A 144179-nucleotide genomic window follows, 5' to 3' on the forward strand; every position below is an offset into this window, starting at 1 on the left:
TCGTCTGTACATCCATGAGTACACTGCAAACAGGAAGTGCTGACAGCTAATTCGGCAGACTTTGAATAGAGATTATAGAGATAACCTCACCACTAGAGGCCACTAAATCCTACACACTGGACCTTTAATGAATATCTGTTTATATTTCTCTGTAGAAACCCTACGTATGTAAGATCCCCGGCTGTACGAAGCGCTACACGGACCCCAGCTCTCTCAGGAAGCACGTGAAGACGGTCCACGGCCCGGAGGCCCACGTCACCAAGAAGCAGCGTGCCGACCTGCCGCCGAGGCCGCCGGCGCCGAGAGAGAACGGCGAGAACGAGACGGGGAACAGAGAGAGAATCCAGAGGGAGGACAAGATGTCGGACAGCAACAGCTCCCCCAGAGGCGTGGAGGACTACCTGCACGTCAAATCCATCAAGACGGAAAACTCTGTGGTGAGAACGCTCAGAAAGATTGCCAATAAATTATTATAAATTTGTAAAGCCTTAAGACCCAAAGTTAATTCAGAGCTGTTGTTGAACAGTTTTCGTTTTCCCTCAAACAGTCAGAGTCACTGTAAATGCTTCTGACATTCAGCTAAAGACGTTTGAACACACAGAAATATTTATTATTTATTCTCGCTAACACTACCTGCAGATGACTGGCCCTTAGCTGGAATACACAATGGGACCACATCAAATAGCCTTAAAATAAACACTTTATGCAGGAAATATCCAGGTGCCTGGCAAAAAATGTTGTGACCCCAAAATACCCCTGAGTACAAGAAGCATGATCACATTATAGTTCTTTATTTCCTTAATTACACTAACTTTGTGCACATAAAACAGTCAGAGGTCAGCTGAGGTGGAAAAATAGCCCTCACATTTCCATGTTTAGGCCTCTTTGTTCAAACCTTTCCTCTGCTTGCTGCTTGATTGTCTTCATTTTTCTCTCTTTCCTGACTTTCCTAATGGACAGACTTTACTAAGGTGAGCTCACCGATGCTTCCCCTTCACCATTTTGACCCATCTTTCATCATCTTTCACCATTTCCCCCCATCACATAAACTGTTTCATTCCAAAACAAGATGACAACTTTAAAAATAAAGAGAGGAAGTGCTTGGACTGCATGTCATCTCTGAAGCCATGTACGTCACTTTTCCTTGACACCGGCAGTTTAAACCGACAGTGGAGACCTATCAAACACATGTCAGAGCCTGAACATGATAAAAGCCGCTCCAGGATTAATATTCAAACACTGGGAATTGGTTATGGCGCTCTGTGCAAACAGAGCCAACTATCAAGCTGTGATCACGACAGCTTTTTAGCAGCGAATATATTAGAGACTGTGAGGAAACTGAGGCTGGTCAAGGTTAATTTAGAGAGATCTCTAACCGTTATTGTCTGAAGGAAAGAGATTTAATACAACACTTTTACACTACGATGTAGAAATGTCAAATCATGAGCCGTGAATTTCAACTTGATGTCTTTGTTAGAAAACAGATTACAACAACAACTTCAGTCAGAATAATGCTTTCAAAGTGCACGCTGAGCTGTAAAGTTTGGCTTTATTTGTTCCCAGAAGAAAGAAAGAAGAAAGAAAAGGGAGAAAAAAACTAACTTCTGCAGGTGAAAGAGAGAAAAGCCTGGGAGGATTTTCAGTGTAAAACTAACTGAAACAAGTCGCTGACAAGCAAAGCTTCATGCTCACCTAAATGTTCAAACAGCCTCCACACTCACAGTTCAGTTTTTGAAAACGTGATCACATCTTGTGATGATCGCTCTGGCACTCTGGCTCGGGCTCAAGCAGCCTTTCATCCTGCCCATTTCTAATTCACAGACAGACTAAGACAGTCTGTAATCTGTGGTGCACCCCCACCTCTTCACCCCATCCCAAAAAACACTCATTATTTACAATTAAGCCGGGGGAGGATAAAACATTCAATGATTCACTGTTCTCCGTGCCATGTGAAGCACTGTTCTACTTTTGTTCTGCAAAGAAAAACTGTTTCTTTGGACAAACAGTCTTTTTTCTTCTCTTTCCTCTGTAGATGTATCAGTCCAGCCCTGGCGGTCAGTCATCATGTAGCAGCGAACCATCACCACTTGGCAGTGCCACCAACAATGACAGTGGAGTAGAAATGGCGGCGCACAGCGGGGGAAGCCTGGGGGACCTCAGCACCCTGGACGACCTGCCCTTCGTGGAGTCCTTGGGCTGTGAAGACTCCACCGGTGGGGTCGCGGTGTTGGGGCTCCACTTCCGAAAGCAGCTCGGCACCTGCCAGCGCCTGGAGCATCTGAAGAAGGAGAAGTTGATGACAGTGAGGGACTCGTGTCGGTGGGCCAGCAACCCAACGCCCCTGGTCCTCGGCACCAAGCTGCCACCCATACCAGCAAGCGGTGAGTAACGGGATGAAGAAGATGGTTACAATACAGCTGCATTGAGTTCAGACCTGGTATCAACAACCAACCTAGTTTCTGCAATAGAAACCGCAATATCACCAGACTCCCTCAACCAATTCCATGATTTTAAGAGTTGTTTTATGAGGGGAAACTTAACAAACTTTGTGAAACGGCTTCAACAAATTCCAGATCATTGGTGCCTTCTTGTAAATTCAGCATTAAATGAAAACATGAAGTTGTTTGTTTCACCTGCCAACATTTAGCAGCTGTTTGAACACACTGTTTACACTGATTTCACCATTTACACTCAATTTATGAAAGAAGAAACATTTTATTGATGCTAAACATGTCACATTTTACAAATAGGCTGCTTTGATGCTAATGGCGAAAGACCCCAGATTGCCTTTAAAATTTGCTTAATTTTGTTCAGCTTTTAACAAAGTTTATAAACCTTGTGTAGAAAACATAATACGTAATACCAGGTCTGAAAAGGGCCTTTGACTACTTGGGGGCAGAAGAACTCAAAAACAAGTTCCCAATTTAACATGCTGCCCCACATTCACTCTCCTTTTAGCTCAGGTTTGGTCTCCGCCAACTCTTACACTGGCTGCTAGATGTTCCTCTTTGTCCACCAGCTAATTGTTAAATACAGTACAATGCTAAAAGCAGGAAATAAGATTGAGTGGTGAGGAAACAAGTGTCTGACATGTTCTGTTCTGTTTCTGTTCATCTGTTCCTTCACAGGGTCCCTCCTGGAGAGTCCAAGTATGGGTGGTGGTCCGGTGTCCTTCCCTGGATATGGCTTGGGTGATCTGAGCTCTGGTAAAACGACTTTGCTGGAGAACCTTTCAGAGCGCCGCGACAGCACCTCCAGTACCCTGAGCTCAGTTTACACCCTCAGCCGCCGCTCCTCAGGCATCTCCCCTTGCTACTCTAGTCGGCGCTCAAGCCAGGCCTCACAGTTCAGTGCCAACCGCCTTAACAACCTCAGCTCTGCCGACTCCTATGACCCCATCTCTGCAGACATCTCACGCCGCTCCAGTCAGACCAGCCAGTGTGGGGGAAGCAGCGGAGGAGGAGGTGGGTACGGAGGAAGGGGCTTACCCAGCCCCCTCAGTCTGACCCCTGCTCAGCACTACCGCCTCAAGGCGAAATATGCTGCTGCCACTGGAGGTGCACCACCTACACCTCTTCCATACATGAAGACCAACACAGCCCTTTATGGCGACTCCCAAGAATCCTCCATCACCTACAAGGTACCCTCCAGGCAGTACAGCAGCTACAACACACGGAGCTTGATGCCTCATGAGGTCCCATCCAACATCCCCCGCAGAGCCAGCGACCCTGTGAGACGCGTGAATTATCACAACCAGCCGCAAATGCAGCGCTACAACAGCATGGGTAGACTGAGCGGAGGGGTGACCATGCAGCCCCATCCACCTCCAGGCTGCCTGCGATCGGATGGTAGTCCCCACCGCCACCCTCACAGCCTGCGACCGCCCAGCATTACAGAGAACGTCACCATGGAGATGATAACGGGTGATGTCTGTGAGGAAGACCTGATGCTGTCAGACAACAGAGACACAACCACTCAACAAGCACTGGTCCCCAACTTTCAGAGAAGGATGGCCGTCGTGAACTTACCCAGTCAAGTTAGCATGAGTCCAGGGCAGCAACGACAGATGTGTCCATCTTCACCAAGGGACTGTAAGGCCAATGTTCAGTGGAACAGCTCCTTGGGACCCATGGATGCCAGCCAGCATTACTCCAAACTACAGCTTCATGGAAACCTTGCCGTCCTCCAGCAGAACCAGAACTTTGGATCTTTACACAACAACCAGCAGATGATCCAAAACCTCATCAACACAACGCAGCAGAGATGCAAACAGCCGAGTACCGAACCAGGACCGAACCACTTCCAACAGTCGTCGAATCTCAATGAAGGACTTCGCTCTCAGTGCAGGTTCAACATAGGCATCAGTCCCTTTGATAAGAACGGGAACACCACTTACCCACCTTGCAAACAGGAGCCAGTCGACATGGAGACTGTTGACATGCACTTTGCTGATGCTGGATTTCAGCCTGTGCAAGTTAAAATTGAGGACTGTGATGGATCAATCATGATTTCTGATCAGCAGAACTGTAACATGAACCCCCAGATTCCCTTGCAAACTGGGAATCTCCAACCAAGGCCACCAACAGTCCCAAAATCTCTGAACAGGCACCTTTCAGGGCCAAAGGTGTCACAGCAATTGAGGCATCCAAGTCAAGCCAACGAGGATGTAGCCTCCAAATTACCCAGCGGGGAAGTTTTAGGACTTCATTGCGGACAGAACTCTGACGACAACGCCTTGTACTACACAGGGCAGATTCAAGTATTTGAACCCAACGGGAACTTGGACCCTCATGTTTCCCCTGTGGTGAATATACCTCCCAGTCCTCCCAGTTCAGGCAACAACCAGGCATCCAGGACTGTAGACTGTACTGCATCATTGGTGCAAACACAGATAGACTTTGATACCATGCTGGATGATGGGGATCACTCCAGCCTCATGTCGGGAACCTTGAGTCCTGGTCTGCTCCAGAGCTTATCCCAGAGTTCCTCTCGCCTGACGACGCCTAGGAATTCGGTCACGTTGCCGTCTGTGCCGCCAGCGACAGGGAACATGGCCATCGGGGACATGAGCTCGTTGCTGACTGCTCTGGCAGAAGAGAGCAAGTTCCTGGACTTGATGTCTGAGCAGAATTCTTGAACTCCTAATGCACAATAAACATAACTTAAAATTGATGTGATCGTGTGCCAAAAAGCCTCCACGGTGTGTGACTCTTGGTTTCCTGTACAGTCTCATTTGTTAATTATTTAAAGTGGCCATTTTTTTAATCTTTTTAAAAAGCCATATTTGAGTTTTTTTGCCTTAGGTAGTAAATATGACATGAACAACAGAAATCTTTCAGTTGTCTGCAGTAAGATCAGTTTACTAAGTGCCTGGCTCAGCCAAATGATGACATCTAAATGTGTAAATGCAACCAGGTAATCATCTGATACCTACATATTTGATTGTACCATCAGCACCGACTTGTTTTTACACTGTAAATTACTTGAGCCTCTGTATCAAACCGCTCATTTCTGCTCAAGGAGAAAACAGTCCAATCATAACAGTGAGTCATTATTCGATTGCTGCATTGCTGCTGAGATTAACTGTGACATCTCAGTGTCAGGCATCAGAGACTTGATTTGTGACTGAATTATGAACTCATGCATTGATAAATCGGTTGTGCTCCGGCAGCGAGACGAGAGAATCAGACTTTTCTTTTCTTTTGTACATTATTAAACCAGTTTGTTGTGCTGGATGAATGTAAATATCATTTGTACATTTTTAAGAAATACAAAATTGACATTGATTTTTTTAAACAAGTACTGTCTGTGTTGTCCTTCATACATACAAACGCTTCTTTCAGCTGATGTTAGACTGTCACATCTGGATTTGTAAACATCAACAGATGGTTTTATGACGTTGGTTTTATGTCCCATAAAAACTGTCCTTTACACGTTACAATTCTTCTTTAAAAAGATGGGGGTATTTTACAAAAACAGCTCCAGAGTTCAACTAAAAAATACCAGCGTTCAGTGATTCAACAAGCAGCAACAAAAGATAGAAATTCAGTTTGTTACAAAGTTTCGCAAATTTGTCCAGAGTGAACCACCTTCATACACCCAACATCAGAGTTTCCTCTGGTACCAGTCAGCTGATCATCTTCGATCGCACAGGAGAAGAGTCTGGAAGTGATGCTGCAGGCTAACGCTAAGCTAGCTGTGTCATCTTCCAAGTGTTGTTGTCCTCCTTAGGACATGTGCTGGGTTCATGCAAGTCAGCAGAGATGGAGAGAAAAAGAAAATATCAGATGAATTGCCACTCTGGGTTTTGATTTGGATAAAAAGTGAAAGCTCATGTCGATTAAGGATCGTAATCGTGACACCCCGAGTCCAGATTCACCACAACTGGATCAGAAATGTTTCTAATTCAGGACATTGTTTGTCAAAGTCTTGATTCATATGATTGATTAAGGTCTGGAGAGGTTTAAAGAACTAAGGAATCATAATTTGAGTTACAAAATGTTGAACCTTTCTTGTTATGGTTAAAAGAAGAACTACCTGGTTGATCTTAGGGAACAATCCTGGTCATGGCGTAATAAAGTCATCACTGACTGTCCAAACAAAGTCTTACCCAAACCTCCTCTAAAACGTTTTGCAGCACTATAGCAAAGCTTTGTCACGCTATTTCTAACCTGCCAGAACCATCTGGGAAGTGGTCCAGGACACAGTTTGGAAAAGGGCAGACACTTTCAAAAAAATACTTGGCAGGTGATTGGGTGAACCATCTGTCTATCACGAGCCAACTTCAGCCAATCAGATCAACAGTAGGGGAGTTACCATCAAACTCATGCAAAAGTTAGTCTAGAAAACATCTTCAGTCTGTTCTTTACTGTTCTTTCAATGACAAAACTCTCCAGCTCTGATATAAGTGATGCTACAGCAGCTACGCTAACATCTTGATGAGCTGCCGACACTTTCTTGTCTTGCTTGTCGTCACATCTACAACACTGAGGATTAAGGTAATGCCACTTCCTCCTTTGCTCCAAACAAACAGGAGACATAATTCGCATGGCCACTAGAGGTCATTGTCACAAGCTGCAACGTTGATTCGTCAATCTGCAGAAATGTTTTTTTATATAATAAAACGTAAAGGCCAAACATTTCACAGGATCAGCTTCTAAACTGAGTTTCTGCTGCTTTACCTTCTCACACATGATAGTAAACTGAATATATTTGGGTTTTAGACTGTTTTCACTGTTTTTGATGTTTTAGAGACCAAACAAGAAAAATATCGACCAGTCAGCTTTACAGACGTCTTATTTAAAGTGAAACAGTTGTCGCTGCTGCCGCAAAATCAACCGTTTCCCTTTCAACTATTCTCATAGTAGCAACTACCAACAACACAGGACAAAACAAGAGTTAATATTTTCCCCTCTCGTCTATAGTAGAGATCTGAAAGCAGATAAAAATGGTGCCAGGCTGCCAGCCTGTCATCATATTCCCACAAGCTTTTAAACCTAAACTGTGTTGGTGTCATTATTGTGTAGCCGTTACATTATAGAGTCAACATTTACTTCACAATAAAACATTAAAGCAAAACATGAAGACAGCTGGTCTCAGTGAGCCGTGGTCTGCGCCGTCATCTCCCGCTTCTTGTAACTGAGTAAATATTATTCTTCATCAGTCCGTCCCTTCATTTCCTCCTGTAGGAGTGTTGATCGCTTCAATAATTCAACAACAAAACTTTTGTCTTTGAAGCCACGTTCCTGCACCCTCTGCCGACAACGCACTTTCCTCAAACCTTTCTTGTTGAGTGTCAGAAGTGAGGCGCCACACGTTCTTGAGACGCTGCTCGACCTCTTTGAAATAACTTCCCCTGACCTCGTCTTACCTCGCCGGCAAGAGCGGGCTTGACATAATGTAAATCCTCACTCGGAGGCTGATGAAAAAGGACGCTAACAGGAGGGGAAAAGGCGAGACGCGTGCCGAGCGGCTGCTGCTGCTGCAGTTAGCCTGTGTGTTCTTGAATATTAGCTGTGACAGAGCGGCCCAGAGGACGCCGCTGCCGAAACCACATAAAACAAAGCAGCTGAGAGGTTCGGGGGACGCAGCGCTGAGCGTTAGCGAGAGGAACAAATGATTTTAGTCTGTCAGGGAATTCAGCCGAGGATACGTTTGATCTGGAGTTTGTGATTGCTTTTGCCACTGGAATTCCTTATTCTCTCAGAGATGTGAAGTGGGAGAGAAAATAGCCCCGGGCTGTGAAATCCAACCAGGCCCCGAACAAGAGGTGGAGATAAGACGTGCAAAGATGGAGCATTAGCAGCACCTTCATTTATTGATGGAGATCACTGAGACAGAGAGATGAGAGGACGTAAGGTCGTGGATTATAAATATCATTATGGTGAGAAAAGAACGGATTTAATCACAAACAGGAGGATTTCAGTCACATTTTGCAGCATCGTGCTCGTTAACGTTACGAAACAACTCAATTAATTCCAACAGTGTGGTGTCAGATTCAGATCAGCTGTTTGACTGAAGTAAGAAGAGCACAGGGGGAATATGTGCTGATAATAACAGGAGACACTACAGGTGAAGCTTCCCCGGCTGGTGTCTTACATGAACACAATTCATTTTTGTAATAAAGATGTTCTGATTTTGGATGTTTAAATATGCAAATGAGGCGGCATCTAGTTAAAAATGCATCAATTTGCATAAATGTGCAGAACAGAAATCAGAGGTTCAAAATTCTTGTTTCATTTTGTTGACACATTAAAGTCAAAAGGTTTTTTATTGAGGGAATTTTGTATTATTCAGTAAATCAGAAAAGCCCAATTCTGCCAGTTAAAGGAAAAATAATGGGAACCTTTTTAAAAATACATATGTATATCTATATACATATATATATATATATATATTCCCATGGCATGTCATAATTATGAGAATAATGTCGGGTAAATGTATAATTTTCTATGTTTTATCTTGTAATTATGACTTTTTAGATTTGTTTTTAAATTGCATACATTTACAGACAGAAAATGGTAAAAAGACTGAAGATTTAAACACCATGAAACTCTCAGCTTGTTATTTATTCTAGGTAAGTCTGTGACACCACTGCTGAGCACTTGGAAATGTGGTGGCCTGTGCAGGAAGTAAACAGAAACAAAGACTGTAAAACACAGAACACAAGCTGGAGGAGTTAACGTTTGTTTCCTTCGCAGCATTGCTCCTGATATCGTTCAGTTTCAGTTGACTGAGGCGTCAGAATCTACAGCATGTTGTTGTTCAGCGCTAACGGATGCAGAGCAGCGTGTCGACGCCTGGTGGCCGAGTGTTCACACGAAGACCACGGACCACAGCTGACGACTGATACAGGACATTTATTGCATGTCATTCCCTTTATTTCCTGTTTCAACACATATAATAATATAATAAAGGGAAGAGAAGAACCAGCTGAACGTTCTGACATCCAAGATTTGAGACATGATCATGAAAAGGAAAAACACAACTTGGCAACATGTTCACAGTGTTTACACGGATTTTGAAGCAGAAAGTAACTAATGTAAGAAGATTCAGACTGAGTCCACAGGTCAACACTTTAATCAACAGCCGAACAAACACAAGACAAAAGGAGCGACTTCCTGACTTCCTCTGATTTTTAAAATACAACAACACTCAGCTGAGTCATCTCTAATCAGCTCTTCAGGTTTAACGAGGTGATCTCACTGCAGGGCAGTAAACAGGCCGTCTGCTGACTTTAAAGGCCTTCACAGGAATGTGTTTTACAGCGAGCGCTGCATTCTCCGACATCTCTCGGGGCTCCGAGTTAGACGGACTCTTTATGAGCGACACGGTTTTCAAAACACCCAGACGAACCTGAACGCAGCTGCCAGCGCCACCGACAGTCAGGATTCAAACGTGATGTGTATGTTTCTGCAAACTGCACCGATGTTTAATCTTTACATTTCATTATGTTGCAACTTTTAGCGAGTTTATTTTAGTTTGATTTTCCGTTTAATGTTGTGACATCGCTGTGTTTATGGTCCGGTTAGGTTCCGGGCACAAAAACCACTTGGTTAGGGTCCAGAAATCATAATGTTTTGGCTGAAAATACCTGGTTCTGTGCCTCTAAACACAGCTGAAAATGTCCTGAAGTCTCATAAAAAACATGCGGTTTTGTCACCACAAACACAACTGGAAAAGTCCCGACTTCTTATTAAAGTATCCTGGTTTTGTTCGCCACACACGGCTGAAGAGTGTCCAGATGTCTAGTTAAAACTATCCGGTGGTTTCATGCTCACAAATCTCAAAACGTAGTCTTGAACAGTGGTCTCTGGCTCAGCTGTAACACCACCCTGCCCTCTTCCTGCTGTTATATCCCAAATTTGTTCATTTCATACGTTTTATCAACATTTCTACCATATTTAATAAATCTGGGTTAAACTGATTTTTTCTCTCCAGGTAATGAATGAACTGAAGTGTTTCAGCAGGTGTTTTGCACACAGTTCTTCTTCTGTGGTTGCTCGTTTAGCAGGAGCCACCACCCGACGGCGCTCTGTGCGGTCAGACGCTACGTCCCCGCCGCTGACACCATCAACCTGACGATATGGAAAGTGACGAGTGGGCCAACATGGACGCCAGAGGCTCAATTACAGCCCTGACAATCGTGAAGGACTCTCGGCTCTGACCTCCACCAGCCTCTTCCTTCCTCCCTCCTGATGACACCACATCACATTACCACAGCTCGGCATTATGGCGTGATTATTACACGTGTGACAGTCCAACAGTCCCTCCTCCAGCTCCGTGTCAGTGCAGATGATGGATAGTGCTCTGCAGTCACTGATGCCTCATTCATTTCTATTAGACTAATATGTAAATCCCCTCCAGAGCTCAGCCTCTGCCTCCTGAAGCTGGGAGACGATATTAATTCATGAATCAATTTCAGAAGCTTCTGCTCAGACTGGCAGCTGAGGAGTGTTTGTATCTGATCCCACATCAGAGTAACAGGCCGCAACGAGTCAGAGAGCATCCAAACACAAAGAAACAAGAAGAGTTCAAGTCAGCAGCCCTCCAGGCTGCGACGTCCGGGATGTATCAGACGGAATAAATGATGTCTTTTCACTGGAGCCAAGTGGCGTAGTTTACCCTGAGGGTGGCGCTGCAGGAAGGATCAAGAGGTCGAAAACATTTTCAATAACCAACACACACATTCTCCAGCCAAAAATGGCCTCACGGGTCAGAAGGAAAAACAGCAAAATCATCACAATGTATTTGTTGAAAAAGTATAAAAAATATCTTGTGCATTTCTTTCACTCACATTCAAAACAAATGCAGGAGCCAACAGATGAACAGGAGGTGGAAACACTACTGCTTTTGCCCACAGGAGGCGCCAGAATCAAAATATAAAACAGCATCGCAGCATCCTGCTGAACAACTGAAGAAGCTGGAGACTTTAAAAAATACTCAAAATCTCATTAAAACTTTACTGAATCAGCTGTTAGCACTTCCTGTTTGCAGTGTGCTCATGAATGTTCAGACAACTGTCACTGGATTATTGTGATACTGAAGAAAACTTAAAAACATGATGTTTCTAAGGCAAGTTCTGCACATGTAAGGGGCTTTTTTTTCCTACAATCACTCTCTTCTTCAGAGTCATAACACACACGATACATATATTTTTAAATTCAATGTGACTTAAACTTTACTAGGATATAATTAATATTGGTGTCCATTGCAATTATGCAACAACAAATCCACTTAGAAACCCTTGAAAAAAAGACACTCCTTATGTCCATATGTGCAGAACTTGCCTTAGAAACATCATATTTTTAAGTTTCCTTCAGTATCACAGTAATCCAGTGATGGTTGTCTGTACATTCATGAGTACACTGCAAACAGGAAGTGCTAACAGATAATTCGGCAGAGTTTTAGTGGAGTTTGGGAGGTTTTTTTTGTTTGTTTTTGATGTTTTAAATCAAGTCTCCAGCTGCTTCAGCTGTTCAGCAGAACGCTGCAACTCTGTTTTACTGTGAAGCTCCAGAAATGTTCTGTGGACTACGAGACTTCACCTGACTTTATATCAGCATCGAGTTGAGAAGATAATGACAACATTTTAATTTTTGGGTGAACTGTTCCTTTAAGTTTTGAGTCCTCAGTGATTTTATGCTCTTCACTAAATTTATCACCTTTCTTTTTGTTGTAAAGACAAAACCGACTTCATACAAAACTGGTTTCATCGCCACGACCATAAAATCAACTGTTTAGGAATCAAGAATCAGGATTTGTATGATCCAAAGCTCCTTGCAGCTCCAGAACAGCAGACATTTTTTTCCCATGTGTGGCCCCTGAGGGACAAATGTATTATTAAGGCACGGCTCCTCTCATTTCAATAGGGCCACCTCCCTGCCGAGAGCCCAGCGCCGGGGCCTCAGTGTCAGCGGCTGCTTAATATTAACCACAGCCCTCTGAATAATCTTCATCCTCAGAAACGGAGGTCAACGCAGCCATGCAGCCTTAAAGGACAAAAACAGTGGTATGCTCCTTTAACAGGACAATCAGCACTGAGCATTAAATGTTTAATAAAGAGGGTGAACACCTGCAGCAGCTGTCTGGTCTCCAGCCAGTTCAGTATTTTCCTGAACGAAGCGACACGCTGACCTGCTGCAGTGAAGAGTCTGGGAGTGTTGGCCGAGCTGCTGCCGGTTCTTCAGAGATGTTTGACCAGTAGTTACTGTAATAAATAAACGCACACGGCAGATTAAGTGTTGGCAGTGTGGTTTCTGCCATTCATAGATATGTTCAGCCTTTATATTTCTTTAGGTTCACTGTTCTATTTCTTTTTCTGTGCAAAGATCATTATGTTAGAGTGAGGAAGAGGTCCTGTTCTGGCTCAACATCCTGGTTCTGTCAGCACAAACACGACTGGAAAATGTCCCGAAGTCTCGTCAAAATTATCTAGAGCTGAAAAACAGAAGTCTCATCTAAAATATTTGGGGGTTTTCGCCACTAACAGCTGGAAAATGTCCAGAAATGTCGTCAAAAATACCAAGTTTTGTTGCCACAAATGCCACAAGAACTTTTCCCAATATCCTGTAAAAAATATCTTGATTTATTGCCACAAACTCAGCTGGAAAATGTCTCAAAGTCTCATCACAAATGTCCGGCTCTGTCTCCACAAACACGACAGGGAATTGTCCCGACACCTTGTCAAAAAAATCTTGTTTTGATGCAACAGACACGGCTGGACAGTGTCCTGAAGTCTTGTCGGTACAAACACAAAAAGAAACTCTCCCAGTATCCAGTTTTGTTGCTACAAACACGGCTTATCCCCCAAAAATAACTTAACTCAGCCACAAACACGGCTGGAAAATGTCCCGATGTCCGGTCAAAATATCCGGTTTTGTCACGATTTCTACGTGTGGAAAATGTTCAGATTAGTATCAAGTTTTTTGCCACAAACACGTCTAGAAACTGCAGGTTATAAACCTTTTGACAAGACGTTGGGACATTTTGCAGACTCGTTAGCGGCGACACAAACAGAGATATTGCTCTTGTATCAATACGTTGATATTAACTCTGTCCCGTCTGTTCCTGTTGGCCGTCACAGTCACGTATCAATAAAACCATCTCAGACATTAAGGACGGGTCAAAAGGAAGACGTCCAACACTTCGTTCATCTCTGCAGCTCAAGTGTTGTTGAGGCGGCCAATCATCGGCGAGGCCTCCAGTGTCATGAACTAATACAGCATAAATATTCATCATATGTTCTGATGCAAAATAACATCTGTTTTCCAACAACATGCCATCTGTTTGAGGGACTTTGTGATATTAACGGCTCATCACGCCCAAACACAACAACAGCAACGCCGAGAGCTGCTTTAAAAAGACAATCGTGCTGCTCATTACCTCGCCTGCACCATCATTTACATGTAATCACACACACACACACACACACACACACACACACACACACACACACACACACACACACACACACACACACACACACACACACACACACACACACACACACACACACACACACACACACACACACACACACCTTGTGAGTGAGGAGATATTCATTTACATTTCAGGCAGCGGTTCAGCGTCTTGCTCAAGGACACTATGGAAAAGTCCAAAATCAACACTTTTAATATTTGTAGTTCATCATTCATCACTTTTTCTGTCAATATATGTTTTATATATATTGTTAATATATGTTTTATATATAACGTTATATAATATATCCTCTGCTCCTGGCAGACTTTGAGTCGACAGACTGCTCAACCAAACTCCATTCAAAAAGCAGGTGATTTAAGGCAGCTCATATTTTTCTGCAGTTACATCATCACAGAGTCTCTTTTCTGATTCGCTTCAAACTACCGGCACACGTGACATTTACTCATTAGCATCGTTAGCTTACCTGTGATGAGGTGTTTGTCACAGATGTCCCACAGTTTATCATTTTCAAGGGTTCAGTATTCAGGGTTAGAAAAAGATCTTGATTAGGTGTTCAGTAACTATGAGACTGTTTCTTCTTGATCATTTCTTATTTTTTCTTGATTGTCTTGTTGTTTTCTTGATTGTCTCTTTGTTTTCTTGACCTGCCTGATGCTTTTGTTCAGTAGCATTATAAATCAGTCCAGTGTTGATACTAAACTCGCTCTCAGAGACAGAAGAAGAAGATCAAACCGTGACGTAACTCCATCAGTCAACTTTTCAGTAACTCAACAGGAAGTTGAGCACTAACACTGGACTATCAAACTAAAGTTTCAGTTGAAATGCGTGAATCGGGAGCAGAAGGGGAGGAAGAGGAGTGAGGAAGAGGTGTCGGGGTTTCGGAGGAGTCATGGATCCCGGCGACAGCTGAGGGAGGTCAGCGCCGCCACCTCGCTGCTCGCCGGGTCCTCCAGGTCTCCGCTCTCTGGAGGTTTAAGGATGGAGGTCCTCATTAAAACCTCCCATCGCTCTGCCCTCTCCTCCTCCTCGTCACCCAGTCCAGCTTCTCTGAGGATTCACACCACTAAATGTATGCTGGGACGGTCCAGGTGTCATCCGGCAGGTGTCTGCAGACGGCTGGAGGGTTCTGATTAGATCGCACAGAAACAGGCTGTGGATCCATCAGCAGGCCCGCTTTATTTCTGTCGCTCTGCTCTTTTTAATCATCATTCATGAAACTGGAAATAATGTCATCAAGTTGGTTCTTCTGGTGTCTCCACTTTCTTTCATAACTCGTCCTCATGTAGATTCATCTCTTTCAGCAGCAGCAGGGGTTTGTTGTTAATAAAGAAAAGCACGGAGACGAACCTGCTCAAGAAATCTGCCAACGGAGATACAAACAGGTCGACTTTGCTGAAATGTTCAGCCGTGTCTGTTGCAAGAAAACTGGGTAACAAACTGGATATTTTTGATGAGATGTCGGGACAATTTACACTCATGTTGGTGCGGACAAAACCAGGATATATTTATGAGGCTTCTGGACATTTTCCAGACATGTTAGTGGGGACAAAAGTAACCAGTTACTTATCTTAAGTTAAAAGTTAAATATTTGCCTCTGAGATGTTGCAGAGTCTAAGAAGAAGAGAAAAACTCGTACCTGTAATTTATTTTGTTTTGAGTATTAATTTAAACTGTGATTGAAAAATGTGAATGAGTCGGCAACATGAGATGTCTGAAGTCTGATTTCACACATTTTGGTGCTTTGAGACGTCCCACAGCCTCCAGACGAGGCTTTAAACACGGACGCTGCACACGAGAGGCAGTAAAGCTCTGGTGAGACGCCGCTCGCCGCCCTCAGCACCTGGACCTGAGCTGCAGCCATGTTTGATCTGCCACAAAAGGTCAGCGGAGGAACGGCGGGTTTGAACATTTTCTTTTAAAAATCTCAACAAGAAAGGCGTTTTTTTTATATATTGTTTTGCTTTTTTTGAGGATGGTATCCCGAGAAAACAGGTTGTCCTGGAGGGGAGTTGGTCTCCGCTCGCCGTTTCAAAGCCAGAAAGAGAACAAAGCAGCTCTGTGTGGAGAGGCCGGCTGCTCGCTGACTGTTTGTGTCTCAATTTTTAACTCCCCTCCTCCTCCTCCACCTCCTCTGTCTCCATGATTGGCAAAGACAAGGCGTTAGCAGGGAGCGAATGCTATTATTTCATAGCCTGTGAAAACAGAGATATGAACTGTGCGTACATTTTAACCAGGAATCATAAATACCTGATTTTTCTGCTCTGAGACTTGTCGGAGGAGTAATCAGAGCGAGGAAAGTTCATACACCTTGTTCACAAAGTCTTTTTTTCTACTGCAGGGCTTCAGTGCGAGAACACAGAGCGTATAAAACATTCACCACCTGATGCAACGGTGATTTAAGTGTGTTAATGTTTTTCTGGTGAAAATGAAGCCACATGGTGCCAGAAAGCCTCCAAAGCCTGATTATTCTTCCTCTCAGTTTATAAATCAACCTTTTCTCTTCGGAGCAGGAGGAGGGGTGGCGGCGGCTTGTTTTCTTTACAGGCTGCTTCAACAGGCGGGAAATGCAGCATCATTTTCCACCGCAATTAAGAAGGAGGCCGCGATGCTGAGGCAGCGCCCAGTGCCAGCTCTGTGTATGGCTCTGGCACCTTCCAGCCCGTTTCTGGAAGGACTTAACAGGCCCTGGTTGCATGTCTTGGCTCGGAGTTTCGAGCTCGAGTCAGCCTCCCCTGACGTAATCCTTTAAGAAATCCTCTCCTGGACATAAAGGGAGCCTTGCTGTGATTATCAGCACGGTTAATAACCCCGACGTGGAGCCAAAGTTAGCGCAGAACATCTAAAAAACAGCCCCGCTCTCCTCTCCAGCTCCACATTAGAGGCCATTTATGCAAAGCGTGGCTCGGCCTGTCAGCGGCTAATCATGGCAAGGATGATCGATGGTGTTTATTTTCTGATGATGGAACGCAACCCCCTGCCTGATGATAATTGTAATAAAAAGGACAGATCAAGCCGGCAAAGTTATTAAATTATCAGACCATAATTTGCATTAATGCCTGCCTGCGTTCGGCTGCAGAGACGCAGGGTTGGGGCGGGCGGAGCGGCTGACAGAGGCCCGGCGTCGGCTTGTTAGAGGCACCGTCCACCTTGAAAAGGCTCCATGTGCCCTTGGCCCCCCGCGGATCCTCCCAACGACACCATGACATGACACGTCACATGACACTCGGCTCACGATTCACTGTCAGACACCGAGAGAGACGACATCTGTGGCGTCCTTGCTGCCTTTAAGAGTCCAACATCCGAAACTGTCCGCTTTAAAATAACAGCAAAAATGCCCCGAAAATGCCCCTTTGTTCATGATTTACAAACAATAATCTGAACACATTAAAATTAAAGGATCTGTTCACCCAAAAAATGTAAATCCAGTCACATAGTGCACAAAACACTCCTGGAGCTTCACAGTGAAACAGAGTTGCAGCGTTCTGCTGAACACCTGAAGCAGCTGGAGATGATTTAAACCTCAGACGTCTCCATGCAGCTCGTCTGCTGCGATCACAGAGATCAACCTGACCTGAGGAGATGATGTTTAACTCTTTAAGATGAAATCTTCACTGTAGCTGCAACACTAGTGCCTTGTTGTTGTTTTATTCTTATATTGTCACAGTATTGATGTATCGTGATATTTGATTCTCTCGTCCTAGAAATCATTGGAGATTTGAAATTTTAAAAATGTTCAGGCCCTGATCCAGTTTGAGATTAATCCATTTTTTGGTCTCAAAACAAGATGTCGGATCATTCACATCAATACCGACGATGATGAGGTTGATTTTTAGTTGAACTCTGAACGTCAAAGGATGCACGAGCTCGATCAACATCGAGGGTTTTGGTCTCATTTTGTCTTTTTAGACTTAAAGATGTGAAACGACTTTTGACGTAAAAAGAAAATGTCGACACATTTCCAGGACATTTTCCAGACGCGTTTGTGGCAAGAAAAACAGACACTTTGATGAGACTTCAGGACACTTTTGGACATGTTAGTGGGGACAATACTTTGACATGTTACTTTAGTTTCCACATAAATGTTGTGAAGTAAAAAAAGGACAATATTTGAGGTGTTTCTTTTAGTTCAGATTTCACTGGATGACTGTAACGAGACCTCATGGCGTCTTAAAAACAGGTATTTTATCCAGAATATGATGCTTTCTTCACACTAACCAAGTGGTTTTTATGCAACATTTATCTTTAGTTTAGTTTTGGTAAAATATCAGATATTAGATTAAAAAGCCTCGTTGCATATTTAAACCTAAAATATTAGAAAACTTGAAAAGCAAGAAATAATTGGCTTAATGTAATAAAGCTGATATTTATGAGTTCATGTGTTTTTTCGCCCTGTTCTGTTCTGATGTAAGCGTCAGGTGGACCTGGATCACATCTCGTCTCCACAGGGACTCTGTCACTTGTGCTGTGACCATGTTGAGCCTCTCTGTGTTGTTCTGGTTTGAAGTTCTCACAGAAACAGACACTCTGCAGTGAATCGAGGTTAACGGGGAATTCATGTATTCCTCTGCGGCTGCGCTGCACTTAAAAGCAGCACAGCCCCATTAGCTGCTGCCCTCTTTTCTTTTTTCCTCGGCTCTTTATTTTCTTCCTCCCTCTGCTGGATCTTTTCCGTCCAGTTGGCTCCCAACCAGAAGCTCCTGAGACCAGTTCAAACATTAAAAAAGAAAAAAAGTCCCCGGCCTGGTTAATGAACATCACTCGGCTCTGATGGTTCAGAGGTCCGTCCGGACCCGAGTTCAGGACTGACAGATGCTGGAGTGTGATGGGATAATCAGAGGTTTCATTCAGACTCTTGCAACGACAAAGACAACTAAAAATCAGAAATACATATTTTTCCTCTTAGTGTTATTGATTGTTTTGTTTTCCAGTATAATGGAACTAGATGGCATTCAGCTCCTGGTGCAAAAAGAAAATAAAAAAACATTTGGAAAACTCAAATGTGACACAGAATGTGTCTTCTGTGATGGAGACAGGTCTGTGTAAAGATGTGAGACAGGTCTCTGTAAAGATGGGATGGAGACAGGTCTGTGTAAAGACGTGGTGGAGACAGGTCTGTGTAAAGACGTGGTGGAGACAGGTCTGTGTAAAGATGGGATGGAGACAGGTCTCTGTAAAGACGTGATGGAGACAGGTCTGTGTAAAGACGTGGTGGAGACAGGTCTGTGTAAAGACGTGGTGGAGACAGGTCTGTGTAAAGACGTGGTGGAGACAGGTCTCTGTAAAGACGTGGTGGAGACAGGTCTCTGTAAAGACGTGGTGGAGACGGGTCTGTGTAAAGACGTGGTGGAGACAGGTCTCTGTAAAGACGTGGTGGAGACAGGTCTCTGTAAAGACGTGGTGGAGACGGGTCTGTGTAAAGACGTGATGGAGACAGGTCTGTGTAAAGACGTGGTGGAGACAGGTCTCTGTAAAGACGTGGTGGAGACAGGTCTCTGTAAAGATGCGGTTAAGATGTGATTTTTGGGTGAACTGTTCCTTTAAGGTTGTGTTAATGTTAAAACTGGCTGTCGTTGCTTTGAAATGACTGAAGCGTCAGATTGAGATCATCCATCTCAAACTGTCTCCTGCCTAAAACGCTGTTTCTACAAAGTGAGCAGAGGCTCCATGTAAAATTCATCACATGGTATATTCTGTCTATATGTTGACGGACAGAACCTCTGATCCAAACTGCTGCTTCTCTTCATCTCGCTGTCATGTCGCAGACGAGACGTGGAGCTGATCGGAGGCTCAACACGAGCAGCTTTGAACGTCTCGTTTAAACTCAGACGTCTCAAAACAAACTCCAAGAACGCAAAATCACAGCCGCCATTATCACAACGGGAGAGTCGAGCAGACGTCAGGCAGTTCGGTCCGTTTCTGAGCAGCGTGAGAGCAGACGGCGTGGACGGAGACCTGAGGGCAGCCATCTTTGATTTCTCCCTTAATAGGACGTGAATCAGCCTGATCTGCAGCAGGCCGACGCCACTGATCTGTAACTGCACCATAACACCTTTTAATAGGATTTTTAATATTTATATCTTTAATCTATTTTCAGAAAACACTCTCCAGTCAAGGTCCATTTATTGTTCTGGAGCTTTTGACTATCACACAGTCATCAACATCGAACAATAATGATACATGTCGACCTTTTATCTCCTAATAATAATGATAATAATCATCTCATAATTGTGACGCTTCAGCTCTTAATTGGAGAAGATCTGGGGGTCTTTGGGTTGAGGATGAAACAAGACATCTGATGACGACATCTTTTACCAAACAACTCATCGATTAATCGAGGAAATAATGGACAGAAGTTCTTTCCTCCCGTAAAGGAAGTGATGAACTGCTTTAAATAAAACGGGGATCTCCCTGCCGCACCGTCCAGTGTCCTCTTTGTCAGAGACCGAGTGGAGACGCAGTCGAGTGGGAGATGATAAATAATCTCTGATATGTTACTGGACTAGTTGTTGAGACGATGTGAGCAGCTTTGAAGCGGCCTGTCAGACACCCAGCAGCTCTGAAGCTCCCTCTACTGGCCACCGGAGGAACAAGTCCACCGAGCGAGGACTCAGAAACACTCTGGAGTTAAATATTAATATCTGAAAACAGAAAAATCTGCTGAGAAGCTGCACAGACAGAAGAAAAGGCTGAATTTCTGTCTTCAGACTCACTTTTATTTTCTAAAGTTAGGATTTATGTGTTGTTTAGTTCAGACGACAGAAGAATTCAATATTTCCAGTTTGTTTTTTTGCCATTTGATTCTGTATCTTATCTTCTGTATCTGTATCTTATTTGTCCTGACGCGACTTCCAGCTCATTTAAATCATCTGATTCCATCAAATTGTTGATTTTCTTATTCGTTTCTGTATTTCTGCCCTGATGAAGACTCCTATCCCGACCCAGAGAAGAACTCGACAGTCCAGTTCTTCTTGCTTTTTTCCTGTTTGATGCTTTAACTGGTCGAACATTTAAACCCAATAAGTGTTTTTCACACATTTACACCAAATTATTATATTTTTGGAAGCTAAAGTAAAGTGTTGTGCATCTCAAGCTTCAACATTAAAGGAACAGTTCACCAGAACATGTAAACTCAGTCGTCATCTCCTCCCTCCATGATGATGTAAAGTCAGGTGAAGATTTTTTTCTTTTAAAAAAGACGACCAAAATAAAAAGTAAAAACATTTTCAGAATTAGCGGTTAGCTGGATAACTTTTCACTGTTTCTAAGGCAAGTTCTGCACATACAACAAACATCTTTCTTCTGGGATTTCTAAGCAGATTTATGGACATCACAATTAATTATATCCTAGGAAAGGTTAAGTCATATTGAATGTAAATCTATGTATATTAAGTGTGTTATGACTCAGTGGGAGAGAGTGATTCAAGAGAAAAGATGCTCGTTTTATGTGCAGAACTTGCCTTAGAAACATCACGTTTTTAAGTTTTCTTCAGTATCACAGTGATCCAGCGATAGTTGTCTGTACATCCACGAGTTCACTGCAAACAGGAAGTGCTGACAGCTGATTCTGCAAAGTTTTAATGGAGTTTTGGAGGATTTCATAAATGTTTTTGGTTGTTTTTTCCGTTTTAAAACAAGTCCCCATCTGCTTCAGTTGTGTAGGAGAATGCTCCAACATTAGGTGAACTGTTCCTTTAATGTATTTTGGAAGCTTTTTCTGCATCTCCTGTAACTAAAATGGCCGCCACAAACAGATTTGGGAATAATTCCTCCGTGCGAACATCTAAAACTGTTGTTAACGCTGCGGCAGCGCGGCTGCAGTGCAGGTGAATCCGCTCTGTTAAATAATCATGATGAATAATGAAGGCCGGCACGTCTCCCCTCCTGGGCGGACATTTAGTGTCAGGCTGACAGGTCCGGGCGCAGCTCGGGGACAGCGGGGGGAGGAAGTTGTCTCCATATTAAGCAGCCACATTAGACCTGTTAAATGGAGGGCAGCGTGGAGACGAGCGCCACGTGGACCTCCGGGGTCTCCGTCTCATCCGGCGAGCGCAGGGCCGGGTCTCCGCCACACCTCACGTCTCCCGCATCCACAAACTGGAAGTGACCCCGCGCTTCTGCCAGCCTCCGCCGCAGCGAGGCTCGGCCCTTCCCATCATGCACAGGGGCCGCAACGAGCTCCCAAGAGCCTCGGCTCGCTCCCTGCCATCTGCCGTGATTTATAGAAAACGGCCGATGATTTATGGGCCAGTCATCTCACAATGAAGTCGTTCTCTTTCATTGGCGCGACCTCCCGACCCAGCCGCCACTCCCAGCCAGGTTGGGGAAACGCGCGCTAATCATACACTATGAGGCTTTAACAGGCGGAGCTGGGCGGGTGGAGCGGGTGGAGCTGGTGGAGGAGGCGCGGCGGCTTTAATCAAATTAATTTTCAGCAGCGTGTGCATACTGATGAAGCCGGCAGGCCACCGCTGAGAGACGCTAACAAAGCCGTTTCAAGGTCTGACGGCGGGGAGGACTCCGCCCCCGCGCCGCGCTCCGACCTGCCAATGAAACGCTCCATCAGGAGGCGCTGATCCGAGGAGCTGTTTAAAGATTTACACAAACGCTGTAATCACCAATATGATGATGAGACGGGAGGAGCTCTGCAGGGACCACACGCTCACCTGCTCACCTGACCGAGCTGCACGGACTCCACAAGTCTGTAGGAACGTGATGACTCGTGTGGTCCAGCACGACTCAGCACGACTCGGCACCACGAGACGAGCCTCTGGACTCATTATACTTATACTACAACAGGCTCAGAATACTTGTGTACTTTTACTGCATGTAGCTGAGAATACTTCTGCTCTCTCACTGATGAAGATTGTTAATGCAGTACTTGTACTTGTATCGGAGTATTTTTACAGTATTTTCGTGGTACTTTCCTTTAAATAAAGGACGTCAGTACAGCAGCTCCATCTGCTGTTGGACCGGAGGCAGGGCCCGTCTCACCTGGTACTGACAGAGCAGGTACTTTATACCTCAGTACTCAGAGAAACACAGAGTACTCTTTAAAAGTACTTCTTCATTTTCATGTTGCAAAAACAAAAGTTGATCCTTTAAAGTTAAAATCAGACACAAATGTGTTGACTCAGTTTTTGAATAGTCTGTTGTTTGTTGTTTTGATTGATTTGATGTCAGAGAAGCTGAACTTCTTCATTAATGAATCGAATAAAAAGCTTGAAGTTGGAGGAAACAAACTCTCTGAGGTTTATGATCATCAGGACCTGACAGCTGATGATGTTGTGAGTCTGCAGCAGCGACTGAAATCAGGACCACAGCGACAGAAACAGACGAGTCCTGAGACAGAAACCTCAAACCAAACTCCACATCTGATACAAAGTGAACCTGTAACAAACAAATAACCTCAAAGTGGCTCATAAAACACACTCGGTGTGTAGAGAGTGCCCTCTGCTGGTGATTTCACCCCCCAACTGATTTTAGTTTCAACATATTTTGAAAGTGTGACTCTGAAAGTGACTTTCCATCAGATCATTTCACTCTAAATGTTGCTGAAATCAACACAAGCACATTTTCCCAACATATTAATATATAAACCTGTGAATTTCAGATTGAAAATATAATAAAACCTGGAAAATATATATTAAAATCCACAAATTACCTTCCAGTCGGCTTCTCTGGAGAAAAGACGTCTTTATGTTTCATGATAAAGTTTTTTATCTTTGAAGGATTTAAAGGATTTAGTCCGTAAACGTTCAACTGTGCCAACAAACGTTTGACAAAGTGTTCATGATGACGTCAAACAGAAATCACCTGTGCTTTTACGTGCAAGTGCCCCTGGGAAATGTAGTTCAGAGCTGTAGTTTATAAGATACAAATACAGGAAGCTCCACAAATACAACAACAACAATACATTTAACTTTTCAAGAAACTCAAAGACGCTTCAGAAAAACACACATCAGGATTAAATCACTGACACATCAGATCATTAATTAATAATTAAAGGTTGTCGGCAGCTTCGAGGGATTTATTAAATGTGTCGAGTGTCAAATGTAACTGGTGTCTGAAGTAAAAGTACTCACTCGTCTGTAAAACGTCTGTAAATGTTTGATGTTGTAAAATATTTGATGGTCTGAGCTTTAAATTTAAATGATCTTAAAGTCGTCACAAGCCAAAATCTGTCATGTGACATAAACTAGAAATACTCATGTTAAGTACAATTTATACTTAAGTACATGTATTTAGTTACTTTCCACCATTGAAAATCAAAAATAATTGAAGAAAATATTTCACATTGTCGCCTTAAACTATTAAAAATGTTATAAATCCACATTTAAACGCACGTTGTAAAGATTCTCGTGTGTTCCTGATAAAGTTCTCTTCAGTTTTATTTATTTCTGTTGAACATTAAACCAGATTACATCTAAATTACCATTTAAATAAAGTTTGTTTAAATAAAGGTAAAATAAATAAATACATTTGATTAGAAAAAACAGTAAAATGACCTCATTGTTGTAAATAAAGGACGAAGACAAAGAGAATAGAAGTCTGATAGTTTATTTCAAGTTCTGCAAAGTCTATCACAGGTGAAAGAACCAAACATGTAAATATATACAGGAAATAAAACATAAATATAGTCGAGGATGAAATCAAACTAATAAACAGGAGCCATGCACTGTGAGAGGCCTGAAGCTTATGTACAGCACTGCTCACGTCTCCTCGTCCGTCCACCTGAAGAAGCAGCGCGTTGATCGTAGTGTTAGTACGGGTTAGTATCGCACAGGACCGCCGCGTGTATTGCCAGAAATCTTTACCCAAAGGCACACATTCAGGTTTTAAATCCCATTCTCAACTTTTGGAGTTTTCTGCTCGATCGCATGCGGACGAAGTCTTTAAGTTTGAGATGTAGAAAAAGAGTAAAGGGAGGTTTCAGTCGCTGGGCTAACACTGGGTCACTGTGGACGACTTCATTGGTTCTGGAGGAAACATTCGGTCCAGAGTTTAACGCCGATCGACGTCTCACCGCTGAGAAAAGTGACGACGGGCGCCGGTGCAGAACATTTAACAGTCCGAGTTATCGAGTCTGAAGAGATGAAGTAAGGCCAGAAGATCTTCAGTAACGTCATCCTTCACTTCGGGTCGCACAGACGGAGGTCGCTATTTTGGGGAGTCAGCTGATACCAACGTGAAGCTGCAGCCACTAGCCATTTAGCTTAGCATTAAGACTGGAGAGTTTGTTTTATCCTGCACACTTAACTGTTTGATCCAATTTTCGATGACATTCAATATTTTTTCCCACATTTTTTTTTGGACTATTTCTTGGCCGGGTGCAGTGACTTTTAGGCAGAACCAGGCTAGCTGTTTCCCTTTGTTCTCAGTCTTTATGCTAAGCTAAGCTAACTGGTTGTAGCTTCATTTTTACTCTGGCGTCAATCATTCAACATCTGGATGATTTCATGGCCGGGTGCAGTGACTTTTAGGCAGAACCAGGCTAGCTGTTTCCGTTTGTTCCCATCCTTTATGCTAAGCTAAGCTAACTTGCCTTTGGCTTCATATCTACTCAGGTAGGTATCAATCTTCTCATCTGGAATATTTTCTTAGCTGGGTGCAGCTCCCCTCTATGTCCAGTCTTTATGCTATGCTATGCTAAGCTAAGCTAACTGGTTGAAGCTTCATCTTTACCACGACATCAACCTTCTTATCTCATCATCTGGACCATTTCACTGACTTTTGGACAGAACCAGGCTAGCAGTTTCCATTTGTTCCCAGTCTTTATGCTAAGCTAAGCTAACTGGCTTTGGCTTCATTTTCCATTATCTAACTCTCAGCAAGAAATCATCGCAGAGTTTTTTTCCCAAAATGTCGAACTCGTCCTTCATCACGACTTCAACGTCCTCTGTAGCGTTTGTTTGATCCTTCCTTGTGCGCCAGGCGGGCGGAGTTTAGCACCAGGAAAGTTCAACCGGTCAGAGGATTCAAACATTTCAGTGTTCAGTCAGTAACTGTACCCACACCTTACCGTTCAGATACAGTACGTACGCTGGAGTTATTAGGCGCGTTTGTTAGTGTTTTAATAAGCAGCAGTAACATTTTATTATAATATACTTTAAAAAATGACACTTCTGTACATTGACCAGCGAGAGCGTCTCAAAGGAGGAACACGATGGAGATTTACAGTGCTTCGACGTGAAAAGAGTTTATTGCTAATGTCCACAGATCAAACACTCGTTCGTTTTCTCCGTTAACGCCGGCACTTTACGATCCATCGAGTTTTGTTTTTTTTTAGTAGCATCTCATCATTCAGATTGTCGATCTTTCTGTCAGATTTAGGCCCATTTGCTGAAAATATTTCACATTTTAACGGTCGAAGTCTCCGAGTGGACTTACATTCGATTTAGGAACAGCTGATACGGAGGAGTTTCTTCCCGGAACAGTTCATTAAACCATCTCTTTAAAACAAGAACACAAGATGAACAGTTTGTCAGCCATAAATTAAAACACTGATACTATTCTCGAGACATTTAGACCTCAGTCTTGACCTATAGATTACTTTTTAAGTGTAATATGACATAAATACTTCAGTATTTTGGAATGAAACTCTACAAATCACAGTAGTCTCGACAGCAGACGTTAAAACCAGTCAGCTCCCAGTTCACAGAGAACCGGGCCTTCAGCTTCACATCCTTCAGACAGCAGAGAAACATCACGTCTGTCTTTCAGTGGTTTTATCTCATCTTTCTAAAAATCATCATATTCTTATTTTTCTACTTTCAGTCCTTGAAAATGATTTTTAAAAAATCCACAGTTTGATTTTAACATTAGGTCCATGTAACACTCATCAGTTTGATTTTTAATATGTGTCAAACGAAAATGAAAGATTTTGAACTGGTTTGACTTCTCTCTGTGTTTATGACTTGAAAACCTTTTTTTAATTAAAAAATTAAAGAAATGTTTCACTCAGTTTCACACACACAACTCTTTTCCCCCTAAGCTCACTGGTTGTAGCTTCACTTTTACCATGATATCAACCTTCTTATCACCCTTTGTTATCTGGATGATTACTTGGCGGTGCAGTGACTGTTGGACTGAACCACGCTAGCAGTTTCCCTTGGTTTACAGTCTTTATGCTAAGCTAAGGAACTTTGACAGATTATTCTGCAAAAACCTTTTTCTCACCAGTTCTCAAGTCATAAACAGAAAAGAAAATAATTTAGATCAGACGTAGAAAACATTGTTGTCACTTGCCCCTCATGTTCTCTATCCTTCACACTGTTTAATGAAAAACAGGGAAACATCATTAATCATCATATCATTAATGAGTCAAAGTGTCGGTGGACATAAAAACTAGAGGAATATTTGAAGAGCTGTCGAACTGTTTGATGAGGAGATATTGTGAATGTGTTTGGTCCCATTTTAAGACAACAGCTCTGTTACTGCAGTGAACTCACATTGCAAAAACATTTTGTAGTTAAAATTTAAGGTAGAAATTTTAAGTTGGATCAACGTGAAATGAAGAAAACTTGTATATTTAAGTTGAGTTAATGACAAAAGATTAGTTGATTCAACTAAATTCCTGTACGACTTTTTACACTTTGTAAAAACACTTCGTAGTTTCAATTTGCTTTTTTAAAATCCAGGTAGAAAAAAATAGTTCAAAATCTTTATTTTCTATTAACCTGACAAACAGGAAGTGACATGTTGAAGTGTTACACGGACCGGGTTTCTTTTCTTCGCACGTTAAAAATGATTTTTGCTCATCTGCTCTATTTTAATATCATCTCTGATATCTTCTGCTGGTGGTCGGGTCCTACATAATACAACTTTGACTCACTGTAGTGCTTCAAATCATTGGCCAGCCAAATGATCCTTGGATGTAAACTGACATGAACGTGGATTTCACATTATTATTATATTAATGAGTGTGACAGCGGAAGAGAAACAGAGTTATTCTGCTTGTTGTCACTAATGAAAGCTCATTATTTTAACTTATTCATCTTCAGCCTTTTCAAGACTTTAGTGCCACTTTCTAAAACTCATCAAACGCTCAGAACGACTTTAAGATTGATCCAACGGGTACAATGAGGCAGTAGTTCAGGAGGGAGGAGCACAACCTGTCAAAGCTTTACATTCAATATACAATAAGGTTTGATGTGTCAAAGCAAAAGGAAATAAAAGTTGGTTAAAAATGAATAAAATACTGAGCCACAGGCCTCTCCTCACTCTTCTCCGTGGTCCACACTCACCTCGGGTCTGTGTTCAGTTCAAGAAGACGGATAACTTAGAGAGGTCGACTCGGGATCACCTCGGTGAAAGACAGTCGGAGGAGGAGGAGGAGATCTCTACAAAATGTTTTCTACCATCACTCATCCATCGTACGTGGATGGAAGATAAAGTCTTAAGGCTCATGACTCTAAAGTGTGAAGGGAGACGGTTCAGGTGGAGCGCCTGGTTCTGTATGGAAGGATCACCTGACCGCCCGGAACATTAGATTCAAGAGGATGGTCCGGAAACCTGGAGCCACGAAGCACGAGCTCCTCAAGAAACAGGAATCATCTCGACGACAGGAGACACATAATCATGACTGGAATGAAATGGTTTCTGTGACGGAGGCGGTGAAGCTAAGAGGGAGTTAGTAGGAGGAGATGTCGGAGGAGCTGCTGCTGTTGCTGGTGGAGGTCTGGGCTCTCTTGATGTACAGGTTGAGCAGCTTCATCTGTAGGAGGAGACGGCAGCGACGTTAGGGTTCGACTCTGCTCCACCCGAACACTACGCTTCATGACAACCATCAGTTTCATGGAGTTCACATGGCTCGTTGTCTCGTTCCTAACTGGATTCTCACTTCCTGATTAAATCTGCCTCTGGCTGCGTTTACATGCACATGTTCCCTTATTATTCTCAGGATGATAATATTCAGAATAATAAATGTTATTCTGATACAAAGAAGTAAAAACAGGAAACAACTAAACTGAAAGGCACATTTCTTGTTTTATTTTGTAGTTTTCATGTGTCATGACTTCCTGTCTTTGTCTCATTCTGATGATCAGTCGTCCTGTTCTTGCTCCTCGTGACTCATCTGTGTCCCTGCACTTCATTAGTTTTGTATTTCCTTACTTCTTCTCTAAATCTGTTTTCTTTGGGGTCTTTGCTCTCAGCTGACAGGAAGTGAGCGTACCTTGCTGCCGGTGAGCTGAGCCAGGTAAGGCTTCAGCTCCTCTCCGATCACAGAGTAGATCGCCACCAGGCAGAAGACGCTGGCCTTCCTCACGCTGCTCTCCGTGTTGTCGTAGCCCTGCAGCAGCAGACGATACAGAGTCAAACACTGGACGACTTTCTGCCGACAACACTGCTGCAGCACCGACGGCGTCTCACCTGCAGGAGTCCGGGTATGATGTCCGACAGCAGCTGGTGGAGCGGCTCCTTGGCGATGCGTTCGATGGCCCTCGTCTGCATCTTGATGGCGGCCAGGTTGATGGGGTAGTCCGCCGTCTGCACGATGGGACAGAGGACTTTGATGCACTGCTCCGGGTGGATGGAGGACGCCAGAGTGGAGGCCGCCTCCTCCGCCGCGCGCACCACCTGGAGACGAGAGCGAGACGTAGGATCAAACCTGAAAAAACGACTGTGAATGAGACGTGAGAATGATCCTCACCTCCTTGTGCGAGTCTTTGTGAGCCTCCAGCGTCTTCATGATGGTGAGCTCGGCGTAGTTCTTGAAGCGGGCCGGCTGGTTCCTCAGGATCTCCTTCAGGACTCGCAGGGCCAGCGCCCGGATCGTGTGCTGCGAGAGAGGAGTCCGTTAATACGACTGTCAGAGACTTTTCTACAAATGTGACGCTCACAAACGTTTTCTGTCCTCACGTCTTTGTCTCCCAGCGTCTCGAGCAGCAGCAGCAGCATGGTCTTGAAGTGTTCCTCCCACACCACCAGGCTGTCCTCTCGGGCCACTTTCAGCAGCTCCAGCAGGGTCCCCCGTCTCTCCTCGGGGCCTCGCTCCCCCGCCTGGCTGTGGGAGAGCTCCTTCAGGAGACTCCCGACCAGCTCCAGCTGCTCCGCGGGGCCGGCTGCGGAAATCAGGAACATAAATTTACTCTCAGATCATCTGAGGGGGTTTTGTCCAGACTCGTGTGGCAGATCGGAGATTAATGTTGTGTTACTTTGCTCATAATTCAACCAAAGCAGCTCTGAGTGCTGCAGGACGGCTGTGTGACGGTGGGAAAGTCTGAAGCTCACATTAAATCAACCAAAGATAAACAGACGTAGAAACGAAGTCATCAGTTGTGTGTCTTTACCTGGGAAGCTTTTAGGGTTCATGATCTTATTTTCGACACATTCTTGTCGGCAGCCTGCGAACAAAACGTCTCAGATTAAAGACAAATCATGACAAACAAATAATGTAAAAACTTTCCAGCTGCCGCCGTCTCACCGTCCCTCAGCTGCTCCACAGCGTCCTCGTACAGCGCCTCCTTCAGGCCGGCTTTGTCCAGCGTGCTGATGCTGTCCGTGTAGTTGTACGGGTTGTAGTCTCGGAAGCGCGGGCCGGCGAAGGAGCGCGGTGACGGCGTGTTCAGCAGCGACGTCTTGTTGTCCAGGGCCGTGCGACCTCCGGCCACCACGTCGCCAGAGTCTGAGGACGCCCCGACGCCGGACTGAAGGACGAAATCGAAACATGTCGTCAAAAACACATCAAAGTGCCACAAGAACTCTGTTATTTTAAACTTTAAACTTGATTTCCTTGTTTTCCTCACCATGCCGTCCCTCTTGCCGTCTCGTCTCAGCGGCTCCATCAGGTCTTCTTGGCTGCGGAAGCTGAAGTTCTGGATGGCCTCGGTGACGCCGCGGAGAGAGCTGTAGATCTCCTCTGAGTTCAGGTTTTCACTGTCGTACTCCAGCATGCTGCGGCGGCGAGGGAGAGAAAATCACATGAGAGCAGCTGAGACGAGTTTACATCTGTGACTTAGTTTGATTCTTTTGATTGTCTTTGAAGAAAAACCTTCAATCTTTATTTGTAAGGTGCCAATTTACAACAAAACTCATCTCAACACTTTTCAAAGTGAGCAGGTCGAGACCGTACTGCCGTCTGCCTCGACCGGACTCCATCTTGGACTAAAGAACTTCAGATGCTTTTCTGTGGTGATCCAAGACGACTTCATTTATAGGTTCAGTGATTTGATGGTCCTGGATCAGCACCGCTTTAGTTTAAAGTCTGTGAGTGACGATCGAGGACACTTTCCTAGACACGGACCAATCACAATCCTCACTGACGGGTCTGCTTTTATTTCCACTTCTTGGTCTTATTTGTCATTTTTGGGCCCAGAAGTCTGAAACATCACATTACAACACATGTGGTCCATGACTAGGAAACAGGCAGAGCTGTGGAGTCGGAGTCCACTTTCTCTGCTCACTGCGATGAACCCGGGCCCAGACACACCACACCGGCATCAAAGAACGAGCAGCAAAGAAGACAAAACTGTCCAACACAAAGACGACAGCTGACAACCTGCTGGCTCGTAGGAGAGGAAACTACTCTCCAACCCAAACAGTGTCGTACCAGCCAGTCACAGACATACTGGCACTGGTTTACGTCAGATATTGGCTTAAAAGCTGCTGACAACTAGAGTTGGGTACCGTTCAGATTTGAAGCGATACCGGTACCTGGAATTCAATGCTGGTTGTTGTTGTTTATGTTAAACGTGTCATTGTAAATGTGCTTTAAACTGTTAGCGCACTAATGGGAATTCCCCATCTCGTGTTAGCATCGAGCTAACGGGCTCAGTGCTTATTCTATAAAATTGATTCTGTAATCAAAGAGAGCATGTTGAGGTGAACAGCATGTTGGTGCTCCGTCTCTCTCTCTATAACGTACTGAAGTTTGGCACCGACTGATATAATGTGAATCGCTACTTCGGTACCCAAACCTGCCAACAACCCCAAATAGTGCCAAAGGGTCAGGACCCAGCGTAACAACTGGATCCACAGACGATGGCCGACGGCCGGCCTGGTGTGTCGGGGCCTTCACAGAGCAGGTTGACAAACTGACGGAGGTCGAGACAAACAGGTGAGTCGAGCACGGAGACGACGACAAAGTGACGACACGTTTCATTTTTCAGTCGAGTAAAAACAGAAACTAAACGAATGGACAACTGATGAGACGGTTTCACAGAAGTACAGAAGTTTTATTTAAAACAAAGTCATTTTTATTTATCGATGCAGAAATAAATGTGAGAGTTAACTGTGGTATTGAATTATATCTTAGGTCTGCTGCGAAACCTCACAACAGGGAGGAGGAGCAGGAGGAGGAGCAGGAGGAGGAGCAGGAGGAGCAGGAGGAGGAGGAGGAAGAGAGGGGGGGGGGTTACCTGGGTGAGTAAGCTCGCCGCACTGCCTTGAGGGAGGAGTGGGCGGCGGGCGGAGGAAGAGGGGAGGGGAAGGGTGGAGGAGGGAACTTGGAGAGCCCGTCTGCGCTCCAACCCCACAGCCGACTGCGACCGGCCGGGGAGGAAGAGGAGGCGAGGGAGGGGAGGAAGAGGAGGAGATAGAGATGTGAGAGAAAGTGTGAAATAAATAGAAGCAGTGTTCTCAGTCAGTGTTAGTACAGGCGGGTGGAGACGATGATGGAGCTGTGACATCTGGTGTTTGATGAATAAGCTAACGGTTAGCGCTCAGACTACAGGCGCGGGTTATTAAAGAAAAATGTTTTGTCTCTTTCTAACAATCAAATCTCAGGTGTTTATCTCGCTATCGATGTTAATGTCGACAGCAGGTGAGTCACGATTTGATTCTGAATCAAAAATCGATCGAAAAATAAACATATTACTCAAAATATGAACAACAACATCGTGAATAAAGGAGATTTTCTCATAGAACAGGTCGTTTGTCAGTGAAGTATTTTAGTTTCAGTGAACGTCTTCTACAGCAGCTTCAGTTAGAAGATAGAAGAATAAACTCCATGTCATCAGTGTATTTATGAATAATCAGCGTGAGTCAGGAAGAACTTAAAGACGTCACAGTTCAACTGTGAAACGTTCGCTGACGTCATGTCGTCATTAAAACTGAATGAGCTGCAAATCAGCTGCTGTTCAAGTGAAACGCCTAATTTTAATGGAGAGCAGGTGTCAACTTGATGACTGTGTGAGTGTGGTTGTGATGAGGATGAGCTGCTGATGTTTAAATGTTAGTTAGTGAGTGTCAGGACTCTTTGGACCGGTACCTGGGTGAGAGCCCCCCGTGGGAGCAGTTGGTGGGTGACGTCAGCGGGCTGCTGCGGCTGCTGGGCTGACGAGGAGGCGTCCGGCCCGCAGAGTTACCGGGAGACGCCTGAAACACAACAAGACACAACACTGACCTCGGGGTTGCAACCAACCATCATATCCACCATTATCTGCTACTGTTTATATTCTGAGCGTGTACATCGTCAGAATAGAGCGAAAAATATCCTTAAAATGTCCAAAACACAAAGAAGTTCCATAATCCATCTCAAAATAGTTGCAGGTTAATTTCATGTCAGACTAATTAACTAAAGTGAGAGGCCGTGTGTTACCAGGCCGAGGCCGCTGCTGGCGCTGGCGTTCCTCAGGTGGTTGTGCAGCAGCTTGGTGGTGCCGTCCTGGAAGGTTTTGGGCAGAGCGCCCAGCAGCATGGTGAACTCTGGAGTGTTGAGCTCAAACAGGGCGATCAGAACCACCTGGGCCGCCTGCACACACACACACACACACAACACACACACACACACACACACACACACACACACACACACACAACACACACACACACACAGGTATGTTACTTTAACCTGATCTCCGGTCGTTACCGTTCCCGGAGCCTCTCAAAGCACAACAACTGTGATCTTCTTTGTTTTTTACAGAGTGATGAGAATAATTTCAAAGTTTGAAACATTTTCATCAGCAACATGTTTATTAATTTCACAGACGGCTGTTCACTGTTTAAATGTCTCTTTATAAATGTGTTGTTGTTACGTGTTTTTCTTCCACTCGTCTTGTTTGTCTCTCACACATTGTTCACCTCTAGCGTCTCGCATTAACTAATCAAAGTCAGTGATAGAAACACACGTCTGTGCACCAAAACTCAGAGAAACAATGTTTAATAAAGAAGTTTCTCTGGACATGATTTCACTCTAAAAGGACCAGAGAGTGAGCTGAATAACCGCCGGTCAACCAGCTTTAAAGTTCAAACCACTCGAGAAATAAATCCTCAGGAAACGCCGCTTTAGTTTCAACTCTGTTTTTAGAAAAGAGACAGAGAAGTTCCATTTGTAGGTAAATCTGAGAGGAGATGACGTGTTATGAAGCGTATTTGTTGCAGTGAACATGCAGCACGTGTTCAACATTCAAATTAATTCAAAGGAAAAGTTCAGGAAATTCAGAACGAGCCTTTTTCACTTCATCAAGAAATGTGTCAAGGTTTACAGAAGACAGGCATTAAAGGCTTTCTGGAAAAGAAACGTCACGTTTGTTACAGTTAGTGTCTCGTGTCTCGTGAGACTCATGCACAGACTGGAGGTTAATTAAAAACTGGCTGCTGCCTCAGTCCATCCTCGTCGCTCTAAAGACACGTCAGGTTATGAAGCACGATCCTGAGAGTCGGTTTTAGAGCAGTTAGTGTTGAAAAGCGTCCACACAGCTCGCTCACTGTCGGGTTATCTGAGTGTTTTCACACCCAGCGTCTCTGAGTGTCTCTCAGGCCGGGTTAGAGGAGCTCATGCTGCTCTGTCTGATGGAGATTCTACCTGCTTGCACCTCTCCTCCAGGTTGCCCTCTCCAGGCAGAGAGGCCACGGTGCTGGCTCGGCCTGAGAAATCCTCCCCTGCCCAGTTATGAAGGGTCTGGGGGTGTGGTGAGTGAGAAATGACGATTGGACAAAAAAAACAAATAAAATCAAGACAAATGAAACGAAGAAAAGTAAAGAAACGTAAAGGAGAAGTCACTGAAGCTCCTCGTCCTCCTACCTTACGGACGTCGGAGCTCTTGGGCTCGGTGGTCCAGGTGATGATGCGTGAGACGGCGAGGCGCGTCTCGCTGGAGTTGACGAAGTCGGCCGGGTCCATCTGACGGGCCAGCGCCTCGATGTATCGCAGGATGGCCACCTTCACCTTCAGGTTGGGCGTCTGCGTCTGATCCACGATGAATCGCATCAGGATGTTGAACTGCTGCTCGTACGGGAAGGACTCTCTGCACGGGAGCAGGAAATACACGAGAGACTCAGACACACTGAAGACGGATTTAATTAATCTGTGTCAGAGTTATTAATCCTGATTCTGATACCTTCTAGAGATAAAGAAGACAAATGAGAAGAAGAAGAAGAAAAACTAACCAAACCATTGAACTAGTAACCACAATATCACCAGACTCCCTTAACAAATGTTGTGATTTTAAGAGTTGCTAACTGAGGAGAAACTTTATAAACTTTGTGAAACTCTGTCTTCATTATTTGAACCTTCTTGTAAATTCAGCAAATATTCTACATTAAATTCTTTCATTCTTTGTGTAAAAACATGGTGTCCGATTGTCTCAGTGATGCATATAGAGATTTGATCCCACCTGGTGACGTCCAGCGCCTTCTGGACTTTGGCCTGGACGGAGCCCAGCAGGTCGGCCCCCATCTTCTTGAGCAGCTGAGTGAGCAGCACAAAGAGCCAGTCCTGCAGGTCGTCCCTGTGCAGCGTGATGAAGTCCACCAGAGTCTCCAGGAACATGCTGAACACCTGACGCAGGAAGAAAACCAGACCAAAGTCAGAATCCTGTCTGTGTCGGTGCTGCTGAGGTGAGACAGGACAGCTGACGGTGAGTACGGTGAGTAAACACTTACTCTCTGGTGTTTGTTAGAGTCCACAGCGAGCAGCGACGAAGGCATGCAACAAGAAAACACTGTTAGTTTGTCCTGCAGTTAGTTCAGACACGTGAGCTGTGATTCAAACGACTCTTGGACCGGCAGCTGCAGTGAATCCCAACAGCAGCTCTCTGCACAGACTGAAGGTTTGTTCAGGAGCAACGTGAGGCTGCCGTCTGTTACTGAAGCTCACCTTGCTGTGAGGGTCTGCAAACATCCTGGTGAAGATCTCACAAAGCCTCTTCAGCTCCACACGACTGACGGACAAAACAAGCAGAAGGTCGATCACTTCATGTCAGTCAATGCTCTCATGATAACCACCAGCTCACAGTTGATCAAACAGTTATCAAACAGTCACAAATTGACGACGACACTCATCATTTTTAGACACTATTCAAGGAATGTGTAAAAAACTGCGTATGTGTCAAAGCCACCTGAGCATCCTCTGGCTCTTGAGCAGGTTCTGCAGTCCCAGCAGCCCCTCCTTCCTCTCAGACCAGTTGGCGCTGGCGCAGTGGTTCAGCACCTCGGCCACGTCCTCCGTCTGACGCAGGTAGTGCGGCGCCATGCCGCCGTTGCGCGAGCTGTACGAGCGCTCGGAGCAGGCGCTGGAGGCGTCGCTGTTGGCGTCGTCGTCAGAGTACATCCCCGGAGACTCGAAGCGCCGCCTCACCGGCCTCCGCTGAGCGAGGGGAGAGATGACGGCGTTTAGAGGCAGGACTGAATCACTTCTGTCCTCTATCTACTGTCATGCCGTCAGAAGATCTACCATGCAGCTACAGTCTGACTCATGCAGCCTTCTGATGATGTGAGATGATGGATGAGGTTATTTCATGCTGTCGCTCTTCACCTGTCACTTCAGGCTAACGTGCTGATTTCATGAGACACACAAGCAGCTTTTACCAAACTAACAACCGCCTGTGAACAAGATTAAATAACTGTAATACATCGAGCCTGTCGAGTTAATAATAAAAGGTAACACTTCATTTAACAGGTCAGCAAGTATCATGGTAAGTAGGTTGTTATCACCAGGCAACATCTCAGAAATGTCAGAAACAAGGTGGAAATTAAATTGGTGTTACTGGCAGAAGTTAAGCAGAAACTAGTTCAAAGTTTCCTGGAAATATTTTACAGAAATGAGGAGATTTTTATTAACTGCTTGTTGGAAGAAAAGCAGAATATTATGATAAATTAAACTGGTGTAATTTTAAATAAATCTTGAGGTAATTATTGTGGAGTCAATTTCAAAGACATTTTAAATGTTTCGTGGTAATTACCAGCTACTAACATGAAGTTTTCTGAATTACCAAAAACCTTGAGCGGTCGATTAGTTTGCCGTTATCTTCTGTCAGAGTTTCTATGAGTAAAACAACCTGCTCACTCTTCATGTTCAGAATACAGAAGTTAATGTTTAATGCTCATGCTCTGCATGCAGTGACACGACGGTTCAACAGGTGAGTTTTCTTTGTACCTTACTCCTCGAGTCTCCTAAGAGCTGAAATGTACAAAATCCAGGAAGAAAGAGGACACATGAGCTCAACGACATCACAGATCCTTCACTTTTGTTTCATATTAAAGGATTAGTCTGGTGTTTTTCTTACCACAAATCCCATAAAAAGATCAAAAACAGCAAAACTCAAGTCTTTTTATGTGGTTTGTTGTCTAGAAATATTAAAAATGTCACCAGACTTATTCTATAAAATGGTGCAGAAACTTCTTGACATGATGTGAAGAATGTAACCAACCATGTTTTTCTGTAAACTATAAACTATATTTTTTTGCACGAGGGCTAGAAAACATATATTTTTCTGCTTCTGTTCTCACCAGAGCGTCAGCGACGGCTGCCTCGACGTCAGTGCCGGTGTTGAGGATTCTCATGGCGTTGACGGAGGCCGAGATCCGAGCCTGATGGGACAGACGGTCTGGAAAAGAAAAAGGCAAACACACATCAGCAGGTCGAGAGGAGTGTGGTACCATGACGAACACGGGATGAAATCAAATGTGCAGAGGTAACAGGCAATAAAATGGATTAAATAATAAGAATGATGATAAAGAGGACCACAATTCACTCTTCACTCTTACATTTTTATATTTATAATTCCTGTCAGGAGTTGCACAGAAAATGTCAGATTAATAAAAGACAATCAGATTTAGGAGTGACGAGTGTATTGGTCCTGTTTTTATGGATTCTGGGACCAGAACCAGTTCAACTGTGTAAGATGGATTTTATAACATTAGAGTTCAGGTTGGGCTTCCTTAAAACAATAGCATCCATAACAAATAGTATATACTGTAAGAAATACTTTAACAGAACAGCAAAGAAAGCCGCAACAAATGTGTTTCTGGTGATGAGAACGCAACAAAATGTGAGCAGAGAGCAGCCAGCAACATGTTGACTCCACCACGATAAATACAAGATGCAAATCAAACCACGGAAATACACAAAGATGTCACGTGAGTCTTTTGCGCGACGTAAAATAATCATCATGAAGCTGCAAAGTAAAAGTTTAAAAAGTCCTGCATCGCAAAAACACACAAACAAAATGGCGAATCCACCCTCCTTATTCTAGACCCGTTAATAACAGCAACATGTAGCATCAGGCTGATGTTCAGTCTCGACCTCTATGTGTCCATGAATTGCTTTACGTGAACCAAAGTGGAAAACAACCAACACTTCGGATGTGGCAGCTGCTGAAACTCAAAACTAAGGTGGCACGATGCAGAGAAAACTAGAATGACTGCCTCTGTGCATCCATTTCTGTCCAGCAGTGAAGGGGTATGTTTTACAACACTGATTACTTCACTATAATGCTGTTTTGTCAAAAGTTTGATCTTTTTCACGCGGCTGATAATATTTAAAGTAACCGTGCCGCTCTACTTAAAAGCTGCAGACTCAATGCTGGTTGTTTCCCACTCGAGTCGTTCCATGCAGGATGAGGCTTCACTCAGCAGGAGAACTCAGTCAGCCAGCTAACACACATGTTTGCTGCTGAACTTTGCTGTTTAATCTGGCTGACTGAGTGAATCTGCCTCCTGAGAAGACCTCACTGGTCACCTGAGTAGCACTCTGCAGAGGACAGGGCGCTGGTTGACCGGGAGTGTCGACGAGTCACTGCAGGAGGACGTAAGAGTCAAAGACAACACCGTCTCACTGAGGAACCGACACTACTATCATCATATCAGAAAAAGGTATTTCAGCTGCACTCTTTACATCATCACACACTTCAGTAGAAGTTTAGTACAATAGAGGAGACAAGAATCTGGACATTTAAAAGAGCATGCAGAGAATCAGGCAGGAGAAACAGTGATCTGTGCAGACAGATGTGCAGGATAAGAGAGGGCTGATGTAAAGTTATGTGTTTCGAGCCTTTTTGTGCACTTTCTGAACTTTAAACGACTTTAAACTAACTTTTCAACATGATAGTCTAAAGAGGCATTCAGACCAAACGCGAGGCAAATTATTCACACGTGAGCTGAAGATATTGAACTCAAGCGAGGATTTTGCGTGACGCTGTGTCATGAAAGCCCGTCAGTGGTGACATTCACACTGACGTCATGACATCAACATCGCTGATGTCCGGACATTCATGAACAGCAGTGGAGGAGAGGATGATAATCACTCGTCGTGGCCATTTGCAGACACCAGAGCTGAACGATCACACATCCACTCGTACTGAGACAGGAAAAATAAAGAGCTGCTGTGGAGGAAAGTGAATGAGGAAGTCGGACTACCTGGTAAGTTATGGAACAATGTCTCAGCACAGCATAGTCCTGATCGATCCAAACTCCATTCAGGGAACAAGCATTTTAAAAGTTGTTTTGTTTGTTGCTTGTCGTCTGGCTGACAGAACTGACGAAGCACGAACTCAGGCTTTTTACAAGGCTGCATTATGATGATGATATTTCAGCGTCCTTTTGATCCATTTATTGCGTCAGATCACAGAGAAATCTCTTTGTTTTAGGTTCATATCGATGTGGTAGGACAGATTCATTCAGTCTACGTCTACCTGCTGGTCACAGTTACTATTTATTGATTATAACACGCCTATTAAAAAACTGCCACTCAGCTGTGACAGGTGGACAGGTGAAGTGGGCGCTGGTCAGCCTCAGGTAGCGCTGCAGTCATCCAGACATTGAAGTTCACGCAGCTGGGTGCCGTGTGAGTAACACAAAAAAAACCCTAATAATCCCGCAATTAAACTTTTCTCTTCGCGTTTGGTCTGAACACACCTTAAGAGTTCTTCTTCTTGCCTCTATGAGCTCTGGTGTGCAAGGAAAAGAGGTTTTGGAGGATCTTCAGGAACATACTCACCCAGGGGGGAGAAACCCCTGGCGGGGCTGGTGTCGCGGCTGCTCTCGCGACTGGTTTCGCGGCTGCAGCCCTGACTCATGCTGGGCCGGGGGATTCGGCTGCGGGCTAGAGGAGCGCAGCAGGCAGACGGACAGAGAGACAGGCAGACAGACAGACAGACAGACAGACAGTAAGCAGCGCAGGGGGAGAGTTTAGCTCGTAGCACTGACACAGCTGAGGCTCTGCAGAGATGGTTAGTCAGGCAGGAGAGAAGACAGGATGAGACTGAGGGAGGCTGCAGGAACAGTGTTAGTGTTAATGTGAGGAGGAGGAGGAACAGGAATACTGCGGTCGTTTGGGACGTGCATGCAAATCTGATCAACTCGGTACCAAAAAGGAACAAAGATCACACTTACAACTCGCTTCAGACTTCACTTTTACTTTTAAGTTTACGCGTTATTATCCCTCTGTGTTAACTCATAGTGTAGATCTGGTTGTGTCTGTGTTTCTTAGATTTCTTAGATAAAGTTGTATTTACTTAGGACTAAATAGTTACATCACATTACTTCAACAAAAAAGCTCCAAGAATCCACTTTATAAGATGATGTCATTGGCTCAAATGCTTCTACAGCAACAGGTTTAGCTGAAGTGAGCAGCAAAACATGTTGTCAATGAACAGCCACCTCACCTGTGCTCGATCTGGTGGGGCTGGTCTCTCGGCTGCAGCCATGACTGCGGTGTCCTCGGGGTCGGCTCTTGTCAGTCATGGTGCTGGAGGTGCTGTTGGCGGCGGCGGCTGCCGTCCCCATGGTCGGCCTCGGGATCCTGCCGTAGGTGGAGCTCAGCAGTCGGCCAGGAGAACCCGACCTACTGCCGGCTGAAACACACAGGGACGGACTTTAGTTAGTTCAACATTCACAAATGATTTCGACTGGTTTTTTTCCTGATGCTACTCTTCTCAAACATGAGGATAAAAGTTACTCACGTTGAGACTGAGAGACGACTTTCCCGCGGCTTCGTCCCCGGCTGTCGGTCACTGACGGACCGTTTCCTGCGCTCGTTCTCCTGGTTCGTACTCGACCTGCAGACGACACAAAACAGAGAAGGAGAAAGAGTGAGAGAGAGAAAACATCTTTAAACTCACGGCAAGTTCAAACACACTGAATATGAGGACTGCAGCTGGTTTTGACCTTCTCTACACTTCTGTCATGCAGGAACAGAGAAATTAAAGTTGAGATCGTAAGGAGGGAAACGTGACAGAAGATATGAAACAGGGAACAGTGAGAGACGAAAGACAGACACAAGTCACTTCATCCTGAGAGACATTTTCATGAAACAAAAAACAAGCACTGTTGTTTTTTAACAACTAATCATCAGCAAGTACACAACTCCACAAAATATGCAACAAAGTTATAGATGTTGACAATTTAATGCAGGAATGTTACATATATCTGTAACCTGAACTAGCAACCACAACATCACCAGACTCCCTTAACAAATGTAGTGATTTTAAGAGTTGTTCCATGAGGAGAAACTAAACAAACTTTGTGAAACAGCTACAACAATTTCTGAATCATTGTCTCCTTCTTGTAAATTCAGCATTAAATGAAAACAGTAAGTTGTGTTTCCTTGTAGAAAGTGTCAGTTTGTGGCAGCATGGCTGCACCAGCCTGTCTGCTTCTGTGTCTAAAGTGCTAAAGTCTGACCTGCCAACATTTAGCAGCTGTTTGAACACACTGTTTACACTGATTTCACCATTTACACTCAATTTATGAAAGAAGAAACATTTTATTGGCGGTAAACATCAAATTTTAGGCTACTTCTTTGAAGCCTGTGCAGAAAAGTGCCCAGACTCCCTTTAAAAATCGCCTCATTTAGTGAGTTGTTGAGTAGGAGAAACTTTATACACTTTGTTAAACACCGTCTCTGACAGATTCTTCATTATTTGGGCCTTTCTAGAAATGTCTTTCTTTCTTAATGTATAAAACATTGTGTCTGTTTGTCTCAGTGATGCAGTGGGTTTTTTTCATAGAGAGCAGAGGAGGAAGTGATCACTTGAGACACATGTTAATGCTAAGTGTGAACATTTAGTAATTCACCGCAGAAGTTTTTCTGACTTTAATCTCAGAATTTAAGTCAGAAAAATGTCAGAATTAGAAATCCGAACAAAAAGTCAAAATCCTTTAATTTCACTCACCTGCACTCGTTTCAAAATAGTTTTAACCAACACGATTAAATAGATTTTCACGTGTAACAGAGACGTTACAGTTCACCATGCATAGACAGTCCATGCATTGACAGCTCCATCACAGATGAGCACCATTACAGTACTGATGGGGGTCAAACACACACCGAGGAGGAGGAGGAGGAGGAGGAGGAGGAGGAGGAGGAGGAGGAGGAGGAGGAGGAGGAGGAGGAGGAGGAGCAGGAGGAGGAGCATCATTCCCCTGTCCACATATGGAGACACACACACAGCTTACCATCTGCGTTTACAGACGACGAGCCGTCTGACGGGTGGGTGAGGGGGGCGAGCCCAGGAGAGACACAACAAGGGTCACGGGTCAAGAGGTTAAGATTTGGAGATGCTTGAGAAAGAGGTGATCGGGAGACTGTGAGCCTGATATTCCACTAATTATCAGAATAAAAACGCCTCAATCGGATGAGACCCGATCAGAGACACACATGGAGACTCTTTAACGTGACAATACCACTCTAAGACCTTAAATTCAGCGTAGAAGAAATATCACTTTACAATTAAATATCACTTTTATAATGGGTCTCCAGGACCACTTATAAAAGCACGTCTAACCGTTGAATTTTGTCTAAATAACTGTAGTTTTGTCAAAAGGGTAGATGCCGAATTTACAAACATTTCATGTTGTATCGCAAATGCATGTTTTACAAACTGTTCCATGTGTATATGTACATTTACAGCAAAGAAATATTAAATCATGACATTTTTAAATGGACCTTTGGCACAGCAGGCTCGAGGGAAGCGGCTTCACACCAGGAAAGATGTGCTTACATATTGTTTTGAATTCTGACATGTCAGTGTTAATAAAATATACATATGTCAAGTGTTTATCAAGTTTCATGTCTGTCAGAACAGTTTTTGTGAAATCATGATGAAGTCTTGCAGCCTTAGCCAAATTCCATTCAAAAATCTGTCACTTTAAAGACGCCTGTGGCTTATCAGCAGATTAATCGCTTCACAATGTTGGAACCACTTTGCACATGTCAAAAAACATTAATTCAGATTAAAGGCTTTGGTTTTCATTTGATCATTTAATTTAGCGTCCATGTAAACAGTAAAATTGGAATTGCTAAGAAATATTGTGGATGTAACCACAGCTACTGGCTTTATTTACAGGAAGAAGTGCTTCCACAGTGATTGAATTAAGTGTCCAACATATAAATTAAATAATAAAAACCACTTTGATCTTCTGAATCCAGTCATAAGATCCGGATGCTCACTGAAGAAATAAAACTACTGAAGACATTTTTGGATTTGGGTGTCGTTTTAAATGTTTCCATCATGAGTTTCAGAGTCAATCGTAAAACAATACTTTTTCCAATCTTCCACACGAACTCAGAACTTTCCCAGGTCAGGTCAAATCCAAATAAGTCAGAAAACGTCACTATAAGCTCGTAAAAGTCATTTGAAGGTGACACACGATGGTTTTAAATGTGGTCTTCCTCACCCAGTGAAGCGTAGGATCCGGGGGGAAGAGCCGAGGCCGAGCTGAAGGGCCCCGCCGCCGCCGCCACCGCAGAGGGCACGGTGGGCATCCTGGTGCGGGCCGTGGCGGTGGCCGCAGCGTTGACGTCCACGTCGCTGCGAGAGCGCTGGAGGGAGCCTGGAGACGAGGCTGCGGCAGGCGTCCTGGTGTGGGCAGCTTTGGCTGGAGGACGTCCAACAGAGAGGAGAGCGGCGTGACACAGCAGTTTAACAGCTCTTAGTTCTCTGACTCTCGTGATCACAAACATTGATCTGATATTCTGGGACCAGTTTTCTTGAAAAAAAATCATAAACAAAGCAACTGAATCTTAAAAATTCAAGCTCATCAAATGGTAGGAAAATCTTTTAAACTGCTTTCAAAGGAACGTTTCACAAATTGAGGCTTCAACCTTCAAAGTAAAGGACGTCCTGAATCATATTTCCTCGTCTCATCTCATCAGTTTGGATATCACGAGGATTTTACCTCCTCACAACATTTACAGGTGAAGTAAAGAGTGACGTGAACTTACATCTCGTCGTGCTGCTTCCAAAGGTGTTTTTAACAGACAGAGGTCGACTGAGGAGACAAAAACAAGAGAAAATCGTCTGTTAACCACCAAACTATAAATACTACAATGTGTTAATTAATACCTGAACTTAATTGTAATATTATTGGTGCATTTACTGGCATATTCATTCATTTTATACACAGATATATATATGTACATCTCCTTCACTGCTGCTGCAGAATAACATGACACAAAACAGCCACATGGAGCTTTTTATCCAGAGAAACGGCACAAAGATCAAAGCTGAGCTCAGACACACAGAATATATTAACATGAAGAGACACTGGAGACGTGTGAAGTCTTATTTTATGATCGGTGGTGAGAGTATTGTTAGGAGAGCTGCAGAAACATGATGTAATGAAGATATTTTTAGACACATTTCATCATCAGATGTTTTGAGCTTCCACTGAATGAATCGCTGAAGATTTGTATAACACTGATGTTCAGCTGATCTGACAGCTGATATTAACTTTTTATTACTGGATCTGAAATCTCATTGGCTACATGACGCATCAATCATCTGGAGGCTGGTGTGTGATTGGCTCAGGAGAGAGGAGAAAGACGAGAGAGTGGGTCACTCATTGGCTGTTGTAGGCTCTAGGCCGGTCATAGAAGCTCAAATCTGCTTAAATGAGCTGTCAATCAAACGGCGGCCATCTTAGGATCTCCTGTAGAGGGATAATGGCGTCTGCTGAACTGACTACAGGTTATAGGAGGAAGCGTCTCACTTGAGGCTCTCCTGCGAGGACGAGGAGGAGCGATCGGAGGCGGGCAGTGACATCAGACTGTCTCCGCTCCTCAGGTGAGCCTGCAGAGCTTTCTGATAGGACGACTCCAGGCCCTGGAAGAGCTGCTCCGCCTCCCGACGGAAGTGACTGTGGAAACTCCAGTAACACCTGCAACGGCGAAAAGAAACACCATCAGGACATTTGTGGTCTTACACCTTAATGTTCAGGAGTAAAATGATGTGGTGACGTACTTCCTGGCCACGGAGCGAGCCTCAGCATCGGCATCGTGGATCCCTTTCTTTATAGTCTCCATTAAAACTGTTCCATGTCTACGAGGACAAAAAAGAAGTTCATTACTCAAAAGTCAGAGGAACAGGAGTATGAAGTCGGTGCTTTACTGAGCGTAGAGGGTGTAAATAACGATCTTGGGGCTTCGTGAGACTTGGATTAAACCCGATGGGCTGTATGGAGCCACGGTTTATGGTTTTTATGGTTGTTTTTTACATTTTAAAATAAGTCCCCAGCTACTAGAAATCCTCAAAACAAAGAGGCGCCTCACATGTGCAGAACTTGCCTGAGAAAAATCACAAGTTTTCTTCAGTATCACAGTAATCCAGCAATAGTTGTCTGTACATCCATGAGTACAGTGCAAACAGGAAGTGCTAACAGCTTAATCTGCAAAGTTTACATGGAGTTTTGTTTTTTGAACTGTACCTTTAGTATTTCCATCTGTATCGTGATGTGAACGCAGCCTTTGACCTCATGTGAGTCATGAATATGCCATCTGCTCTGCAGTCCATGAGGTGAACTATCACTTTGGGCTTTTACAGCTCCATTAATCGACACGTTAGGATGCTGATGTCACTCTGATGTCACTCTGATGTCACTCTGATGTCACTCTGATGTTACTGTTTGGAGACTTTAATGAGCTCATTTCGTTGATTAAAGCTGTTTTATTTCAGGTTTTATAATTTCAAATGTTTTGATCCGTGTCTCGATACCAAAACAATACACAATCCCATCAAAAATAATTCATATCCATCTGTATTTTGTATTAACGTGTGCGGATGTCACAGCTGCTTTCTTTCTTGATAAATCTGAGCTGGATTTGTACTCGTGTGATGTTTAGGATCAGTGATCGATGAGAACCAGAGAGCTCCCCTGGTACTGGGATCAGCTCGGGTTTCACCCTCGGCAGGAAGCAGCCGGGCGGAAACACAATGAGGCTTTTTGGAGGCAGACAGAGATCCCTCCTGGCATCGCCATGGAAACTGCTGAGACCGACCCTGACCCGGCCGGTGTCACATTTCCTGACAAGGTGGCGAGTAGTGCTTTAAGCCATTCACGAGCCAACGTTTTATACTTACTGTACAAATATCTGCTTATTTCAGTTCAAAATACAACCATTTGTTTTTGTTTTTGTAAAATCGTTGAGCGTGAGATGAACGTCATATTTTCATGTATTATTAAAAAGTGTTTGGTTTGGTCACCTCTCCAGAGAGCCCGTCTGCCACTCCCGCAGCAGCAGATCCAAGAACTCGAAGCAGCGCCTGAAGACAAAAGCATCAAAATAGAAATCATTCAAATCTGAACACAGACTAAAGAAAACATCCAGAGTACGATTATTTTATTATATCATTAGTATCATTAGTTATAAAGTAAAGTAAATATAATAAAATTTTCAAAATCTAAATAATAAAAATGTAATAATAACATTTTAATAAAATCATTTAAATAATATATAAATAACATTAAAATGCATAAATAAAATAGAAAACAAACAAATATAACAAATATATGATGTTAAATAAAAATGTTTGAAAACATTTAAGATAAAATAAATATAAAAAAGAATTAAATTAAAAAATGAATGCATCAAAATAAAAAATATAAATGAAATAAAACATATCAACATAAACAAAAAAATCAAAAGTAGAAATAAATAAGTTCCATTAAATAAAAAATAAAATTAGACATTTAAAATAAAAAACAGAATAAAATAATATTTATCAAATTAAATATAAAATTAAAATAAACACAAAAGAAATATTTTTAAATAATAATTCAAAAAATAAAATGAAATAAAATCGATGATCAAAGATAGAAATAAATATATAATATTAACTAGAAAGTAGAATTAAATAATATTAAATGAAGTACATATAATAAATTATATATAAAACATTAATCAAATAAAAAAAGGAATTAAGAATAATATAATGAAAAACAATAAGTAAATAAAATACAATAAATTGAAACAATTGTAAAAAAAACAGAAATACATGAATAAAACAAATAAAACGTGTGTGTGTGTGTGTGTGTGTGTGTGTGTGTGTGCCTCACCTCCTGACGGCCACAGATTTGGACGCACAGTTGCTGGTGATGATGGGGATGAGACGAGGGAAGTGTGTGTGCTGCAAAACACACAAAGTGGAGTCAGAACAAGGTTTAAACAGACGTTTCTTTCTTCAGCACTGAGACAGAGCGCGGACTCTTCTTCCTCTGTGGTCACAATAAAAACGGTCATGTGATTTCATCTTTTAATCCCATTTGCCTGTGAATTCTTTCCAGTTGTAACTGGGAGCTAACATCGTTATAACGCCGCCTCGTGAACAGTGAAATCAGGACAGGAAGCTGCCGGTACGCACTCTGAGGATGAGGCGGATGGCGGCCATGCCGGAGGTGGCCATGACTTTGGCACTGTTGGGGACCAGGTTGAGGAGGATGGGCATGGTGGCCTCCGCCGCGTGGTCGAAGCGACTGCCGAGCACCGACGACAGGTGGCTGCAGGGAACATCAGACAATGATGATGTTTTCTGACAACTTATCGTTTTGAATCATCAGTTTTCTCCTCTGACTGTCGTGTCTCACCCCAGAGTGATGCAGGCCTCCCTCACCACCTGCGAGCGGAGGTCTTTGGCGGACAGTTTGAACGCCGCCTCCATGAGCCGCAGCTGCTGCAGAAACCCGTCGAACTCAGCGGCGCCGGCCAGCAGCAGCGAACGCACCTTCTTCAGCTGGATGGACAGGAGGAGAGCAGCGATCAACAAACATTCTCACCTAACTGATGATCGAACAGAGACGACAGAGGAAGTCTTACAGCCGCCACTCGGAGCTCCCAGTCCTTCTTATCATCGGACAGCACGTCTCGAATCTTCGTCATGGCCTCCTCTACCTCCCTGTTGGAGTAGATCTGGTGGGCGAGAACAGGAAGGACCAGAAGATTATGAGCAGAACAAGTTTATGTTGAAATGTGGGATGAACGAGGCTCCGTACCTGCACTGTGGGAACATCCTCGAAGGCCTGGATGAAGTCCTCCTCATCCACAGCTCCAGCAACAGATCCATCCCTCCCTGCAGACGACACCACGGCACAACATGAGAGGAAATCCTTACTTTCATTCATCCATTCATCATTCTGTTTACTTGAGGGTTCAGTCTACGTGTACAGAATGTCATATTTGCTGTTTGAACATTAAGGTGTCGGTCGGTGTGAGCTCTGACCTGCAGACTTGGCGCTGGAGGCGGAGGCGGGACGTCGGAATGAACCCATGCTCACCGTCTTCCTCCCGGACAGCGAGGCTCCTTTGGATGAGGACGAGGAGCGGCCGCCGTCCACCGAGTCATCGTCCTCGAAGTTCTTGTCTGGAGGAGGAAGAGCGGAAAGGAGAAACGACTGAACAACGGGCACAAAGAAAACGTCCCTGCTGATGTGGAGACGGCAGGCGGACTCTGACATTTCTGCATTTTAACTTTTCGCTGACGTTCAGCAGAGAGCGATACAGAGGACATAACTCACATTCCTGCATCACCAACATAACGAGCTGATGACGGCGAGGAGGCTCACAGACACAATGTCCCGACAATAAACTCAACAATCAGTCCAGTGTTCCCAGTGAGAAGCCTCGAGTGACCACAGGAGAACAAAACACACAGTCTGAGGACACAGTCATTTCTGACCGACTCATACCTTCACTCTTCATCCCTGCAGAGGGATTCAGACATGGTACAGAGGTGAATGATGTGTTTGTTTAGGTTTTCATTAATGCTGAGACAATCAGTCGTTCAGGTTACAAATCATTTCAGTCACTTATTGAGCAGAAGAACCGATCATCCACACAGTGTGAGGATTTGCTGCTTTTCTGGATAATCATATAAAAAAAAGTCTGAATTCTGAAAAAAATGTAAAACACGTCACAATTAATAGCCAATAAACACTAAATAATCTGAATCTGTAAAGTAGCTGGTAACTGAATTGATTAAATAAATGTAGTGGAGAGGAAGTAGAACATGGAAATACTCAAGTAAAATACCTGAAAGTTAAGAACAGTACTTGAGTACATTTTTACCTTTATTTCTTCACTGGTTGTTCGAAATTTTGACACAAAGATTTTCATCATTAATGCAAATGAATATCAATCAATCAATCAATCAATCAATCAACCAATCAATCAACCAACCAACCAATCAATCCTTATTTGTAAAGCGCCAATTCACAACAAAAGTCATCTCATGACACTTTCTGAACAGAGCAGGTCTGAACCAAACTCCTTGATTCATTTATTGACAGAGACCCAACATGAGCAGCACCTGGTGACAGTGGAGAGAAAAAACTGCCTTTAACAGGCAGAAGCCTCGAGCAGAACCGGACTCAGTGGTGGTTGGGTTGAATATCAGTCCCAAATATCTGTTTTCATTCTCTCCATGATTTCTAATAATCGGTATCGGCCCTGAAAAAGCCATCGAGACACTCGGTCACACTGGTGGCAGCAGTGTTTCTTGTTGTCGGCCACATTAAACGTGTTTCTTTCAGTCGTTCTGTCAAAATACATATGAACTCCACAGAATGGCCGTTTTCAGGACCACATTTTTACTGATGTAACTGTTGAATATGATCTTTTAATGGCTCAGTAAATAAAAACACAACGCTGACAATCTTTTGTTTTTCGTCTGAGGCCGCGCCCTGTGAAAACGTCTCCTGGTGGTGGACAAGCGAGCGCCACGTGAGCCCCCCAGAGCGCAGGAATCTGCACGGCCAGCAATCAATCCTCTTTCATTATTCAGAGTTCACGCACACACACACACACACACACACACACACACACACACACACACACACACACACACACACACACACACACACACAGGGCACTCAGCCAACACATCCGTCATGTGCCATCAGGTTGCAGTTTTTTCCTCGTCAAAGCGACAACAACGCCTCAATATCAACACAAGGTGACTGTGTGTGTGTGTGAGTGTTGTGTGTATGTGTGAGTGTTGTGTGTGTGTGTGTGAAGGAAAACACACCTGTCACCGAGGCTTCAACACATTAGCATCAACATGACACAACAGGAGGGGAAAAGAGCTCGTAGCTCAGGAGGAAATCCCTTTAAACTCGACGATGTGCGTCTAAATATCAGGTAGAAACAGTAAACGCTGATAAAACATATCTGCTGTATCCATAAGGACCATCACTGATCAATCACTGAATCTGATCTGATCATACGTGAGCTGAGAGGGCTAACGCTACCAGATATCTAGCGTGATAAAGCGTGTGTTCTTACTTACATAACACCCGCCGCATGAGTTTTAATAATAAATGTTATTAATGCTCGACTTGTCGTTGTAAATCTGAAAGGAATAGTTTGAGGTTTTGGGAAATGAACAGATGACGGCAGAAGATGCATTTTACTGTTTTGGAATACTGTCACTTAAATACAAGAATAAGGTTTTCAGATCAAATTTAACCTCCATAGCCTCAGTTCTCACACATCAACTTGTAAACTCATCTAACGTCTCGTATCCACAACAGGTCTGTTCATCAATCAGCAGGAAAGTTCACCCAGGAAAACTAAAATACGCCAGATTTTTTTATTATTCCCTGAGAAATTAACAAAAATGTCAAAAAACACCCATCATCTCACGATGTCTGGATCCGTCCCTTTATCTGGATCAAGACCCATCCGAAATCCAAGTTTGGTGGAAATCTGTCGCTTACTTTTTGGATCATCCTGCAGAGGATGGAGATCAACCAACAACCAACAAACCAACCAACAAACACACGGACACAGGTGAGGACGTAACCTCCTCCCTTAGGTAATAAACACTTTATAACTAGAGCTGCAACTGAAACTTAATCGAGGTCAGAAAATGGTAAAAAACAATTGTCTTGTTTTGGACACAACCTCATGTTGTTTATCATAATGAAGAAAAGAAACAAGCAAAACATTCACAGTAAAGAAGCTCGAATCTGAGAACTGTGACCTTTTTGCTCTTAAAGAGAATGAATCAAACCGATTAATCGACCATTCAAATAGTCAGCGATTGATGTAATAGTTGACAGGAAATCGATTCACAGTCCTCTCAGACTCCAGGGCAGCAGACTGCCTCCCGTTTCCTGACCTCAGCTCCGCTCAGCGACGGACCGCCCGGCTGCATCGCAACAATCCAGCTGCGAGCAGGCCCACAAATCATCCTGCTGTGTTTACATTCAGACACCACAGACGCATTTACAGCCGTCGTCACACCAGGCATCCCTCCTCCTCCTCCGCCTCCTCCTCCTCCTCCTCCTCCTGCCATTCAACTCCTGTCGCCTGCATCCATCATTCATTACGACCTCCACTGGAAGAGCAGCAGCTTACAGGAGCAGATCCGCCTGCAGACCAGTTTCCTCAGCATGCCGGCAGACAGACAGTCAGACAGTCAGTCAGGTGGTCCTCCAGTCCTCTGAGCTCCTCACATCTTTCCCTCCTGCTGAGGAGAGGAAAAGGGGAGGAAGGAGGGGAGTCCGACCGCGAGCCCCCTCCCTCCCCCGTCAGGCAGCATGTGCTTCAATATCTGCCTCTCCGACTCCGTCCTCTAGTTCACTTCAGCACACACACACCGTCAGGACCGGGATGGAGGAAGAGGAAGGGAGGTGATGGAGGAGAGGAGGAGGAAGGGAGGGGTGGCGGAGTGGACCAATGGGATGCAAAGGGAGGGGTTGATGAGAGGACAAACCCCGGCGCTCGATGTGGAGGCGGAGCTGGGGGGCGGAGTCACAGCGTCATGATGACTCAGGAGAGGAGGAGGGAGGATGGAGGAGACACCTCTGAAGAGGAAGCTGCTCCTCTGGCGGTGTTAATGTCCGCCGCCGAGCCTCCGCCCGACTTATCTGAGCGTTTTTAATCACAGCGAGGTCGAAGCTGCTGCACGAGTCAGGGAAATGAATGAGGGAGGCAGTGGTGGAATGTAACTAAAATGTAAAGTACATTTACTCAAATCTCAGACGCCCCCATGGCGCCATCGCTTCTTGCCGCCTCAAGATAGCGATCTGCCATGAGTGCGCCTGAACACACCTCATTTTAAGACCAACATGCACAGGGGCGCACAGCTGGGCGCAAGGACATTTGCTGTCTACACAACGTGGGCTCTGGGCGTGAAAATGACAACTGCGTCAGTCTGAAACTAGCACTCACATCTTGTTCGACTTGTTGAAGCTCCTCCAGAGTTGCAGAAGACAAACCATGACGAGTCAACTGTGTTTGACAGGTGAGATTTAACTTTCACCACTTTGTTACAGGTGGATAACAACTGCCCACGTCAAAAAAAAAGACTAACAATAATCCGACAAAGTGATTGTGACTAATTGTGCCCCTCCTCTGGATTGCCGGGTCACAAGGTTTCCTCCTGGCAGCGTCTCAAAGTCTTTGTGAGCTCGGAGCCTGATGGAGCCTGACAGCTGATCCCCCCGATGCAAATTCACAAAATGACCCTGGAGAGGTGAGTGCAAAGTGTTGCGTCACCGGACACAGAAGGAAACAAGGGAGCGTGGGAGAGCAGCTGAGAGTCTACAGCAGGTAATCTGAGAGAGATCGAATCAGCCTCTCAGCTCTGCTCACAAATCAGACTTATTTTACTCACATTTTTCCGTCATCTCAGCTCAGAATAACAATCGCGTCAGATAATAACGCAGCCGCAGCTCAAAGGTGAGCTCCAACCTGTTCAGCCTTTTCATGGCTGAGTGAATGCAGTGGGAAACACCCCTGCTATTCTCCTGCACATCACAACCAGCTGGAACAACAGTGGGAGTGACGTTCCCACAGAATTATCAGGCTTCATTCACAACTTTCTCACCAGATTAAAATGCATTCACACCAAGCAAATCCACAGGCAGCAGTCTGGAGTTACAGTGGAGGGGCCATTAGTCAGGTATGCAGGGTATGTTTCTTTAGATGAGCAGGAGGTACAGAACGCTGGCTCACAAAACACCCACTACTCTGAATTAAAGGTCGTAAAAGAGCGTTAAGTTATTTCACCTAAGACCACGAAGCCGCTGAGAGGTCCAAACAAACACGTTTTTATGACTCAAACTGGATTTCAGGGTTGTAAACAATCAATAAAGTAACAAGAATTAAAGTCAGTAGAGGACAAACTTCTTCCAAGGACAGCAGTCCCCATTATCAGCATCTGATTATACTCATTCATAGACACCAGCCACCTAAATACGCCTGATTGTTTCATCAAGATCCAGGAATTATTCCCTGAGGATTTCAGGAAAATGTAGAAAAACACCCAAATCTCACAATGTTAGATATGCACCAAAAGTTAATGGGCTTTATTCTGGGCCAAAACCCATCTTTCATCCAAGTATGGTAGAAAATCAATTCAGTAGTCCAACAAACCAACCAACTAACCAACAAACCAACAAACTAACCAACTAACCAACAAACCAACCAACTAACCAACAAAACATCCAACTAACCAACAAACCAACCAACAAACCAACCAACTAACCAACAAAACAACCAACTAACCAACCAACTAACCAACAAACCAACCAACTAACCAACAAACCATCCAACTAACCAACAAACCAACCAACCAACCAACAAACCAACCAACTAACCAACAAAACAACCAACTAACCAACCAACTAACCAACAAACCATCCAACTAACCAACAAACCATCCAACTAACCAACAAACCAACCAACTAAACAACAAAACAACCAACTAAACAACAAAACAACCAACTAACCAACAAAACATCCAACTAACCAACAAACCAACCAACTAACCAACAAACCAACCAACTAACCAACAAACCAACCAACTAACCAACAAAACATCCAACTAACCAACAAACCAACCAACAAACCAACCAACTAACCAACAAAACAACCAACTAACCAACAAAACATCCAACTAACCAACAAACCAACCAACTAACCAACAAAACAACCAACTAACCAACACAACAACCAACTAACCAATCAACCAACCAACCAACAGTCCAAAACCCAAAGTCTCTTCATTTACTGTCATGAATGACATAGAAAAACAGCAAGTCCTCACATTTAAGAAACTGGAATCAGAATATTTTTCACATTTTTGCTTGAAAAATGATTAAAACGATTAATTGATTATCAAAATAGTTGGTGATTATTTTTCTTTCAGTCTCCTGATGGATGAATCGACTAAATGTTGCAGTTTAAGGAGTGATGGACAGCGAACAGGATCAGGTCAGCAGGACTTTATACAGTTATCTGAGATATTTAGAGATGTTCAGCACATCTGTGCATTTGAGAAGCTTTGACCCAAAGAACAGACAGTTCTGCTTCATGAAGGATCTTAATGAGGATCTTTTTACCCGACTGGCAGATCAGTTAAGAGTTTCAGCTCTACTGGACATCTTGTTGTGTTTTTGTTTACTTGTTGGGTTTTCAGGGTCAATCAGTGGTCGTTCCTGTTGGGACTGGACCTCTTCCTGTTTGGTATCCTTCAGTTTCTGTGGAGAGGAGTTTTCCTGTTATGTTGTGTGCAGCATCGTCTGGTGTCTTTGTACATCTGTGCAGACGCCAGCAGACGTGAGGCCAGAAAAAACCTTGTATAAAGCAGCAGCGAGTGAGTTTTCCACTCTGCAGACCCTCATAAATGCTCTTTAAGCTCTGTAGCACATCTACCTTGTGTGAGAGACTCACTGGTGCATGCTGCCCTGTCTCTCTGTCCCGGCACTGTGTTCATTATTCAGGAGGTTTCCAACTGTGCAACCTAAGTCCTGCTGGCAGCGCGTACCTGTCCTCGTCTCTCAACACCTCCCCTGCAGGACCTCCTGAGGCTGAGTGACGCACACAGCCAGGTCCATGTTTATTAAACCTGCAGAGCTGGATTCAGAAGCACAAGCGAGGTGTAACCTCAAAATATGACGTCTAAACAATAAAGGAGGTCTGATCGTGCAAGTTTTTCTTGAGCTTTGAAACACATGCATGAACAGAGTTACATGATGACGACTGAGCCAACAACCTCGATCAGAAAAGAAAAGAAACAAACCACAACGTGTCACAATATTGATACCAAACTACAGCCTATTTGGTCAAAAACATAGTGAGGTGCACGTCTGACATCTACAGCGCTTCCTACGGCAAAGTGCACCTGATAAACTCAGAAACCAACAAACCAACACTCAAATGAAGGTCGTTTAAAACAGGAAACTTTAATTATTTTCTTAGTTTCCTTATTTGATACAAAGCTCTACATCTGTTATTACTTTACTTTTAATAATTAGATGTTTAATGATATTTCATCCAACGTCTACACAGATTTTCTAAATTCTATTGTCAATCTCAACCATATTCTTGATCAGCAGGTAACATTTCAATTTTAAATGAATTAGTTACTAAAGACATGAGAACATGTGAAAGATGTGAGCTTATTTTCTTGTTATTTTGTTAACCCCTGACCTTCACTCACAATCCTACGCTGACCTTTGAGCAACACGTTCAGGAGCCTCTGATCTACATTATTCAGTCTTTTTCAACTGCAGCTGCAAGACTTTGAATCAAAACTATGAGGAGAGACCACATTCCTCCAGTTTTAACAGCCGTTCATTGGCTCCCCATCGCTTCAAGAATGCAGTTTAAAATCAATTAATCGCCTCTGAGAAGAGGTTAAACTGACTGTAGCTCTGACCTACAAGACCACAAACTCGTCCACAGAAAAACCCCAGAAGTCTTTACTTGCAACCAAGTGAATCCTCCACCTCTACTACTGTATTTTCTCTGACAAATCAGCTAAAATACTTATTTTAAAACAGGTTTCCCTGTTGAACAGAACATCATTATTACTGTCTCTGCATCAACAAAAATGTCATTATTATCATTTGAGTTAACTTACATTAAAGTCGATGGAAATTAGCCTGTAATCATGACTGTAAACACCAAACAGAACAAGAGCAGCACTGACGAGCTCACAGGTGGAAACGATGAAGTTCCTCTAATTATGTTCCTCAAATGATGACGACCATTTCTACCTGAATAACTCAGATGTTTCAGACGTAATCGTGCACGTCAGACGCAGATCAGCGGAGCAAAACTGCAGCACTAAACGCATCACTGAGCCTCGGTTACTTGTGGCATTCATTTCCTAATTATGATCCCAGAGAGGGCACAAAGAGTCGGCTAAATATTTCACAAGAGGGCTTCAGCTTTAAAATAAAAATACTTCACTGTGTGATGAAAGTACCTGCAGGCTCTCTGTGGATCCACTGGAGGAGAAACAGTGGCGTCCTGACAGCGACCCAGAGCTGGTGCACTGCTGCCTGCCTCCTCCCTTCCCCTCCAACCCGGTCTTGTGACTGTAGGGACAACAGCTGACACCACTCCTACAAAATAAGAGCCCTGGGCTGCTGGAGTCAGTCTTCCTGTGGTTTTCTCCTCAGTTTAACAGTTTGTTTTGCGGGCTCTCTTCCTCTCTTCCTCTCTCTGTATCTTCATGTAGTTTCCTCTATTCGCTCTCCTCTGAATGACTCGCAGCTTCTGTTCCAGGTCAGCGTGACGCTCTGTCAGTCGTCAGTGTGCTGACGTCCACGTCTGTTTGAAGCGGCTGCTGAACTGTGGCTCCCTCAATCAGACTGCCAAAGTAAAAAGTCTCCCTCTGAAGGACGTTTCTACCGTTATTATTATACTGGAATTATATAACTACTCAGCCTTTTCATTTATCAAATCAAGGAATAATGAAGAGACACTAAATCGCTGGAGGGGGTTACTGAACGTTTCACTGCGAGTGCAGAGTACAAAACTGTCCCACACTTGACAAACGAGCTCTTATCGTCACATTTGATGCAGATCATAGATACATTTTGCGACTTCTTGTAAGAACTCAGATGTTAATCCTGCAGCAGCGTCATGGTGAAGCTCCTCCCCTCATGTCAGACTATCTCAGTGACAAATTCATGTTGCTTCCCCAAAGGAAGGAGGTCTCGTCTTGTTATTTTTAAGCTCGGGGGCTCAGAGATGAAAGCTGAGCCTTGTGACCGCCTGTCAGCGCCGAGCTTCAACAGCCTGACAGACCAGTCTGACGTCCTGGTGCTTGTTTTACTGCTCATATCTGTGGGTGTGATATCCGCCCCACTTCTGCAGGGTCGCTGTTCCTGCAGTGAAGCGGCTGAAAGCTCCTCGCCTCTCGCGGCACAAAGAAAGCAGCTCAGGTTGCATTGTGACTGAAAGACAGCGAACACACCCCGCTGAGACCGCTGGAAACAAGACGAGGGCTTCCCAGGACCGAGATACTCACCCAGGTCACGTTTCCTGCTTCACGAGATGTTCAGATTCATGTTGAAATGTTTTCTGACTAAAACAGCGTCAGAGTGTTTCTACCGTGTTCTTCCTAACCAGTTGAAGCCCTTGTTGCCACAAGCAACTGTAGCCTCCACAGTGAGCAGCTGATGATGAGCAGTAAAAACCTGACAGCCCCTCCTCACCACAGACCTAAATCAAGTCTCAGGATACATATCTTCATATTCTGAAATATCTCAATATATCAATATCTCCTCAGACATGCGAGGACTGGGCGACTAAATCGTAGTTTGCTCATTAACAGCAGCGTCTCAAACACAGAGTCCCTCTCTAGGTGTTGGAGTCTGGTTGGTGCACAGTTAATGAACTGTGGAGCAGTTTTGGATGCTGTCACATGTTCGTGTCCGCAGGCTTTTTCAACAACAAACACAAAGCTGCCAGGACGACCACATTCACCGCGGGCACGAAACCATCCCGGTGCCACAGACACGACCAGAACCAAGACATCAGGAGTGAAGAGCATCAGGCAGAGCAGGAGGTGGGATCTTACCTGACACAGGAGACAGCACCATGTTCCCCGACCTCTGAACTTCATCGAATTTACTGAAGATGACGTTGAGCCTGGACAGAGAGCAGGAACAGACAGTTATCAGCAGGTGGTGCTGTGATACAAACAGGCCCGCAGCACAGAATGGGATCATATCCGACTCCACAGAGAGCCGATAACTAGGCCAGAGGAACATCCCAGAATAACAGGCGATGGTCACGGCTGTGCTGGGTGATATTAACAGGACAAACACCGATTATCACAGCGTGGACCACATGTGATGTCTGCTCACTGTTCAGGAGGAAACTACTCTCATTCAGACGAGTGTCTGGAACAGAAAAGTGGATCAGACGAGATGCTTTTGTGTGTAATGTTTAAAACAAACTGTCAAACATTCTCTGGCTCCAGCTCCACAGATGTTTTGTTTTATATCTCTGAAAACTTTAAATCTTTTGGTCTCAGACAAAACGAGACATTTGAAGACAATCTGGGAACTTTTGATCTGCACTTTTTACTATTTTCTGTCAATTTATAGACAAAATCATCAATCAATTGAAATCATCGGTCCGGACCGACCCTGGCGTTGTGTTTGGACCTTCCTCAAAAGCTCAACAGACAAAATGCAACCGTACTTCATCAGCTTTAAACTTCATGATTTATTTAATAATTTCATGAGAGTTACTTATCAACGTGACTTTGAGTGATTTTCATATCCTTTCTGTTTGTTGTTGACGGTATTTTTTAAGCACCACTCGCTCTCGTGAATCCAAAATAACACAGAGACGATTTCTTTTATTGGAGACTTATAAAAGTGTGTTAAGGGTTAATTATCACTGAAATAATAGTCGCTGTGTGTTAGCAGAGTCCTCCATTTAATAAGTTAGTCGTGACTGTTCACAGTGAGCACTTGAACGCACCGTGACTGAGGCAGACCCTTCTTTCCCAGGTCCATCCTCACTCGCTCTCCAACGTGGCGGTAGATCTCAATGAGGCAGTTCATGGCTCCGTCACGCACCTGCAGGACAACAAACAGAAAGTTCACGTCACCACTTCATCATTTTATCCTGTTAGACATCTGTGTAAAACTGTGTCGTACTCATCGTGTGAATTCTTGAGTTACGGCAGAAACTGTGTTTTGTGAGGCCACGAAACGTTAATCAGTTCTACTTTAAGTCAAAGTGGATATTTATAACTAATGTGAAGAACTTCCTTCAATGTGTTCTGGAGACATCAGGACAGACGGACAACCTGAACTCATAACAACACCTCTAGCCACAGACACTAACAAACTTTATAAATGATCCTCCTTCCTGAGAGTCAACGTCCGGTTTATCATTTACTTCTCTTCTGTCATATATATTCATATAAAAACCGGCTGACTGACTTTAATTCTCTTAAATTAAAGGAATTCTGATTTTAGTCATTCAACAACATGATGCTATTGTGCTGCAAGTGTTTCTCTCCTGAAAATCATATCAAATGTAAACTTAAAACTCAAATGTAAACTTAAGTAGTTTTCCTTCAGGTTGTCTTTTACATTTCTCTTTAAAAAATATCTTCTGAGTCATAATGAAGAGAAACTCTAAAAACAATGAGTTCATATCCCAAAATAACGAGTGAGTCATGATTTCAGAGCAGTCTACACATCGAGGATGTGGATCAGACGACTGATCGGCGACTGTTTCGTTTTCTTTTGTGATTTTTGGACGGTAAAACGTTACCACGGTGACGGCTGCTCCTGCTGCTTCACATGTGACGATGATTAAACAAAAAAAACTGAATCATGGGGGGCATATGGTCGCAGTGTGGAGCCCTGTTAGTGGTTAGTCTGAGAAGGATCTCATTGTGTTGCGACACTAAGTCAATAATTCTTTTGAGACAGTTCCTGGTTGTTTGACTTACAGGCTCTTTTTTCTTCATCTGTCTTATTTGGTGCCAATTTAAAATCCAATAGAAATGAAATCTAATTCTGAGTGAGGACACAATAAAAATGAAATACTGCCTCCAGTCACCACCACGTGTGTGTCGAGTGTGTTTTAAGATGTTAAGTTTGTTTCCAGCTGGCAAAGCGAAATGAAAATGCTTCCTGCACTCATAGTTCTCATGATGATGGTTCGTACGGCGCTGCTCGACAAGTGTTTGGCTTCAGGAAGGGCAGTTCATGGGCCTGGCTTCCTGTCCTCAACAGGAAGTGTGGTTCCGGTGATGACAGACGTCTGCAGCCTATCAGGAGACGACAAACTCAGCGGGGGGACGAGGAGACCCCGCGACTGAAAGGTGTGATGCCTGTGAGGTATCGTGAGTCTGGCTGCAGGTAAAGGTTTTGTGATTTGGAGAAGGAAACCTGGTTTGTGGTGTGAGGTGTAACTCTTGTATGTGACCAGCAGAGGGCAGTCAAAGCCCAATGATCAGGCTGTACCTGACTGGTGGGATCTCCGAGGAGGTTACAGATGTGAGGAACGATTTTACTGAGCGTCAGACTCTGAGATCCAAACCTGAAGAACAAAACACAACAAGAACCTCTGAGCAAAACACGAGCTGATGACTGATTCCAGACTTAAAACAGGACATCTTCACTCACACATTCAGGGTGGAGATGAGACAGAGGCACAGTCCTTCTCTGGTCCTGTTGTTCTTGTGTTTGAAGCCGCCCATCATTCGCTCCCACACGAACTGAAAACACAAAGCTCAGAGATTGAAATGATCAGAAAGCGATGGATCTCCTCTCAGCGAACTGAACGAGCGTGTGTGCTGCGCTGCACCTGTGGGTTTGCAGCCTGGTCCATGATCTTCAGCAGAAGGGCTTGGTCCTGGTCTCGAACTTGGTCCTTGGCGTCTCCTAACCGATCGATGAGGCTCGGCAGAACTGAGGACACACGAACAGAAGCGAAGGAGACTTTTAGTCTTCAGTCTTAATAAATTAAAATAAATACAATTTAAAGCAGAATAAATGTGTTTTATAGATTTATTACAGAATTTATTCATTTAATCTGTTACTGAACTTATTCCAGGTAAATCTACATGAACATTGTCAGCTTTAATGTCTAAAGAAAGAATTAAAAGAAACAATTTAACTAATAAAATAATGTTGAATATTCATATTTATCTGGTGTAGAATTCATAAGATATAAATGTTGAAACAGAAGAATAAATAAATGTTTTATATAGATTTATTGTAGCTTGTGCCTTTAAACATTATATGTAATATTATATAATTGACTTAAAAACTCATGAAACACATTTAATATTAATATTTATATCTTTAACTACTGTATATTTTTACATTTGTGCTGAATTCATAAGTAAATGTACATGTTTTATATAGACTAACTGTAGATTGTGTTTTTGAATGTTTTTAAATATATTTCACAGACATATTTTACATATTTATTTATTTATTTATTTATTTATGAATGTATTTGACACATTTAAATTGTATTTTGTGTTTGTAAATAGTAAAAGGACAAAGTGGACGAGCTCACCTGTTCCCACCTGCGTCCTGAACCTCTCCTGCAGTCTGCTGACCAGAGCTGACAGGATGTCCATCCCCAACAGAACCACCTGAGGAGGACAAGTAAACAACAAACATGTTGAAAAAAAACAAGTAAAAAGAAGAAAAACAACAACATGAAGAAGAAAACCCATCAGAATCAGCTGACAGCACAGACAGATGGACTCGGACCGACTGCAGCCTCAGAGCAGCACAGCAGCAGTGGATTTGAATCTGGGCTGCAAAGGATTATGGGTAATCACACCAGAGCATGAATTTCCATTAAAAAGAGGGTGAAATAGTGAAAATAAACGCGTTGTGTTCGGTCAAACTTGAATAAAGGCACCTCATGTGTGATTCAGGGAGGTCAGAGCCGTGCGCTCACGCTGCACCGTGACTGAAGAGTGTGTTCAGCCTCTACTAGCAGCCTCCACCGCCTCCTGCTGCAACTTTCCTTGTCTTGGGGTGGTTTGGGAAACTCGATGAACGCGTAGTGAGAGTCTCCCTGCTGACACCAGAACCAACACATACGCACCACCTGAGTTCTGCTCAGATCCTGGTGCAATTTTTGGAACCTTCTCTTCGACAGAAAGAGAAAAACACTCGTGACAGAAACAATAAGCTGGACTTCCTCTGCTGCCACCTGCTGGACGGAGAGCAGGACTGCAGCTGCTGCACGATATTTACATGATTTCATTGATTTCACTGAATATCAACGATTATGATGAACTGTCAACTCGCTGTCACACTTTCAAGAGTCAAGTCAGATGTTCTGGACGAGAGGAAACCAGCAAACCTTCATCTGGAGGTCAACGAACCTTTTTTACACCTGATATCTAAACCACAAAATATCCAAAATATTTACTTTACTGACGTTTAAAATGAAGAACACCATCAAACCTCCTGAACCAGTGAAGGTTTGTCACTTGAAATAGTTTTATCTATAAACTGTCTGTATTGATCAACAGCTGAACTTTTCTTTTAATTGATACGATCAATGGCGACGCCTGAACTCTATAATAAAGACATGTTTTATACAGATGTGTTATAGATTATATCTGCTTGTTATATAGTTAATAAAACAACTAATAAACTAATAAAAAAAACATATATTAGTGATATTTTAATCTTTAACACCTGAAATCTAAACCACAGTCTTAAAAATGAGTTTCACAGTTTGACATCTTTAAATGAATTGTCTCAAAATATTTAATTTACTAACATTTACAAACAAACAAAGAAAAGCATCAAACCTCCTGAACCAGTGAAGATTTGTCACTTCAGCTTGAATATGTATGTTTTTATCCATAATCTAACTGGTTGCCTGTTCATTCCCTGTTGATCCTGACGTTTGACCTTTAATCACATAAACTAGCTGCTACAGGACGTCCGTTTTATGTAACTGATGCTTCGTGAATCAGTTCCTTGATTAATTGTTTCAGTCAGTCGACAGAAAATCAATCGGCAGCGATTTTTCTTTGGTTCCAGCTTCTGAAATCTGCTGCTTTTCTGCTTGATATCACTGTAACATGAATATATCTTCAGATTTCTGGCTGTTTGTCAATAAAACAAAAGCTTCCCTTAATGTGATCGTTACGAAGCCTCTGATGTAAATGTCGACTTTTACCAGCAGCCTGTATTGATCGACAGCTGATCGCTCTTTTAATTCACAGCCTGTCTCGACTGCTCACTGCTGTCAATCAATTAACGAGAAGCACCAGGAAGCAGCTGTCCACACATCTGCAGGGTTTTACCACCACCAGCCACTCACACAAACTCATCTCCACATCCTGAAGAGTTGTCACCCCCCCTGCTGGGACAGAAACTGGGCTAATGGTGCTGGTAAATTAAGCTCAGAGCCGCCGCCACGTTCGCCTGGGAGCCTCGTCCCCATTACAGAGCCGCAGATACCAACCAGACCGGAGGACGCTGCGTTTCCAGGGCAGCGCAGGAAGCAGCTATATGATTGGATGTGTCAGTGTATATGTGTGCCAGTGTGTGTGAGTGTGAGTGTGTGTGTGTGCAGCTGTGTGTCCTTTTCATGAGCTCCACTCAGTCTCGTCTGCTCCCTCACACCAAACCCCATTCAAAAATCTGGCAATTTAAGCTTTCCTTGATGCTCAACTTCACAAATTTTTCCCCAAATAAAGAACGAGATTTGAAATTCAGTCGTCAAGGAAACAATCTCACCACGGCCTTAATTTGGGAGCTGTTCTGATATACATCGTGCATCCCTGTAAAAACAGTGTGTTTATGTATATAACCTGTGTATAAATATATACACAGATGTATTTTGCATCAGCCCCAACATCTCCAGACGTGAGAAAACATGAGAACAAACATCACATCGTCATGATTTTATAGTTATTTGCAGTCAAAAAAACTTGAAACTTGTGATGCAAAAATAATCATTCCCACGAATCATGAGTCGGAATATCTTTCAAATATTCCCAGTATTTTTCCCTGAGGCTCTAAAACAAGTTAATCAAACAGCCACTGAGCAGAAACGTATCCAAAAGACGAAGAATTAAAGTTTTGTGACGTCTTTTTTTACACGTCTTTCCAGCGTTCACTACTGATGTCCAAGTGACAAAGATTAAACTTCAGTTTCAGACGTCTAAAGAGCTTAAAATTAAAGGTTTTTACAGCAGAAGCTACAGGGAGGATTCAGGATGGATCAGCTTTATTACAAACCATGTTTTGTTGATGCCGCCTCCATCAGGTCGGCTGATATTCACAGGTTTGCATCTTCTGTCTCTATTATTCTGCCTGTTTCATCACTCTCATTCCTTCGAGGCTTCCTTGTGTTTGGCTCGGCTGTTGACTCTTAATCTCTAATATTGTCTTCCTGAGTTGCTTGCTTGTCAAAGCACTTTGTAAACTCTGAACTTTGAGATTGTGGACGTCTCTTGGACATGTCTCTGCTCAGTGGGTGTGTCTGAGGGACAGTCCACCTGTCCGGCTGACAGGGACGTGTCTCACCTTGAAGTTGCTGGAGTTGACCCAGGAGCTGGCCACCGCGTCCACCGTCCTGTCCAGCAGGCTCTGGTCCTGCTCCAGCTCGGGGGACTTGTCCTCGTCCAGGATGAGCTCTGTGACCTCGGGCCCCACCTGGAGCCTCCTCCCCAGGTCCTTCTGCATCACCTGCTCCAGCACGTACTCCATGGCCACCACCTCCTCCTCCATGGCTGCAGGAGGCTCAGTCAGACTCCAGCTGGCCTCCCTGTCAGGCTGACCTGCTCTGATCAGATGCTGTCTCTACGAGGCGGCTGCCGGTGCTGGGTGAGCCGGGGGGAGCACCGTGATGTCCTGCGGTGGAGGGCTGCAGTGAACGCAGCACTTCATTCTCCTGCAGCGACATTTAAGAAGAAAACACCAAGTTTCACGTCAACACGAGGAGCGAACGGCCATTTTAACGACGTGTGTTTCATACAGGCTGAACTAAACATGCTAATGCTGCTCTAAGTGGCGCTGACCGGCCCTTAAGTGACTTAACGCCGAACTACATGTCAAAACAGTTCATGTAGCCGTTAGCTGCTGAGCTAGCACACTAGCTCGCTACTAGCAAAACACGGTGGATTCAGCGTTAGCTCAGCGGGCTAACTTAGCTAGCTCGGCCACGGTGACAGCGCTGACGTCACTCACCTGTTCACGGCGGGTTGATTGATGAGTTATCGATCAGTGACCGGCTATAGATCCGCTCACCGGATGGACTGAACGGTTCCCAGAGAGGAAAGAGAAAAAAAAAGTGGCGATGCTGCCTCCGGCCACGAAGGACCGTTACTTCACATCCCAGCCCGGCGGGAGCTCGTCGCTTCACGGCCGGTTAAAGTCCCGTCGGCTGATCCCGGCGCCATTTTAACGTCAGAACCCGTCCGCTGCCTGTTCTCGACCCATTCGGCGGATTAAAGAGGACAAAATGATTATTAACTGGAGAAAATCACGACGTGTCCCACGGCAGCCGCCGTACAGTCTGCGGAGAGGGGAGCCGCAGAACGACGACACCTGCCGGCAGAGCTGAGAACTGCACCCCCCCGCCTGCAGCAGAGCATGGTCATTTGAGCTGACTGTTCCTTTAATTTTCTCAAAAACTGTCACGTGAAATAACTCAAAATTTAACATGATCATAGTCTGAGTCCCCACGAACAAGAGTCAGTTAAAAAAATCAAGCAAGAATCTTTAAAAGAAGAAGAAAAAACTGGTCAAATTGAGGAAATTATAAATGGTCTGCTGTAATTTGAGCTGATTTTTCCTTTAAGTTTCAAAAACTGTTCAAAAAAATAAACAAAACAGAATTTCATTGAATCAAATGTGGTCAAATGTGAGTGAATTTCCCTTCAAATTTCTCTTATTGTGCTTTATCAGACGTCACATTCAACAAGACTCATGTCATCATCTCTGTTTTCTAGACAAAATCTAAATCTTGACTTAAGAAATAACTAAAACCCAAATCAGACCATAGTTTAGATTTTGCTCGTCTCTTTTGACCACGAAAAAGAAAAAAAACAGTGAATTTCGATCAAAACTTTTGGATTTTAAGACGAAAAATCAAACAGCGACTCATTTTTTTCTTTTTTAATTCCTGTTTCTGAAAAGAAAACTGAAGTGACACATGATGGATTCATGACATACACATACATACATATAAACACAATAACAATGAAAATATATTACAAAAAACAGGCTGTGTGTTTTAGTTTGCATGTAAAGAAGAAACGATGTGAACGACATTAATTCGCAGAGTTTTTATTGTGTGTTTAATATCACAGACTGCATATAGTTGGACGTGGAGTGGCAGTGTTCCCTCCTTCATCGAGTTCATGTTCAGTTTTGCTCAAACATATGAAAAAAATAATAAAGAAGTTTAAAATCTGTACGTATTTCTGATCTTCTGAGCTCTTTGTTCATTTTTTCAGATTTTCTTGTGTCATGGTTCCCGTCTTGTTTTCCCTCTGCTCAGTACGACACATCAGAAAAAGGGGAGGGCTGTGTGTCAGCTGCAGGTGGTCCTCTACAGACTGAAGGAGTCGGTGTCAAGAGGTCTCAGTCTTCTTTGTGGAAGCGGGTCATGTCCCACCGGGCTCTGGGATGACGACAAAAATCATTCATTTCATGGTGAACGGGCGGCTGGAGCAGGCCGAGTTTGGAGCCGACTGCTCCGCTGCTGATGTCAAAGGTAAGACGGACGACCGCTCGTTTTAAAGACATCAGATGTAAATGATTTAAACTATGTGACCACTGATATTTCATTCAAACGTTGAATCCAGTCACATGTGAAGGCGTCACTGCTGTGTAGTCGGATCATTTAATGCTCATGCATGTTCCTGCGGGTTCTGTGGATGAGGCCGACCTCCATGTGGCTCTGACAGCTGCTCAGGTTTAAGGACTTTGTCCTCGTCGACATCTTGAGACGGTGATGAATGAACCATGTGACAGCGAGGCCCTCGACCTTTAGAGACGACAGTAAGAAGACAGGTTGATTTAAGGATGTGAGACCAAACTGTCAGTGGAGAAACATCTGAACCAGTTTACGACATCATTTCTATCACTAGCGCCCCCTACAGAGCGATGGATGTATGAAACTACTGTGTAGCCTTTTGGTGCCATGACCTCAACCAAACAGGAAGTCAGCCATTTTGAAGTTATTCTAATCCAGTTATCTACGTGGTGTTGTTCTTTCACGACCTCCTCCTCAAGATTGAATCTGATCCAGATGAAACTTTCTCAGTGAAATCTGAAGGCTTCTGCGACGCCAGCTTGCAAAGCTTCAACTTTTTGTTATGGTGGCGCGTTGAATTTCCTTGTGACGGACCTCTGGTGTCAGTATGTGACGACCTGGGAATGAGACTCAACAATAAACTATCTTTATCTCAGAATTATGAGATAAACAGTCAAAACACAAAGTTATTCACTTTACTGTGATGGAGGAAAGAAAACAGAAAATGTTCACATTTAACCAGCTGGAATCAGATTATCAGAATAGTTCCCTCATCGATTGATCGTTGCAGCTCTGATCTGATCTGTGTCTTGATGATGTTCTCTCAGGATTTATTTACTCTGTCCACTAATCGGTGATCGTCTCACAGTCCTGACGTGTCCTGAACTCTCCGTCTGACAGATCTGTTCCGGGCAGCGGCAGAGGCAGGGCCTCACCACATCCTGAAGATGTACAACACCAACGGCGGCGTGGTGAACATCTCCCCCCAGCTGGAGGCCAACAGCGAGGACTCGTTCTACCGGCTGGAGGTGGTGGCGTCGGATCTAAAGAGTGAGGGATACAGAGCTGTTTCCAAAATCTAAGAGTCCATTTTGTAAAGAAAATCTTCATGTCAGAGCCGCGTCATGAACGTTGTGATGTTTTGGAAACCTCGGATCCCTAAAGATGGTAAATCTTGATTGTGTTTGTTTGTCCATGTGCAGGTGTGCCGACAGAGCTGGACAACATGGAGTACAGGTGAGTGCGTCCTGTAAAGGTGATGTTGTAAAGTGTCTGGGTGAGAAGGACTCACTGCTGTGTCCTGTCTCCGTCTTCAGGCTGCATCACCTGGAGAGCAAAGTGATCGAAGACGTGGGGAAGACTCCCGACATCATCTGTGAGCTGAAGAGCCAGGTGGAGTCCTTCAAGAGGAAGCTGGAGGTTCGTGTCTCTAATCCTACGAAGACATCAGCTGTCAGGGACAGTTTGTTCTGGTCTCCTGAGGAAGACGTGGATAAAAGCTGCTGGAGCCGCAGGACACGAACATTCAACCTCAATGAATGTCATTAAAACTCAATTTGTGAATATTTTCAGGGAGTTAGCACATTTCAAACCTGCAGTAGCAGAGATAACGCACAAGACACACTGCTTTATATTAAGTCAGGCAGAGCCAAGTGGTGGCCACCCGTCCCCACAGTAACACTTCAGGTGTCTCATTTCCTTAAAATGTCAAAAATATGAGCTAAAAGATCAAAAATATGATATGAAAAATCAAAATGATGAGATAAAAAGTCAAATTTATAAGTTTACAAAAAGTTGAAATTGTAAGAAGTCATAATAATGAGATAAAGTCACATCTGTCTAAGTCAAAATGATCAGAAAGTCAAACATGAGTTTAAATGAGAAAATTATTTTCTGTGTCATAATTTCAACTTTACATCTCAACAATTATGACTGTGTGCGAGTATTTGTATTAATGAAGCTCAGTTTTCGTCCTGTGTTTTTCTTTTGCTGACCTGATAGCCGGCTCTGCCCATGGCTGAGGACACATTTCAAGATGGCAGCTCATTCATTCCTATTAAAGCTGCTCACTGGGTGCATACGCCCAAATACCTGTTCTGGTATTTTAGAGAAGAGCTAGAGCAGGATAGACATGAAATATACACAGTGTAGGTACGTCCTCCTAAAACTATACAACAGCACTGGGTCCACGTCCCCCCTAAGACGTGGCCCAAACTATCAAAACCTTTAATCTCTACTGAGTAGGAACAGAGTCAATACGATCAAACTTCACCTTCAACTGAGCATGAAGAGTTTTCCAGTAACAATAAAGTTTAATTTCTCTCCTGTCAGAGTGTGGTGCACCTGAGCTGGATGGGTCTGTTCAAGGACGGCAGTGAGCAGCAGCCCTCCAAGTTCCCCCCGAAACCCAGAACGCCTCAGCTGAGCGTGCAGGAGGAGCGTCATCAAGTCCGCAGGAAGTTCCTCAACATGAGGTGACCTCGTCGTCAAGTTGTTTTCACAGAATTCTGACTTTAATCTCAGAATTATAACCTGTTTTAATTCTCAAAAGAACTCAAAGATGACAAAGTGTAATGCACATTATTGTCTTTTGTGTGTTGCTGTAGCTCACTGCAGGTGACAGAAGAAGTGCGAGAGCACCTGAAAACTCCAATTTTTAACAACTGGTGAGTACAAACAAATTTAATAGTGGATTATAAGAGCCTTTATTGTCTAAGACTGACAATAGGACTATTATCTATGATGGATGGAGGTTTGGTTCTATTTTTGGCCCAGTTATATTTGCTTTATTAGTATTTTCTTATATGCAGATGACACACTGCTTTACATTTCCATCAAACATAATCTCAGCAAACTTACTGACCTGGACTCTATGAGCAGCTTGATGTCTCTAACTTTATCAATTTAAATGAGGACTACCTAACTGTCACCCTCCTTATCGCTGACCATGAGTTCGCTCAAAAGACCCTGCAGCAGTCTCCAGGACTTTTGACCTCTGACATCAAAATGCACTGTAAGAATTCAGGCGTCAGATCTGACACTGGATTTTTCTGTTCTTATTTAGAAACCTGTAAAATTGTGCTTTTTCAGCCATGAGTTCGTTCCAAGGTCAGATTCATTCTATAAAGTAAGAGACATCAATCTTTACCAACTACCAAAAAATAATAAGATTCTAGTTATTATGATGAAGCTCCGGGGTACAATTGCTGCGTCCGTACAGTCTAAATGAAGAATTGTTTATCTGATTTTTAAGTTATCAAGACTTACTGATGTCTTCACGCGCTCAGACACCCATACACTCCTCTCACACCTGTGTCTGGCGTTGTTACCAGGCAGTGGGAGGAGGCGGAGATGCTGGTGCTCCTCCAGGTGATGTTCACCGACCTGGACTTCCTGACGGCGTTCCACATCGAGCTGGAAGTCCTGCAGAACTTCCTGTTTGAGGTGTACTGCCACTACAACAGCATCCCCTTCCACAACTTCAGGCACTGCTTCTGCGTCACTCAGATGGTACGAACAGGAGGAAGGAGTCAGTAATGTAACTAAGTATATTTACTCAAGTACTGTACGTAAGTACAACTTTGGTACTTGTACTTCACTTGAGTATTTCGCTTTTATAGAATTTAGAATGAAAGACGTTTACTTCCAATAGACTACAGTGTTTCTAAAATAGTCGGTAACAAAATGTCCAATCCTGCGACACTTTGGTGCAGGTTAACAGAAAAGTGTAATTATGTGGAAATGAAGCTGTATTCTGGTGTTTTTCTATTGTTCTTTTGCAGATGTACGGGCTGATCTGGCTCACGGACCTCAGGAGTAAATTATCAAGAATCGACGTGTTGATAATGTTGACCTCGGCACTGTGCCACGACCTCGACCACCCGGGCTACAACAACGTCTACCAGGTCTCCTCACTGCCATTATCTCATCTGTTTGTCTCACAATCCGGGTGTTTGTTTATTCTTAAACTGTGTGTTCTTTTTAAATTTCACACAGATCAATGCTCGGACTGACTTAGCTCTTCGCTACAACGACATTTCCCCCCTGGAAAACCACCACTGTGCGGTGGCGTTCGGCATCCTGTCCAAGGTAAAAAAAAAGAGAAATGAAAAAATCCCGAGTGTGACTGTTAAAAGAATATTCAGAAAACAGAAGAGCAACAAAGGATCGTAATACAATTCTCGAAAGCAAAAATTTGCAATGAATTGTTTTGATAAACTAAATGAAATCTAAACAAATAATTTTTCTGAATCAATTTTTCAAAAACAGTAAAAGCACCAAAAATATTTTTGATGAGACCTGAAAGGTAAAAAGTTGTTTCAAATGAAAATTGATGTAAATTAACTCTTGTTTTCAGCAGTAAATGTTACAAAATGACATTTATCAACACTTTACATCTTCATTTCAAGCCATTAGGAGTTTTGAATTCATCTAAATTTGTGTCAGAAATAAGTGCAGTAAAATGTCTGTGAAACAAGATGGTGTCATCTGCAAAAAGTCATAGAAATGTAGATGAACATAAAGAACAAAAGGGTTCCAAGAATGGATCCCTGTGGACACCACAAGTTTCTACCAGCTGTTTTTGATTAGAAACATAATTTAAGATCATAAATACATCAATGTTTGAGAGAAAATGTTCAGTTATTGACTATTATTCTCTTGATGACACCTAAAACATATCATTTTTGAATGCAAAGGTACTGAAAGCAAACACAATAAAATGGTCATCAAACATTTTACCCCGCAGATATTCAAGCAGTTAAAAAAAACACTATGAGACTCTTCTGTTTGCTACTGTATCTGATGAAACACATTAAAATGTTGTAAAATAACTTTGCAGCCAGAGTGCAACATCCTGAAGAACCTGACCTCCGAGCAGTACAAACAGATCCGAGGAGGGATGATCAAGTAAGACTTCAGCTCAAATCCTCGTTCTCTTCATCCACGTGGATGTTTTGTTTGTTCAGTTTAATTTTTTTTTTACATGTTTAGGTGTATTCTGGCCACTGACATGGCGAGACACAACGAGATTCTCAACAAGTTCAAAGTCATGCAGCCGGTGTTCGACTTCACCAACAAGGACCACAAGGAAGTGGTAAAGAAATACACACAAGATTCATTTTAGACTTTAAAACAACTTTCATTTTCTGTCTTCACATAAAACAGCAAAACAGGAGAAACTTCCAAACTCCTTTTGTGTCCTATTTTGATCTACAAACAGATTTTTTACTGCCAACACATCTATTTTCTCAGAATTCTGACTTTAATCAAAATCAGGCAATTAGAAGTCTAAAATGAAATACACTAAATAACACAATAAAATAAGACTCTGGCTTGTAACGACTGTAACGGTAACCAGGATAAATAAAAGCATGTATGACAAGGAACATCAAATGACCAAGAAAAACTCTTACTCTTACCAGTGACTCTTATTCTGTTTCCAGCTGATGAAGATCATGGTCAAGGTGAGCGACATCTCCAACGAGGCGAGGCCGATGGAGGTGGCCGAGCCGTGGCTGGACTGTCTGCTGCAGGAGTTCTTCAACCAGGTCTCTACTCTCAGTTCACTGATCAATATACAGGAGGTGACAGTGTGCGGTCAACCTGAGGTTAACGTCGCTGTTGAGGTTTTGAAAATGGCAGTTTAGCAAAATAACTGGTTACGAATGAAAATGTAGGGATTATTAAAAACGTACTTTTTTGTCTTTATAGGCTTAAAACTTCAAAAAGTTTCCAAACTGCAACACTTTTTTTTTAACAATTAAACTTTCCACACTGAGGTTAGATTTTTCAGCTCAATAGCAGCGTTTCTTTGAAATGATTGTAGGACGTATATTAAAATGTAAGTACAACCCTTCATAGACGTGTCAGCCTTTGTTCTTGTTCTGTTGGCAGAGCGACACAGAGAAACTCAAAGGACTTCCAGTCACTCCCTTCATGGACCGAGACAAAGTGTCCAAACCGTCCTCTCAGACCAACTTCATCCGATTCGTCCTCCTGCCGCTCTTCAGCGAGCTCACCAAGCTCTTCCCCTGTCTGGAGGTAAAATTGTCCCTGTGGCTTTGTGACACAGTATCTCTTAGTAGATCTAATGTATTAACAGTTTTTTGACGTAACATGCTGAGCAGAGATTTTTGAGGCCTAAACTTCTGCTGTCACATTGTTGTGCAGCAACATATTCTGGAGCCGGTGCGCCGGGCCCTGGAGTATTACTCCGACCTGGAGAGAGCCGGCAAGGAGGAGGAGGAGGGAACGACCAAGACATGAGGAGGACGAAGAGGAGCTGGCTAACACTCAGTCCAGCCTGAGGATGTGTTCTGCATCTGAAATATAGGCATTTGAAATTTTTGTAGGACTGTATCACTTTACAGGTTTTTGGCCAAAACTTTTAACGTTTGTTTATATATTATTGGAGTTTTGCTTTTTGACAGCGACGAGAATCAGTTCAACTAAAGAAGTCGAGCAGAACTAGTTTGTTTTAGGGCTGGGTACCATATTATATTGTTATAATATATCATACATGTCAGAAGTGTTGGTTTTAAAGGCTCATTACAGTGAAGTCATGTCATGATTTGAACATTGCTGATGATTATTGATCAAACATCTCATTGTGTTCATATTTTCTGAAAGTACCAAAACTCATCCCTACAATATTGTCAACAAAAATATTGTGACATTTGATTTTGTCACCCAGTCATAGCTTTAATGAAGTGATATAGTGATAAGTGAAGATATTTATCATGTACCGCAATAAAGCCGACAAACATTGTGATTCAATTGACTCTTTCCTCAGAAGATTAAAGATTTCAGTATACAATGTAAACTCTGTACACATTAAAACAGAAGCAAACCAAACAGTGTGTTTCTTCACCACCTGAAGGTAAATTGAAAGGTTTATTTTTCATTCACTTCATTTACAAATTCAAAAAACAAAAGTGCAAGTATCTGTTTTCTGTACCAGTAATGCATCTGATAAATATTTAGTGTTGAAAATAAAAAATAACCAGGGCTCAACATTAGTGTGTTTCAGACAAAATTAAATTAAAAAATGCTCACAATAAATCTTCAATATATACAAGACAGTTATCTTTTAATACATTCTCTTGGCATTTAAAAACAGAAAGTTGATCACGACATGGAGTGTTTTTTCAACAACAAAACTTAAATCCTCCAAGTTTCCAGTTTTTAATGAACTGTTAGCAGCTCTGACCGATCAAGGTTATTTTACACTACAACAAAAAACCACGACACAAGAAAAACAAAAAAAACACAATGAATGTGCAGTCGAGGACGCAAAAACTACTTTGTGCAATCTTGATATTTTTAAGTGCTGGAAATAATAAATCATTTTCCAGACCTGCGCGTAGAAACACTTACGATACATTTCCGACTCCTTCTTAATCATTTTCCTTCATTAATGATCGTTCTGCAGCTGCCGGACTCACGACACTGAATGAAGGAATATTTAGCTTAATATATTTAGTCCAGTTCATGTAACAGGAGCTTTATTCTTGTTTTTTAAACTATTCTCTTCTTCGTTAAATTTCTCCGTCTCAAGATGCGATGTTGTGCTGCCTCAGCAAACTTGACAGAAACGTGGTGAAATCTTTAAAGACGACATGTGTAGACCTCAAATCCTTTATTTCTTAACGAGGCTTTTATTGTTATTGTCCAAGTAAAAACCCTGATCTAACAGACTTAAATATGTTTCATTTGATATTGGATTTGACTGTTGGGCCTTGGCGGAGGTATGCACTCTAGTGATGTTAGATAAAGTTTGATGTTACACTTGAGAAGAAGAAGAAAAGCCAGGTTGAATGGTTCAAACACGATGTGTCACAGTTGTCCTGATGGACTGTAGTTCGGCCTCTCATCATGTTTCGTTCAGGAGCGACAGGGTCACATGCAACACCTAGTGGCAAAATTCAGTAATTACAGGTCGGGTCTGTTATTTGGCTTTTATATCAAACTGGTTCGCACTGTGAAACACATCCACTGACTGATGTCAAGGAGAGTTTGTTATCAACCAGCTCCTGAAAAGACATTTCTGAAAGGGTCACAAATTTATAACCACGTTTGCTCCTTCTTCTCTTTACTCTGGACTGAAAACTGATTTGAGACATGGATTGAAGTCTTTTTGAGTCTTTTTCACAGATTGAAACTGTGTAAAATGCATCAATATAACTTTGATGAAAGGTAACATGAGGTGAGAGATCGAATGTAACTGACAGAGGAGCCACTGAACTTTACAACGATGCATCAGAAATTATGGAAAGATAAATCTTCCTCTCCAAGTTCGCTGTGATCGCACACATTTTAAGGCTCTTCGAAACCTTTTTGACACGATTAAATGAACACAAGATACCAGAAATCAAACGCAGCTCTGACAAGAACGTCCTCAGCTTCAGTAAAAACAAACATGTAGTGTTTCAGACAGTTTGTGCCTTCAGGTCAAAGTAACAGGGAGACGCACTGATGCTTAAAAATCAACATTAACAGGCAGAAATCATATAAATATGGCAGCAACACATGACAAAAAAAAACAACAACGGTTAGCTTAAACACAAAGTGCTGCAGTCCCAAACTCTTTAAATAAAATCAGTGTTAGTTTATCTCAGGATTCAAGTGGTCCCATTTCTTTACAGCATCGATGATGCTCGAGTACCAGATCACACAGAAGTGACGAGTCCTTTAAACTCTGTACTTAGAGACGATTTCATCTCGAGAGCAGAGTTTAAGTTTTGTTTCTTCAGCACACTGTCTGCTGTCAGACATCATAAAAAGGTGTGTTTGAAACGGTTTTGTACCTTTAACGGGGCTCCAGACGGCCACTATTAGAGCAGTTTGGAAGCATTTTTTGGAGCTGGTGCAACTAAATATCATAACTTTTCTAAATTTTGTTTTAAAGTCATGATTGTTGATGGATTAAGGGGGACAAACACTGAGGAGAAGTTGATCGTGGTGAATTTCTATCATCCGGATGATCGTGAATATTCTCACGAGTGACGAGAAAAAGCCGATAACTCGATGATGTACAGTCCTGTAATTGATTTCCTGATTTATTTTGAATTTAAGGGTCACAAAAGAAGTTGTGTTGTTAATGTGATGCAGTAAAGTAATTATTAGTTGTTATTCCAGGATGTTTTAGTGTCAGTTTAAGGGTTTTAAGCCTAAAGTTTTGAGGATTATTGCGATAAAATTGTTAATCATCACAAGGAATCTAAGAATGGTTTCATACTACAGCTTCTTCATTTTGACTTTTCCTTTAATATAAAGAAAGAATATCGGTAATTATGTAAATTATCTCATTACGACCAAAAAACCTGTTTCTCTTTGTTTTATTAAATATTTAACTGGACATCTTTGGCTGTTGGACTGATGGAAAGGACATTTAAAGACATCGACCTGGAATTTTAGAAGCTGTGACGAACATTTTTTACCATAAATGGATTAATGTAGAAAATAACAGGCAGGTCTGTTTGTAATGAAACTAAGCGTTAGTTGCTCTCTTGTTTGAGTTAAACAGTATTTTCAAACACACCTTTTGTTGACTGAGATGATATTCTGTACCACTTCCTGTGAGGATTAATGACAACACAGATCGTCCCTCAGCTTATAAAGACACATCAGGTCGTAGTGAGCTCCTGACGTCGTCATCATCGCTGTGACATTACGACAGATCGTCAGTATCAAATGAACAACTTTCAAGACTTTCCAGGTCTGTGACTCCACCGACACACGTCCTTACCGTGACCACATCTTTATCCTCAGCGCTTCCTTCAGCGAGGCTTTTTAAATGTTTTATTTGAGCGAGCAGCACTAATGAATGACCGCTGCTGTGGACACTACAGAACCAGAGTTTGGCACTCTGAGCATTAAACTCTACGCACGTGTTGTCAGATGATGATGGTAAAGAAAAAAGACGCCTGAATCGCCTGATCGGCTCTCTACTTTTCAGCTGAACTGATCTCAAATGTTGAAACTTTACAGTCAAAGCGTTCGCGGTGCTGTTGTGGTCACTACAGGGTGGGACTTGCCTGTCAGGAGGATGGAGGGACTCGGTCGGTACCTATTTACACCGTCGGCGAGGTAAAGCTCTTCTCTCTAATTGAACATGATGGACTCTGGATCCTGGTTCATCATTTGAGCCATGTGACGCAGGACGTCCTTCTTGGTGATGATGCCCAGGAGACGCCTGAAGATAAACACAGAGGGAGATAAAGTTCAACTTTAACAGTCAGTGCTTCTACCGGACTTACAAATTCTGTCAGTACACAATGTCCTGTGATGTAAATCTGTTTTCAGAGGTGCACGTGTGAAAGTAGAAAGTGCAGCAAAAGACAAAAAAATGATCTTCATGAGTCAATTTCTCTTGATTTTCTTTGGTCGACTTAAAATCTATTAAATTCAGGATACAAAGAGCCTTAAGAGTAAAATCCAGCACTTTTAAGGTACGTTAGCCACAAATGTTCACTCTCGAAGCCTTTATCATCACATCTAAACTGTTACGAGAGTTTATCAGCTGCTCGTATTGATTTTGACTGTTTTGATCTAATTATTTAATTCTTACTAATTTAGAAGCCAAGAATTATGATGACGTGATGATTTTATTTAAAATATTAAAACATTTTTGGTTTGAGATGAAACACTAAATGTAAACATATCAAATTAAAGAATATTCCTCTCAACCCCGAAGAATAACGGTTCAATTTTTAAAGTTTAAGTATTTAAAAAACTTTCAAGACGTATAATCAACACTAACGATCATCACTGATCTGTTGTTATGTTGTTACATCTCTGATGAATATATAATTGATTTAACTAATCAACGAAAAAATCCCAATCTTTTTTTACAGAATGTTAATATGGCTTGGCCACCAGATGGCGCCGATAACCAACAAATCATTGAAGTCATTAAATAATCAAACAGAGCAACAATAATTTCTGCATTAAATATCAAATTCATCAGATTTGACTTTGTTCCACAAATCAAATCATGTCGGACGTCCGTGTCACGTTCATAAAATAATAAAGTTTTTGATTTGAGTCGTTGTTTTTGATATTTTCTGAACTTCTCTCGAGTGTCGGTAGAAAACTGAATACATGACCGAGTGTTTTCCTCTTCTGCTGCAGCAGCAGTCCGGTTCTCACCCGCTCCTGGTGACGAGACACTGACGGAGGCCGAGCTTGCGGAAGATGTCCACCACTGTCTCCATGGGCGTGTGGTCGGTGACGGTGAAGGGGCTGAGGTTCAGGATGCGTCGCAGCTTCAGCGGCTGCGGGTTGCTGGCCGGCAGCTGCGGCGCGTCTTCGGTGAAGTAGACCACCGAGCTGCTCACCACGCCGTCCTGCTTCTGACGGGCGTTTTCTGCAGACAGACAGCGGAGAGAAGTTAAACATCAACAGGCTTTTAGGAAACGCAGCCCAGGACTGGTTTAGCAGACTCACTGATGGCGAGGGTGAGGTCCCGGCGCTGAACGAAGCCGATGAGCCTCTCCGACTCTCTGGACACGACCACCGGGAAGCCGTTATAGTCGGTGTCTTTGATGAGCGTCTCCACGTCCTCCACCGTGGTGGAGTCCTGGGTGAGGACGGCCAGAGTGGGGTCGTTTCTGCGTGGTCGCATCACGTCGGTGGCCAGGGTGCGGTGGGTGAACTCGTCCCTGACGTCCAGGTAGGGGTAGCCGTTGAGCTGGATGTGCGACTCGTAGATGCCCTCCTTCCCGAAGGCGTCCGCCACCCACTTGCTGGTGACGGCGGCGGCCATCAGCGGGACGATGTACTCCAGACCGCCGGTGAGCTCGAACATGATGACCACCAGGGAGACGGTCATCCTCGTCACGCCGCCTGAAGGGAGCCAATCACAACCGGTTTATTACAGGAGAGTCACAGCTGAAACAATCAATCAATCAATCTTTATTTGTATAGAGCCCATTCACAAAGTTGTTACCATTTATATCAGAGATTAAAGAACCGACTGTGGAGTGCCACTGGAGTAATTATAATTTTTGGTGTGTAATTATGTCAATAAATGATCTTTAAATTGTTCCATTTTTCACTAAACTTAAGTTTTCTTCACAGATTTTCATCCCAAGAAAACGTTTTGTACATTTTTTCTGAGGCCAACATCAACTTCAGTGTTAATAAACTAAATAACTGATTTGAATCATGTCACTAAATGTAAAATTATTCTTTCTTTAAATTGTAGATTAAACTTTAAAATGCAAACGAGTGTTTAAATTATTTTCTGTTCTTCTTTTCACCCGAGTCTTCCACCGTCTGAACTGACAGATTATGAGTTTTCCTCAGACAGACACTCGTACTGATCAGTCTTCTTCATGTTAACTCGACGCAGCACCGCGTCGACTCACCCAGACAGGCGGCGGCTCCCACCATGGCGTACAGTCCGGGCGTGACACAGTCGGCGCCAGGCCGGCACCAGTTCTTGAAGATGATCCAGTCGTGGTGGTGGTACGCCATCTGCTCCACGGCGATCCCGACGATCCGTCCTGCGATGGCTCCGACCGCCATGCTGGGGATGAAGAGACCTGATGGGATCTGCAGGAGATTTACAAAGAACAGGTCACTCGATTATTGTGACACCTGACAAAAGAACAAGGTCATAAAATTCTGCTGCCATCGATGATACTTTGCAACTAGAGATATTAAAAGTATAGATAGAACTAAATTTCTACTTGAAGTCAAGTCTGAAATACGGCGATTATCAGTTTACTGTTGAAGAGGAAAGAACCCAGAAAATATTCATCTCCAGCCTGAAAAGAGAAAAAATGGTGCGCTTCTATTTTCTTTGACTTTCTTGACAAACTTCTTCTCCGTCGTACTGACCTTCATGCCGAAGGTGAAGATGGTGATGACGATCTTGAAGACGAGAGCGAGGGCGAGCTGCCACAGGGCGTTGTAGACCCCGGGCCCCGCCGGTCGGTCCGGGATGTCGTCCACCGGCCGACTCATGTTGGGGTTGTTGATATAATCGCAGAGCTGCGACGACTCCAAAGCGCCGCAGTCGTTGAAGAGCTCGGAGATGAGCTCGCTGGTGCTGCGGCGGGTGTACGGGTTGGGATACGCCAGCACGGCGGTGATGCCCGTCACAGCGATGACCTCCAAGACCGGGTACTTCCCCAGCTGGGTGGTCTTCCTCCGCCGGCACCAGGCGATGTTGGCCCGGATGAAGAGAGTCCCCCAGAGTCCGCCGAACACGCCCAGCAGGATGAACGGGACGAGCTCGGCCATGTACCACGGCGTGTGGTACTCCACGTAGAAGAGCACCAGGCGGCTGTTGCCAAACGGGTTGATGGAGCGCAGCGTGAAGGCGGCGACCAGGGCAGCGAAAAAGGAACGCCACAAAGTCTTCAGGGGGAAATAGTAACTGACCTGCAGGAGAGACACAGGACACGTGATCGTCAGGAGAAACATCAGGAGCAGCTGGAGGAGAAAAGATGCAGATAAACAGAGTGAGTCCACTGAGAAAAGAAGAGCACGAGAGGCCGAGAGGATCACAGCATCCTCAAGAGCTCCTGAACCACAAAACTCTCTAACATGTCTAGTTTTTAAATCAATAGCACCAAAATCGTACTTCAAGCTCGTCATTTATTGCGTGTTATAGAGCTTAGATGAGAATATTTTCTCTCCTTACTGAACTGGAGCCTCCTGCTGTGACATGGCTGCATTTCCTTTCCTGTCATTCACTGGACGACAGAGCAGCGATCTAGATGTGTGTTACTAAGAGTGCTGCGCAGACGAGCTGCGTCCAGGTGACGGTCGGACCGAAGAAGCTCTCTTGTATGAGCAGGATTTTTAACAAACCTCTTCCAGGCTGAACAGAACTCCTCCGATTGGCGCTCCAAAGGCCACCGACACTCCGGCTGCTGCTGCCGCCGATAACACCTGAGAGGTCAGAGGTCAGAGGTCAGATTCAGTCAGTGAAACACAGTGTAATATTTTCAGTCTCGTTCTCCTGGACGTTAGAGCGACAGGAGACCAAATGAAACGCACCGTTATCTTTTGGAAACCTATGAATGTCTCTGGTTTGAACTTATACTGATAATGTGAGAAGACAACTCAACAACATGAAGAGCAAAGGTCTCCTCAGCAGCGTACCTCTCGCCGCTTGCCCTCGTTCTTGCTGTACTTGGAGAAGAGGCTGCAGAAGAGGTTTCCGCAGCAGCAGGCCACGTGGACCAGAGGGCCCTCCTTCCCCAGGCTGAGACCCGACGACACCGCCAGGACCAGAGTGACCGTCTTGATCAGCAGGGTCCATTTCCCCAGGTAGCCCCGGATGATGAAGCCGCTGAGGATGGTTTTAATCTGCAGGAAACAAAACACGGTGTTTTAAAAAGACTACGGAAGCTAAACAGCCCAAAACCTTATTTGTCTGTGTGGGTGTTGGTGTCACCTCTGGGATTCCTGAGCCGCAGGCGTACGGAGCGAACACTCGGACCAGCGACACCGCCAGGAAGGAAAACAGCAGAGCCCACAGGACGTACAGGAAGTAGTTCAACACGTACGCTCCGGCTCCCTGAAGGAACGAAGTCAAATACGGAAAAATATTATCTATGCAACAAAAACCTGCAGCTCACCGGATCTCTTCACAGAAAGAGGTTCAGATGTCAGTGACTTGAGCTGCAACGACGAATTGATCAGTTGTCAACTATTTTATTAATCACTTAATCAGTCGAGACTTTATTTGTCTTAAAATTACTCCGATTACAGTTTCTGGTTTCTTTCTTTCCGCTTAAACTGTAAACTGACAACAGTGACGAGTCAAACGAGACACTTCAGGACGTCATCTCTGATCACTTTTCACCACTTCAGACCAAACAACTGATCATTTATCAAAGAAAATACTCGACAATGAAAACACTCGTTGTAACCGCTCTGACCTCGGCGTGGCCGGTCATCAGCTCGGCCCACTTCTGCCACTGCGGACACTTGTCTCGGTCGTCGAAGGTCGTCTCGTTGGACGTCCAGCAGCACTGCTCGTGGCTGTACCAGAAGGCCGACAGACACACGCCTTCCTTCAGGTCCGTCATCCAGTCCACGGCCAGGTCGATCACTCCGGCCAGCGTACCTGCAGACGACAGGAGACATCAGTCGGCCATGACAGAGTCCTGACCGAGAACAAGACTGTTTCAGCCTTTAAGCACCAATGTTTCCTGCTGATAGTGGAGAGTGATGAACCAGAAGCTGCTCTCCAAACCCTGACTGGTGCAGGACCGGTTTGTGCCAGTCGGGAAAGATTTACAGGAGAACACAAAACTTTATATTTCATCAGGTGTCCTGTAGGTTTGGGCAAAGATTAGATTAATAAACAACTTTGTGGGTTAGGTTGAGGTTTGGAGACGACCAACTGTGAGCAGGTGAGAATTTTTAGCATCAATTAAGACGCCAATTTTCCTCATGATTAATCAATTAATCATTGTGTCTATAATATGCCAAAAAAAACAACACTTTCCCAAAGTGACGTCTTCAAATGTCTTCTTTTATTAACCAACAGTCCAAAACTCAAAGATTCTTCATTAACTGTCAATCTTCGTATTTAAGCAGCTGGACGAACGATGTTTCTTTCAGTCCATTAATCAACGAATCGTGTCCCTTCATGTCATAACGCAGCACTGCTGACTTGAACTGACGGCTCGAAGTGACTAAACAAGTAAATAAGAAGCGTCCTGTAGCAGCAGCATTGTAAATAATACAGAACAATAAACATATTTCACATGACTCTCTTCAGTGCGTATCGTCGTCCCTCCTGACTGACCTGAGAGCAGGCCGATGAGCAGCATCACCACCCATCCCGACCAGGCGTCCAGCAGGCTCTTGATCAGCTCCCAGATGGACTCTTTGCTCTTACTGGTGATCTGGTGGACACATTCACATCGATCAGCTAATCGAAGGCTAAAATCAGGGACAAAAATCTGTTCAAACATGACGAGACAGTTTTATGTCGCTGACAATATGAAGGGTCAGAAGCTGTTTGAGAGACAGCAGATCTTCTGGGTGAAGTGTTTAAAGTAACACCAACAGGACTTCTCACTTGTATCACTCGGATTACTCAATAAAAATCACACTTAACCTTGCTAGAAACGCCCATATTGTAACAGGCGGTGTCAGGGGAGAAGTCAGGTGTACGAGCGTACGAGCCAACATGTTGCTCCAACGGTTACTTTATTTTTCTTGTGTTTTATCTGACTGTGTGTCTGCGAATAAGAAGATTTAACTGTTGTCTCAAAATCTTATCTTCCCTCCACCATTTTGTATTTATGACGCCATATATCAAAATGACAGACACAAAGTTAAAGGTGCACTCTGCAGTTTTGTGGTAAAACTACTGCCACCTTTCTAGCTCCAACAGTCTCAACACCTTATTTTCCTCTGAGAGCAGCTTGTTTCTTCACTTCTACAGTTTGTAGTATTGCCTCATTAATATTGTAAATATTTGAATTTCTTCTGCAAAACCACACAGTGCACCTTTAACACGATGCATGGAAACAACAGGTAGATAAGAAACGTCATCACAGTGAACGTATGCAGGTGCAGGGAAGCCATGGTCACACCTTGCGGTGGCGGTCTGTGTCTCTGGATTTCTCCCTCAGCCAGTCGATGGTGTGGAAGTCTTCATACGTGCCCACGTCAGGAAACGGCTCGTCCAGGAAATCCATCAAGTTTCCAGCTCCGTTCATCTCCTCTGTGGGCGTGGAGCTGCTGACACCTGGCAGACGGGAGAAGATCATCAGTGTGGTTCACTCTGAGATACAGATGCTGTCCACCATGAGCTGTCGCAGGGATACTGAGCTCAGTTCTTAGGAATTATAGCAGGATCGTTTCAGGACACATTCAGATGAACACACAGCTAAATACTGACAGGATGAGTCAGTAGGGCTGCAGCTACATCACTTAACACTGACAAACTTAATCTGGCTGTGAAATATCAAAGAAATAGTTCATTTATCATTTTTTTTAATAGTTTTGTTCAGTGACAATGGAAACTGTTAAGTATTAGTAATCATTCCTGCTCATGTGATTTGTAATTAAAGCCAAAATAATCGCAATATGATGTTTTTAAATCAATATCGAGCACAGAACATCTTTAGAAATTCACATTGTTAAGGCTGTTTGACGTTTTAGCCACATACAACACAGCTTTGTTGTTTTCTTATGGATCAAACACTTTGACATTAGCTCACCTGACTAAATAATTAATCAACTAATCGCAGTTTTAATCAGCTTCACATGAAAAATGTTGAGAACTGTACATCGTGTCTGCCTTGGATGCACTCACAACCACACATCTTTAAAAACACGTCTTTCATTAGTTCATTTCTCATGAACATCTACGAGCAAACAAACATGTAACATGTTTATTTATGAGCGTTAGCTGCTAAAGCTAACTACCCGCATCTTTAGCTAGCCTCATCGCTTCTAGCGAAGTTAGCGCGATAAACTCGTCTTTTACCTTCACCAGCCTCCATTTCACAGTCCGTCCACACGACCGCAGCTACAAAATGTTTCCTCTGATTCAATAACTTATTTAGTGTCGGCCTCGTGACGCATTTTAGCTTTAATATAAAAGAAAAGAGGCGTTAAATGTCCAGAAACAAACAGCAGACAGCGTCAGAGACTGTTTCCCACAATGCACCTGTTCCAACTGACAGCCTCACGATACGACGTCCACGAGCGTGCGTCAAAGATCGTCTACTGAACAGATGACTGCCAAAAAACAACCCACACATGTGCTTCAAAGATCGTCTATGTTAAAAAAAAAACATGTCATACATGTGCATCAAAGATCGTTTATGTTAAAAAACATTTCATACAAGTGCATCAAAGACCGTTTGTTAAAAAACATTTCATACATGTGCATCAAAGATCGTCTATGTTAAAAAAACATGTCATACATGTGCATCAAAGATCGTTTGTTAAAAAATATTTCATACATGTGCATCAAAGATCGTCTATGTTAAAAAAACATGTCATACATGTGCATCAAAGATCGTTTGTTAAAAAATATTTCATACATGTGCATCAAAGATCGTCTATGTTAAAAAAACATGTCATACATGTGCATCAAAGATCGTTTGTTAAAAAATATTTCATACATGTGCATCAAAGATCGTCTATGTTAAAAAAACATTTCATACATGTGCATCAAAGATCGTTTGTTAAAAAATATTTCATACATGTGCATCAAAGATCGTTTATGTTAAAAAAACATGTCATACATGTGCATCAAAGATCGTTTATGTTAAAAAACATGTCATACATGTGCATCAAAGATCGTTTGTTCAAAAATATTTCATACATGTGCATCAAAGATCATCTATTTAAAAGATGAACGCGAAATAACTCGTGCATCAGACATTGTTTATGCAAAAAAATCATACATGTGCATCAAAGATCCTCTCAAAAGGATGATGCTAAAACAAACGTTCATACACTGCATCAAAGATCGTCTATGTTAAAAAAAACATTTCATACATGTGCATCAAAAATATCTATTGAAAAGATGAATGTGAAATAACACATGTGCATCAAAGATGGTCAATGCTAAAAAAAAAAGTGTGTCAAAGTTTGCTGAAAAGATTAATGAAACAATTAAGAGTAAATTAAAAGTTTAAAAAAATTAAGAAATGTACACAGGCGGTGTAAATGACCATTATCGTGTATACGCATATTTACAATTTTTCCCAAAATAATTTTTACCTAAAGGATTTTATCTAAACATACCTGTAATTCATCAGTAGGATTTAATGTTAAAAAACATTTCATACATGTGCATCAAAAATCATCTATTGAAAAGTTGAATGCGAAATAACACATGTGCATCGGAGATTGTTAGTGCAAAAAAAATCATACATGTGCATCAAAGATGGTCAATGCTAAAAAAACAAAACAATAAACGTGCGTCAAAGTTTGATGGAAAGATGAATGAAACAGTTTAGAGTAAATTAAAAGTAAAAGAGAATAAGAATGTACACAGGTGGAGTAAAGGACATAATATGTGTACGAATATTTACAATTTTTCCCAAAATAATTTTTACCGAAACGATTTTTATCCAAACATTAGTTTCAGTATCAGTAATTCATCATTAGCATTCAACATTCATCCCAGAATAAAGTTATCACAAAATAAAAGTACAGAAACCTGTAGTGCAAAAATACAGTTATCACAAAAAGGATAAAAGATAAATTGGGCCTACTCATAAATTTGCATTTATTTTGTCACAAAAAAAAAAATTAAATCATCACAAACAAATAACCTGATGTGTAAAACCTGAGAGTCGACCACCAAAACAGTAACAAGTAATCGTACCAAAGTCATATTTTCATCTAACGATCATGAGACATCAATGACTCCCTGATCAGCACGTTACCACCACACTGACGGCTGCTTCACCAGATTTCAAACCGCTTGTCTTTCTTAAAAGGAGTTCTGTCCTCGATGTTGTTCCTGAAGAGTCTAGAAAAAGACCAAAGCAGAGAGAAACATCACTCACTCAGCCACAATAACGTGTGACAGCATTAACTCATCTGAGATGATGAAGTACAAACGTCTTAATAAATGAACGGTGCAGTGATGAATGTTTGCTCACCGCACAGCGTCGATGGACGGGTTGATGGAGACCAGTTCAAGTAACATGTCAGTTGAAGCATCAGTGATCTTATTGTGACTCAGACTGTAACACAGACACAGAAAGTGACACAGAGGATATTTATGATGGTGAATTATATCAGCCTGCTGCTGGTGGAGACAGTACAGCTACTGTCCAACACACAACAGCAGGGACAGACACAGAGCAAGGACATAACTAGAATTATATACATTTTGTCACATGAACACGTGGATGTTGACAGACTGATACTCACTCCAGGACTTGTACTTTGTGCAGATGTGTGAGGAGTGTGAGCAGCAGCTGGTCAGTGAGCTCACAGTGACTCAGGTCCAGTTCTGTCAGTCCTTCAGAGACGTCCAGCAGCTGAGCCACAGCTCCACAGGCCCTCTGATCCAGTGTGGTGTGACTGAGGTCCAGCTCTCCACCCAGGGCTCCACACAGAGACACTGCCCGTCTTACTGTGTCTCTGTCACTGTTCACAGGAACCAGGGACAGCAGCTGGAGGACGACCGTCTTACTGGCTCTAAACAGGAGGATCAGAGCAAAGAGCTGATTGTTGAGGCTGATTTATGGTTGAATGTAGATTCTACGCAGAGCAGACGGTGTAACCTACGCATGTGGCTTTCAACATAGTGTCTCTGCTGCTGGTGGTGGTAATACAGGGAACCGCCAGCTGCACTTTCCCCAGTAAACACACCGACCCCTTCGGTTTGCAGCTGTGTCTCTGGGCCTGGCAGAGTGGACAGGCCTGGTGTCAGCTGCTCCTCCATACACACCCATCTTGGATGCAGGATGTGACTTGGTTTCGACAAGGTGACATTTGCCACTGGGCTGCTCCTGGAGGGGCAGCCTGCCCTTTGGACATCCGGCCTGTCCGCTCTCTCAAGCCCAGAGACACTCGGACAATGAAGAGCTGCTCCTGAGGAGGCGATTATCCCAAGACCAGCATCAGAGGTCAGTGTGTTTACTGGGGAAACTACAGGTCACAATGCCCTGTACTAGTACCACCACTAAGCACCAGAGGAGGAGCCAGAAACGTGATGCTACCAAGTGGAGAAATCAGTCGTTGCGATCTGCGTTGTGACAATGTGCAGGTACAATTCTGGGGAGGTGTGAGTCAGAGTATGATGTAGGTGTTTCAATGCAAAGCTTTAGGCTGCATAAACATAAAAATAAACAAGTTTCTTCTCTGGTTTAGGTCACTCTGTTGTCTTTCCCACCTGAGGAGGACTCTGTCCAGGACAGGAAGCAGCAGGTCCAGTCCGCTGTCCTCCACCTCACAGTCCTGCAGGTTGAGCTGAGTGTCCTGGCTGCTGCGTCTCAGGATGGTGGAGACGGCCCTGCAGTCCTCATCAGTCAGACTGAGAGTCTCACTCTGACCCTCCTGTGGCAGCTCCACACAGGAGGAGCAGGACAGATCCAGCCTGTGCTGCAGAGTCCTGAGCAGGCTGACTGCTGCCCCCTGCTGGGCGTCAGAGGCAGCACAGCAGTGGATGAACTTCAGCAGCAGATTTCTGTCAACACTGAGAGGAAATAGATAGAAAAATACAACATTAAACAAATTATAACCACATACTTTCATCGATCAGTTGTCGATATGATGTGCAGATTAACAAATATTCCAAATAAAAGACACCACAAATAATATTAATTCAGGATAATCATGTTTCTTAACAACTTGGGTTTAATTATTGTAGTTTTGTTTTTCATTTCTATTAATTATAAAAACAAAGAGACCTTCACTTTAATAGCTTAGATCTGAGAACACAGTGACTCACTTATACTCGTTGTAAGTCAAGAGACAAAAGAAGTCAGATGATCAGACAAGTTGGAAACAAACAGGTTAGATAAACTCATTTTTAAGACAAAATGAAGTCAAACGGTGAAATAATTACTCCAACTGTCACAGTGAGAGATGCATCATGTCCTGTGTGTTGAAGAAGACAGATACACTGACAAACAAACACTAATGTTTTACCTGAGTTGAGAAACTCTGTCCAGTGTAAAGAGGACGGACTCCACTTCCTCTGTTGGTATGGAGGTCCACAAGAGGTTCAGTTTAACTCTGTCAGTGTGTTGGAGGGTGAAGAGCAGAGCATCACAGTCCACAGAGTTCATCTCTCTGCAGGTCAGGTTGATCACATGATCCAGTGACCTCAGTAAACTGGGTATAAAGGGACTGGCACAAGCGTTATAGATCTCTGTGATGACAGTCAACACAAAGCTGGGACAGGCTCTGAAAACATAAAGTGTATTCACCAAGACACTTTGATGAGTCAAAGAATCAACAGACTGATGCACATGATGCAACTAGGGGTGGGCGATATGGCAAAAATATCATATCACGATTTTTTAAAAATAAAATCACGATTTCGATTTTATCACGATCTTAAATCAAAAAAAGAAAAACAGACAATTTAGGATTAGATTTTAATTTAAATAGTTGCAGTTTTGCCAACATGTGCAAACAACGTAAACATACTAAAAGGTAAACAACAACACTCTGATAAAGTGCACTCTTGCAACATAAAAGAAACATGAAAGTAAAATATCAATGAAGACATTACTGTTTGTTTTATTCAACACAGTCATTTTAACAGGATTTAAGTATATCAAAACACTAAATAGCTTATTGAAAAGGGTCCGTCAGTGGTCGGACTATCCGACGGGGGTGGGGGGGTCGCGGTAATTTGAACACTGTACAATTAGCGCATTTACGGTTTATTAGCGGCCAAGCGCGACCTATCCATGTGTGCGTGCGTGCGTGCGCACCCGAGAGAGGCGGCAGGTGGAGGGGCTAACTGGCAGAGATGAGAGATGGTGAAACGTGATTTTTTTGTTTTTTTTAGAAAGCGACCAACTCCTCCGTTTGGCTTTCAGCCATGGCTCTGTATGCGGCTACCGCTACACACAAAAACAAGGAGGCCGGTAAGAAAGCGCGTCACTGCCCGTAATTCGCTATGATTGGTCGGTCAGGTTGACGACGTAATACGTTTGGTGCGTCTGTGCATCAGCATAGAACTGCAATTTATAGACTTTGCCCTAGACGATCCTGCGATCTCTGCACTTTGGCAGATCGTCTTCACGTTGTAATCCTTCACGATCTAATATCGTCATATCGCACACCCCTAGATGCAACTGATTAAATGAGATAAACTGACGTCTGCATCTGGTAAAAAGGTTAAAAACAAACTAAGAACCTTTTAAATACAATCCTGTCCAGAAAGGGAAGCAGACGTGGGATGTTCTCCTGTGAGAAGCGGTTCTTCCTCAGGTTCACAGTGATGGTCTGAGCTGACGGCTGCTGCAGCAGATAGTGAAGAACCTCCCAGTTCAGAGAGAACGAGCTCAGGTCTCCACCAACCTTCCTCAAGAAGGAGCAGGTCAAGTCCTTGTCCTGGATGTCGTGGAGGAGGAAGAGGAGCTCCTGGAAAATCTTCTCACTCAGTCTGCAGATAGAAATGTATGAGTTTATCTTAGAGAAGCAAATGATTCATACATTTGTATTTTCATTCATTAGATTGTGTTTCTGAAGCTCAGGAGAGACTTTTACTTGATTGTTAGAGGACCATCATGAAGCAGCAGTGGAATGAGACTCTGAGCAGGGACACAGAACTCAGTCAGGTCCAACCGGCTGACTGTCCAGTATCTCAGCAGGGACGCCAAACTACTGACGACCTTCAACAGAACTCTTTCTGATGGTCGGCCTGTCTGAGGGGCGAGAGACAGCTCCTCAACAGCCAACAGACAGGCCACTCTCTTCCTTCTTACCCACTGAGACAGAAACAAGGCCGTACCATTGGAAAGCCTGAAAGCAGAGAGAGGGAGAGGAGAAGCAGCTGTGACATCATGACGTTCACCACTAACTGCACATTCAAACTGGACCAGATGGTGTTACAGGAACAACATTAAATGTAGAAACACAAACCTCAGACTGTGCAGTTGTGTTGTGTGTCTAAAGAGGAGGGAGGCTCCTCTGACAGACCTCCTCCTGGGTGTGAGGACGAGATCCACATCAGAACCACAGAGTCTGAGAACTCTTCCCACAGACCTGCAGGTTTTCCAGCCCAACTCTCCTGTTAGCTGCAGGGTGAAGCCCAGGAGCTGCAGCAGAGAGGCCAACTGCTCGGCCTCCTCTCTGGATCTCACAGAGATTAATGTGCACACACGCTGGAAGAACTCTGGATCACCACTGAAACAATATGATGGAAGAGGAGTGAAAACAGAAACACAGGCTGCATTACAAACCACCTGATGGACCATGTTGTTCATGGAGAATGACATTTAGGAAACACAGACAGGATGAAATAATATAACTGTGTGTTAATATCACACTATATTAAAATACTCCTGAATAAATACTGAAGACAGAATGTACATTATTAGTGTGACTTACCTGAGCTGTGAGATATGAGGCAGACACTGTAGGAAACTCCTCACTTCACTCTCTTCATGTGAGCAGCCTGTCAGCTCCACTTGTTTCTTCTCTGATGTGAGTTTCAGCACTTCCAGGAGGATGGAGCTCTTTCTCTTTGAGAGGTTTATGGACCAGACTGCAGGAGCTGACTGGAAAACTGACTGTAATGATGGAAGGACACTCAGGCCTGTTTCAGTCTCATAGTCCTTCAGGTGGGAGTACAGATCCAGCAGGAAACCACACTGATCTTCCTTGTCTTCATCATCATATATGTAATCTAAAGGAAATGTTTCATATGTGCACACTGATGATAACAGCTCCAGTATCTTCTCTCCTGTCTGCTGTTCTCTCTCTGCTGCTGCACAGAACAGATTCCCAAAGAACTCGACTTCACCTCCAAACAAAAAAAAGAAACTGGAACAAGAATTGAACATTTAGTTATGACATGATGTCAACAACAGAAACACAGTCATGTATTACTGATATGGAGTTTATCTGCTAAAAGTCTTCGGATACCTGCTGATGAGAATAATACAGTAAAGTAGATCTACTCTATGTAACTGAGGAATAAATACATTGGGGTGTGTGGAGAAAAACACAGCATCATATATAAAACTCTGTACAGTAACAGTTGTGGACTAACCAGCTGAAAGTATTACCTCAATCTGGAAAATACTAGCAGCTGACTAATAATTACATCATCATCTACAAGATATTTATTTTGTAAATGATGATTAATAAATCCTTTTATGAATCACTCTGATTATGAGCTGGATTTATTGTGAAAAAAACAAACTCTTCTGAAGTCGCTATGAAATATTTTTAAATGTCCATTATTAGTGTGACTTACCTGAGCTGTGAGATATGAGGCAGACACTGTAGGAAACTCCTCACTTCACTCTCTTCATGTGAGCAGCCTGTCAGCTTCACTTGTTTCTTCTCTGATGTGAGTTTCAGCACTTCCAGGAGGATGGAGCTCTTTCTCTCTGAGAGGTTTATGAACCAGACTGCAGGAGCTGACTGGAAAACTGACTGTAATGATGGAAGGACACTCAGGCCTGTTTCAGTCTCATAGTCCTTCAGGTGGGAGCACAGATCCAGCAGGAAACCACTCTGATATTCCTCATCATCAATACCATTTAGGTCATTTAAAGGGAAGTTTTCATATGTGCACACTGATGATAACAGCTCCAGTATCTTCTCTCCTGTCTGCTGTTCTCTCTCTGCTGCTGCACAGAACAGATTCCCAAAGAACCTGATTCCTTCTGAAGGTTTTGTCTGATCAGGAACAAAACTAAAGAGAAGGAAACATTTGTGATGATTAGATCTCGTCTCAATAAATAACAACAACACAGTTCAGTATAAACTTACATTTAAATTTAAAATGCTTCTTTCATCAGAGCAGGCTGAACATCACAGTTGAACTTTTACTGACTCACAGAAACTGATCCTGTTTCTAAAATCACTGCATGTTTGGTATTTTTAGTGCTTGTACTTGATGTAATTTTACATCATGTGTGAGTTCTAAGTAGACCTGTGTTGAAAAAATCGATTCTCCGATTCTGAATCGATTCTCATATTAATTCCTAAAGATCGATTCGTACGTCCAAAGATCGATTTTTAAAAAAATGCATTTCCCCCCGGTGAACTTTAATCCCACTTCACGTCGCGCGTGAAGTGAAGCTCAAAAAACAATGAACATGGCGTTGGACAGCGGTAAAGTTAGCCCATGCGTTGGCCAAGCCCCGGCTTTGAAAACGCCCAAAACACTCAAAGCTACTATCTGGCACCATTTCGGGTTCAGAAACGACAAGGAGACGGATGAGCTTGACAAAAGCAAAGCGATTTGCAAGGCATGCCAAATTGAGGTGAAATATTTCGGAAATACGTTCAGCCTCAGGAACCACATGTTGCGACATCACCAAGATCTCATGTTCAAGTCGTCCACTGGGCCACAACAGATGAAACTTGAGCAAACTCTACAACTACCAGCCAATTCTGCACGTTCTGTCAAAATAACTGAGGCGATTGCTTCATTTGCAAAGATATGCGCCCGTATTCAGTTGTTGAAAACGAGGGCTTCAGGCGGCTATTGAAAGTAACGGAACCGCACTACGTTATGGTGTCTCGCAAACGTCTGTCTGAAGAAGTCAATTACCATCAATTAAGAAAAAGCCATAATATAAAAGTGAGTTTTAAGAAGAGATTTAAAAGAGGATACTGAGTTTGCCTGCCTGAGATCTCCAGGCAGGGAGTTCCATAGCCGAGGGGCCCGAACAGCAAAGGCCCGGTCACCTTTAGTGACAAGTCGAGATTTTGGAACCATTAGGAGGGCCCTGCTGGAGGATCTCAGGCGGCGATCAGGCTCATAAGGAGTCAGCAGATCATAAATATAGGCAGGACCCTGACCATTCAAGGCTTTAAAAACAAGCAGTAAAATCTTAAAATCAATTCTAAAACTCACAGGTAACCAGTGAAGGGCAGCAAGGATTGGTGTAATGTGGTCACATCTCTTAGTACGTGTTAAAAACCTAGCAGCAGCATTTTGTATCAGCTGCAGTCGTTGGATGTTTCGCCTGCTGATACCAGAATAAAGTGCATTGCAGTAGTCCAGTCTGGAGGAGATAAAAGCATGGATAACCTTTTCTAAGTCTGCAGAGGACAAGAATGACCTGATCTTCGTTAGCTGTCTCAGTTGGGCAAAGCAGGACTGCACCACTTTAGCCACCTGAGTATCAAAAGATAACTCTGAGTCAAAGATGACACCGAGATTGCGGGCCTCTTTTCGAACATTGTTAGATAAGGCGCCCAGACTAGAGGAGAGATTGGTAATGCTACTAGTGTTGGGGCCAGAGGGGCTTATCATAACAATGTCTGATTTGGAGTCATTCAACTGCAGAAAATTTGCCGACATCCAATTTTTTATCTCAGCAAGGCAGGACAAAATACAAGAAACATCAGTTTTACCAGGCTGTAGTGGGACATACAACTGCGTATCATCTGCATAGCAATGAAAATCAATATTATGTCTACGCATGATTTGCCCCAGGGGTAACATGTAAACAGTGAAAAGGAGGGGACCCAAAATAGACCCCTGAGGGACCCCACAGAAGAGAGGAGCACAAGAAGAGGAGGCTTCTCCACACATTACAGAGAAAGACCTGTTGGACAAATAGGAGATGAACCAATCCAGAGCCACATCACTGATACCAACATAATTCTTCAGACGGCTGATTAAGACATTATGGTCCACTGTATCAAAAGCTGAGCTCAGGTCAAGGAGAATTAATATTGAATACAGGCCTGTGTCTGCTGCAAGCAGTAAGTCATTGGCAACCTTGACCAGTGCAGTCTCAGTGCTGTGAAGGGAGCGGAAACCAGATTGAAATTTTTCAAAAATGTGATTGTTGGCCAAATACCTGGACATCCGTGGCTACGGAGTCTTACACGAGTGTGACAACGCACTACATAGACGAGGAGTGGAACCTCATCTCGTACGTACTACATACCACAGAAGTTGAAACTGACCATCGTTCCGCCAGTCTAGCTGAAATGTTGACGGCGGCGATAGAGGAGTGGGGGCTGATGAGAAAAGACCCAGCCATTGTGACCGACAATGCGGCAAATATGGTCCGTGCAGTTGGGATGATGGGGCTAACCCACGTTGGCTGCTTTGCACACATCATCAACCTTGCCTCGCAAGCCGGTCTCAAAGTCCCGAATATTGCACGCCTGCTTGGCAGAGTGAGGCACATCACAAAGTTCTTTCATCGCAGTAAGACAGCCACCCGCAGCCTCAAAGAAAAGCAGAAGCTACTGCAGCTGAAAGCACACAAGCTCACAATTGATGTCGTGACCCGGTGGAACAGTGCGCTGGAAATGCTTTAACGCTTTCTGGAGCAGCAACCTGCAATCTCTGCCGCTCTGCTCTCACCCGAAGTCCGCAGAAATGAAAAGGATCTGTGCAGCCTGAAATAGGAAGACATAACAGATGCAGAAGATGTGGTCAGAGCTCTGAAGCCAATGAAGACAGCCACTCAAGCCATATCAGAAGAAAAGTCCCCAACTCTCTCAGTGATCGCACCCCTGCATGCCTTGCTGCTGAAGGAGATGACCAGCCTCCCAGAAGACTCCAAAGTTGTTAAGGACATCAAGGATGAGATCAAGAAAAACCTGAGCACAAGGTAGGCCTATGCTGTGTGTGTGTGTGTGTGTGTGTGTGTGTGTGTGTGTGTGTGTGTGTGTGTGTGCATGTGTGTGTGTGAGAAAGAGAGAGATAGATAGAGAGTTGAGAGTATATAACTGTATATTAAAGGAAATATAATTAAAGAAAATACTATTATCCTCCTGTGATGGTATAATTTGATTTAAATGTGTGAAATTTAAATTTCAGGTATGTGAACCAGAAGGACATGCTGCATGTCGCCTCAGCTGTCGATCCACGCTTCAAAGCCCTGCCATTCTTGAGTGAGGAGGAGCGACAGCACCTTTTCCAGACTCCAGACTGAAGCAGTGAGTGGGATGGAGGAAGAAGCATCTAATGTAAGTAATAATAAGAAGCCCTGTGGAAAAAATCCAAGCAAATCCTACCTTGTTTTCTCACTCACTCACTCACTCACTCACTCACTCACTCACTCACTCACTCACCTCCGTATACAATACAAATTCTCTCTCTCTTCTCTCTCACACAGCAAGATGATGCTGATTATGAAGCTGATGGAGTGGAGGAAGAGGTGGAACCCCAACCCCCTGCACCTAACCCCAAGCAATCCAGTGCCTTGGAGTCTCTCCTTGGGGAAGCTTACAGACCAAGAGAGGAAGGAGGAGCACAGAAAACTCGAGCAGAAGAGGTAGAAGACGAGATCAAAAGGTACAGGGCAAGGAGACCTGCGAGACTGCAGGACAATCCTCTGGTCTGGTGGAGGGAGAATGAAAAGCAGTATCCTCTTTTGGCTCTCATGGCAAAGCGATATCTCTGTGTCTCCGGGTCCAGTGTCGCATCTGAGAGGGTTTTTTCAACCGCAGGTGACATCATCACTGCTAAAAGAAGCTGCCTTACCCCAGGGCATGTTAATGAACTACTTTTCTTGCAGAAGAATCTTAAGATTCCCAAGTGATGACAGTTGACAGGAGGACAGTTTACAGTCTGTCTTAAGTCTTAAGTTTAATTTCCAGTTTATTTTTGTTTGCACTTTAATAGGCAACGCCTTTCTATTTTATTTTTATTTTCTATTTACAGTTTAAGTTTAAAATGTCCAGTTTACATGTTCGCACTTTAAAGGCAATTGAATGTCTTATACTTTACACAAAACTGTGAGACACTTATGTTTCCTAAGGTACTGTACCTTTTGATTGATTCTTATTTGCATACAGTAATGACCGTTAGGTTACTTTGAAACCAGTAACCAGTACTCTGTTCACAGAATGTCTTTGTTTTTCATATAGATAATTAAAATAAAAGTGCATTTGTATTCAACAGCAACAGCTTTTGGGTGAATTCCTAATGGCATATGTTTAATAATTCACCAGGTGAGTGTCCCAATAGCAGTCCATTGCTGCAGGTATAGATACCTCTGCCGTCCTGTGTTTGCTGCCCTGGATCTGTTCGGTAATTCTGCCCCACAGCACGTTTGTGAAAGCAATTGTATCAACATTCTGGGAGGGGGATTGGTCCTTACAGCCATCATTAACTACCAATACTTCATTAATTTACTGTTGAATGTCAATATAATACTAGTATTAATATGTTGCATAACTATTCAGTCATGTAATTCAGGTAACGGCTTCAAAAAAACGGTTTTAATAACACTAACCCGAATCAATATAGGATCGGATCGGATCCAATCAAATCGAATTGTGATAATCGATTCTGAATCTTGAGAATCGAAATCGAATCGATTCTTGAAATTTGAATCAATACCCAGCCCTAGTTCTAAGTGTGAAATATATTCACAAAATATAAATATACTTAGTGGAACAACAGCATCAGTTATGATACACTACACATTTCCATTTATCGAATCAAGAATTCATTATGAATATCAGAACATTTTAAGAAATGTGGATGAAGTCACAAGGTGTAAATTTAATATTGATGACAAAGAAATACAATGGGAATATATGAAAAGACATCGTCTGTTATGTTAGATTTTATGCAACATTTAGGATTGGGACACCGTTATTTAGAACACAACTCTTCATACGAAGAGTTAATTAATGTAAAGTGCAGTTTTAAAAGCTTTTACCGAAAGACATTGTTGACTGACTTACCTGAGCTGTGAGATATGAGGCAGACACTGTAGGAAACTCCTCACTTCACTCTCTTCATGTGAGCAGCCTGTCAGCATCACTTGTTTCTTCTCTGATGTGAGTTTCAGCACTTCCAGGAGGATGGAGCTCTTTCTCTCTGAGAGGTTTATGGACCAGACTGCAGGAGCTGACTGGAAAACTGACTGTAATGATGGAAGGACACTCAGGCCTGTTTCAAGGTCAAAAGAGTACAGATCCAGCAGGAAATCACACCATTTCTTTTTAAGAGGGAATCTTTCATATGTGCACACTGATGATAACAGCTCCAGTATCTTCTCTCCTGTCTGCTGTTTTCTCTCTGCTGCTGCACAGAACAGATTCCCAAAGAACCTGATTCCTTCTGAAGGTTTTGTCTGATCAGGAACGAAACTAAAGAGAAGGAAACATTTGTGATGATTAGATCTCGTCTCAATAAATAACAACAACACAGTTCAGTATAAACTTACATTTAAATTTAAAATGCTTCTTTCATCAGAGCAGGCTGAACATCACAGTTTAACTTTTACTGACTCACAGAAACTGATCCTGTTTCTAAAATCACTGCATGTTTGGTATTTTTAGTGCTTGTACTTGATGTAATTTTACATCGTGTGTGAGCTCTAAGTGTGAAATATATTCACAAAATATAAATATACTTAGTGAAACAACAGCATCAGTTATGATACACGACACATTTCCATTTACTGAATCAAGAATTCATTATGAATCAAAGCATCAAAATGCTGTAGCTGGTCCTGGTGAAGCTGATATTAACTACTTTAGTTTAACTATTGTTTGGTTATTTAATCTATAATAAAGGTTTACATTTTGGAAACTCATCATATGTGTATTTAAAATCTTACACTGCAAAGTAACAAGCAAATATATCTGTCAAATACATTTAGTGAGGCAAAGAGTACCAGCGTGGCAACATAACCAAGAATACAATGGAAATAATCAAGTATAAGTTTGGACCTCAGTATATTACTTGAGTAAATGTACTCACTGTAGTTACTTTCCAACTCTGATATTTAAGTCTACTTTTGTGTTGCTGTGCTGCAGTGGGACCTCTGTCTCTGGTTTCTGGCATCACTTCATATTTAACAGTCTGTTTATCAGACACTGTATCAGCAGCGGCTTCTGTTGTTTATGATTTCCACTTCACATCCATAAAGTCTGCTCTCTAATCGGGCGTTCAGACCAAACGCAAGGCAAATTATTTGTGCGTCTAGATTACATATAAAGTCAATGACAAATGTTTGTGGACACCCAGAGCTGTACGATAACACATCTACTCGTACTGAGACAGGACACAACAGGAGCTGATGTGGAGGAAAGTGAATGAGGAAGTCGGACTACCTGGTAAGTTATGGAAATATGTCTCAGCACAGCATAGTCCTGATCGATTCAAACTCCATTCAGAGAACAAGCATTTTAAAAGTTGTTTTGTTTGTTGCTTGTTGTCTGGCCGACAGACCTGACGAAGCACGAACTCAGGCTTTTTACAAGGCTGCATTATGATGATGTTATTTCAGCGTCCTTTTGATCCTTTTATTGGGTCAGATCACAGAGAAATCTCTTTGTTTAGGGTTCATACCGATGTGGTGAGACAGATTCATTCAGTCTACGTCTATTTGCTGGTCACAGTTACTATTTATTGATTTTAACACACCTATTAAGAAACTGTCACTCACTGGAGACAGATGGACAGACGCTCTGCGGCTGAGAACTGAGCACCGGTCAACCTCAGGTAGCGCTGGAAGCTGCTTTAAGCCAGACGCAGCTCCAGATGGTGAAATTCACCCAGCTGGGTGCCACGCAAGTAACATTAATTAAAATTAATAATCCTGCAGTCGTACTCGATCATGTAACATGAGGCCAATATTCTCTTCACATTTGGTCTGAACGCACCACAAGTCCTACTAGGACCCAAACTAATGTCAGAACATTTTAAGAAATGTGGATGAAGTCACAAGCTGTAAATTTAATATTGATGACAAAGAAATACAATGGGACTATATGAAAAGACATCGTCTGTTATGTTAGATTTTATGCAACATTTAAGATTGGCAGACCGTTATTTAGAACACAACTATTCACACAAAGAGTTAATCAATGTAAAGTGCAATTTTAAAAGCATTTACCAAAAACGGTTGTTGACTGACTTACCTGAGCTGTGAGATATGAGGCAGACACTGTAGGAAACTCCTCACTTCACTCTCTTCATGTGAGCAGCCTGTCAGCTTCACTTGTTTCTTCTCTGATGTGAGTTTCAGCACTTCCAGGAGGATGGAGCTCTTTCTCTCTGAGAGGTTTATGGACCAGACTGCAGGAGCTGACTGGAAAACTGACTGTAATGATGGAAGGACACTCAGGCCTGTTTCAGTCTCATAGTCCTTCAGCTGGGAGTACAGATCCAGCAGGAAACTACATTGATCTTCCTTTTCTTCATCATCACATATGTCATCTAAAGGGAATGTTTCATATGTGCACACTGATGATAACAGCTCCAGTATCTTCTCTCCTGTCTGCTGTTCTCTCTCTGCTGCTGCACAGAACAGATTCACAAAAAACTCGACTTCACCTCCAAACCAATAAAAGAAACTGGAACAAGAATTGAACATTTAGTTACGACATGATGTCAACAACAGAAACACAGTCATGTATTACTGATATGGAGTTTATCTGCTAAAAGTCTTCAGATACCTGCTGATGAGAATAATACAGTAAAGTAGATCTACTCTATGTAACTGAGGAATAAATACATTGGGGTGTGTGGAGAAAAACACAGCATCATATATAAAACTCTGTACAGTAACAGTTGTGGACTAACCAGCTGAAAGTATTACCTCAATCTGGAAAATACTAGCAGCTGACTAATAATTACATCATCATCTACAAGATATTTATTTTGTAAATGATGATTAATAAATCCTTTTATTAATCACTCTGATTATGAGCTGGATTTATTGAGAAAAAAACTCTTCTGAAGTCGCTATGAAATGTTTTTAAATGTCCATTATTAGTGTGACTTACCTGAGCTGTGAGATATGAGGCAGACACTGTAGGAAACTCCTCACTTCACTCTCTTCATGTGAGCAGTCTGTCAGCATCACTTGGTTCTTCTCTGATGTGAGTTTCAGCACTTCCAGGAGGATGGAGCTCTTTCTCTCTGAGAGGTTTATGGACCAGACTGCAGGAGCTGACTGGAAAACTGACTGTAATGATGGAAGGACACTCAGGCCTGTTTCAGTCTCAGAGTCCTTCAGGTGGGAGCACAGATCCAGCAGGAAACCACACTGATATTCCTCATCATTAATACCATTTAGGTCATTTAAAGGGAAGTTTTCATATGTGCACACTGATGATAACAGCTCCAGTATCTTCTCTCCTGTCTGCTGTTTTCTCTCTGCTGCTGCACAGAACAGATTCCCAAAGAACCTGACTCCTTCTGAAGGTTTTGTCTGATCAGGAACAAAACTAAAGAGAAGGAAACATTTGTGATGATTTGATCTCATCTCAATAAATACAACAACACAGTTCAGTATAAACTTACATTTAAATTTAAAATGCTTCTTTCATCAGAGCAGGCTGAACATCACAGTTTAACTTTTACTGACTCACAGAAACTGATCCTGTTTCTAAAATCACTGCATGTTTGGTATTTTTAGTGCTTGTACTTGATGTAATTTTACATCATGTGTGAGTTCTAAGTAGACCTGTGTTGAAAAAATCGATTCTCCGATTCTGAATCGATTCTCATATTAATTCCTAAAGATCGATTCGTACGTCCAAAGATCGTTTTTTTAAAAAAATGCATTTTCCCCCGGTGAACTTTAACCCCACTTCACATCGCGTGTGAAGTGAAGCTCTCAAAACAATGAACATGGCGTTGGACAGCGGTAAAGTTAGCCCATGCGTTAGCCAAGCCCCGGCTTTGAAAACGGCCAAAACACTCAAAGCTACTATCTGGCACCATTTTGGGTTCAGAAACGACAAGGAGACGGATGAGCTTGACAAAAGCAAAGCGATTTGCAAGGCATGCCAAATGGAGGTGAAATATTTCAGAAATACGTTCAACCTCAGGAACCACATGTTGCGACATCACCAAGATCTCATGTCCAAGTCGCCCACTGGGCCACAACAGATGAAACTCGAGCAAACTCTACAACTACCAGCCAATTCTGCACGTTCTGTCAAAATAACTGAGGCAATTGCTTCATTTGCAAAGATATGCGCCCGTATTCAGTTGTTGAAAACGAGGGCTTCAGGCGGCTAATGAAAGTAACGGAACCGCACTACGTTATGGTGTCTCGCAAACGTCTGTCTGAAGAAGTCATCCCAAACATGTACCAGTCAGTAAAAGAAAATGTTAAAAGTAAGCTTCAGTCAGCAGAGAGGGTTGGCATTACAAGTGATACCTGGACATCCGTGGCTACGGAGTCTGACATGAGTGTGACAACGCACTACATAGACGAGGAGTGGAACCTCATCTCGTACGTACTACAGACCACAGAAGTTGAAACTGACCATCGTTCCGCCAGTCTAGCTGAAATGTTGACGGCGGCGATAGAGGAGTGGGGGCTGATGAGAAAAGACCCAGCCATTGTGACCGACAACGCGGCAAATAAGGTCCGTGCGGTTGGGATGATGGGGCTAACCCACGTCGGCTGCTTTGCACACATCATCAACCTCGCCTCGCAAGCCGGTCTCAAAGTCCCGAATATTGCACGCCTGCTTGGCAGAGTGAGGCACATCACAAAGTTCTTTCATCGCAGTAAGACAGCCACCCGCAGCCTCAAAGAAAAGCAGAAGCTACTGCAGCTGAAAGCACACAAGCTCACAATTGATGTCGTGACCCGGTGGAACAGTGCGCTGGAAATGCTTTAACGCTTTCTGGAGCAGCAACCTGCAATCTCTGCCGCTCTGCTCTCACCCGAAGTCTGCAGAAATGAAAAGGATCTGTGCAGCCTGAAAGAGGAAGACATAACAGATGCAGAAGATGTGGTCAGAGCTCTGAAGCCAATGAAGACAGCCACTCAAGCCATATCAGAAGAAAAGTCCCCAACTCTCTCAGTGATCGCACCCCTGCATGCCTTGCTGCTGAAGGAGATGACCAGCCTCCCAGAAGACTCCAAAGTTGTTAAGGACATCAAGGATGAGATCAAGAAAAATCTGAGCACAAGGTAGGCCTATGCTGTGTGTGTGTGTGTGTGTGTGTGTGTGTGTGTGTGTGTGTGTGTGTGTGTGTGTGTGTGTATGTGTGTGCATGTGTGTGTGTGAGAGAGAGAGAGATAGAGAGTTGAGAGTATATAACTGTATATTAAAGGAAATATAATTAAAGAAAATACTATTATCCTCCTGTGATGGTATAATTTGATTTAAATGTGTGAAATTTAAATTTCAGGTATGTGAACCAGAAGGACATGCTGCATGTCGCCTCAGCTGTCGATCCACGCTTCAAAGCCCTGCCATTCTTGAGTGAGGAGGAGCGACAGCACCTTTTCCAGACTCCAGACTGAAGCAGTGAGTGGGATGGAGGAAGAAGCATCTAATGTAAGTAATAATAAGAAGCCCTGTGGAAAAAATCCAAGCAAATCCTACCTTGTTTTCTCTCTCTCACTCTCTCACTCACTCACTCACTCACTCACTCACCTCCGTATACAATACAAATTCTCTCTCTCTTCTCTCTCACACAGCAAGATGATGCTGATTATGAAGCTGATGGAGTGGAGGAAGAGGTGGAACCCCAACCCCCTGCACCTAACCCCAAGCAATCCAGTGCCTTGGAGTCTCTCCTTGGGGAAGCTTACAGACCAAGAGAGGAAGGAGGAGCACAGAAAACTCGAGCAGAAGAGGTAGAAGACGAGATCAAAAGGTACAGGGCAAGGAGACCTGCGAGACTGCAGGACAATCCTCTGGTCTGGTGGAGGGAGAATGAAAAGCAGTATCCTCTTTTGGCTCTCATGGCAAAGCGATATCTCTGTGTCTCCGGGTCCAGTGTCGCATCTGAGAGGGTTTTTTCAACCGCAGGTGACATCATCACTGCTAAAAGAAGCTGCCTTACCCCAGGGCATGTTAATGAACTACTTTTCTTGCAGAAGAATCTTAAGATTCCCAAGTGATGACAGTTGACAGGAGGACAGTTTACAGTCTGTCTTAAGTCTTAAGTTTAATTTCCAGTTTATTTTTGTTTGCACTTTAATAGGCAACGCCTTTCTATTTTATTTTTATTTTCTATTTACAGTTTAAGTTTAAAATGTCCAGTTTACATGTTCGCACTTTAAAGGCAATTGAATGTCTTATACTTTACACAAAACTGTGAGACACTTATGTTTCCTAAGGTACTGTACCTTTTGATTGATTCTTATTTGCATACAGTAATGACCGTTAGGTTACTTTGAAACCAGTAACCAGTACTCTGTTCACAGAATGTCTTTGTTTTTCATATAGATAATTAAAATAAAAGTGCATTTGTATTCAACAGCAACAGCTTTTGGGTGAATTCCTAATGGCATATGTTTAATAATTCACCAGGTGAGTGTCCCAATAGCAGTCCATTGCTGCAGGTATAGATACCTCTGCCGTCCTGTGTTTGCTGCCCTGGATCTGTTCGGTAATTCTGCCCCACAGCACGTTTGTGAAAGCAATTGTATCAACATTCTGGGAGGGGGATTGGTCCTTACAGCCATCATTAACTACCAATACTTCATTAATTTACTGTTGAATGTCAATATAATACTAGTATTAATATGTTGCATAACTATTCAGTCATGTAATTCAGGTAACGGCTTCAAAAAACGGTTTTAATAACACTAACCCGAATCAATATAGGATCGGATCGGATGCAATCAAATCGAATTGTGATAATCGATTCTGAATCTTGAGAATCGAAATCGAATCGATTCTTGAAATTTGAATCAATACCCAGCCCTAGTTCTAAGTGTGAAATATATTCACGAAATATAAATATACTTAGTGGAACAACAGCATCAGTTATGATACACTACACATTTCCATTTATTGAATCAAGAATTCATTATGAATATCAGAACATTTTAAGAAACGTGGATGAAGTCACAAGGTGTAAATTTAATATTGATGACAAAGAAATACAATGGGAATATATGAAAAGACATCGTCTGTTATGTTAGATTTTATGCAACATTTAGGATTGGGACACCGTTATTTAGAACACAACTCTTCATACGAAGAGTTAATTAATGTAAAGTGCAGTTTTAAAAGCTTTTACCGAAAGACATTGTTGACTGACTTACCTGAGCTGTGAGATATGAGGCAGACACTGTAGGAAACTCCTCACTTCACTCTCTTCATGTGAGCAGCCTGTCAGCTTCACTTGTTTCTTCTCTGATGTGAGTTTCAGCACTTCCAGGAGGATGGAGCTCTTTCTCTCTGAGAGGTTTATGGACCAGACTGCAGGAGCTGACTGGAAAACTGACTGTAATGGTGGAAGGACACTCAGGCCTGTTTCAGGGTCATAAGAGTACAGATCCAGCAGGAAATCACACCATTTCTCTTTAAGAGGGAATGTTTCATATCTGCACACTGATGATAACAGCTCCAGTATCTTCTCTCCTGTCTGCTGTTCTCTCTCTGCTGCTGCACAGAACAGATTCACAAAGAACCTGATTCCTTCTGAAGGTTTTGTCTGATCAGGAACAAAACTAAAGAGAAGGAAACATTTGTGATGATTAGATCTCGTCTCAATAAATAACAACAACACAGTTCAGTATAAACTTACATTTAAATTTAAAATGCTTCTTTCATCAGAGCAGGCTGAACATCACAGTTTAACTTTTACTGACTCACAGAAACTGATCCTGTTTCTAAAATCACTGCATGTTTGGTATTTTTAGTGCTTGTACTTGATGTAATTTTACATCGTGTGTGAGTTCTAAGTGTGAAATATATTCACAAAATATAAATATACTCAGTGGAACAACAGCATCAGTTATGATACACGACACATTTCCATTTACTGAATCAAGAATTCATTATGAATCAAAGCATCAAAATGCTGTAGCTGGTCCTGGTGAAGCCGATATTAACTTCTTTAGTTTAACTATTGTTTGGTTATTTAATCTATAATAAAGGTTTACATTTTGGAAACTCATCATATGTGTATTTAAAATCTTACACTGCAAAGTAACAAGCAAATATATCTGTCAAATACATTTAGTGAGGCAAAGAGTAGCAGTGTGGCAACATAACCAAGAATACAATGGAAATAATCAAGTATAAGTTTGGACCTCAGTATATTACTTGAGTAAATGTACTCACTGTAGTTACTTTCCAACTCTGATATTTAAGTCTACTTTTGTGTTGCTGTGCTGCAGTGGGACCTCTGTCTCTGGTTTCTGGCATCACTTCATATTTAACAGTCTGTTTATCAGACACTGTATCAGCAGCGGCTTCTGTTGTTTATGATTTCCACTTCACATCCATAAAGTCTGCTCTCTAATCGAGCGTTCAGACCAAACGCAAGGCAAATTATTTGTGCGTCTAGATTACATATAAAGTCAATGACAAATGTTTGTGGACACCCACAGCTGTACGATAACACATCTACTCGTACCGAGACAGGACAAAACAGGAGCTGATGTGGAGGAAAGTGAATGAGGAAGTCGGACTACCTGGTAAGTTATGGAAATATGTCTCAGCACAGCATAGTCCTGATCGTTCCAAACTCCATTCAGATAACAAGCATTTTAAAAGTTGTTTTGTTTGTTGCTTGTCGTCTGGCTGACAGACCTGACGAAGCACGAACTCAGGCTTTTTACAAGGCTGCATTATGATGATGTTATTTCAGCGTCCTTTTGATCCTTTTATTGGGTCAGATCACAGAGAAATCTCTTTGTTAGGGTTCATACCGATGTGGTGAGACAGATTCATTCAGTCTACGTCTATTTGCTGGTCACAGTTACTATTTATTGATTTTAAAACACCTATTAAGAAACTGCCACTCACTGGAGACAGATGGACAGACGCTCTGCAGCTGAGAACTGAGCACCGGTCAACCTCAGTTAGCGCTGGAAGCTGCTTTAAGTCAGACGCAGCTCCAGACGGTGAAATTCACCCAGCTGGGTGCCACGCAAGTAACATTAATTAAAATTAATAATCCTGCAGTCGTACTCGATCATGTAACATGAGGCCAATATTCTCTTCACATTTGGTCTGAACGCACCATAAGTTCTACTAGGACCCAAACTAATATCAGAACATTTTAAGAAATGTGGATGAAGTCACAAGGTGTAAATTTAATATTGATGAAGAAGAAATACAACGGGAATATATGAAAAGACATCGTCTGTTATGTTAGATTTTATGCAACATTTAAGATTGGCACAACGTTATTTAGAACACAATTATTCACACAAAGAGTTAATCAATGTAAAGTGCAATTTTAAAAGCATTTACCAAAAACGGTTGTTGACTGACTTACCTGAGCTGTGAGATATGAGGCAGACACTGTAGGAAACTCCTCACTTCACTCTCTTCATGTGAGCAGCCTGTCAGCTTCACTTGTTTCTTCTCTGATGTGAGTTTCAGCACTTCCAGGAGGATGGAGCTCTTTCTCTCTGAGAGGTTTATGGACCAGACTGCAGGAGCTGACTGGAAAACTGACTGTAATGATGGAAGGACACTCAGGCCTGTTTCAGGGTCATAAGAGTACAGATCCAGCAGGAAATCACACCATGTCTCTTTAAGAGGGAATGTTTCATATCTGCACACTGATGATAACAGCTCCAGTATCTTCTCTCCTGTCTGCTGTTTTCTCTCTGCTGCTGCACAGAACAGATTCCCAAAGAACTTGACTTCTTCTGAAGGTTTTGTCTGATCAGGAACAAAACTAAACAGAAGGAAACATTTGTGATGATTTGATCTCATCTCAATAAATACAACAACACAGTTCAGTATAAACTTACATTTAAATTTAAAATGCTTCTTTCATCAGAGCAGGCTGAACATCACAGTTTAACTTTTACTGACTCACAGAAACTGATCCTGTTTCTAAAATCACTGCATGTTTGGTATTTTTAGTGCTTGTACTTGATGTAATTTTACATCGTGTGTGAGTTCTAAGTGTGAAATATATTCACAAAATATAAATATACTTAGTGGAACAACAGCATCAGTTATGATACACGACACATTTCCATTTACTGAATCAAGAATTCATTATGAATCAAAGCATCAAAATGCTGTAGCTGGTCCTGGTGAAGCCGATATTAACTTCTTTAGTTTAACTATTGTTTGGTTATTTAATCTATAATAAAGGTTTACATTTTGGAAACATCATATGTGTTTTTAAAATCTTACACTGCAAAGTAACAAGCAAATATATCTGTCAAATACATTTAGTGAGGCAAAGAGTACCAGCGTGGCAACATAACCAAGAATACAATGGAAATAATCAAGTATAAGTTTGGACCTCAGTATATTACTTGAGTAAATGTACTTGTTGAGCTGAATCTCAGGAATGGGTCAACTACACTTCCCAGAGTGCACCAGCAGCAGCAAACTGGCTGCTGGTTACTTGATCATCAGTCATTGTGACTGATTTGGAGCACCTGTGATGACATGGAGGATCTCAGTCATTCAGAGAAACAAACTTCAGAGAGAAGAAGCGGCAAGTTCACTCAAAGGTTCAGTCTAAAGACGCCAATGGTCGGTGAAATGTTTATTTAATTTCATGGTGTTTGAAATGCTGCTCAATATGTTCAAGTTTATGTTAACTGTAGATTGGTTAAGAAACACATTGCAGCAGTGACTTAATTGATTTTGTGGTAAATGAGTTTGTGCTAAAACAATATATCATTTTGAGTTTGGAAAACTAGTATACGGTACAAAAGGATAATACAAAGTTAAAAATGTTAAAATTCTGTTAAATGTTAAAACTTTACTAAAAATTTGGGAAATTCATTTAAAATGCTTAATTGAATATTTAAGTTCATTTGAAATGTTTAGTTAAATGTTTGGATTCATTTAAAATATTTAATTAAATGTTTGAATACATTTTAAATGTTTGAATTCATTTAAAATATTTAATTGTTTGAATTCATCTAAAGTTCATTAAAAATGTTTAATTAAAATGTTAACTTTTGTTTCTGTCTTTAAAGGTTTACAACCTAATTAACTGAAAAGACCAATCGACTGACAAAGCCAAAAGGAAAATAAAAGATTGAGTCACAAATTTGAGTTGTCCCTGTGTCCTTTGGAAATTGAACTGGAGGAGAACTTGACAGTACTCACTGTAGTTACTTTCCAACTCTGATATTTAAGTCTACTTTTGTGTTGCTGTGCTGCAGTGGGACCTCTGTCTCTGGTTTCTGGCATCACTTCATATTTAACAGTCTGTTTATCAGACACTGTATCAGCAGCGGCTTCTGTTGTTTATGATTTCCACTTCACATCCATAAAGTCTGCTCTCTAATCGGGCGTTCAGACCAAACGCAAGGCAAATTATTTGTGCGTCTAGATTACATATAAAGTCAATGACAAATGTTTGTGTACACCCAGAGCTGTACGATAACACATCTACTCGTACCAAGACAGGACAAAACAGGAGCTGATGTGGAGGAAAGTGAATGAGGAAGTCGGACTACCTGGTAAGTTATGGAAATATGTCTCAGCACAGCATAGTCCTGATCGATCCAAACTCCATTCAGAGAACAAGCATTTTAAAAGTTGTTTTGTTTGTTGCTTGTCGTCTGGCTGACAGACCTGACGAAGCACGAACTCAGGCTTTTTACAAGGCTGCATTATGATGATGTTATTTCAGCGTCCTTTTGATCCTTTTATTGGGTCAGATCACAGAGAAATCTCTTTGTTAGGGTTCATACCGATGTGGTAAGACAGATTCATTCAGTCTACGTCTATTTGCTGGTCACAGTTGCTATTTATTGATTTTAACACACCTATTAGGAAACTGTCACTCACTGGAGACAGATGGACAGACGCTCTGCAGCTTGTCACAGTTCAGCTCTGCCTCACCACTCTGCACCTGCCTGCTTCAATCTGCCAATCAGACACACCCCTCTCATCAAGCCAACTCCACTCACCTGTGCTCTCTGCTCTGCTCTGGCTGCATTTAAGCTCCAACTCCACTCTCACTCATTGCCAGATTGTTCTCGATGCTTGCACCAGACTCTCCAGCGATTTTCTGCCTGATCTCCCGGTTCCGACCCTGCTTGCCTCTGACTATCCTGCCTGACCGATCTCCTGGATATTACCTCAGCCTTCTGTCTTCGACCACGAGTTTCGCCTATCCCCTCCTGGTTACACACCTGCTCGGCTCTGCGGCTACACAGCTCACCACTGGACCTGTCTGCCTGCTAGGTAATCCACCTGTTGCCGGCTTTGCCTTCAGTCAGCGACACCAGACTCACTCCTTCTCTGATCTCGCAGATCACTGTGAGCCAAGACTTTTCTCCTCATCACTGTATAAACTGTTTAAGACTCCAGTGATAAATAAAAGTCATTACCGACTGATATCCTGTCTGCCTGTGCTGCTTTTGGGTCCTCACCATACCCGTGACAGTACAATCTGGCCAGACATGGACCCAGCACACACGGCTATGGATCGCCTGGAAAAGGTAGAGGCGATGCTCCAGCACCACGAGGCGCTGCTACTGTCAAACTCCGCAGATGTCCGACTGGCAGTGGCTAAACAGGAGCAGGCGTTTACCTCGCTAGCCTCGCAGGTCCAACAGCTCGCCGCAGCTTTTGCTCAAGCTGTCCCTCTGCCTCCGGAACCAGTCCAGCCGCCACCAGCTCCGGCTGCCTCTGCCTCTGCCTCTGTCTCTGCCTCTGCTTTCGCTTCGGAGCCTCGGGTGGGAGTTCCTGAACGCTACGCCGGGGACGCGGCGGGCTGCCGCCCGTTCCTCACGAACTGCTCCATCCTGTTCGCTCTCCAGCCCCACACCTTCGCTTCTGAGGACGCCAGGGTGGCGTTCACTGTGAATCATCTGACGGGGCGCGCTCGGCTGTGGGGAACAGCCGAGTGGGAGCGTCGCACTCCAGCGTGCTCCTCTTTCCAAGCCTTCGCCGCCGAGCTCCGCAAGGTGTTCGGAGAAGCTTCCCGAGGTCCGGATGCTTCTGGAGGGCTTCTGGGTCTGAACCAAGGGACTCGTTCAGTGGCCGATTACTCCATCCACTTCCGCACCCAGGCTAGCTCCAGTGAGTGGAACCAGGCTGCCCAGTGCGACGCATTCCTGATGGGACTCGCTGACTACATTAAGGACGAACTGATTTCTTACGAACTCCCCACCACTCTCGACGGCATCATCGAGCTGGCATCCCGCATCGATCGGCGCATTCAAGCGAGACAGCGGGAGAAACATCAGGGGCTCACGGGACGACGCCAGCCCGCCCCGTCACCAGCAGCTTCCGGGGTATCGACGCCTCCTGGCAGCCAGCCTTCAGGGGAGCCTGAACCCATGCAGGTTGGTCGGGCCAGCCTAACTCCTGAAGAGAGGAGGAGACGCCGCGAGGGGAACCTCTGCCTGTATTGTGGCCAAGCCGGACACTTTATTTCCCGGTGTCCACTAAAAGGTCGGGCTCACCAGGAAGGGAGGAGTTCCTGGTGAGTCATACATCTAGCTCCTCCCCCAGCTCACGATCCCTGTGCCAGGTCCGCCTGCTACTGCCTGAGGGATCCCAGACCCTCGCCACCCTCATTGACTCTGGCTCTGATGCCAACATTATGGACTCGAACCTAGCTCTGCAGCTGGGTGTCGGTCGGATTCCCCTGCCAGCTCCAGTTTCCACCAACGCTCTGGATGGCCGACTTCTTGGAACAGTGACCCACCTGACAGCGCCGATACGGATGTTAATTTCCGGGAACCACCATGAAACACTCCAGTTTCACATCCTGCACTCTCCTCGCCATCCTCTCCTCCTGGGGTTCCCATGGCTCCGACGGCACAATCCACATCTAGATTGGACCACAGGGGCGATCCTGGGGTGGAGCTCATCTTGTCACCAGGTCTGCCTCAAACAAGCCGCCGCACCACAACCTTCTGCCGGGACCAGTTCTTCCACCGATGTGCTGGGGGTCCCGGCTGAGTATCTGGACTTCAGGGAGGTCTTCAGTAGGACCAAAGCAACCTCCCTTCCCCCACATCGGCCCTATGACTGCGCCATTAACCTCCAGCCCGGGGCCACGCCGCCCAGAGGACGCCTGTATTCTCTATCCGTTCCTGAGAGGGGGGCGATGGAGAAATACATCGATGGTCTAGCGGCGGGCATCATCCGTCCCTCCTCGTCTCCGGCTGGAGCCGGTTTTTTCTTCGTGGAGAAAAAAGACAAGACACTCCGCCCCTGCATTGATTATCGGGGATTAAATGACATGACCATCAAGAACCGGTACCCCCTGCCTCTCATCTCCTCAGCTTTCGAGCTCCTAGAGGGGGCCACCATCTTCACCAAGCTTGACCTGCGCAACGCCTATCACCTGGTCCGGATCCGCGAGGGGGACGAGTGGAAGACGGCGTTCAATACCCCCACCGGTCACTACGAGTACCTGGTGATGCCCTTCGGCCTCACCAACGCCCCTGCTGTCTTCCAGGCCCTGGTGAATGACGTGCTCAGGGATATGCTCAACAAGTTTGTCTTCGTGTACCTTGATGATATCCTGATCTTCTCCCGCTCCAGAGAGGAACATGTGCATCACGTCCAGAAGGTCCTCCAACGTCTCCTGGAAAACTCCCTGTTCGTCAAGGCCGAAAAATGTGAGTTCCATGCCTCGTCTGTCTCCTTCCTGGGGTACGTCGTAGGGAGGGGGACCGTGGAGATGGACTCAGCCAAGGTTTCTGCCGTCACCACTTGGCCCACTCCTGATTCCCGCAAGCAGCTTCAACGTTTTCTGGGCTTCGCCAACTTCTACCGGAGGTTCATCAGGGGCTACAGTTCGGTGGCGGCCCCCCTCACAGCTCTTACCTCCTCCAAGGTGCCCTTTCTCTGGTCCACGGCCGCCAATGACTCGTTTCAGGCCCTGAAGACACGATTCACCTCTGCCCCCATCCTCCAAATGCCGGACCCTGAACGGCAGTTCGTGGTCGAGGTGGACGCTTCTGACTTAGGAGTGGGGGCCGTCTTGTCCCAGAGAGCGGCCTCCGACCAGAAGTTGCACCCCTGCGCCTTCTATTCCCGACGTTTGACCCCGGCTGAGAGGAATTATGACATTGGGAACCGAGAGCTCCTCGCAGTCAAGTTGGCTTTGGAAGAGTGGCGACACTGGCTCGAGGGGACTAAACTGCCGTTTCTGGTATGGACAGACCATAAGAACCTTGAATACCTCCGGTCCGCTAAGAGACTGAACTCCCGCCAGGCCCGATGGGCACTCTTCCTGACCCGCTTCAACTTTTCCCTCTCCTATCGACCGGGGTCCCGCAACGTCAAGCCCGACGCCCTGTCCCGTCAGTTCTTGGAAGAGGAGAGGGACAGGGCCGACCCAGACACTATCCTGCCTTCTTCCCGTCTGGTGGCCACACTCACCTGGGAGATCGAGGAGAGGGTCAGGGCCGCCGCCCAAGACCAGCCCGGACCCAGCGCTTGTCCTGCCAACCGTCTGTTCGTCCCGCCTGACCTCCGATCCGAGGTTCTACAATGGGCCCACAGCACTCGACTTACCTGTCATCCAGGGATCCAACGGACCAAGGACGTCGTGCAGCGCCGGTTCTGGTGGACATCACTGGACGAGGACGTTCGGGAGTTCGTTAATGCCTGTCCCACCTGCAACCAGCACAAGCCGGCTCACCATGCCCCTGCCGGTCTTCTACCTCCCCTGCCTGTACCTCATCGTCCCTGGTCGCACATTTCTTTGGACTTCGTCACCGGTCTACCACCATCCAGCGGCAACACAACTATCCTAACGGTGGTAGATCGGTTCAGCAAGATGGCACATTTCGTGCCCCTGCCCAAACTTCCATCTGCCAAAGAGACGGCGAAACTACTCCTCCTCCACGTCATCCGTCTCCACGGCATCCCAGTGGACGTGGTCTCTGATCGGGGTCCCCAGTTCGCCTCAGTATTCTGGAGGGAGTTCTGCTCGCTCCTGGGAGCCACCGTCAGCCTGTCCTCGGGGTACCACCCCCAGTCCAACGGCCAGACCGAACGCAAGAATCAGGAGATGGAAACGGCACTACGCTGCATGACGTCTCAAAACCCTACTTCCTGGTCCGAACAGCTTTTATGGGTAGAATACGCCCACAACACATTGACCAGCTCTGCCACCGGTCTCTCTCCCTTTGAGTGCACCTATGGGTTCCAGCCACCGCTCTTTCCTGCACTGGAAAAGGAAGCATCCTGCCCCTCTGTCCAGGACTTCATTCGCCGTTGTCACAGGACCTGGACCCGAGCCAGGGCGGCTCTACTCCGGGCCGCTGACCGCTACACCGCGGCCTCCAATCGCCACCGCTCCAAGGCCCCGGACTACCAACCGGGGCAGAAGGTTTGGCTCTCTACACGTGATCTTCCCCTCCGGGTGGAGTCCAAGAAACTGGCTCCACGCTTCATCGGCCCATTCGAGATCCAAGAGATCATCAACCCGGTGGCAGTGAGGCTCAAACTTCCTAGATCCATGCGAGTTCATCCCACGTTTCACGTCTCAAAGATAAAACCAGTCCAAGAGAGCGCCCTGGTTCCTGCCACACCGCCTCCACCGCCTCCTCGCCTCATCGATGGAGGTCCCTCCTACACTGTCCGTCGCCTCCTGCAGTCTCGCCGGCGTGGGAGGGGATTCCAGTACTTGGTGGACTGGGAGGGTTACGGCCCTGAAGAAAGGTCCTGGGTCCCTGGGAGGGACATCTTGGACCACAACCTCATCAGGGACTTCCATCGACGCAACCTCACTCAGACATCCAGACCCAGGCCACCTCCCAGACCACATCCTCCGTCGGAGTCCCCGAACGACAGCGACGACGCCAAGGACAGGACGGGCCCCCCCTTCTCTGAGGAGGAGGACGACGACACCCTCCCCGGGACCAGGGAGGTGGAGATGGACGCTGGACTCTCGGACGAGTATTAGCCCTCCTCCAGGCCCCCCGCCTCCCACCCGGCTTGGTCCATTCTTCTTGGGACGTCGAGAGCCGTCCCTTGAGGGGGGGGTTCTGTCACAGTTCAGCTCTGCCTCACCACTCTGCACCTGCCTGCTTCAATCTGCCAATCAGACACACCCCTCTCATCAAGCCAACTCCACTCACCTGTGCTCTCTGCTCTGCTCTGGCTGCATTTAAGCTCCAACTCCACTCTCACTCATTGCCAGATTGTTCTCGATGCTTGCACCAGACTCTCCAGCGATTTTCTGCCTGATCTCCCGGTTCCGACCCTGCTTGCCTCTGACTATCCTGCCTGACCGATCTCCTGGATATTACCTCAGCCTTCTGTCTTCGACCACGAGTTTCGCCTATCCCCTCCTGGTTACACACCTGCTCGGCTCTGCGGCTACACAGCTCACCACTGGACCTGTCTGCCTGCTAGGTAATCCACCTGTTGCCGGCTTTGCCTTCAGTCAGCGACACCAGACTCACTCCTTCTCTGATCTCGCAGATCACTGTGAGCCAAGACTTTTCTCCTCATCACTGTATAAACTGTTTAAGACTCCAGTGATAAATAAAAGTCATTACCGACTGATATCCTGTCTGCCTGTGCTGCTTTTGGGTCCTCACCATACCCGTGACAGCAGCTGAGAACTGAGCACCGGTCAACCTCAGGTAGCGCTGGAAGCTGCTTTAAGCCAGACGCAGCTCCAGATGGTGAAATTCACCCAGCTGGGTGCCACGCAAGTAACATTAATTAAAATTAATAATCCTGCAGTCATACTCGATCATGTAACATGAGGCCAATATTCTCTTCACATTTGGTCTGAACGCACCATAAGTTCTACTAGGACCCAAACTAATATCAGAACATTTTAAGAAATGTGGATGAAGTCACAAGCTGTAAATTTAATATTGATGACAAAGAAATACAATGGGACTATATGAAAAGACATCGTCTGTTATGTTAGATTTTATGCAACATTTAAGATTGGCACACCGTTATTTAGAACACAACTCTTCATACGAAGAGTTAATTAATGTAAAGTGCAGTTTAAAAATCATTTACCAAAAACTATTGTTGACTGACTTACCTGAGCTGTGAGATATGAGGCAGACACTGTAGGAAACTCCTCACTTCACTCTCTTCATGTGAGCAGCCTGTCAGCTCCACTTGTTTCTTCTCTGATGTGAGTTTCAGCACTTCCAGGAGGATGGAGCTCTTTCTCTCTGAGAGGTTTATGGACCAGACTGCAGGAGCTGACTGGAAAACTGACTGTAATGATGGAAGGACACTCAGGCCTGTTTCAGTCTCATAGTCCTTCAGGTGGGAGCACAGATCCAGCAGGAAACCACACCATTTCTCTTTAAGAGGGAATCTTTCATATGTGCACACTGATGATAACAGCTCCAGTATCTTCTCTCCTGTCTGCTGTTCTCTCTCTGCTGCTGCACAGAACAGATTCACAAAGAACCTGATTTCTTCTGAAGGTTTTGGTGACTGACGCACAAAACTGAAATCAAGAAGATCGAAGAAACGTAAAAGATCAACACATAACATTTCTATTAGGTAAAACGGTAACACTTTAGATTAGGGAACACATATTACCCATGAACTAGTATCTTATTAGCATGCATATTAGCAGCATATGGGCTGTTTTTAAGCCATTATAAATCACTTACTAATGCCTTATTCTGCATGATCAGATTCTGCAACTACTAGGATATTAACTACTGTGAGAAGTTTTCCCTCAATAACTTCCTAATCACTGCTTATTGATAGTGAGTTAGGAAGTTGTTGTAAACCACTTAATAAGAATAAGCTAATAAGTAACTAGTTCATGGTTAATATGTGTTCCCTAATCTAAAGTGTCACCGGTAAAACTTAAACTAGCTGTGTGAACAATAGAATGAAATTTGTTATAATTTTATCAGCATTCAGACAAATTCAAAGTAGATGAGACAGCTGCTAATGAAAACAGGCGTAATTAAAAAGTCCAAACTATTTACCTGAGCTGTGAGATATGAGGCAGACACTGTAGGAAACTCCTCACTTCACTCTCTTCATGTGAGCAGCCTGTCAGCTTCACTTGTTTCTTCTCTGATGTGAGTTTCAGCACTTCCAGGAGGATGGAGCTCTTTCTCTCTGAGAGGTTTATGGACCAGACTGCAGGAGCTGACTGGAAAACTGACTGTAATGATGGAAGGACACTCAGGCCTGTTTTAGTCTCATAGTCCTTCAGGTGGGAGCACAAATCCAGCAGGAAACCACACTGATATACATCATATATGTAATCTAAAGGGAATGTTTTATATGTGCACACTGATGATAACAGCTCCAGTATCTTCTCTCCTGTCTGCTGTTCTCTCTCTGCTGCTGCACAGAACAGATTCCCAAAGAACTTGACTTCACCTCCAAACCAGCAAGAGACACTGGAACAAGAATTGAACATTTAGTTACGACATGATGTCAACAACAGAAACACAGTCATGTATTACTGATATGGAGTTTATCTGCTAAAAGTCTTCAGATACCTGCTGATGAGCATTAAACAGTAAAATGGGTGATGAAGGAATACATACATTGGTGTGTGTGAACTAAAACATAATTTAATCTGTACGATACACAGTCACGTTTTTGTGGACTGATCAGTTGAATACATTACCTCAATCTGGAAAGTACTACCTAGTAACTAACAACTTTTATCCGAAAGGTAAAAAAAACCCACTGGAGATTATAAAATTGATTTTTTGTTTGTTTGTTTTGACAAACCTCTTCTGAAGTAGGCCACACAGGAATATTAAATATCAAATACCTGTTTGACTTACCTGAGCTGTGAGATATGAGGAAGACACTGTAGGAGACTCCTCACTTCACTCTCTTCATGTGAGCAGTCTGTCAGCTTCACTTGTTTCTTCTCTGATGTGAGTTTCAGCACTTCCAGGAGGATGGAGCTCTTTCTCTCTGAGAGGTTTATGGACCAGACTGCAGGAGCTGACTGGAAAACTGACTGTAATGATGGAAGGACACTCAGGCCTGTTTCAGTCTCATAGTCCTTAATGAAGGAGCACAGATCCAGCAGGAAACCACTTTGATATTCACCATCCATGCCATTTGAAGGGAACTTTTTATGTCTGCACACTGATGATAACAGCTCCAGTATCTTCTCTCCTGTCTGCTGTTCTCTCTCTGCTGCTGCACAGAACAGATTCCCAAAGAACTTGACTTCACCTCCAAACCTGTCAGAGACACTGGAACAAGAACTGAACATTTAGTTATGACATGATGTCAACAGCAGCATAGTGTCAAGTAGATCAACTCTGGGTAATTAAGGAATAAATACATGTGGGTGCTTGGAATAAAACAGCATGTCATATATAAAACTTCACACTAACATAACGTTTATGTGGACTGATCAAATGTGTACAGTACTTGGAATACAGAAATTACTCGCTGGTAACTAAAACTTGCATAATTATGTCTGATGTTTTTCTGTAAATGACAATTAAAACAATTAAAACTTTTTTAAAACACGAGGGACTTCCGGGAAGATGGCCGAGTGAGCAGACGTGTAGTTAACTACTCTCCCAAGTCGGACATAAAAAACCCACCATAAGGTTTAACTCGACGACTAAAAGTTATATTATGGGTGGGAAAGGTAACCGAAGGACAGGGAAAACTAACCAGAAGCAAGAAAAAGTTGAGAAACTACCCGAAACTGAGAAGCTACCCGAGACGACCTCTGAAAGCGAAGATAGCGAACACGAGGACGACGCAGCAGAGAAAATGGACGGTCAAGACCACAATGAGACACTGCGAGTCGGGCTGGCTACAATTAGCAAAGATATAAAAGACCTTAAACAAGAAATACGACACGAACTGAACACGCTAAAAGACGAGTTGAAAAAAGAAATGAAAGAAGAAATCACCACTCTTCAACAAGAAATCGAGCGCAAGCTAACAGATAATACAAACGAGCTACAGACACAGAAGGCGACTATGGCCGAGGCCCAGGAGCGCATAGCAGAGCTGGAAGAGTGGAAAATAGACGCGGGAGAAGTGATGATGGAAATGCAGGAGCAGACACGCCAGATGCAAGAAAAGATAACCGACCTCGAGGGGAGATCAAGAAGGAACAATATCCGTATTTTCGGCGTACCTGAGGAGACGGAGGAGAACTCCACTAGCAAGTACGTAGACCAGCTGCTAAAAACAGAGCTACAGCTACCTGAAGGAACGGAGCTCCACATCCAGAGAGCACACCGCGCTCTCGCACAGAAACCAAGCCCGAATGCACCACCCAGGTCCATTATAGTCAACTTTCTCAAGTTTGAGACAAAAGAAATGATCCTGAAGACGGCATGGAAGAAAAAAATACAAGTAGGAAATAAGCAGATCTTTTTTGATCACGATTATCCTGCTGAAGTCGTCCAGAAACGGAGGTCATATGTGGGCATTAAAAAGGTGCTCAAAGAAAAACAAATACGTTTCCAGACGCCGCTGACTAGAATACGGATACACTGGAGCAACGGAATGAAAACATACGACAGCGCCGTGGAAGCCGCGCGGGCTATGAGAGAGAGGGGATTCATCACGGACCCACCGGGCGATGACAGCACACCGGCGGTGAGGGAGAAGACACGAGTAACACCGGAATGGCAACGCGTCAGAGGAAAGGATACGACGCGTGAAGCAGCGCACCGTGCCAGAGAGAAGCTACAGGAATACCACAGGAAAACATGAACATGCACTGGAGAAAGGTAGCAGTAAAACATAGACTTCAACACTGATAATATTCATATCCGACCAGGAGATGTTTAGTTTTCTTTTCTATAGTTGGACACATCTAGACCTTATAGAGTTCAATTAGGAACTAATCAAGTCTAGGAAGGGGCCCCCATGAGAGATGAGGATTTCCCCTTCACCCACCAACGGGGACTCGGGGCACAGTTTACCCCACTGTCTGAAGTCACAATTGTTTGGGTTCATGTTGTTATATTTACTGTTCATGAGTGTTTTGTTCAGAAATGTTTGGGAGTATACTTACAAATAATAGCAAAACAAAATTATGACTAATCATATCAAAATAATGTCGTTGAATGTAAATGGTCTTAATAGTCCAATTAAAAGACAAAAGGTCATGACAAAACTTAAAAAAGAAAAAGCACAAATAATTTTTCTTCAGGAGACCCACCTGTCACAATCAGAACATAATAAACTTAAAAAATATGGCTACAGGAACTTATACCATAGTTCATTTAAAGGAGGATGTAGAAGAGGAGTAGTGATACTGATTTCAAATACAACTAAGTTTGACCTTGAGAAGGAATGCAGGGATAAGGAAGGAAGATATGTTATAGTAAAAGGAAGAGTAGAGAACGAACTAGTAACACTAGTAAACATATATGCACCTCCGGAAAGTGACAAATCCTTTTTTAAATGTCTATTTGATGACATCATAGCAGAAACAGGAGGTATTTTGGTCTGTGGGGGAGACCTAAATGTAATTAGAGACCACAAAATAGATACAACTAGTCTCAAAAAGAATAAAATGCATTTGACAAGATTCATAAACATATCCTTGGAAGAGATGGGGATGATTGATGTTTGGAGGAATCTACACCCCCTGGAAAAAGACTTCACGCATTACTCTGCAGCACATAAAGTCCATTCAAGGATAGATTACTTTTTTATGAATGTAGAGGATAACCATATGGTACGAGAGTGCAGGATAGGGGGCGCAGATGTGTCAGACCATAACCCACTCTATTTAACAATAAACTTAAACAATAGAAGACGTCATACAGTATGGAGACTTAATCTGGGAATTATGAATAATGATCAAACAAGGAAGAAGGTAAAAACGGAAATCGAAAGATACATAGAAGAAAATAACAATGGCACTGTAGACCCAACAATTTTTTGGGATGCCATGAAGGCAGTCATCAGAGGAAAACTGATAGCTGAAACTGCACATGCAAAAAGAGCTAAAGTGGAGGCCTATAAAATGTATAATGAAAAGTTAAGGGAATTGGAACAGGAATACCAAAATACTAATGACTCCGAGATAAGTCAACAAATTAAAGAAACAAAAACAAAAATTAATGACATACTATTGGACGAAATTGAAAAAAAGAATAAATATTTTAAACTGGGCTACCATGAAGTAGGTTCAAAGGCCACTAAAATACTGGCGAAGCGTATAAGAAAACAACAAGCAATTAGTAATATATACAAAATTAAAGATCCCCATACAGGTGAGATAGTATCTACTCCGGATGGTATCGAAAATATCTTCCAAAGATATTACCAAGACCTATATACACAACCTGCATCTGCAGAAGAGAATGAAATGATTGCATTCCTGGAGATGCTAGATCTACCCTCAATTGGACGTACACAAAATGATAAATTAACAGCAGAGATTACACTGGAGGAGGTAAAAGATGCAATAAATACATTGAAAAACAATAAATCACCGGGAAGTGATGGATACCCAGCAGAGTGGTATAGGATGTTTAGAGAAGAGCTGTCACCACTGCTCCTTGCCTCTTTCAATTGGACTCTCCAAAACAATAAAATACCCCCATCATGGGCTGAGGCAATAATTACAGTCATTCCGAAACAAGGAAAGGACAAAGAACACTGTGCAAGCTATAGACCAATCTCAATATTAAATGTTGACTATAAAATATATACAACAATAATTTCTAAACGACTGAACTCCTTTATACCAGAAATAATAGAGGAAGATCAAACGGGATTTATAAGAGGACGCCAGACACATGACAACATTAGAAGAACACTACACGTAGTGGAACAAGCAAGAAAAGACAAAAAGAGCACTGTATTAGTAAGTATTGACGCAGAGAAAGCTTTCGATTGTGTCAATTGGAAATTTTTATATAAAGTGTTAGAGAGATTTGGCTTTAGTAATAAATCAATTCAGTGCATAAAGACACTCTATCAACAACCAACTGCAAGAATTAAAGTCAATGGGAGCCTGACAGACAAGATTAGATTACAGAGATCAACGAGGCAAGGATGCTGCCTATCACCCACTCTGTTTGCCCTTTTTATAGAGCCGCTTGCGCAGGCTATAAGACAGGAACAAGAGATCAAAGGAGTGGTGGTAAATGATGTAGAACAAAAAATAGGACTTTTCGCAGATGACGTCATAACCTACCTCGAACGCCCAAGTGAATCATTACCTGCATTGATGAAACTTTTGGTAACATTTGGACACTTATCAGGATATAAAATAAATGTCGCAAAGACACAAATATTAGCGCTTAACTATAGTCCACCAAAAGAGATCCAAGAATTATTTAAACTTAATTGGAAACTTAAGGGAATTGAATATCTGGGGGTCACAATCACAAAAGGATTATCTAAATTATATGAATCAAACTATGGTAAGATAAATCAGGAAATACAAAAAGATATTGAAAGATGGTCTACACTAATACTAGATCTCAGCTCACGGATTCAGATAATCAGGATGAATGTTTTACCAAGGCTTTTGTACCTGTTCCAATCCCTACCAGTAGAGGTCCCACAGTCTCAGTTTATGAGCTGGAATAGAATAATTTCAAGGTTTGTTTGGGGTGGAAAAAGACCTAGAATAAGATTGGAGACTCTCCAGCTGCCAAAAGAAGAAGGTGGGATGGGACTTCCCAATTTGAAAACATACTTTCATGCAGCCCAGCTGAGGTATGTTGTTGGATGGTGCAAACCAGATTACACTGCAAAGTGGAAAGAGTTGGAAATACAGCTTGGTGGATACCCAGTACAGAGTATTATAGGAGATGAAGACACATACAAGGTGATTAAAAACCAAATAAACCCAATAACGATGTTTACACTAAAATTATGGTTCAGCATAATAAAAAAATATAAGATTCAAAAAGACGCTAATTCATTAAAATGGGTAGCATATGATAGCAAATTCAAACCAGCTAGATACGATAATGGGTTTAAGCAGTGGACTGCCAAGGGAATCACAGCGTGGTGTGTACTAGTGAAGAATGGGCAGCTGGAGAGTTTCCAAAATATAAAAGAAAAATTTGATCTGGATAAACAGGAATTCTATAGGTACCTACAACTTAGAGATTACTTTCTGAAAGAGATCAAGATGGACCCCTCCGGAGAAGTGAATGGTGTGATCCAACTCATAATCAATACATACAAAGAAAACAAAGTTAGAATTGTTTCCGGGTTATATAAAAAATTAATATCAAATAAACACTCAACTAAATACATAAAAGAAAAATGGGAATCAGAATTTAAGATAAAAATCACAGATGAAGAGTGGCTAAACATGTGGAAAATACACCACACATCCACTAATTCACGGATCTGGAGGGAGTTCTCCTGGAAAAATCTGATTCGTTTTTTTATTTCACCCAAAGTCAAGAGTAAACAGTTGAATAAAAATATGCCTTGTTGGAGAGACTGTGGAATAATGAACGTGGATCACTCGCACATTTTCTGGAAATGTGATAAAATCAGGTGGTTTTGGAAAATGTTACACGATGCATTGTTGAAAATACTTGGATATAAGATTCCAATGTCTTGTACAGTATTGTATTTGTGTAACCTATGTGAAGAAAATATAAGAACGAAGGACAGATACCTGGTAAAAATATTACTAACAGCAGCTAAGAAAGCTATCACGAAGAAATGGGGAAGGGAAGACATCCCTACACAAGAACAATGGACTCACCTGGTAGAGGATATCTACACAATGGAAAAAATGATACACCGCTTAAGGCTACAGGAAGCTCAGTTCAAAGAGAAATGGATGAGATGGACAATATTTATGACTGAACAACGACAAAACAAAAAAACTTGATTGAGGAAAAAAAATGGAATATGGACAGATTGCTTTGAAAGTGACTCCCATGTGTGTTTTTTATGTGTTTTTTTTACTTGTTTTAGTTCTATTTTGAATGAGTTGTTGCACCTTTGTAAAGCAAAAATTCTCAATAAAAATTAAAGTGAAAAAAAAAAAAACTTTTTTAAAACACAGGTAGGTATAGGCCAGATTTTTTTCCCCCTCATCTGAAGTAAGTCACATAATATGTTTAATACATATTATAAGTCTTACCTGAGCTGTGAGATATGAGGCAGACACTGTAGGAAACTCCTCACTTCACTCTCTTCATGTGAGCAGCCTGTCAGCTTCACTTGTTTCTTCTCTGATGTGAGTTTCAGCACTTCCAGGAGGATGGAGCTCTTTCTCTCTGAGAGGTTTATGGACCAGACTGCAGGAGCTGACTGGAAAACTGACTGTAATGATGGAAGGACACTCAGGCCTGTTTCAGTCTCATAGTCCTTCAGGTGGGAGTACAGATCCAGCAGGAAATAACACTGATATTCCTCAGAAACGTACATGTATATGTTACCAAAAGGAAATGTTCTATATGTGCACACTGATGATAACAGCTCCAGTATCTTCTCTCCTGTCTGCTGTTCTCTCTCTGCTGCTGCACAAAACAGATTCCCAAAGAACTTGCCTTGACCTTCAAATTCGTGGGAGAAACTGTAATGGAAATTGAACATTTAGTTATGACATGATGTCAACAACAGAAACACAGTCATGCATCACTGATATGGAGTTTATCTGCTAAAAGTCTACAAATACCTGATAATGAGAACAATAAAGTGAAAGAGATAAACTGTCAGTAAATATGGAATAAATACATTTGGATGTGTGGAATCAAACAGCAAGTCTCCTGTAAAACTTTACACAGCAAAGTAACGTATATATGTTAAAAAAAGACTGAACACATTACCTCAGAAATAAATGAGTTGCTGTCGATATAATTACTCAACTTTACAAATTCACACTGACGTCATGTGAAGTACAATTCATTTACCTGAGCTGTGAGATATGAGGCAGACACTGTAGGAAACTCCTCACTTCACTCTCTTCATGTGAGCAGCCTGTCAGCTTCACTTGTTTCTTCTCTGATTGGAGTTTCAGCACTTCCAGGAGGATGGAGCTCTTTCTCTTTGAGAGGTTTATGAACCAGACTGCAGGAGCTGACTGGAAAACTGACTGTAATGATGGAAGGACACTCAGGCCTGTTCCAGGGTCATAAGAGTACAGATCCAGCTGGAAATCACACCATTTCTCTTTAAGAGGGAATCTTTCATATCTGCACACTGATGATAACAGCTCCAGTATCTTCTCTCCTGTCTGCTGTTCTCTCTCTGCTGCTGCACAGAACAGATTCACAAAGAACCTGATTCCTTCTGAAGGTTCTGTCTGATCAGGAACAAAACTAAAGAGAAGGAAACATTTGTGATGATTTGATCTCATCTCAATAAATACAACAACACAGTTCAGTATAAACTTACATTTAAATTTAAAATGCTTCTTTTATCAGAGCAGGCTGAACATCACAGTTTAACTTTTACTGACTCACAGAAACTGATCCTGTTTTTAAAATCATTGCACATGTTCCACATGTTTTAGTAATGGCCGACAGAGACAGCGGCAGCATTTGTTATGCCTGAATCTCCAATCATCCATCTTTTGTTGTTTATGGAAATCATTGCCTGTAAGTATTTTGAACTATCAACATGTTTTAAAGAGCTGTTAAGGACTATTTCTGATTTTGGCAAGTCCTAAGTGGACCTCAGTTAAATATGTCTAATGCCTTCATTTTCACACATAGTGACTAAATGCACAGCATTTCTGCTTATGCGAGTTACTCAAACGAGTTTACAGTGTTTATTACATTTAAAAGCTGCTTAATGTTTGTGTAGGCTGGATATATTTTGTAAACGTTACACTGCATATATTTTGTGATGTTTTAAGTTACATTCGCACTGAAATGTAATATGTCTTTAATTTCTCTTCTAGTTTTACTCTGTTGACATTTGAGGGATACATCTTAATAAAAGAAGAAAATACACCCGTCTCTTGTCAAGGAGTCATCTGTCTGCATAGCTGTGCCCAGGGTAACAGTGAGGGCAGAACAATAATGCTGTGGCTGGTCATGGTGAAGCTGATATCAACTACTTTAGTTTAACTATTGTTTGGTAATTTAATCTATAATAAAGGTTTACATTTTGGAAACTCATCATATGTGTATTTAAAATCTTACACTGCAAAGTAACAAGCAAATATATCTGTCAAATACATTTAGTGAGGCAAAGAGTAGCAGCGTGGCAACATAACCAAGAATACAATGGAAATAATCAAGTATAAGTTTGGACCTCAGTATATTACTTGAGTAAATGTACTCACTGTAGTTACTTTCCAACTCTGATATTTAAGTCTACTTTTGTGTTGCTGTGCTGCAGTGGGACCTCTGTCTCTGGTTTCTGGCATCACTTCATATTTAACAGTCTGTTTATCAGACACTGTATCAGCAGCGGCTTCTGTTGTTTATGATTTCCACTTCACATCCATAAAGTCTGCTCTCTAATCGGGCGTTCAGACCAAACGCAAGGCAAATTATCCGCGTGTCTAGATTACATATAAAGTCAATGACAAATGTTTGTGTACACCCAGAGCTGTACGATAACACATCAACTCGTACCAAGACAGGACAAAACAGGAACTGGCATGGAGGAAAGTGAATGAGGAAGTCGGACTACCTGGTAAGTTATGGAAATATGTCTCAGCACAGCATAGTCCTGATCGATCAAACTCCATTCAGAGAACAAGCATTTTAAAAGTTGTTTTGTTCGTTGCTTGTCGTCTGGCTGACAGACCTGACGAAGCACGAACTCAGGCTTTTTACAAGGCTGCATTATGATGATGTTATTTCAGCGTCCTTTTGATCCTTTTATTGCGTCAGATCACAGAGAAATCTCTTTGTTTAGGGTTCATACCGATGTGGTGAGACAGATTCATTCAGTCTACGTCTATTTGCTGGTCACAGTTGCTATTTATTGATTTTAACACACCTATTAGGAAACTGTCACTCACTGGAGACAGATGGACAGATGCTCTTCAGCTGAGAACTGAGCACCGGTCAGCCTCAGGTAGCGCTGGAAGCTGCTTTAAGTCAGATACAGCTCCAGACGGTGAAATTCACCCAGCTGGGTGCTACGCAAGTACCATTAATTAAAATTAATAATCCTGCAGTCATACTCAAGCATGTAGCGTGAGGCGAATATTCTCTTCACATTTGGTCTGAACGCACCATAAGTCCTACTAGGACCCAAACTAATATCAGAACATTTTAAGAAATGTGGATGAAGTCACAAGGTGTAAATTTAATATTGATGACAAAGAAATACAATGGGAATATATGAAAAGACATTGTCTGTTATGGTAGAATTTATGCAACATTTAAGATTGGCACACCGTTATTTACAACACAACTCTTCATACGAAGAGTTAAATCATGTGAAGTGCAATTTTAAAAGCATTTACCAAAAACTGTTGTTGACTGACTTACCTGAGCTGTGAGATATAAGGCAGACACTTTAGGAAACTCCTCACTTCACTTTCTTCATGTGAGCAGCCTGTCAGCTTCACTTGTTTCTTCTCTGATTGGAGTTTCAGCACTTCCAGGAGGATGGAGCTCTTTCTCTCTGAGAGGTTTATGGACCAGACTGCAGGAGCTGACTGGAAAACTGACTGTAATGATGGAAGGACACTCAGGCCTGTTTCAGGGTCATAAGAGTACAGATCCAGCAGGAAATCACACCATTTCTCTTTCAGAGGGAATCTTTCATATGTGCACACTGATGATAACAGCTCCAGTATCTTCTCTCCTGTCTGCTGTTCTCTCTCTGCTGCTGCACACAACAGATTCACAAAGAACCTGATTTCTTCTGAAGGTTCTGGTGACTGACGCACAAAACTGAAATTATGAAAAACATGACAAAAACATTCAATATATCAATATATATTGTCATGATATAAAACTAAAACTTTTCTTTGTGAACTACAGAATAAAATTAGTTTGAAAAAAAAAACGAGACGGCTGCGAGTGAAATCAGAAGTATCCACTTACGTCAAGTACATTTGACTTACCTGAGCTGTGAGATATGAGGCAGACACTGTAGGAAACTCCTCACTTCCCTCTCTTCATGTGAGCAGCCTGTCAGCTTCACTTGTTTTTTCTCTGATTGGAGTTTCAGCACTTCCAGGAGGATGGAGCTCTTTCTCTCTGAGAGGTTTATGGACCAGACTGCAGGAGCTGACTGGAAAAGTGGAATCAGCTTTGGAATGACACTAAAAAACCCTTTGCTCACGACATGTTGATACAAATCCAGAAGGATGTTCTTTAAGTCAGTGTTAACAGAAAACAGTGAGAAGAGAGTATTCACTACATCGTGAAAGCTTTCCCCTTTCTGAAGTGCTGCTTTCAGGCATAAATCCAGTAACAGCTGCTTTGATTCCCTCTCTGGTGTCCCACGGCATTGGTCCTGTTCCTGTAGTCGTAGACCTCTGTAGGTCTTCCTGGAGCTGCATGATAACAAACAGATGTATCAAACAGTGATACTGTATAACTGTATCATATTTAAATCCAAGTCCACACAGTTGTTTAACAAGTACAGTATCAACACTGCTGCAATTCCAATTTTTATTTTTCCACATCTTCTGCAGAATTTCTGAGACTGTACAATAAAATAAGGAAAACAAACTGGGTGGTGATGCAAGCGATCAAAGATTATGCAACACCCTCTACATCCAATCAATGCATAACTATAGGAACTCTGCTAGTATATTAATATCAAAATTAAATCAGAGGATAAACTTGAGATGCATCATCTCGTTTTGGAGGACATCCTCACACACAAAACATAAAAGTTCACAAACATTTAAACAAACAAATTACAACAAAACCTAAAACAGAACAACACAGCAGGTTGGTGCTATGCGGGGTCAGGGTGAAGTCTGAACAAGTGAGTCGTGAGTCTTTCGCGAAAGATGGCGAGCGATTCTGCTGTCCTGAAGTTGGTCGGAAGTTCGTTCCACCACCGAGGTGCCAGAACAGAGAAGAGTCGGGATTTCGCTGTGCGGTCTTTGTTTGCTCTCAGCGATGGCGGTACCAGCCGGCTGGCTGATGTAGTAGAGCGAAGTACTCGCGCTGGGGCGTGTGGTCTGATCAGTGTTTGGAGGTAGACGGGTGCAGTTCGGTTGACGACCTTGAAGGCCAGCACCATGGTCTTGAATCTGATGCAGGCCGCAACAGGAAGCCAGTGGAGGTCACGGAGGAGGGGAGTCACATGGGAGAATTTGGGTAGATTGAAAACGAGGCCAGAGGAAATTCTGGCAAACCATCCGGCGCCTAAGGAAGGGGAAGCAGCACCCCACCAACACCGTTTACGGTGGAGGTGGGGAGCTGTTGACCTCGACTGGGGATATCGTCGAGCGGTGGAAGGAGTACTTCGAGGATCTCCTCAATCCCACTGACACGTCTTCCATAGAGGAAGCAGAGGCTGGGGACTAGGAGGTTGATCCATTCATCACCCAAGTCACCGAGGTAGTCCGGAAGCTGCCCGGTGGCAAAGCACCGGGGATGGATGAGATCCGCCCTGAGTATCTCAAGTCTCTGGATGTTGTGGGGCTGTCTTGGCTGACACGTCTCTGCAACATCGCGTGGCAGTCGGGGACAGTGCCTCTGGACTGGCAGACCGGGGTGGTGGTCCCTCTATTCAAAAAGGGGGACCGGAGGGTGTGTTCCAACTATCGGGGGATCACACTCCTCAGCCTCCCTGGTAAAGTCTATTCCAGGGTACTGGAGAGGAGAATTCGGCCGATAGTCGAACCTCGGATTCAGGAGGATCAATGTGGTTTTCGTCCTGGCCGTGGAACACTGGACCAACTCTATACCCTCCGCAGGGTGCTGGAGGGTTCATGGGAGTTTGCCCAACCAGTCCACATGTGTTTTGTGGACTTGGAGAAGGCATTCGACCGTGTCCCTCGTGGCATTCTGTGGGAGGTGCTTCGGGAGTACGGGGTCGGGGGCCCTCTACTAAGGGCTGTACGACCGGAGCAGGAGCTTGGTTCGCATTGCCGGCAGTAAGTCAGACCTGTTTCCAGTACATGTTGGACTCCGGCAGGGCTGCCGTTTGTCACCGGTTCTGTTCATTATTTTTATGGACAGAATTTCTGTTCTGGTTCAGGAGCCACCGGATTTCATCCCTGCTTTTCGCAGATGATGTTGTCTTGTTGGCTCCTTCGAGCCGGGACCTCCAGCATGTCCTGGGGCGGTTTGCAGCCGAGTGTGAAGCAGCGGGGATGAGAATCAGCACCTCCAAGTCTGAGGCTATGGTTCTCGACCGGAAAAGGTGGCTTGTTCCCTCCGGGTTGGGGGAGAGTTCCTGCCTCAAGTGGAGGAGTTCAAGTATCTCGGGGTCTTGTTCACGAGTGAGGGAAGGATGGAGCGCGAGATTGACAGGCGGATCGGTGCGGCGGCCGCAGTAATGCGGTCGTTGTATCGGTCTGTCGTGGTGAAGAGAGAGCTGAGCCGAAAGGCGAAGCTCTCAATTTACCGGTCAGTCTACGTTCATACCATCACCTACGGTCATGAACTTTGGGTCGTGACCGAAAGAATAAGATCCCGGATACAAGCGGCCGAAATGAGTTTCCTTCACAGGGTGCTCCCTTAGAGATAGGGTGAGGAGCTCTGTCACACGGGAGGAGCTTGGAGTAGAGCCGCTGCTCCTCCACATCGAGAGGAGTCAGCTGAGGTGGCTCGGGCATCTGTATCGGATGCCCCCTGGACGCCTCCCTCGGGAGGTGTTCCAGGCATGCCCCACCGGGAGGAAGAGACCCCGAGGAAGACCCAGGACACGCTGGAGTGACTATGTCACCCGGCTGTCCTGGGAATGCCTCGGGATCCTCCCGGAGGAGCTGGAGGAAGTGTCCGGGGAGAGGGAAGTCTGGGTGTCCCTGCTCAGGCAGCTGCCCCCGCGACCCGGCCCCAGATAAGCGGTAGAAAATGGATGGATGGATGGATGAAAACGAGGCGCACTGCAGCATTCTGGACACGTTGCAACGGTTTAGTCGCAGAAGCTGGGAGTCCAGCCAATAGCGAGTTGCAGTAGCCGAGGCGGGAGATGACCAGCGATTGAACCAGGAGTTGCGTCGCTTCCTTTGTGAGGAAGGACCGGATCCTGCGGATGTTGTAGAGGGCAAATCTGCAGGATCAGGCCACCGCGGTGATGTTGGGGGTGCAGGAAAGTTCGTCGTCGAGGATTGCACCCAGATTCTTTGCAGTCAATGAAGGCGATACTGTGACTTCTTCAACAGTGACCGACAGGTCCATGTGAGGGCAGTCTTTCCCCGGGATGAAGAGGAGTTCAGTTTTACTAAGGTTGAGCTTGAGATGATGGGCAGTTGTCCAAGCGGAGATGTCTGCCAGACATTCCGAGATGCGCGTGGTAACATGGGTGTTGGAGGATGGGGGAAAGGAGAGGAACAGCTGGGTGTCATCAACATAACATTGGTAAGAGAATCCATGTGATGTGATTGCAGAGCCTAGTGATCTAGTGTATAGTGAGAACAGAAGCAGGCCGAGTACTGAGCTTTGAGGGACACCAGTTTCCAGGGAGCAGGGTTTGGACAAGGAGCCATTCCACATGACCTGAAAGGTGTGTTCTGTCAGGTATGATGTGAACCAGGTTAGAGCAGAGCCAGTAATGCCAAGTTTGGCCAGAGTGGATAGGAGGATTTGGTGGTTGACTGTGTCAAATGCAGAGGATAAGTCGAGGAGGATGAGGACTGAAGAGTGGGATGAGGCTCTGGCAGCCCGGAGCGACTCAGTCACTGTGAGGAGGGACGTCTCAGTGGAGTGAGCAGTCCTGAAGCCTGACTGATTTGGGTCAAGGAGGTCGTTTTGCAAAAGGTAAGAAGACAGCACGTTCCAGGGTTTTAGAGAGGAATGAAAGAAGAGATACAGGTCTGTAGTTTTGAATATCAGCTGAGTCTAGAGTGGGTTTCTTTAGGAGTGGCTTTACTGTAGCTGTCTTGAAAGGAGCTGGAATATGGTCTGAAGTGAGGGAGGAGTTGATCAGGGTGGTGAGGTAAAGATGTGCGAGATGCTTTGGAGAAGAGAGGAGGGAATCAGGTCGAGGGAACAGGTGGTGGCACGGTTAGACATCACTAGTGTGTGAACATCTTCAGAGGAGAGAGGGCTGAAGCAGGTAAGGCTGTCATAGGTGAGGGTTGGGGGAGGTGCTTTCTGGTAGGGCATCGGAGTAAATGAGGAGCTGATGTCTTTTACTTTCTTCGTAAAGTAAATTGCAAAGTCATCAGCAGTGAGGGAGGAGGGAGGGGGAGGGGGAGGGGGAAGAGGGGTGAGGAGAGAAGAGAATATGGAGAATAGTTCCCTGGGGTTGGAGGCAGAGGAGTTGATCTTGAGAGAGAGAGAGAGAGATGATCGTGCCGGTTGGAAGGTGAGGGGACAGAGTGTTTAAAGAGGAGGAGAGGGAGGACAACAGAGCGGAGGATAAGCTGCCTCGGTGGACAGCTGAGAGAACTGTTCTGTGGATGGTAATGAAGAGAGAACAGTTGAGGAGAGAGTGGAGGGAGAGAGGGATTTTAGGTTGCGGCGGGTGGTGACCGTGCGAGGTGTAGGGGCGAGGACAGCAGTTGACTCAAGGGGAGAGAAAAACCGACAAAGTGGTGGTCCGACACAGTAAGCGGGGTAACAGAGAGTGCCGAGGTACTACAGGACCTTGTGAAGACAAGGTCAAGTTGGTTCCCGGCCTGGTGGGTGGGTGGAGAGGGGGAGAGTGTGAGGTCAAATGTGGAAAAGAAGCTGATGAATTCAGATGAGCACAGCTTCTCAGGGGGGATGTTGAAGTCCCCAAGGACGATGAGCGGTGTGCCATCATCTGGGGAGCAGCTTAGGAGGGCGTCCATCTCATCATAGAAGTCGCAGAGAGGACCAGGAGGGCGATAGATCACCACAATGGTGATTTTGAAAGGTAGGGTGACAGAGACAGCGTGGAATTCAAAGATCTGAGTAGGTGGTCAAGGCTAAGGACTTGGTAAGTCCACGTGGTTGAGATGAGGAGTCCAGTTCCTCCTCCTCGACCTGTTTGTCTCGGGGAGTGTGAGAATGAGTAGGCAGTTGAAAGGGCAGCTGGAGTGGCAGTGTTCTCTGGGGTTATCCAGGTCTCTGTGAGGGCCAGGAAGTGGAGAGTCTGCAGGGAGGCATAGGCTGAAATGGTGTCCGCCTTCTTGACTGCAGACTGGCAGTTCCATAGCCCTCCTAGTACTTCAAGTTCAGTACCGGTGGAGAATGTTAGGTAGCGGAGATTGGCTGGATTACGGCCTCGAGCAAAGAGTCTCCGGTGAAACCTTCTCCGGTTAGATGTCCTGACTGAGATTGGCAGGGGCCCATGGCTCGGAAAGGTGGTGGAAAGTGGGTTACTCAGACTTCCTCGACAGACTCCTGCAGAAAGACTCCCTAAGTCTTTGTTCAACAGTCTTCGTTCGGCTGTCCTGACACTGCAGCTGACGCTGTAGTGACTAGCCTTTATGGGCTAGATTAACTCATGCGGATTTAGCTCCACCCAACAATCAAGGCTATTCAACACACCTGGCTAGACAGAAACTCACTTGATAGCTACTTAGCGTCAATGGTCTCACAACAACTGACACAAAGTATCTACACAAGATTAAATATTACAACTAACTTTCTTCACAGAATGCCTAAACACTGAGTCTACAAGTTCTCTTTACTCACCAGTAGCAGTTCAGTTTCATTCAGCTAGACAAAATGTAACTGTATGTAAAATGTAACTACCTGTCAGTGGCTTCAATGTTTTTGCTAACCATGTATGTTGTCACCTCAGCAGTAATTTGACAAGTGCATATACATACCATTGGACATTTTGAAGGCATCCAAATAGTCGTCTCATTCCTTGCTCTGACACCACGATGTCCTCGAGGTTCAGGGATACTTTTCTCTCCTTCGACTGAGTGACCACGTAGGCCACAGCACAGCAGGAGTAAGGATCAAGACTCTCTCCACTAAGAGCCAAATGGTAGTGCACTTTGTCAAGAAAGTAAACGCATCCTTCAGGACACCGGGACTCATACAAACACTGGCATAAGAACAGTATGTCCACATCAAGCCCACTGTCCTCAGTATCAGCCTCATCTTTCTTACACAGACAAGAGAGAAATGCATTTATCATTTCCTCGTAGAACCACTCAGATGTTTTCTTGAGCTCCAGATCTGGAATCAGACACTTCATCAAACTGGGTTTCTTCTCAGTCAACAACCGACACATGAAAGGGATCAGATGTTTCATGTGTTTCATCTCCTCAGTGAGGCACTGCTGAAAAACATCCTTGATCTTATCTGGATTCTTCAGGAGCCACAGTGCTGCAAAAAACTCCTGCATTGTGTAGTGAAGAAATGCATATGTGGTTTTTGTCTCAGTGAGAGCGACTTTGTCAACAAGTGGTTTCAGGAAGGAAAGGACACAGCTGTCTTCACAGGGAAGTTCTGTCAGGTTCACAGTTTTTCCTTCAGTTGCATGAAAAGCCACCTCAGCCAAAGACAGTATTTCCTCACTCTTGTTGCTGATGAAGGAGTTCAGATGTTTGTTTGTTGTTTTGTTGCTGTTTATCTGAAGACAGAAACGAACAATATTGATGTAGATTTCAGTTATACTGTTTGGCTGTGGAGAGTCTTCTGGTGTCTGAGATGAAAAGCAGGCAGCCACCATCAGTGCATACATTGGGACATGGCAAAGAGTTAACAACTCCACGTTTCTGAACACCTTTTCCTGTTCTTCACTTAGCATCTTAGCTATGTATGTTTTGACGCTCTGCTCACTAAAGCCTTTCACTTCCACTCTGAGAAAGTCCTCAGAATAAAGGTCCTCATCATCTGGTCTGCAGGTGATGATGACCTTGGCATGAGGGAGTAGGTCCTTCTCTACAATTTTCCGCACCACTGAAGAAGAGAGGTCTGTGACTCCATCAAAAATGATCGTAACACTGTCAGAGTTCTCCTTCATATCCTCTAAGACCTCTTCTTTGAATTTATGTGGTTCACTGAACACATTGAAAAGAAGATCCTCCAAGCTCATGTCCTTCTTGATGTGTGATGTTCCTCTCATGTCAAAGTAAAACATGTAATCCAGCTCCTTGGAGTCTCTTTCTGCCCAGAGTTTCAACAGTTCATGACTGAGCGCTGTCTTTCCGATTCCAGGTTTACCGACCAGGAGTATGTCTTCATTTAATTTTAGCAGTTTACTGGGGGACATTTCTGATCTGTCCTCAGGGATGTATGTCTTCATCTTTTTAGGGCGACTCATCCTGCTTTTCTTGCTCTTGAATTTCTTTATTTTAGATGGAGAAACACTTCCTTGTGTGTCTAAAACAAGTGAAGTGTACGACAGATCAGGCTTGTTTTCTCCAAACAAATTTTTGTTGGATTTCCAAAACTCGTTTGATATTTTTTGTGCTTTTGACTTCAACTTTGCCTGATATTGGTGGCACGGCCTTGAACCTAAAATAAAAACAACTGTGAGTCAATAAATGTACCATGAATTAACTACTAATTACTAAACTCATAAAAGATAAACAATGAAAATGTGACACACTATTAGAATTCTGCTTCTCAATACCTTGCAGGTAGTTTGAATCCATTTGTGTGTCTTCCTTGAAAGAAAAGCAGCTGATCCAGTGGAGAAGGTCAAACTTCTTGGTCTCAGAAGAAGCTGCACTATTTTTCTCAGGGTGGAGCGACGGCCTCCCTGAGGTCCTCTTCCTCGTCTTGTCAATAATCTTGAGGAACTCGTAGCAGGCTGCTTCTCCTTTTCTTGTGACTGAGTCCAGTATTTTCCTGGTTTTATCAAAGTCATTTCTCTCTGCCTGAATTTCACTGACCTCTTCATCATTGAAAACTTCCTGCTGATACAAGTTCTCCACAATCACTGAGAGACTCTTTAACTCTCTCACAAGGTGGACTCTGGCACTTCTGACGTACTCTAAGGCAGACTGTGTTGTACAAGCCATGTGTCCTGATTCTGCACACAGATCCAACTTCAATGATCTGGAGAACAAAAAACACATTGAAGAAAGTGTTAATTACAACAATTATGTTGCCTGTGATGGATTAACTTTTGCATTAAATGTCTAAAATCTCTCAGAGTAACAGTAATGTTTTTGCAGAACTGTCTAAACATCATTAGAATAGTATTACTCCACATAACATCCTACATATTCATCTTACTGACTGTCTTTCAGCAGCAGTGTCTACCTCTCTCAACTATTCAGCTCTTCAGTATAGAAATATTTGAACAACTCCAGGATGATCTTTAGCACAGATCTGTTTCTGAACCAATCAAACCAAACTGTTAAAATTCTGACTGACCTTATTTTCAACTCGAGTGGAGTCCAGAGGATAACCATCCAAAATTCCTGAAATTTCACTTCAATCCTTCTTTGAGAATTCTTGGAATTCTCTGGATGTAATTTGTTAGAAATGGAAAAAATTTGAGGGTATCACCAAAACTATTGGGGACAGCATAACTGCTAACAGTTGCTTATTATACAATTTGCTGTAGCTATTTTTGGCTGTAGTGACTACCTGCTGTTAGCAAGTAGATCAGTTAGGTAGGAGGCTAATTGGTCCTATTAGCGGATGGGAGCCTGCATTGACTGCGACCGTGTTTATGTCGAAATGGCATAAAAAAATATCCAATGTTTGTTTTGTCATAGGTAGGTATTGGTTGTGATCAACTCTAATTTGCACCCATGAGTACTGTTTCATTCATGTTATACTGTGGTGCTGACTACCTGACTATGGGTCAGAATGTTGATCGGTGTCGTTCTTCTTTGCGACGTCCTTTTTGTATATTATGTGGTACATTATTTTTGTATGCAAATTATCATTATAAATAGTTTCATATTTTACGTAACTAAAACGATGAAAGGGCAGATTTAAGAGCTGCTGAGAAAGAGAGCACACATTACACCAATTTTAAAATCTCTACTGGCTACCATTAAGCTTCACAGTCGATTTTAAAGAGGTCACATTCTGCTTTTTGGGTTTTTGCCTTTTCTTAATTGTGTTATGAAGCTTTTTTGTGCATGTAAAAGGTTTGCAAAGTGAAAAAGCCCAAAGTCCAGGCCAAAGGGAGTTACTGTCTCCCACAGAAATCACTCCTGCACTGCCTGAAACGCCTGGTTTGGAGTTGAGCCTTTACTTCTGTAACTTATGTGCGTCACTATGTAACAGCCGTTATATAAATATATATTTTTATATATTTACTATAAAATGACTACACTCCAGTCAGTCAGCAGACTTTCTTTTTGATCACACTACCTTGCTCGGCATGACCCGCCTACTCTGCCTCTGATTGGCTACATCCTGCCCGTTAAGAAATGCGCATGTGCAACTCTCATCAAAGACTGAACAGAGTCAAGATGTCTCACTCCGTGGCTAAAACAGAGCGTTCAAGACACAGTGTGTACAGGGATGCTGAAGCAACGCACCATGTGAGAAAAATAATGTGTTTTTTGAAAATTAAAGTATGTAAACTTATTCCACTAGGACCCACAAATAAAAGTATGAACCTGCAAATAAGCATTAGTGTTGGTGACCACTGGTCTGGATGCTTCTGTTTTGCAGTTGTTTCAGATGCGATGCTGTCTTTTCTATTGCAGATGGTGGTATGGGAAGAGGTTGAGTCTTTTGGGGTGTGTGCATGGGTTTTGGGGTGTCTTGAGTTTGTTGTTCTTTTTCATTTCTCGGGGGATTTGGCTTCTCGCTTGGATTGTTGGGCTTGTGGTGGAGATGGTGGTGTTGGGACGGGTGCTGGATGGGGTTGTACTGACTGGTGGTCTCAGACATTTTGACTCTACTGAATTTATTTTGTATTAATTATAGCATTAAACTAAGTAATACATGTCTCTTGTTCCTGTATTGTTCCTGCATTTCACTCAAGATAATGTTTCCTCAGTTCCTGTTTTAATTGCTTGCTGTGTATGTACTGTACTGTCTGTGTGTGGGGGGATGGAGGGATATTGTTTTTATTGTTCTCATACTGTGTTACTTTGCTGTGTTAAAGTTCTATACACATAAAGTTTGATTGATTGAACTACATTTATACTGCATTAACGAAGAAAACAGACAGCAAATGATTATTTGCTGAGACCACATCATACACAGACACAAGCAGACTGTATATCAGAGAGAAACACTTACACAGAGGTCTCTGCTGATGATAGACTCCATTCAGTGTCTTTGGTTTGAGGTTTTCCTGATCACCAAGAAAAAGGAACAAAAAACAGTCACATGATATCATCAAGTCAGAAGAGAGTCCCAGATAAAGGCGGCATGATTGATTAGTTGGTGGGGCTACATCCTCAGATTGAGTACCATAAAGGTTTAGTATAAACTATAATATTTACTTTTATTAACCCTAAAATAGAGTGAGGGATGGGTATCGAGAACCAGTACCGTTGAGAACCAGTGATAAATTGTCTGATCCATCTGAATGGTACCCGAGCCTCACAGATACTGGATTTTTCACCAGTAGTCTCGCCGATACAGTTCAGCGAGACTCTGGGCCGGTAAGAAAATTCAGACAGATGTATCAGCTGATAGATATTATATACATACAGTATGTAATGGAGGCAGTACATTTTACAGTTTAACAATTAACTTTAACTTTGCTACTTACTTTACTGTTTGCATCTGTTTCTTCATTGTGTTCTGGAAAAAGATGAAAAAGAGGAAAGTTATAACATATATAATCTCAATAATCTAAATCTAAACTGTATCAATTCCTTTTATTGAGGACAGCATGTTGTTTTGACAGTTGTGCATTGTGAATTTATTTGCGTTACGTTACTGAGGATAAATATCCTGTTTAAAATAACATTAACGCACAACAAGCAGATTTTTTTCCAACAAATGCTGCACAAATATTCTTTCATTTCATTTTCCATGATAGCAGACGGACTGTTAGCTCTCAGGCTACAGCTAGCACCACTAAATCTGATCAGGAATCAATAAAGGAACAAAATCTGACTGATAAAGGCACTAAAATCTAATAAAAGCCTCTCCACGTATAGAAAAATACAACAGACTGTCACATACACATCAAAAATATGAAATATGTCGCAGTAAAGAAAGCAAAAGGAAAAGAGCACAAAGTAGGAAGCTGTTAGCTTCTCGCTGCCTTCAAGAAGGAAGCTAACGATGTTAAATCAGGGCTGAACCGCCTCAACGCTCAGATTTGTGTCCAGTCCACGGAGAAACTAAACTGAAGGGTTGATGTGATAAATGTTTCATGAATGTAATTTTTGTAATTAGTCCTGAAAGTCATAATTCGTCCTGAAAGTCATAATTAGCTTGTTACAAAGCAGAAAGATAAAAGTCACCTCGCCGTTACCCGCCGTCAGTTACCGGACTTGCTAACAGCTAACTCGTCCAATAACAGTCCGCTTTAAATACTCACAAATATCCAGGTGAGGTTAATAACTCCTGTCAGAGACACGACCGCCACACTCACCTGTGCACACCGTCTCCATCCGACACACACCGCGAGCTCCGGCAGGTGCCGTTACTAACTGCCACATCCGGCCTGGGCCTTTCACAATAAAACTGACAGGAAGCGACAAAATGGCGCCCAAATGAACTAAATACGCCGACTTTACACGACAAACGATGCGTGGCGGCATTTCACAGTTTTAACCCTCTTTAAACAGAAGTAAAGACTTTTCATAGAGTGAAGTGTTCAGTCAAACATGAGGTAGAGCCTCATGATACACAACAACATCAGACAGAAGTCCTGAAAATGTTCGGGCCTCGTCTGGATCTGTGTCCAGTGCAACACTCCTGTAGCCTGGATGTGTCTTTATCTCTCCTTCTTAATCCACCTTTTTCTTCCTGAAACTCACCTGTGTGACCCAGACAGCAGTTTGTCCTCCAGAGGTTTCGGCCCGTGGGTTTCTCTGTGTGTTTATAAATCCTGACACAGGTTCAGACACTGTGCTGCTGCTGCTGTGACTTACTTTCACTTTGTTTCCTGTATGAACTCTTAATATAATGTCATGTATGTAATGTAATGTGCATTAACATCCACCAGATGTCACTGCTGGACAACAAATCACAAACTGAGGGGTGAACTCCAGCCTGACAGCAGGACTTCTGTCTGAAACAAGTCATCCTGGAGTTATAATTGTGTTTTGAAGGTCAAATTAATGACAGATTTGAATCACTTCTGATCACAAGATACTAAATATTATATAAAATAATAGACAACAACAGCAGCACACTCTGCAGCAACATGTTGAATCACTTCCTCTGAACATTAAAGCTTCATGAAGGGACGCTGTGTTGTAGGACTGCTGTATCAGACTGCATTACTTTCAGCTCGGGGCTGGTCTGCCTGATAACCTGGCAGCCAGGTGTGTACAGATGTAAAGTAACAGTTTGGAAAATACATCACATCATTAAAGAATCAGTGTTTCAGAGCGGCACACGGTTTGTTTCAACATTTAAAGCTTTCTGTTTGACTCTTTGTGGGTGAAATTAAATGTATTTGTCAGTAATAACAACTGAATAATAATAATAGCACAAGTACTAAATAATATTGAGCACGAGTACTTTTACTTTTGATACTTTAAGGACATTTTCCTGACACTTCTGGACTTTTACGTAACATTTTGAATGCAGACCTTTGACTCGTTATTTTTTTAGATTGCAGTATTTCTGCTTTTACTTCAGTAAAGGATGTGAGTACTTTTCTCCACCACTGCAAAACAGGTGAAACATGAGTGTTGGGACGTTCCTCACAACACAGACTGGAGCTGAGTTGGCAACTTTTTTACTTTTATTTAGTAAAAATCACCTCGTTAACCGACGGTGACAAAATGCCAAATCTAAGAGCTGAGAACAGCAGGAAAAATACTGCCGGATGGAAAGTTAGAGAACCAGAATGTCAACAAAACACAGAAGCTGTGTCACGACAAAGTGTGTCACAGAGCGGGCTGAGAGGAACATCCAGGATGGCACTGATCCTGTTCCTCATCCTCGCTGACATTTCCTCTCAACCAGCTCTCCATCTCATCTACAGCACAGAGCTGCACTTCCTTACCAGCTGAGTCTGTTGATCACCAGCCTTGAAGTAACATCTCCAGCACCTCTGATTGTGTTTGTAGTTCACACTGAAGGATCCAGAACAGTCTGGTCTCTCCTCAACACAGTCAGCCACCATCTCTACTTCTCTACTGTCCTTCACCACCTCAGAGACGCTGCGATCCAACATAGATGAACAGCTTTGACAGAAGGACCCACGCTGGAGGCTGGACACTCTGGTATGAAGAGGCTCTCTGAAGGAACAAACAACTCAACACAAACTAATAAAAGTGAGAGAGAAGCCGTCACATCCTGATCACCAGGCTGGTCGCTGTTAGTGGGAGGACGACCTGTGAAGGACGGGTTCATTTAGCCGTGACTTACAGAAGAATCAGAAGGAGAGACAGTGATGACCGATGTGTCTTCACTCTGTTTGCTGTGAAAATTCACAATACGAGATGAAGTGGATGGTTTGGTTGTCCTCACCTCCTGAGAAAAGGAAAAGACAATAGCTGAAAAGATCCATCCAATCCTGAAAACAAGACGAGAGCGAGGAGAGTTTCACTTTCTGATGAAGGAGCTGCACAATTATCCTGATCGCGTTGTGTTCTGTCATGTTCTGGAGGCATTTCTTCATCAGAAGTCAGACGACGTAGATGTGTTGGCTTTCAGGGAGTTTCTCCATCATCTCCCATAGACTTCAATACAGCTGACACCACAGTCTGGCACCAGCGACAGATTCAGTGCCGTGACGACCCTTCCTTCTTTTTAGGTTCCTCGGTGTGTTTCAGGATGTCAGCGGTCCAGTCTGATACGCTGCGAGCTATAAAGGAACCACACATTACACAAATGAAGTTGCAAATTGAACCTGACAACAGAAAACATGACGGGGAAAGTTTCGGGGGTCAGTGTGTAAACATGAGGGACACAACGTGCAGCAGGACTGGACCAAACAAAAGGCCTCAGCTGGACCCGGCACAATGACAGCGTAGCAGCCACACATCCTCCTCCCTCCTCTTCCTCTCGTGGAGCAGCAGTGGGTCTGGACCTTGAACTGCACCTTCACTGAGCCTCTCTCCCTCTTTATGTTCAGGTCTGGTTCCTCTGTGTAGAGAAACACTGCAGACAACAGACATCTGACATTTCACAAGCACATCTCTGTTCTCAATAAACTTCATGACGTACAGTATATTTATCTTTCTGGAACCAGGAAGCTGATGTGTCTGTGTCTGTTGTTAGTTGTTGAAGGCACAGACATCTTTGTTGACTTCCTTTGAAGATCTCTGGACTTTGAGTTCGAAGTATTTCACCTACTCCAACTTCAACATGTCGTCATTTTGTTATCACATTTCCCTTTCGCAGATTAAATCTCATCATTGATAAAAACTTTTGTACTGTTCTTCACTTTCATCTGACTGAAATGGTTCAAATGCTTTAAAACTTGATAACTGTAATAAATGTAAATCATACAAACATCACAGAATAATGTTGCAACAAGCTTTTGGCTCTTTTGTAAAAAAATATATTTATTGATATATTTACAACTGTACATTTCACAATATATTAGAAAAGTCATTGTATTTCCAGGAAGTGTTAAAAGTGTTTTTGGTGGAAGAACTGGTTCTTAGCCGTTGTACCGGGTCTCAGAACCAGGTCTCTCTCTGGAACAGTAACTCGGCTGTTAGTGGGTTTATACACATTTTCATCAGGAAACACTGATTACTGCACTTTACAGTCAATTAACTGTTTTAATGAGGAAAAGCTTAGAAAATGTTTGTATGAAGAAAACAGAGATCAGGCATTACTTCATTTAAAATGTGAAATAAAAACAAAACTCATATTTACATTTTTAACATCATTTCCTTGAGATAATTTACTGAACATGATTTTCTCCTGAAAGCACCTTTATTGCATCATTACTTTGAGATATCATTATAGAGTCATTCTTCTCCACAGTGAACTCAACATTCATCCCAAAATACAAACATACAGTTGTCACAAAGTAAAAATAAATTCAGTTAATAATACAAAATGATAAATTAGGCCAACTCATAAAATCAAGGAACAGTTATGGCCTCTATTAGTTTTGTTACAATAAAAAAAAGGATGTAATCGTGGACCCAACAGAACAACCTGATGTGTAAAACCTGAGAGTTATCACATAAATATGAACACGCTGAAGACAAATCTACAGAATCATGAACAAGAGAAGAGTCATGATCTCCAGATGGTTATTATCAAACACTGCTGGCTGCTCTTGGCCTCCAGACAACCTTCTGAATCCCAACAAAAACCCAACAACAATTCATACACGGCATCAAAGATCATCTATGTTAAAAAAAAACATGTCATACATGTGCATCAAAGATCATCTATTTAAAAGATGAACGCGAAATAACTCGTGCATCAGACATTGTTTATGTAAAAAAATCATACATGTGCATCAAAGATCCTCTCAAAAGGATGATGCTAAAACAAACGTTCATACACTGCATCAAAGATCGTCTATGTTAAAAAAAACATTTCATACATGTGCATCAAAAATATCTATTGAAAAGATGAATGTGAAATCATACATGTGCATCAAAGATGGTCAATGCTAAAAAAAAAAGTGTGTCAAAGTTTGCTGAAAAGATTAATGAAACAGTTTAGAGTAAATTAAAAGTTTAAAAAAATGTAAAAATGTACACAGGCGGTGTAAATGACCATTATCATGTATACGCATATTTACAATTTTTCCCAAAATAATTTTTACCTAAAGGATTTTTATCTAAACATACCTGTAATTCATCATCAGGATTTAATGTTAAAAAACATTTCATACATGTGCATCAAAAATCATCTATTGAAAAGTTGAATGCGAAATAACACATGTGCATCGGAGATTGTTAGTGCAAAGAAAATCATACATGTGCATCAAAGATGGTCAATGCTAAAAAAACAACAATAAACGTGCGTCAAAGTTTGATGGAAAGATGAATGAAACAGTTTAGAGTAAATTAAAAGTAAAAGAGATTAAGAATGTACACAGGTGGAGTAAAGGACATAATATGTGTACAAATATTTACAATTTTTCCCAAAATAATTTTTACCAAAACGATTTTTATCTAAACATTAGTTTCAGTATCAGTAATTCATCATTAGCATTCAACATTCATCCCAGAATAAAGTTATCACAAAATAAAAGTACAGAAACCTGCAGTACAAAAATACAGTTATCACAAAAAGGATAAAAGATAAATTGGGCCTACTCATAAATTTGCATTTATTTTGTCACAAAAAAAAAAATTAAATCATCACAAACAAATAACCTGATGTGTAAAACCTGCGAGTCGACCACCAAAACAGTAACAAGTAATCGTACCAAAGTCATATTTTCATCTAACGATCATGAGACATCAATGACTCCCTGATCAGCACGTTACCACCACACTGACGGCTGCTTCACCAGATTTCAAACCGCTTGTCTTTCTTAAAAGGAGTTCTGTCCTCGATGTTGTTCCTGAAGAGTCTAGAAAAAGACCAAAGCAGAGAGAAACATCACTCACTCAGCCACAATAACATGTGACAGCATTAACTCATCTGAGATGATGAAGTACAAACGTCTTAATAAATGAACGGTGCAGTGATGAATGTTTGCTCACCGCACAGCGTCGATGGACGGGTTGATGGAGACCAGTTCAAGTAACATGTCAGTTGAAGCATCAGTGATCTTATTGTGACTCAGACTGTAACACAGATACAGAAAGTGACGCAGAGGATATTTATGATGGTGAATTATATCAGCCTGCTGCTGGTGGAGACAGTACAGCTACTGTCCAACACACAACAGCAGGGACAGACACAGAGCA

The 144179-nt window shown here is 43.3% G+C and overlaps 6 protein-coding genes and 1 non-coding gene across 10 annotated transcripts in view; 3 read left to right on the top strand and 4 right to left on the bottom strand.

Moving 5' to 3' along the window:
* LOC141020470 (zinc finger protein GLI2-like) overlaps nt 1-5137 on the top strand; it is a 23706-nt gene extending 18569 nt beyond the window's left edge. Inside the window, exons 9-11 of the mRNA XM_073495558.1 lie at nt 156-437; nt 2033-2381; nt 3129-5137. Coding sequence (XP_073351659.1) covers nt 156-437; nt 2033-2381; nt 3129-5137 — 2640 coding nt within the window. The remainder of the gene's footprint in view (nt 1-155; nt 438-2032; nt 2382-3128) is intronic.
* Nucleotides 5138-24482: 19345 nt separating this feature from the next.
* LOC140992068 (CLIP-associating protein 1-B-like) lies at nt 24483-65412 on the bottom strand. Its single transcript, XM_073462304.1, has 39 exons — nt 65326-65412; nt 64663-65029; nt 61673-61751; nt 60953-61056; nt 60772-60863; nt 60610-60685; nt 59108-59205; nt 58194-58264; nt 48594-48734; nt 48367-48443; nt 48191-48283; nt 47962-48107; nt 47739-47874; nt 47434-47504; nt 46581-46640; nt 45342-45419; nt 45091-45258; nt 44324-44370; nt 43777-43977; nt 41061-41156; nt 40764-40952; nt 40097-40201; nt 37609-37706; nt 37256-37279; nt 36219-36466; nt 35978-36041; nt 35496-35659; nt 34904-35126; nt 34685-34780; nt 33479-33631; nt 33149-33255; nt 30687-30834; nt 30365-30587; nt 30231-30284; nt 29800-30002; nt 29591-29719; nt 29311-29517; nt 29114-29230; nt 24483-28654 (listed from the first exon to the last, which is right to left on the bottom strand). The coding sequence occupies exons 2-39, from the start codon at nt 64864-64866 to the stop codon at nt 28571-28573; spliced, it is 4674 nt and encodes a 1557-aa protein (XP_073318405.1). The 5' UTR covers nt 64867-65029; nt 65326-65412; the 3' UTR covers nt 24483-28570.
* Nucleotides 62129-62256, top strand: LOC140992625 (U4atac minor spliceosomal RNA). Its single transcript, XR_012178190.1, has one exon. It is a non-coding gene; the product is annotated as a U4atac minor spliceosomal RNA (small nuclear RNA).
* On the top strand, nt 65013-73753 carry LOC140992071 (high affinity cGMP-specific 3',5'-cyclic phosphodiesterase 9A-like). Of its 3 annotated transcripts, none has more exons than XM_073462307.1 (15): nt 65013-65733; nt 66597-66856; nt 67799-67948; nt 68101-68134; nt 68215-68317; nt 69230-69372; nt 69505-69564; nt 70231-70408; nt 70681-70803; nt 70895-70987; nt 71739-71806; nt 71891-71993; nt 72343-72447; nt 72794-72940; nt 73070-73753. In XM_073462307.1, exons 2-15 carry the CDS (start codon nt 66769-66771, stop codon nt 73163-73165), a joined length of 1491 nt encoding a protein of 496 aa, XP_073318408.1. In that variant the 5' UTR covers nt 65013-65733; nt 66597-66768; the 3' UTR covers nt 73166-73753. The 3 variants fall into 3 exon arrangements, with proteins under 3 accessions (XP_073318408.1, XP_073318409.1, XP_073318407.1); XM_073462308.1 differs by having other exon boundaries at nt 66641-66856; XM_073462306.1 differs by having other exon boundaries at nt 65013-66856.
* Nucleotides 71883-84553, bottom strand: LOC140992069 (H(+)/Cl(-) exchange transporter 4). Of its 2 annotated transcripts, XR_012178000.1 has the most exons (13): nt 84369-84553; nt 83470-83624; nt 82674-82773; nt 81799-81986; nt 81312-81434; nt 81017-81223; nt 80723-80803; nt 79745-80290; nt 79270-79456; nt 78347-78745; nt 78050-78266; nt 76936-77093; nt 71883-73221 (listed from the first exon to the last, which is right to left on the bottom strand). XR_012178000.1 is itself a non-coding variant. In XM_073462305.1 (12 exons), exons 1-12 carry the CDS (start codon nt 84382-84384, stop codon nt 77003-77005), a joined length of 2310 nt encoding a protein of 769 aa, XP_073318406.1. In that variant the 5' UTR covers nt 84385-84553; the 3' UTR covers nt 73759-77002. The 2 variants fall into 2 exon arrangements, 1 of the variants encoding a protein (XP_073318406.1); XM_073462305.1 differs by lacking the exon at nt 71883-73221 and having other exon boundaries at nt 73759-77093.
* A 218-nt stretch (nt 84554-84771) lies between these two features.
* Nucleotides 84772-90789, bottom strand: LOC141020472 (uncharacterized). Its single transcript, XM_073495559.1, has 8 exons — nt 90455-90789; nt 90080-90334; nt 89727-89975; nt 88505-88762; nt 87747-88049; nt 86780-87049; nt 86506-86589; nt 84772-86372 (listed from the first exon to the last, which is right to left on the bottom strand). Exons 1-8 carry the CDS (start codon nt 90787-90789, stop codon nt 86306-86308), a joined length of 1821 nt encoding a protein of 606 aa, XP_073351660.1. The 3' UTR covers nt 84772-86305.
* A 52613-nt stretch (nt 90790-143402) lies between these two features.
* LOC141020473 (uncharacterized) overlaps nt 143403-144179 on the bottom strand; it is a 4028-nt gene continuing 3251 nt past the window's right edge. The window contains exons 7-8 of the mRNA XM_073495560.1: nt 143973-144056; nt 143403-143839 (exon numbers count right to left, since the gene is read on the bottom strand). Of these exons, the coding sequence (XP_073351661.1) occupies nt 143773-143839; nt 143973-144056 (151 nt within the window). The 3' untranslated portion in view covers nt 143403-143772. The remainder of the gene's footprint in view (nt 143840-143972; nt 144057-144179) is intronic.

Source organism: Pagrus major, chromosome 24 (genome assembly GCF_040436345.1).
Source record: "Pagrus major chromosome 24, Pma_NU_1.0".
Lineage (NCBI taxonomy): Eukaryota > Metazoa > Chordata > Actinopteri > Spariformes > Sparidae > Pagrus > Pagrus major.

Bases quoted from the DNA above. Each gene is read 5' to 3' on its own strand.
- LOC140992068 (XM_073462304.1), bottom strand. From the start codon at position 64,866: ATGGAGGAGGAGGTGGTGGCCATGGAGTACGTGCTGGAGCAGGTGATG. The intron at 61,752-64,662 runs GTGAGACACGTC...TGTCCTCCTCAG, and splicing joins TCAACTCCAGCAACTTCAAG to GTGGTTCTGTTGGGGATGGA. The intron at 59,206-60,609 runs GTACAGCCTGAT...GTTGTCCTGCAG, and splicing joins TCGGAGATCCCACCAGTCAG to GTGCGTGACGGAGCCATGAA.
- LOC141020472 (XM_073495559.1), bottom strand. From the start codon at position 90,789: ATGGTCCATCAGGTGGTTTGTAATGCAGCCTGTGTTTCTGTTTTCACT. The intron at 89,976-90,079 runs GTAAAAGTCTCT...TTCTATCTGCAG, and splicing joins GATGGTCCTCTAACAATCAA to ACTGAGTGAGAAGATTTTCC. The intron at 88,763-89,726 runs GTTCTTAGTTTG...TTATGTTTTCAG, and splicing joins GACAGGATTGTATTTAAAAG to AGCCTGTCCCAGCTTTGTGT.
- LOC140992069 (XM_073462305.1), bottom strand. The intron at 81,987-82,673 runs GTCAGTCAGGAG...TGTCGTCTGCAG, and splicing joins GCTCATCGGCCTGCTCTCAG to GTACGCTGGCCGGAGTGATC. The intron at 81,435-81,798 runs GTCAGAGCGGTT...TCGTTCCTTCAG, and splicing joins TGATGACCGGCCACGCCGAG to GGAGCCGGAGCGTACGTGTT.
- LOC140992071 (XM_073462306.1), top strand. From the start codon at position 66,769: ATGACGACAAAAATCATTCATTTCATGGTGAACGGGCGGCTGGAGCAG. The intron at 69,565-70,230 runs GTGAGTACAAAC...CGTTGTTACCAG, and splicing joins ACTCCAATTTTTAACAACTG to GCAGTGGGAGGAGGCGGAGA. The intron at 70,804-70,894 runs GTCTCCTCACTG...AATTTCACACAG, and splicing joins GCTACAACAACGTCTACCAG to ATCAATGCTCGGACTGACTT.